The following is a 144,179-nucleotide window of genomic DNA, read 5'->3' on the forward strand; positions in this document are numbered from 1 at the left end:
ATAAAATCTTGCTAGCCATAGAAAAAAATATTTATTAAAAAAATCAACCTTTATCCCCTTTACAAAAGGGCTAAACACAGACAGTTTTATGGCCAGTTCTTTTTTCTTTTTATGAAACAGTTACTTAAGTGATGAAATATGATAAATCTTTAGGAAAAAATGAAAAATTTTCACATTTCTTATCCTAAAGTCTAACAAATATAGGGTAAAAATAGAACAAAGCGAAGAATGATATGTTGGACAGGGCAAAATTCCTGAACAAAAATTCTGACCCGTTAAATAAATTTGTTTGTTAAATACCAACAAATTAAATACAGCAGTACATTAGGAGTGGAATTATGCATAACTGAATAGGATTTATCATGAGAATAGAAAGATATATAATAAAAAAACTATTAAGATAATTGATCACAATGCAAATACAAAGGATTTTACAATCTATGTGATTATCAAAATATAGTAGACAAAATTCAACATATAATACTGATAAAAATATCTTTGTAAACTAAGGAAACTTTAATAATATCCTAAAAACATCTACCTTAAACTCTATCATATATGACGGTGAAGTGACAGCCTCATTGATGTCAGAAGCTAGAAAAAGTTGGCTTGATGTACCAAAAATTTTCCTTAATATTTTTCTGGAAGTTTTTATCAATTCAGTTAAATAAGAAACAATACTAGGAGAAGGTATAACTGTTGGAAATAAGGGCTAAAGTTTATCAGTTGGTAACAGAACAGCATGCCTGAAAAATCCAAAATGAAACTAAAAGCACTTGGAGATAGAAAGCAAGTTCAGAAGATGTGGATTACAGATTAAGAATCAAAATAAGAATGAAGAAATATATATCAACCATGAAAGGGAAAAAAAGAAATGTAGCTACAGATGGCAAAAAAAAAAAAAAAAAAAAAGAGGCCCCACAAGACAGGAGAAATCACAGCATGTTTGTGTGCTTATTAGGTTCCTCTGGATGTTCCCTGACCTCCGGTTCTCAATGTCAAGAGTGACTACCGGTACCCGGTCGAGCTGATGGCAGAGTGATGACAAACACAGACCAATTTTATACAAACAGCTTATCACATAAAATAAAGAATTAAAGTAAAGAAAGAAGCTTCACAAAGTGAAAACACTTTCCAAAGACAGTGGAATGAGTCAGCCTCCACAAGTGGAGAAAGACCCGGAAGTCTGAGCCTTTTATAAGCTCAATAGTTTGTCCCGCCTTTCTTGTGGTAGGATTGGTTGTTGTTTCCCGCCTTTTGGGGTGATTGACAGGTTGGGGTTATAGTACAGATCACATGACATGTTACATAAGAGGTTGGTTAGGTAATAATTTCCCTTTCTACACATGTGTCTTTCCCAGAATCCTTCACGAATCCGCATCCATGTCATGCTAATTAGATGGTAATGAGCTCCAGGTCAGTGAAAGGTTACTAGGAACTTTTTCCTAGGTATGTTCCCACCAGGGAAGAGTCCCTACTGGAATCCTGTTCCTGCTCTTGGCCCTTAGCCACTTCCTTGCCACCCGCTTGCCCTTCACCAGACCTAACACGCTGATGGGATGATTCCGTAGAAAGTGAAAAATCAGTGATAGAGGAGCAGAAAGAAGTGATGGGAAAATGTCAGCAGCGTGAAGAGGGTGAGAGGGAAGAGAGAAGACCCAGGACCACAGGGCTTATGCAGATGAACACGGCAAGAGAGTCTCGACGGAGGTCCAGTGAGGTTGGAGGAAACCCATAGTGTGGGATCACAAAGGCCAAGAGAGGAAACGTTTTTAAGGAGAGAGGAGTCTATGGCCGAGAGGTCGGAAATGAGGCAGCCAGAAGACATTCTGGATTTTGTAGCAGGGAGGTGTTTGATGTCCTTACGGGGGTCGCTTTGGTGGAGCATCATGAGAGGAATCATTTGTAAGTAGGTTGAGTAGTGAGTGAATGGGAGGTGAGTATGTGCAACAGATAGCTCTTCCCAAAGATTTTAATGTGGAGGGGAAAGATTATGAAGATGTGGGGTTTGGGAAAAATTTTTTTTTTTTCAGAGAGGATAGAAACTAGATCATGCTTATTTGCTGAGGAAAATAATGTAGGAGAGAGTCAATTAATTATACTGGAGAGAGGAGATCACTGCTGAAGAAAAATATTTGAGAACAAGGAAAAAAGGGCTCATTCAAAAATGACAAGAAAAATTGTTCTTAGATAGCAAGGTGTTATTGCCAAATAAACATCTGAAATGAAAAAGTAGTTTTCCATTACAATTTTAACATTCAAAATATTCCATTTGATAAAATTAAATGCCCAAGAAGAGCTAGGATAGTTTGGAAAATAAAAGTCAGGAGGTGAGAGTTTTAATAATTTAAGTTTTAATAATTTGTTAAGATGAAGAGTAAACAAACTGGTTAGTAGAATAAACTAGGATAGTTAGAAGTAAGTCTAAAATAATAGATAAGAAATTATCATGTGCCAAATCAGTGGAGAAGACACTATTTATTAAATGTCATCTCACTACTTGTTGACTCACAACTGGTGACTCATCAAAAAAAAAAAAAAAAACAACAAGGTTAGCTCACGCTGTTAAATCATATATCAAAATAAATTCCTGGTAGATTCAGGCTTTAACAAAGGCCATAAACATACTAAAAGAAAACATGATGAATTTTAAAACACCCATCTAAAGGAAATGGATTCATAAATGGGCTGATAGGTGGATTATATGAAAATTAAAATCCTCATTTTAAAATCCAAAAATGATAAACTCTATATGGCCATGAAAATCATGATATAGAGGAATATTTTATGACAAGGATTCATCTCTTGGTCAAGAAACTGCCTATTATGATGTCAATTGTCTTTTTAGAGCTTTTCCATAGTTCCCAAAACATGTGGTGCTTTTGTAATCAAAAAGAGATATTATAGTGATTTTTTTCATAATGTTGGAACCAGTGGTTGCTCTTTTAGAGAATTTACATTAAAGATAAAAATATTAAATACCAAACAGCCTTATAAAAATTATATTACCTATATATTTGCAAAAGTTTTTTAAAAACTCTAAGTAGTATAAATTACAAATTTTTCTTTCAACCATAATTATAAAGTTTTTAACTTCTAATCTCCAGAAAAAAAATGCTGGAGAAATATAAATATGCTAACAATTTTATTATTAAAATACTGGATTTATGTTTTTAAAAATTTCAAGTATTGAATGTATATTATATATATAATATATTTAAAATTTTCCAAATTTTATATATGTTAGTGTGTGTGTGTGTGTGTGTATTTCCAAGCCTAGATTGGAATGACCCTGCTCTTGGGAATATGCAAACACTATTTATTCTACTGGGTGCATGAATTGGGGAGAGAAGATACCCTGAAGGGAGTGGACGTTACTGCCGTCAGTTACCGTCATCAGTCACTGTATTAGTTTCTTATAGCTGCTATGACAAATTACTACACACGTCAATGGCTTAAAACAACAGAAATTAATTTTCTCACAGTTCTGAAATCCAGAAGTCCAAAATCAGTATGACTGGGCTGAAATGAAGTGGCCAAAAGAATTGCACTCTCTCCAGAGGTTCTAGGGGAATATTTGTTCCTTGCCTCTGCATTCCTTGGCTTGTGACTGCACCTCTCCAGTCTCTGCGTCTGTGGTCACACTGCCCTCTCCTCTTCGGGGTGTATGTAATCTCCCTCTTTCTCTTACAAGGATGCCTGTGACTGCATTTATGGAACACCTGGGTAATCCAGCATAATCCCCCCTTCTCCAGACCCTTAATTTAGTAACAAATAACATCCTCCAAATACTTTTTTGCTATACGAGGTCACATTCACAGGTTCCAGGGATTAGGACATGGATATCTTTTGGGGCAGGGGCATTATTCAGCCCACTGCAGTCACCCTGGAATGTGCTTAGTCATGGGGCTAGTCATGAGGCTGACCTTGGGCAAGGAGCGATTCCACACTCTTTCTGGGGAAGTGGAGAATAAAAGCCCTGGTGCTGTGGTTCTAGTGAAGAACGTGAACTACCCCTAGGCGTGTGAATGCTGGCTTATTGAGATTCCAATTTTCCCCTTTCTGCTAGAAGCCATGGCAGGTATCACCGGTTACAACTACTATAAGGAACAGATCCTGGGCAGCTGCCTCCAGGAGTATGAATCTGAGTTCCAGCTCCATGGCAGGTGGTGTAGGCAACCATAGACAACCTTTAGACCCAAGGAGGCAGTTCTATGCATGAGGCCAGAGCGGGGCATCCACTGTGGTTTTAGGTAGAAAGTGCTTGGCTCATCACAGGGGCATTCTTTCACAGTGGTTGCCAGCCTACGGCAGGCAGTAAATTTAGTGGGAAGAAAGACAGAGTGAAGAGATCCAAAAGCTCTGTTCTTAAGTGTTAAAAGATGAGAAATAGCTGGGCTCCATGTGAACAGGGTTCATTTTAGCAATTGGCGAGTAAGGACCCACACCTTTGAACATAGTCTCATTTTTCGATCTAGGAAGTTGAGGGCTTAGATCTCCTTTCTGATGGTTTTATTTTTTTCTATTTTTAATATAAAAACATTTTAATACTTTTAATATAAATTGTAGGGTCTTATAGCCCTAGACCCTGAAAGATAAACACTGGATTTAAGTATACTAGAAATGAAAGTCACAGACACATTTTGTTTCTGCTCACAAACTTCACACAGTTTAAAAATGTTACGAAACCAGCATAGAGAAAAGATACTCCTCTCTGAGGAAGCGATTGCCTCTTTTTATGCCTTGTAAGAGTGCACACAGGCCGCGCGGTGGCTCACGCCTGTAATCCTAGCTCTTTGGGAGGCCGAGGCGGGCGGATTGCTCGAGGTCAGGAGTTCAAAACCAGCCTGAGCAAGAGCGAGACCCCGTCTCTACTATAAATAGAAAGAAATTAATTGGCCAACTGATATATATATATATATATATATATATATATATATATATATATATAATTAGCTACTCGGGAGGCTGAGGCAGTAGGATCGCTTGAGCCCAGGAGTTTGAAGTTGCTGTGAGCTAGGCTGATGCCACGGCACTCACTCTAGCCTGGGCAACAAAGTAAGACTCTGTCTCAAAAAAAAAAAAAAAAAATAGAGTGCACACAGGGTGGTGCTGATGGCCAGTCATTACTGGAGGTTACCAGATCTGAAGGAACTTGAACAAAGGGACTCAGATTTGTATTGTCTTCTCTGCTGGAATGGCCTCCCAGGACCCAGAAACTATTTGTTACTATGGCAATTTTGCTGCTCAGAAAGTTATGTCATCCAGGCTTAATGTCTGGGTTGTGAACCATTAAATACTTAGTGATTTATAGTCATGTAACTACTGTTTTCTGTATCTGCACCATGTGTTTGACACCTCCCTTTGTCTGTGTCTATTTCAGGACCAAGAAATTTCTCATGTGTATCACTTAGGGACTTCCCATGTGCAAATGTAGCCATGAGCTACCAATGTCTGATCTCCAGCCCAGTCCACCATCTAACTCAATTATCATACTCCCAAGTAATTACTGGACATTTACAGATAGCTGTTCCATCATCACTCCAAACATAAAATGTTCTTTGCTGATTTTACAACAAGACTCAATATATTGATATCATTTTATTATTTTATTCTCTTTATTGTCCCTTATTTCCAAGCAGTTGCCATCTATTGTTGTTTATTTGCTCAAAATTCTCTTCTTTTTGATCTCTACTATTTCCACTTTAGGATCACACAAACTCCCCAGATATAATATTAAAATACTTCTTACATCCATTGTTCTTATTCCTACAACCAGGGCCGTTGTATACTTAGATGCAGTGGGCTTTGCACGATGAGCCTTCTAGATCCCAAACTCTCCAGCTCAGTTGGCTGGAAATGTCACCACGGAAGGTTCATCCGCTGGCATCTAGATGTGAAGCTGCTTGTGTGATCATTATTAACTGAAAAAGATACTAGATACTCTGGAGAGTTCAGCTTGAATAAAAAAATACTCTTAAAAAATGGACTAATTGAAGAACTCAGAACTTCACCTTACGTGATCTGGGAATGTCATGGAAATTTACTGATTTCATGGTTTGTCTCAACTTCAAGAGCCTTACACAATTAACTTTATCAGTCATTTACATTTTAGAGTAAATTGATTTCTTAGCTTTTTTTTGAAGAGCTAATTGTGATAAGGTTGAAGATAAAGGCCATTATTATTTAGTGCTGGAGAGGAGCAGTCAGCAAAAAAAAGTGTGAAGAAAGAGGAAACAAAAGAAGACTTATTCTTCTTCACAATTTTAAATACTAAGAATAAATTGGAACTCTGTTACTATTCATTCAAGAAGTATCTGATGAGGTGTATGTTAGGTGTCCTGCTCTGTTATAAGAACTGGAAATAGACAAGTAAGCAAAACAGAAAAGATTTTGCTTTCCTGAGGTTTGTATCCTAAGAGGTAAAGAAAATGAACATGTAAACAAATGAATAAATATGTGAAGTAAGGATAGTGACAGTCGATATGAAGAAAATAAGACAGGGTGCTCTGACAGCAATTGAAAGTAGCAACCAGTTGAATTGGATTGCCAGGGAAGAAGGCTCAATGGAGATTATTTTCCGCTGAGAAGCTGAAGGACATGAAGACACCAGCCACAGAAAGCTCTGTGGTAAGACATTTGAAAGAGAGAGGCTAGCCTGCTGCGGCCAGCGCTGGGGTGGTGCTCCCGTGTCTGCGAGCAGGAGCAAGGCCAGTGTGGCTGCAGAGCAAGGCGGGCGGCCCTGGGAGATGACATCAGAGGCAGTCAGACCATGCGGAGTTTTGAGGAAGATGGTGATGAGTTTTTGTATTTTAGTGAGTTAGTTGAGAACTCTGTTGAAGGGCTCCATGTAGAAGAGTAACATAATATGGTTTATGTCTTAAAAATATCACTTGGATTACTGTGTGGAGAATGGGTTGTGAGGAGAAAGAGCAGGCTATCAGAGGAATCTGAATGAACGATGATGGCATGATGGCGGCTTGGCCTAGGATTGTGGACGTGGGGTCTGGATGTAGTTGGATTTAGGATATAACTGGATTTGGGGTGTTATTGCCATAAGATTAGGTGTTGCTTGAGAAGGGAAGAGGAATCAAGGATGGCTGATGTCTGTTTGAGCAACTGGGTCACTCACTCTCTGAGAGGAGATAATGGAAGGAGAGGGGTTGAGGGGAATCAAAAATCCTCTTTGGGCTCTTTGGGCATGTTGAGATGTCCATTTGACATTCCAGGGGAAATGTCAGGTAAGTTGTAGGTTATGTGTCTCTGGAGCTCCAAATGAAGTTCAAGTCTAGAGATACAAATTAGAGCACTACCAGCTTATGTAAAAACATTGTAATGGTAAGATTGCCTAGGAAGAGAGTAGAGGGAGGGAAGGAGGCGGGGAGGGGGGGGAGATAGAAGCACAATTTATAATCACAGTTATCTTCCCTAAACACTCTTTTATCCCTTGATTATATTAGGGCATTTTCCTACTTTCTTGCTCAAGATCTCTAAAGCGTCCGCATTTCCATTAGAATTCAATTCATTTTAACATGTAAAGTGCTCAAAGAAATTCCTGTTTCCTTTCCAGTTCCCCTAGTCCACACTAACCTTTCCATATTCTGACAGTTTTTGTTCCTTTCTGTATATTGAAGAATTAAACTTATCCAAAGAAAGGTCTGATCTTTGTCCTTAGCTATGGAAGGTGATCTCTAGGTCTCTAGAATGTTCTGCCTGATAAAAATGTCTTTGTTGGCCTGGCTAAGCTCTAGCAATGCGATTCATGTTGGGGCCTTTGGGCCGTGTGGCATGGTTCTGGCTCCTAGAAGACTGGAGATTAAAGGTATTAACTTTATCTCCAGGAGGGGCTGGACACTAGGGGTTGGTCATGCAGGAAGTATGGATTGAGTCCCTGGACAGCCCCTGGTTGGTGAAAGTCCATGCGCATTGTCAAACATAGTGGGAGGAGTTAACACGGCTCAAGACACCACCAGGATAGGATGACCAGAAGTTCCATGTTTGGAAATTTCCTGGATGCTACCCAATGTGTCTCTTCTTCTGGCTGATTTTGAGCTTACCCTATGCCTGCAATAAATCACAACCATGAGTATAAACAGCTTTCAGCGAGTTCCGTGAGTGCTTTCAGTGAATTATCAAACCTCCAAATTTGTAACTGGTGTCAAAAGTGCAGGCAGTGCCTTAGGGGGACTGTTCCCTCTAACTTGGTAGTTGGCCCTAATTCTTTGCACCTTTATTTTGGTTAATTGTGTTCTTATTTTCTGTTATTTAGCTATTTTACATGTTTGTGTGTCTTTTCCTCCAGGAGTGGATTTTCTAGAGCACATTTACTTCTTTTGTACGCTCCTTAACCCCTACCGCAATCTGGGGACTCCTAGTAGGCTCTCGATATATGTGTTGAGTTTGTCATGTTGAGTCATTATCTTTCTTTTTCTTTTTTAAAAATAATTGTTATATTGTTCAAGAAATACTTGTGGAGGAAATTTAGTCTATTTAATTTCTTCTTTGCATTTATTAAAACAAGAGCATTGTCTATGCATGTTTGTGGGAGTGGTCAGAGGGAAGACGCAGGAGGAAGCTGTTTTTCTGAATGTGATTTTCTGTTCTGTTTGGCCTCTACTCAGTACATGGCAGAGCTGCATCTCCTGGATGCATTGGCTGTAGATTTGGGGGCCTCCTGCAACACTGGGAAGAGCCCAAGCAGTTCAGAAACATGTATTGCCGTATTTAGGGTAGAAGCTGCTTCCGGAGCAGCCCTGAGCCTCCTGGTCCTCTGTGTGGTGCAGTGGCTCTTGTCCTGCAAACCCATGCTCTCCAGTGTGGTAGCTGCTCCCCACATGTGGCTACCAAATGCTTGGAATGTGGCTAGTCCAAGTTGAGATGCACAGTAAGTATCAACTACACATTGGGTTTCAAAGACTTAGTAACAAAAAGTGTAAAATATGTTATAAATGATTTTTATAAACTGACCACATGTTGAAATACTACTTTGGATATATTGGGTTAAATAAAACATTACTAAAATTAATTTCACCACCTTATTTTTACTTTAAAAAAATGTGGCTGCCAGAAAATTTAAAATCACGTGTGTGGCTCACATTTGTGTCATGCATCCTATTTCTGCCAGACTGTGCTGCTCCAAACCCTGGGGCAGTCACTTCTCCAGCTCCACGGCTGGTGGAGTCATCCTCACTTCCGGGTGGCGATAGTCCGCAGTCTGTCGGATGCCGACACACTCTCCCACTGTGCCAGTGCGGGGGAGGACACACGGGTTTCCCTCCCGCTTGATTTTTCTGATGGTCATTTTCTTTATGTAATTTTTAAGAGGTAGGGAGGATGAAGGAAAAGAGTGAGATGTTTGTTTCTAGTTGTCATCCTTCCAGATGTTCTTGAAAAAGCATCCTAGAAACAAAAGTTTGGGAGATACAATAGTGGCTTAAAAAAAATCCAGTCAAGAAATCATCTTAAATATGTCAACTCTTCTAATACTTATTTAAGATGGAAACTTCAAAAGCATAACTTATTTTTTCCCCTTTTAAATTTAAAAAAAAATGTTCCAGAGTAGCGCAGAAATTACATATGCCAAGATTTTGCGAAAAGGACTTTTTATTACAAAGTTACTAGATCTGAGAATTTGGTTTTAATAAAGAGTCCACATTGCCTTCCGTGAAATGGCAGGAGTGTGCTATTTTCGTAATAACCCCACCTGTGTCCTAGGGCACTGCTAATGAGAATCTGCATAACAGGGAAAAGAAAATAATTGAGAATTGGCAGGCCACCTCTCCTAGTGATGGGATTAATGACTTCTTCAGAGAAGAAGCTGGCTCCTAGCTTTATCAGAAACTCGTTAAACTGTTGTCAATTTTTTATAAAGAGAAATACGCATTTTATTTCTCTAAGTGTCTGTAGAGATAAGGTGATCTCTCTCTCTCTCTCTCTCTGTCTCTACCGTGGCTATCTCTGGACAAGTCTACCATTCATCCCCACGTAGCCCACCACAGATGGCATGTCAGACATGGCTAGACTTGACCGCTCCGCGCACACCCTGCATTTGCCTGGTGTGCAAATCATTGCTTCTTTTCTGGTGGTTATCAAGTGCAAAGAGCCCTGACCGTCACAAATGCAGTCAGCTTAATTATATGACCCTTTAAAGGCAGTTTAGTCATTCAAAATACATTTTTAAAGGCTTCCAATGAAAAGCATAAAAAGAAAAAAAATCTTTTAACCATAATTTAGTAATTCTTCAGCCTTGATTTTGGCTTTCCTTGCTGCCTAAGTGGTCATATATTTTATAAGCCTTGCTAATTTGCTGTTAAATTTGCTATTTATATGATCCTAGATGATTTGCTGGACTTCATTGAACAGAAAAGATTTTTATTAGCAGCCAGTGCTTTCAAAGAGGTGATTTTTTCACACCATCAAGGCCACTTTCTCAACTTATTGACAGCTTTATGAGTGTAGCTGGATAAAGAACAGTTTCCTGTATCCAAAAGCGTTTTGCATTCCATGGGGCAAAATCTTGGACTTTTAATTAGGATATAAGAGCCTTCCTTTCTCTCCCAACATTCCCTGGGGGCATAGAGCAGTAACACTTGCATTTAGATAGTTAATCACTTTTCCAGACTTCAGCCCACTAAAATTAGGAAGGTTTTTAGGTCAAATGCTTACCTGGCTCCGGGCCAGCCTGGGATGGTATTTATTTCTGCACATCTGTATTTTGTATACATACACACACCATTTTGCCTTTCTAATTAATTGAGGGTATTTTGCCTACTGCACAAACTGTCAGATGAATCCTGTTTAGAATCTTATCTGGACCTGCATTTGGTATTTTTCTCAAGAGAATGAAATCTACTCCAGGCTTTTCCCATATGAGATTGCTTTCTGCATGGTGTACCAGGCAAATTCTCCTCATTCCTTTGCTCTTAACTTGACCTCACTCTTCAGCATGTTTATAGGACTTTTAAGGTTTTATGTTTCTGTTAATTTTTTCTTTATTGTTATAAGCCTACCCAGTACATTCTTTCCTTTTTCAACATGGTGTTAGGGCTTTGATTATGAAACAATGAGACACCAACTAATAAGTGAACATTTTGCGGCTCGAATGGGTAGCCCGGTTGATAGAATTTGCTAGTGTTTTTGTGTGTCTTTTCTCCCTTTGGGGGAAGCGCGTGCCTCCTGAATATACTAGTTGGCTGACTCTGGTCTCTTGCTCCATTTTTGCAAAAATTTGAAGTCAAACTAAATGGGCTTCTGCTGACGATATGGAGAAGCATAACCTTGGAGAGTCTTGCTGTTGGCATTAAGCTAATAATAAAGGCACTGGGACCATCTGAAACCTATTTACTTATTTAAGTAACTAGTGGGCTTTTGATATAAAGATGCTCCACAGGAAATTTTTCTGAGTAACCAATTTCTCAAAATTTTGTAATTATTTGAGAAGACCTATTTCTCAAAAAATGAACAAAAAAGAAAAAGGAAACCACCCAGAAAATATGGACTTTTAATCCATGGCTCAAAATCTGGCAGCTTGAAAATGCCACTGGTAAACTTCAGCCAAATCTCGCTATGTTTGGGATTATAAAATAGAGGGCGACTGCACCGAGCTCCAGTTTAAGATGGTGTGCGTCTGAGTACCTGGCGAGAGTTAGCTCTCCTTTATTCCCACTATTTTTATCTCCATCTTCTCCTCAATGAACAAAGCTACAGGCACATAGTCACACACAAACATTTGCAAACATCAGCAATTTACAGGTAGTAACAAAACCTAAACTCATTCTGAGCTCATCGTTCTATGAGCCATCTGCTTAGAATGTACTGACAACTTTATTGAAGTGATAAGCAAAGTCGCGCCCAGCACATTCTGAATTAGGGCTTTGCTGTGTCCATCATCTGTATAACACGTTCAGAATGCCAGTATTTGTAACTAATGGCAACTAATGCTAAATTTTAGTCTATTTGCTTTTTTAACAGATTGCAGTGAAAAAAGTTCTCTTCTAATCGGTGTAAAATAAATATGTTGTTTATGGGCTGCTTTGTACTAGTAACCACATGGCCTGGGCTCCAGCATTTCTGGGGAGTCCCATCGTGCTCTTCTGGTTATGCTTAAAATCAATGAGATGGTAAAACTGAGTTTTAAAATCTCCCTTTCTAACGTCATGATTCTGGCAATTACATTTTATTTTTCTTTCTAGTCTAGGCAATCTCTGCTTGCTTTATTTTTAGTAACTTGTCTCCTGGTGTTTCCTTTTCTAAAAGTTCTTTCTCTCACACTTCAGTGATCTTGGGACCACCTGTGCCAAGGCAGGCAGCTCGGGAGTGAGGGCGCTCTGGTTAGCTCTGCCCCTCAGTAGCTATGACAGCGTAGGCTCGTCACTTCACCCTGGCCTCAAACTCTTTGCTCACCCAGGAAAAGGAGTTAGAGCAAACTTTCCCTAAGGCACTTCCCAACTGTTAACTCTCATCGTCCCCAAAAGGCCCTGTATACATCAGAATTCTTGGTGCAGTAATATGCCTCAAGGAAATGACACATCTAGGCTGGTTTTAGGACTTCACTTTCCACGTTCTTGCTAACAGTGCCCTGAAAGATTCTTGTAGCTCGCTTAATGCATTTGATGTATGGAATATTTTGGAAAATGTTTCTCAAGATTCTATGTATGTATTTTACCTTAGCTCTTGGGTTTTGTGGCCTTCAGCGTCAAGCAGGGCACAATTATCTTCTTTTCTTTTTTCCTCCTTTCTCTTTCTTTTTTTCCCTCTCTCCTTTCCCCCCTCCCTTCCTCCCTTTCTTCCTTCCTTTTTCCCTTCCTGGCTCCCTTCTCTCTCTCTCTCTCTCTCTTTCTTTCTTTCTTTCTTTTCTTTTTCTTTCTTTCTTTCTTTTCATTCATTCTTTCTCCTTTCTCCCTCCCTTCCCTTCACTAATGACAAGACAGCTACACCCCCTCTTCATTTGTTTCATAGGAAGATGCTCCTTGAATTGTTGTTCCCTGATGGTGCTTGTATGTCTAGCCATATGCTCCAGCAAACATACATACCCCCTGGATTTTATGGCCAGGAGAATAATTGCCACCTCTATAGTCATATGGATATAGTGCATAGGGATGTGTGTGTCTGTGTGTGTGTGTGCGTGCGCGGACGCGCAAGTGCACGTGTGTGCACGTGTGCATGGTGAGGAAGAACATGCTTCTGCTCTTTCATTTGATCCCCATTGTCTGTTATACAGTTTAATGCTGCATGTGCCAAGAGAGACAGTTGTCATTTTTTCTAAATATCTGTATTAGTTATCTATTGCTGTGTAGCAAATTACCCCAAAATTTAGTGGCTTAGAACAATGTTTTTTTTTTGTTGTTTGTTTGTTTTGTTTTTTATCTCACAGTTTCTGTAGCTCAGGAATCTGAGCATGTCTTAGCTGGATACCTTCTACCCAAGGTCTTCCATGAGGTTGTAGTCAAGCTGTTGGATGGAGTGGTGCTATGGTGTCATCAGATGGCTTGATGGGGAAGGGTGGGTCCACTTCCAAGCTCACTTACTTGGTTGTTGTCAGGTCTTTGTACCTTACCACATGGGTCTCTTTGTAGGACTGCCTCATGACATGGTAACTGACTCCCCCAGAGAGAGATATTTGAGAGAGAGAGAGAGAGAGAGAGAGAGAGAGAGAGAGAAGGAGAGAGAGAGAGAGAGCTCAATAGAATACAAAAAATATTACTTTTGTCATATTCTATTTGTTAGAGGCAAATCACTAGATCCAGCCTATACTCAAGGGAAGGAGATGACACCACAAATGTATGAATACCAAGAGACAGGGATCATTGGGAGGCATCTTAGAGGCTACCTATCCCATGCCTTTGGTGTCTACCAATTTACATTTCTCCCACATGAAAAATACTTTCATCCCCTCCCAACATCCTGAAAAGCATAATCTCCTTATAGTATCAACTTGCAGTCTACTATGTCATCATCTAAACCAGGTTCAGGTGTAGATGAGGCTCCTGGGGGCAATGTCTTAAGTGCTGCTCCTTGAGCATAGTCTGTCTTGATCTGTAGACCTGAGAAACTGAAGAGACACGTTACCTTTCCTCCCTGTGCCCAACAAACACGGGGGGACAGAGTGGGGTCGTTGCTGTGAGCACTCTCATTCAGAAGGGAAGGAGGCAGGCGGAGCAAAGAAATCACTGGTCCACAGCAATTTTCAAACTTGCCAGGCCAGATCGGAAGTGCTTTATTAGGTTTCATGGCCTGGGGTCCTGCCTCCTGGAGTCACGGCTCTGAGTCACTGTTCCCCAATGAAAAGTGGCGTCTGTGTGCAGCTGAGCAGCTCTGGCAGCGGCTTCCTGCCGGTGGGATTCTGGGAGCCTAAAGGTCTCTTTGCATTTCCCACCATCTCTCTCCCCTTCATTCTTTCACTCTCTGTCTTTTAAGAAGTTTGTGGTTCTTTTGTGAATCTTCTTGAGGTGCCTTCCATTAAACAAAAAGTCACGCCCACCACTCTCTGAGATGAGGTAAGCCCTTCTGTTTGAGACAATCTGTGAGGCATACACACTCTTCATTTCTTTAGAGGGCCTTTGTCTGAATAAATGGTACTCAGAGACATCACTTTCAATTTTTCTCAGCTCTTAAAACATTTCACAGTCATACCCTCGGCTGCTTTTTTGTACCTCATTTCCTGATAGCACTCTGAGATTGTTCTTTCCCCAGAAGCCATTTTTTAATTTTAAAGCCATTATTTGCCGTTGGGAAGGGCTGAGAGTTTTCAAAACCATCAAGCCTTAGCTCTCGTTTGTTTAACTGTTCTTTTGTCAATTTATCTCTTTCACATTTTGCTATAAGCAAGAAAGAAACAGTGGCACTTTCAATAATTTGCTTAGAAGTCTTCTTTGCTGCATTACCTGTTGGTTAGACATGTTGTCTACTCTCCATGTAACTTCAGCAATAGTGTTGCTAAACTTTCTGCTCCTTCATAACAAACATTTCCCTTCCTCTTTTTTTCCAGTGATTTTTTTTTCACATTTCTGCAAGACTTTATCTGCACTGCTCTCAAATATTATTAGCTTCCTCCAAGAACTTTTATTAACACTCTCTACAAAGTCCATTGCCTGGTTCCAACATCATTCTTACATTTTAGGGTTTGTTTTTTTTTTTAAATGGAAGAACAATTGTAAGATTAAGAATAGAGTGGAGCTAGAGAGAAATATTGCCATGGTGATCCTTGATAAAGGTGTTTACCAAGAGTGTATAACTTTTCTGGCAGTTAATAAGGCTGAAGTAAAAGTTCCAAGTATCCAGGAATGTTTAATCTTATACTTTTTTGAAGGAAGAAAAATAAATCTGATAGTCTCTTACATTTCTTAATATATAGGAATTCAAGAATTCTGGAAATAACAGCTGGCTGTTCTTTTTGGATTGGGGATTTGGAAGGTTTTTCTGGGAATACTTTGACTGTGGGTAGTGATTAATGTAGACCACATCTATTTAAGATTTTGCCATGTCAGACATTTAGACTGAAATAGCATGGCCTTCTAGGATTTTCCTAAGGCTCCAGAATAAATGATAAAACCAAAACTAGAACTTTTCTATATTAAATAGGCATGGTATATGAAACATGGTATGCTTTTCATATTGGCCCATTGGTCCCAGATTTTCTCTTCTTTGTGATTTTACATAAGTCATACCCATTTGTGTGCATGTGTCTCTGTGTGTGTGTGTGAGTGACGGTGACTCTGGTGGTTAGAAACCCACATGGCGGTAGTTAAAAAATAAGTGATTTTGCTTGAGAAGTAGTGGGTTGTTTTTGTTGTCTATAATAACCTTTCTTTCTTTCTTTTAAAATAATTTATAACTAAGCTCTTTCTACATCAGTATATATCTTGGCACATAGATACCTTGTTCAATAGTGTAAATGTTGTGTTTCCAGACATTTCTGTAAGAAGAGGATGCAGCTGAGGGAGGCAGTGCAGGCCGCACCTGTCTGCCCCGCCAGTCTTTCAGGCCATTTGTCTTCAGCTGATTCACCCCACTGCTGGGAAACTCCCCCAAAGAGACTTCATTTGGTTACAGCTCATGGTATAATGTCTTTCTTACAGCCACAATTTCACTCTTTATTCATCCAATAAATATTTATTAAGTAACTAACATGTGCTAGGTGTAAACACTAACCAAGAAAGTTATGATCCCTGCTCTCAGAGAGTTTAGAGTCTACTGAGGAAAACATGAAATGTGAAAATGAAAATCAAAGTGATTAAGTATATTTGGACCCAGGACTCAGGTGGACCCAGGTTTTGTGGGGCTTGACAACTTGGGGGCTTTCTTTAAGGAAAAAAAGTAGAATAAATTTAGAAATGCAAAATTAGATACAAAAGTGAAATTTGTTTAGAATGAGAACAGAAAAGACAAGAAATTACAGATTTTAAAATGCTGAGATAAATCACAAAATCTAGATAATTAATTTACTTTATTCTTTTATTGCCTGCACACTTCTATAAAAGATTTCCCCCTCTTCATAGACATCAAACTCTTTTGTTCACCTCTTCATAGGACAGTGATTTTGTTATATCACTTCCTATTGACAGAAGAGAAAGATAATATAGTTTTCCCTGCATTATGGTTAATAGCAATTTTATTAATTATTATTAATGATAGTTTAGAAGAATTTCTTTCATCTTCACATTTTTTCATTGTGCTATCTAAGTTTTCTGATTTGTTTGTCAAATTTGAGAAAGCCACTGAAGGATTAGTTTACATATTATGAGCCATAAAATTTATTTATTTATTTATTTATTTTTATTTCAGCATATTATGGGGGTATAAATTTTAAGGTTTTAAATAATGCCCTTGTCCCCTCCTTCCCACAAGTCTGAGCTTCAAGTGTGACCATACCCCAGACGGTGCACATCTCACTCATTATGTATGTATATACCTGCCCCCCCCCAATACCCCATTAATGTAGTTCCTATGTGTCCACTTAGGTGCTGCTCAGTTAATACCAGTTTGCTGGTGAGTATATGTGGTGCTTGCTTTTCCATTCTTGGGATACTTCACTTAGTAGTATGGGTTCCAGCTCTAACCAGGAAAACACAAGATGTGCTATATCCCTGTTGTTTCTTAGAGCTGAATAGTACTCCATGGTATACATATACCACATTTTATTAATCCACTCATGAATTGATGGGCACTTGGGTTGTTTCCACAGCTTTGCAATTGTGAATTGGGCTGCTATAAACATTCCAGTGCATGTGTCTTTTTTGTAGAGTGTCATTTGATCTTTTGGGTAGATGCCCAGTAATAGGATTGCTGGATCAAATGGTAGATCCACTTGTATCGCTTTAAGGTATCTCTATATTGCTTTCCACAGAGGTTGAACTAGTTTGCAGTCCCACCATCAGTGTAGGAGTGTTCCTCTCTCTCCGCATCCACACCAACATCTATTGTTTTGGGACTTTTTGATAAAGGCCATTCTTACTGGAAATAAGTGATATCACATTATAGTTTTGATTTGCATTTCCCTGATGATTAGAGATGTTGAACATTTTTTCATATGTTTTTTAGCCATTATTCTGTCTTCTTTAGAAAAGTTTCTGTTCATGTCTTTTGCCCACTTTTTGATAGGGCTGTTTGATTTTTTTTCTTGCTGATTTTCATGAGTTTGAAGTAGATTCTAGTTATCGGATGTGTAGGATGCGAAAATTTTCTTCCATTCTGTAGGTTGTCTGTTTACTTTCATGACTTTTAATTTGATCATGTCCCATTTATTTTTGTTGCTGCTGTGATTGCCTTTTGGGTCTTCTTCATAAATTCTTTGCCTAGGCGGATGTATAGGAGAGTGTTTCCAACATTTTCCTCTAGAATTCTAATAGTTTCATACCTTAGGTTTAAGTCTGTTATCCAGCATGAGTTGATTTTTGAGAGAGGTGAAAGGTGTGGATCGTGCTTCAGCCTTCTACAAGTGGCTATCTAGTTTTCCCAGCACCATTTATTGAAAAGGGATTCTTTTCCCCAGTGTATGTTTTTGTCTGCCTTGTCAAGGATTAGATGGCTATATGAGGATGGTTTTATATCAGGGTTCTCAGATCTGTTCCATTGGTCAATATTCCCGTTTTTGTGCCAATACTCAATTGATTTAATTACTGCAGCTTTGTAGTACAGTTTGATATCTGGCATATTAATACCTCCCATTTTTGTGTTTATTGCCTAGAATTGCTCTTGATATACGGGGTCTTCTCTGGTTCCAAACAAGGCATAAAATTATTTTTTCCATATCTGTGAAGAATGATGTTGGGATTTTAATAGGTATTGCATTGAATCTGTAGATCATTTTGGGTAGTATAGACATTTTAATGATGTTGAGTCTGCTGACCCATGAGCATGGTATGGATTTCTATCTGTTTACATCCTCTGCTATTTCCTTCCTCAGTGTTTCATAGTTCTCCCTATAGAGGTCTTTTACCTCCTTGGTTAAGTATATTCCTAGGTACTTTATTTTCTTTGTTGCTATTGTGAAGGGTATTGAGTCTTTGATTTGGTTCTCAATTTGATTGTTGTTGGCATATATGAATGCCTCTGATTTCTGTGTATTGATTTTGTATCCCGAGACTTTAATTTATCAATTTTTGATTTTTATTCAAATCCTTGAATTTATCAATTCAAGGAGTCTCTTGGTTGAGTCCTTGGGGTTTTCTAAATATAATATCATATCATCAGCAAACAGTGAAAGTTTGATCTCTTCTGCCCCAATTTGGATACCTTTAATTCCACTTTCATGTCTGATTGCTATAGCCAGGACTTCTAGCACTATGTTGAATAGAAATGGAGATAGTGGGCAGCCTTGCCTGGTTCCAGCGGGAATGCTTTTAATTTTTCTCCATTCAGTATGATGTTGGCTATGGGTCTGTCATATATGGCTTGTATCATTTTTAGGTATGTCTCTTCTATGCCTATTTTATTAAGTGTTCGTATCATGAAAGGGTGTTGAATTTTGTCAAAAGCTTTTTCTACATCTATTGAAAGAATCATATGGTCTTTGTTTTTGCTTCTGTTTATGCGGTGAATTATATTTATAGATTTATGTATGTTGAACCATCCCTGCATTCTTGGGATGAAGCTCTCTTGGTCATGATGGGTTATTTTCTTGGTAAGCATCTGGATTTGGTTAGCTAGGATTTTGCTGAAAATTTTTGCATCTATATTCATAGGGGATATTGGTCTGTAGTTTTCTTCTTTTGTTGCATCCTTTCCTGGTTTTGGTATCAGGGTTATGTTTGCTTCATAAAAGGTGTTGGGGAGTTTTCCATTCTTTTCTATGTTGTGGAATAATTTCTGCAAGATAGGCACCAGTTCTTCTTTGTAAGTGTGGTAAAATTCAGGTGTGAAACCATCTGGGCCGGGACTTTTTTTTTTAGGAAGATTTTTAATTGCTGTTTCTATTTCGGCTCTTGAGATTGGTCTGTTCTGGAATTCTGTTTCTTCCTGGTTGAGCCTAGGGAGGCTGTGTGTTTCTAGAAATTTGTCCATTTCCTCCACATTTTCCAGTTTGTGTGCATAAAGGTTTTTGTAGTATTCATAAATTATATCTTGTATCTCCTTGGGATCAGTTGTGATATGTCCTTTATTATTCCTGATGGAGCTTATTAGAGATTTCTCTTTTCTGATTTTTGTTAGCTTAGCCAAAGGTGTATCAATTTTTGTTTATTTTTTTGAAGAGCCAACTTTTTATTTTATTAATCTTCTGTGTAGCCTCCTTGTTGTCAATTTCATTTAATTCTGATTTGTTAATTTCACTTCTTCTGTTGGGTTTGGGGTTGGTGTCTTCTTCTTTTTCCAGCTTTTTGAGTTGATTTGTTAGATTGTCTATTTGTGAGCTTTTTGACTTTTGGTTATAGGCATTTATGGAAATAAACTTTCCTCTCAGTACTGCTTTAGCTGTGTCCCAGAGGATTTGATAACTTGTCTCTCCATTGTCATTTTGTTCATAGAATTTTTTATTTCCATCTTGATTTCTTCATTTATGAAATAATCATTTAGTAGAAGGTTGTTTAATTTCCATATTTTTGTGTAAAAGTGTGAGTTTCTGTTAGGGTTGATTTCTACTTTTATTCCACTGTGATCTGAGAATATACCTGGTATGATTTCTATTTTTTAAAATTTTTTGAGACTTACTTTGTGTCCTAGGATATGGTCAATCTTAGAGAATGTCCCATGAGCTGATGAGAAGAACGTATATTCAGTGGATTTTGAGTAGAATGTCCTGTAAATGTCAGTCAGACCCAATTATTGTATAGTTTTGTTTAAATCCATTATTTCTTTATTAATTTTCTGTTTGGAGGATCTGTCCTGTGCAGTCAATGGAGTGTTGAAATCTCTGGTTATTATGGAGTTGCTGTTAATCAATTTACTTAGATCCAGTAAGGTTTGCTTTATGAATCTGGGTGCACCTAAGTTGGGTGCATATATATTTAAAATTGTTATGTCTTCTTGTTGAATTGTACCCTTCACCATTATATAATGACTGTGTCTTTCACTACTTTTGTTGGTTTAAAAACTAAATCATCTGAGATCAGAACTACTGCCACGCCAGCCTTCTTTTGGCTTCTGCTTGCTTGAAATACTGATCTCCACCCCTTTACATTTAGTCTATATGCATCCTTGAAGGTTAGATGTGTTTCCTGAACACAGCAGATACTTGGCTTGTATTTTTTTATTCATTCAGTCAGCCTATGTCTCTTGAGTGGGAAGTTTAAGACATTTATTGAGAGAACTGATAGGTGAGGCAGATTCATTCTGTTGGGTTGGACATTGTTGCTTTGTTTTCTCTATTGAGTCGTTGTGATCTCTGGTCTTTAATCTTTAGGTTTGGGGTGTTTTTATGTTCGTGAGTATTTATTATGCTGTTCATGTGTAACACTGTTTTGAATACTTCTTATAGGGCTGGTCTTGTTTGGTGAATTCCCTCAGACTTTGCTTATCTGAGAATGTCTTAATTTCTCCTTCATAAATAAAGCTTAGTTTTACAGGGTACAAGATTCTAGGCTGGGCATTATTTTGTTTCAGAAGAGTGAGAATGGGGCCCCAGTCTCTCTTTGCTTGTACTGTTTCAGTTGAGAAATCTGGTGTTATTTGGATAGGTTTTCCTTAGTATGTAACTTGCTTCTTTCGCCTTACAGCTTGTAGGAGGTTCTCTTTTGTTGATATTTTGGTCAGTCTGATGACTATGTGTTGTGGTATTTTCCTATTTGCATTGTATCTCCCAGGGGTCTTTTGGGCCTCTTGGATTTCTAATTCTAATTTATTGGCCAGACTTGGGAAATTTTCCTCAATTATGTATTGAAATAGCTTATCCAACCCTTGCATTTTTTCCTCCTCCTTCTCTGGAATCCAGTGGAGCCGCAGGTTATTTTTCTTCATATAATCCTGCAATTCTTGTAAGCTTTGCTCAGGTCTCTTATTTTTCTGCTCTATCTCTGTGATTAACTTATTTGATTTGAAGGTGTTATCTTCAACTCTGAGATTCTTTCTTCTGTTTGATCCACCCTATTTTTGAGGCTTTCCACGGTGTTTTGTATTCCCCTGAATAAATTCTTCATTTCTAGGATATTGGATTGATTTTTCTTTAACATCTCTATTTCCTTAGTGAATATTTGTTCCAAGTTCTGAATTTTCTTTGTGGTTTCCTTGTGTTGGTTATCCATTTTTTCTTGCATATCATTGAGCTTTCTTGCAATCCAATTTTGGAATTCCTCTGTCATTTTAGTGTTTGGTCAGTATCCATTTCTTGAGAGGTGGTGTATCTTTTTGGGGGAGTGTTTTCGGTTTGATACTTCATAGTTCCAGAGTTCTTTCACTGAGCCCTCCCCATCTGGATCAGCTGATGTTTTTTCGTATGATGCCCAGGGGTCCTCTCTTCTGTGGTTTCTTGTTCTGCCACTGGGGGGAGCTCTTCCACCACACTTGGGTGGTACTCCTGATGGGAGGGGGGTTAGTTGTGGAGCCTATTGTGGCCACTTGAGGGGGATTTGTTCCTTGACCATGGCCATGACTGTTGGCCACTAACGGGGGGAGGAGATCCAGCCCCAGTGTTTTGATCAACTGGGTGACCTAAACTGTTCTGGGAAGCAAAGTCATTTACACTGCCCGCACACAGGCCCAGCAGATTCACCCTAGATCGGGGGAGAGTGGCTTTTCTTGTCTCACCCCGCCTCCAGGAGTGGAGCCTATCACTTTCGGTAGGAGAGATGCAGGCTAGGGGGAGCAGGTAGCTCCCCAGTCTGCCCTGCACCCTGGCACCCCGGTGGCTGTAACTCCCCTTGACGTTAGTCTTCTCAGTAACCAGGCAGTAGCCGATGGCAGACTGTGTAGGGCGGAATTTGTCAGGGTCTCCAGGCTGGGGGAGGGGCTGCCCGCCGCACTGTATGGCACCTGTATGGCGCTGGGCTGTGCACCCCCCAGGCGACCGCTTTCCCTCTAGTAGGGCACCAGCACTGGGGCGACTGTTTAGGAGGTGGCAGGTGCCGGGTTGAGGGTCTGGGTCATCAGGACGCCCGTTGCTTCCTTTGTGCCGCCTTCCCACGGCCACAGCCCTCGCTCTTACTGACCCGCCTGTGCAGTCTCACTCGCCCGAGGCAGTTCCAGCTTAGAGTCCGGACTTAGCGAACAGCTCTGTGGGGCTGGCCCGCTCGTCTCCAGGGGCCAGACATCCAACTGCCCCCCTACCAGCCCAGTTGGGTTTCCTCCCCTCTTGGTGCCGTCCCAGCACGGGGCTCGCGGAGTTCGCGGTGCTTTCCACTCCTGAGCGCGCTCTCCTGCACCCTCTCCTGCGCGATTTCGCACCAACTGCAGGTCCCTGGCTGGGGGTGCGGAGGTCGATGGGGCCGCAGGAGCTCTCCTGGGGGTCTCACCCACTCCACGCCTGGCGCCGGCCGGCGCTCCCACGCTCTGCGCCCTATTGTTTGCTTTGTGCTCTCCAGAGAACACGGTCTTATCTCCTGGTCACCTTGATCTTCATTCTTTGAGAGTCCCCTGCTGAACCTCTGCGGATTCTCCACGCTGTCCTTGTGGGGGGAGACCACTCGCGTGTAGGAGACCAAGATCTGTGTCTCCTTCTCTGGGAGCAGGAATCGGGGGGTGACCTCTACTCCACCATTTTTCCTTCCTCCGAGCCATAAGATTTAGTTGTGATATATCAGGGTATTTTAACTTTGCAAATTTTGCAAACACGTGGACATGAGAACATTTTAAGAAGGCTGTTGTCAAACCTCAGAAGGGGCTGGGGAGGTGAGGGACCATGAAACGAAGCGTTATCAGCCTCAGAGTATGCCTGCTGCCAGCCCAACTGCGAAGGGACTGAGGGGATCCCGTCTGGAGGCACAGAGATCTCCGGGGACCAGTAAGAGGGAATGAAGAGGGAAGGCATGGTGGATTTTTACATATCTCCTTTAAGGAAAAATATAATTGATAGACTTGAGTGATTTATTTTCTTGTAGGAATTTTGGAAGGTAGAAAAGGGGGAAACAAAGATGCCTCTACTTTCTAGTTTGAGTCACTGGAGGAGATGATGTCACTGAGGCTTGAAACACTACTAGGAGATACGATTTGTGGATGTAATGAAGCCTGAGGGGCCTGTGTGGCAACTGAGTCAGCATGTGGGTCTGGAGAGCAACCTGGCGGTGGTGGAGGCGATGGGGTGGGGAGGCTGATGGTGCCGCCGGTCAGGGGAGCTGGAGCCAGGGATTTTCCGCTCTGCTTCCGCTCTGCTTCCGCTCTCCATTCACATCTTACAATGTCTATTTTGCTTTCAAATTTGATTGATGATTTGCTTGGGTATTAAATATAGTTTTAAAATAAATGACCTGGAATTCTAGTTTTAGCTCCAGTATCCGAAGGGCTTGAAAGTCATCACTCTTGTCTTTACAACAAGTAGAAAGCTGAACACACTAAAAATCAATGACTTTTCTTGGCCCACTAGAGAATGGAGGATTCAGGGCAAACCACTACCCTAAACCTGGAGGGACTAGAAATTCAGAGGGTCACAGGCAAGCTCTTTTTACTTGGAGCATAAGCCACTAGGGCCTTAAACTGGTAAGAACACATAAATGGTAATGTTGGTAAATTGCTGGAAGCTGAGTGTGAACTAGCATGAAAGTGAAAATATTCTAGGGGCTAAAGAATCATGGGTTTTACTTTCAGGAACTCCATCAGGTTCCTGATGTAACATGTAAGAACAGATTAATAAAATAAGCAAAGAGATAAAAAATCCTAAGCATCAAAATAAAATTCTAGAAATCAAATCACAGTAATAGAAATGAAGAAACCCTTTGATAGGCTCATCAGTAAACTGGACATGGCTGAGGAAAGATTTAGCAGTGAGCTTGAGGATATGTCAATATCAGCTTTCTAAATTGAAATGCAAAAAGAGTAAAGAATGGGGGGAAAAAGCCAGAAATGTGGGATAAGTTCAGAGGTGTAAAATATACATAATGAGAATACCAGAAGAATGAGAAAGCAAAGCAGAAAAAATATTTGGATTAATAATGAATGAGAATTTTCCAAAATTAATGACAGACACAAAACCACAAATCCTGGAAGTTCTGAGAACACCAAGTAAGACATTTACCAAAAACTATGTCTAGGTGCATCATATTCAAACTCCAAAAACTAAAGACAGAAAGAAAATCTTGAAAAAAGCAGAGATGAGAGGTGGATATTTACCTACAGAGCATAAGTCTTACAAGTAAAAAAAAAAGAATGAAGTGAAGTATTTAAAATGTTGAAGGAAACAAATTTAGAATTCTATAACCTAAGATTATTATTTTTAAAAACTTAATAAGAAATAAAGACTTTCTTAGGCAAAAAAAAAAATAAAACAAAACAATACCTGAGGGAATGTATCATTAGTGTAACTTTTCTGCAGAAAATGTTAATAGAAGCAATTCAGTCTGAAGAAAAACATAATATGTCAGAAACTTGGACTTACATAATGAAAGGAACAGCATCAGAGAAAGAATAAATGAAGGTAAAATAATATCTTTTATCTTTCAAATTCTGAATGGACCTAAAAGTAAGTTTATTTAAAGCAATAATAGGGACAACATATTGGGAAATTATAGCATGTGGATAAGGAAAATGAATGGCAGCATGTCATAAGGACCAGGAGAGAGGAATTGAGAATACTCTGTCATAAGGTATCACACTACATGTGCAGTGGTATAATGCTATTTAAAGGTGGACTTAAGCCAATTGGAAATGTATATTGCAGACTCTAAAACAGCCACTAAAATTTTTGTTAAAAAAAATATAATTGATATGCTGAAGAAAAGGTGAGGTGGAATGATGCAAAATGTTCAGTTAAAACCAGAGAAGACAGTAGGGGGAGAAGACAAAGAAAAGAAATTACAAATACAGTGAATAAAAGACTTTTACAATCATGGTAGATATTAATCCAAGTGTTTCAATAATCACTTTAAATGTGAATGGTCTGAATACACCAATTGAAAGACAGAGATTGGTAGAGTGAATTAAAAAAAACCCAGAACTTAACTGTATGTTGTCTATAAGAAACTCATTTTAAATATAAAGACTCAGATATATTAAAAGGAAAAGGATAGAGAGAGATATACCATGGCAACACTAATTTTAAAAAAGCTGGCATCATGATATTAATTTCAGACAAAGGGTTTTTCAGGAAAAAAACATCATTGTCAGAGATAAAGAGGAGCATACGTAGTGATAAAGGGGGCAAATCTCCCAGAAGACGTAACAACCCTTAATCTAACAACAGAGCATGACAATATGTGAGGCCAAAACTAATGGACCTGGAAGGGGAAAATGTCTCCGCTATCTGGACGGAGACAGCAACACCCCTCTTTCAGTGATTGGTAGATGAAGGAGGCAGAAAATCAATGAGAATATAGTTGAGCTGAACAGTTTCATCAATCAACTCTACCTAATTGACATTTATAGAGAACTCTATAAAATAACAGCAGAATACAAGTTCTTCTCAAGCTCATATGAAATATTCACTAAAGTATGAGCCACAAAACACAGTTTAACAAATTTAAAAGAATAGAAATCATACAAAATATTTTTTTCAGGCCACAATGGAATTAAACTAGAAATCAATAACAGAAAGCTAGTGGAAACATCTCAAAATAGTTTCTATTTTCTGCTGCTATAACAGAATACCAGAGATTGGGTGGTTTATAAAAAGAAAAAGAAGATTATTTGGTTCATGGTTCTAGAAACTGGAAAGTTCAAGAGCATGGCCACCAGCATGTGGTGAGGGTCTTCCCATATAAATAGGGTAGAAGGGAGAAGGGCAAGAGAACACGTGAGAGAGAGCTCACTTTTACAACAAATGACTCCATGATAATTAACTCACTCCTCCCAAGATGATAGCATTAATCCATTCATGAGGGCGGGTTACTCATGAACTAATTACCTCCCAAAGGCCCCAGCTCTCAGCACCACCACATGGCAACTAAGTTTCCAACAGAAGAACATTTGGGGACACATTCAAACCATAGCAGCAATAAACTTTTAAGTAACACATGAGCCAAAGAAGAATTCTCAAGAGAAATTTAAAGATCTTTTAAAATAAATGAAATTGAATATGCAACTTACCAAAATTTGTAGAGTGTAGTGAAGACATTTTTGGGGGGAGAAATTTATAGTAATAAATGCATGTATTAGAAAATAAGAAATATCTAAAAGCAATAATCTAAGCTTCCATTTTAAGAAACTAGAGAATGAAGAAAAACATAAGCCTAAAGCAAGTAGAAGAAAAAAAAAAAACTAGAGCAGAAATCAGTGAATTTGAAAGAAAGAAAACAATCATGGAAATCAATAAAACCATACGCTAGTTCTTTTGGTAAGACCAATAAAAATGGGAAACCTCTTGGCAGGACAGCCAAACAACAACAATGAAAAAAGATAGAAAACACAAATTACTAATAGCAGTAATGATAAAAGGATCATTGCTATTGATCACATAAGCATTAAAAGAATAATAAAGCAATAGTATAAACAACTCCATGCCCACAACAAATTTGATAACTTAGATTAAATGGATCAATTCCTTGCAAGATGTAAGTCATCAAAACTTACTATCAAGGAGAGAGAGATAATTTCTACAGGCCTATATTGATTTAAAAATTGAATCAATAATTAATAAACTTACAAAAAGGAAAGCACCAGGCCTAGATGGTTTCAGTGTCAAATTTTATCAAACATTGATGTAATCTCAATTAAAACTTAGCAAGCTATTTTGTAGACACTGAAAAACTGATTCTAAAGTGTTCATGGAAAGGTAGAAGACCGAGAATAGTTAGTACAATACTGGAAAATGTAGAACAAATTTGAAGGACTCACAGTATCTGATTTCAAGACTTGTTATAAAACTATAGTGACTGGATGGTGTCACATTGATGAGAGAATAAATACATAGACCAGTGGAACAGAATAGAGAGCCCAGAAATAGACCAGAAATGCAAACATAGTCCACTGATCTTTGACAAAGGTGCAAAGGCAATTCAATGGAGAAAGGATAGGCTTTCTGATAAATGGTGCTAGGATATCAGATATTCATATGCAAGAAAAAAATATGGGTCTAAACATAAATAGACCTTATAACTTTCACAAAATTTAACTCAGAATGGATCATAAACTTAAATGTAAACTACAAACTATAAATCTTCTAGAAGAAAATATAGGAGAAAATCTAAATGTTTTTGGATTTGGTGATGAATTTTTTGATATAACACTAAAGCCCCAATCCAAGAAAGAAAAAAATTGGTAAATTGCACTTTATTGTAATTAAAAGGCACTATTAAGAGAATGAAAGATAAGCCATAGATTGGGAGAAAATATTTGAAAAACATCTATCAGATGAAGTACTTATATCAAAAGATACAAACTCAACAATAAGAAAATAAAGGATCCAAAAGATCTGAACACATATCTCACCAAAGAAGGTAGTGACATATGAGTTTATGAAAAATGATCAACATCATTTGTCATTTGGAGATTGCAAATTAAAACAATAATAAGATACCAGTACACACCAATTAGAATGGCTAATGCCATTTCCAAAAAAAGGGTGGGGTTCTTTGGTGAAATGGCTGATTCTAGAACCATGGCAAAAATATGCAAGATAAGCCTGGATTGTCTTGTAGTGATAGAAAGTAAGGAAGTGCTCAAAAAACAGAAACAAAACACAACCAACACACATTGATGGAGTTATGCCAAAGGTGCACAGGAGCCAGCTGAAAGCACTCCTGTGTCCACAGCTGGAACAATCTGCACAATGAAATAAAGTAATGCTGGATTGTAACACAGAGTGTAAAATAAATGCCCATGAGTCCATCCCAATATAAAGAAATGATTGATTAATGGGGAAGAAGAGACAAATCTCTGGTGCAGAAATAGTCTAAATAACTTCATAGCTATTCTGTTTTCATGGGAGTGGATCTTAAGTCCCCACTCCTTAAACGTGGGCAGTGCACAGCACGGTATGGAAAGGAGGGAAAGAGTAAGCGTGCAGTGGGGAATCCGGCAAACATTAGCAGGCGAGTGACGCTGGCACCCATAGTGCTCGATCCTGACGCTACTATTTACCTTTGATACGATGTGATGAGAATGCTGCTTTGCTGCTGTGCCTTCCTGCCCCAAACCCATAACCTTGGTCTAAACATGAGGAAAAAATTAGACGAATGCTAATAGAGGGACAGGCTACAAATTATCTGGCCAGTATTCTCAAAATTATCAAGACCATTAAAAACAAGAAAACTGGAGAACTTTCACAGTCAAAAGGAGCCTAAGGAGATGTGACAGCTAAATGAAGGGTTGTGCCCTGGATGGGGTCCTGGGTTAGAAAAAGGACATTAGGTAGAAACCAAGGAAGTCTGAATAAGTTTGCATACGACATTGCTTCCTTAATTGTAACAAACACACCCAATAGCACAGGGCGGTAAGACATTAGCAACAGAGAGACTGAATGCCAGATCCATGGCAACTCTTTATTTATTTATTTATTTTATTTCAGCATATTATGGGGGTACAAATGGTAAGGTTATGTATATTGCCCATGCTCCCCCCACCTGCCTGACACCCAATAAATGTTATTCCTATACGTCCACTTAGGTGTTGATCCAGTAATACCAATTTGCTGGTGAGTACATGTGGTGCTTGTTTTTCCATTGTTGAGATACATCACTTAGTAGAATGGGTTCCAGCTCTATCCAGGAAAATACAAGAGGTGCTAGATCACCATTGTTTTTTAAGGCTGAATAGTACTCCATGGTATACATATACCACATTTTATTAATCCACTCATGTATTGATGGGCACTTGGGTTGTTTCCACACCTTTGCGATTGTGAACTGTGCTGCTAGAAACATTCAAGTGCAGGTGTCCCATTTGTAGAGTCTCATTTGGTCTTTTGGGTGGATGTCCAGTAGTGGAATTGCTGGATCAAATGGTAGATCTACTTGTATCGCTTTAAAGTATCTCCATATTGCTTTCCACGGAGGCTGAACCAGTTTGCAGTCCCACCAGCAGTGTAGGAGTGTTCCTCTCTCTCCGCATCCATGCCAACATTTATTGTTTGGGGACTTTTTGATAAAGGCCATCCTTACTGGAGATAAGTGATATCTCATTGCAGTTGCTCTGTGTGTCTACAGGGGTTCTAAAATATGGAGTCTGTATTTCCAAAATTACCCTCAGAAATTTGGAGGCATTGACTCTTAATAGCCAGTGATCTTGATGAGAAATCAGATTGTTGTTCCTTTGTGGGAGATAGGATTTTTCCCCCCACTGTCTTCTGGAAGCTTTCAGACTTTATTTATTTTGTTAAATCCATGCTGTTCTTAAGTTTCGCGACAATATTTTAGATGTGGTCTTCTGTCATTTATCTTAATCACCACACCATAGCTCTTTTAGTCTGAAGATTTTTATTTTTTTCTGAGTTTCTTTAATTACCTATTTGACAGCATCCTTTCCATTCTTGACTCTTTTTTCCCAGATACTTCTTTTATCAGTAAGATATTGAACTGCCTGGTCATGGCTCCTGCCTGCTTTCTCTCTTCTCCCTACTTCTGTCATTCTAATCTGTTTTACGACAGGTCCCCTCCTCAATCTTCCAGCATTCTACTGAGACTTTGTTTTGGCAATCTTAATTTTAATTTCCAATAATTCTTTTATAGTCTCTGACTTTTCACTTTTCAGCATCCTGTTTTGTTTTTTTTTTAATTATTTTTTTTTATTTTGGTATATTATGGGGGTACAGATTTTAAGGTTTCAATAAATGCCCATTTCCCCCCCTCCCCCCAAAAGTCTGAGTCTCCATCGTGACCATCCCCCAGATGGTGCACATCTCACTCACTATGTATGTATATACCCGCCCCCCTCCCCCCTCCCACCTGCCCAATACCCTATTACTGTAGCACCTATGTGTCCACTTAGGTGCTACTCAGTTAATACCAGTTTGCTGGAGAATATATCTGGTGCTTGTTTTTCCATTCTTGGGATACTTCACTTAGTAGTATGAGTTCCAGCTCTAACCAGGAAAATATAAGGTGTGCTATATCACCATTGTTTCTTAGAGCTGAATAGTACTCCATGGTGTACATATACCACAGCATCTTGTTTTTTAATAGATAAGTTTTCTCTCAAATTTTATTGAGGCTAAAATACATAATGAGCTTATTTGTTATTATTTTACTCACCTGATTCTTTAGGTGTTGTTTCTGTTCATTCATGTGGTCTTCAGGTTTTTTTTGCACTGCTGGTTTCTATCACATGCCCTACAGTTCTAGGATGCCTGTCTATATGTGAGAACAGAGTCATGCTGGGAATTGCATGGGTTGATGTGAGGTTTCTGTGCACTTTTCCAGGTATTAGCAGGTCTGTCTTGCTGTGAGGCTTGTGGGAAGGGGGAAGGTTTCCCTTCAAGATGGCCTAAAATAAGGGAACCCACAGCCTGTGAAATTCAGTCATCCAAATGCAGAACAGGAAGGGCTTTAACTCAGTACAAAGAGCATCCTATAATACAAACTTTTCCTGGGACATTTGCTTACTTTATTTAGGGGAGAGGCTTTTGCCTTTATCTCCTGATTCATCAATAGGCAGGGAGCCTCCTGAGGGTTATGTTTTATATTTCTTAGTCTTCTCATTTTTTATAGGTCTGAACTGCTCCTTAGAGATCATCCTGTCTATATACAGGAGGAGACCAGAGCTCTGAGTAGTGATTTCTTAACTGACTTTGTGGAGAAGAGTTTGGGAGTTGGAGTAAATCCACCTAGTTTGGATTCTAGCTTTTACACTGACTGTGAGATTTTGAACAAATACTGAATTTCTCTAAGAGCCATTCTCCCATCTATCAAATGATATCATAATGGAACATACTTAATAGAGTTGTCATGAGGGCAGAGTGAGATTACATATATGTCAAGTGTTCAGTACGTGGTCATAACCTAATAAATACTGCTGTTATCATTAATTATTATTATCAATCAGGTTTAAACTATGCTGTACCAAATGAACATTTGTTTTTATGGTAAATGACCACCTAATTTGACATCTGTTCATTTCATGACATTATAAGGGATCATACTTATATAAGGGAAAAGAGAAAAGGAGTTTAACTTTGCCAGAAAGAAAGATTAAGGAAAAATTACTGCCACGATGAGGCAAATATATGAAGAGAAAATACGAGACTCAGAGCCCATGTGGGCGGCCCTCAGGATCCATCTGTGTTTTGCTTGTTTGTTTGCCTCGGAAGTTGGTTACCTTTGTAGATTTGCAATTGTTAGGAACCACATTCAAATGTTTGACTATGGCAGAACTCGGAATGAGACTGGGAAGAAACTAGACAGAAGCAGATACGTGGGTTTCCGAGCAGTTGGTGGGAGGAAGAGAAAGATTAGGAGGCATTTTACTTTTCAACATGGGACTTGATAGTGGCGTCATTATACGAGCAGCCTGCTAAGCACAGAAAACAAACAAAACTTCCGAGCGGAAAACAAAAAGAAGCTTTAGGGCAAACATAAATGAAATAGCCCAATGGAAAGAGAGAAGCCGCCTCTGGAGCCAAGACAGAGAGTGGGGTCTTGGGACGGGACACATTTAACCTCACTATCTGAACCCTAAGATTAATTCTGTAGTTATGATGCAGGAGTTGTGGAAGTGATTGCGGGGAAAAGACACCAGATTCCCCTCTTCTCAGCGTTCTAGTAATTTTATGGGCTCTTTCCGCTGAGTGTGCGTGCTTTTTCCGTTTGTTTGACCAACTCGGGCAGGGACCGGGTAAGCTCCTTCTGGCACCCATCCTGCTGTATACCAGGGTCAGTGTTTATATTAATAACACACCGCCCTATACGAGGTGCTCTTTCTGTTAACCCCACACAGCTGCTAATGAGCAGGTCACTTGCGGGTTAGAGGTGCGCTTGTGTTGTGCTTCTTGGCTGGCTGTTGTGTTATTATAACAACTGTAAATGCCATATGCAGCTGCCACATGGGCTGTGCTCAGAAGGCTGTTCGTGCAATTACAGGCATTAGCCAGAGATGGAACCTGCCAGCTGACATTCGAGAGGCAATAATAACTTAATTTCCCTCACAGCAAATTGGCTCTCTAATAGAGAATTTAGTTATACTCTGGACTTAGGGATGGCTTGAGAATTCCAGCAAGCACATTTCAATTCAGTTATTTTTATCAGGGGCTGGGGAAGCACGCCCATAGGCGAGTCACCTTTCTGCCCTAGGACTCAGTAAGAGGTGCCATCACCTCGTAGTATATCATCTCTCTTCATTCCAAAGGGAAAAGAATATACAAGTATATATAATATATACTCCAAAGAATATATAAATGTTCTAAAGATGAGATACCTAAATGTGCGTGTGTGTGTGTGTGTGCACAGTGGTCCCTTGATAGCCATGGGGGATTGGTTCTAGGATCTCCCTTGGATACCAAAATCCACTGATGCTCCTCAAGCCCCTTCCATACAATGGCGAAGTGCTGGCGTGTTGCCTGTGCACGTCCGCCTGTGTGCTTTATCTGTGCTCCCCAGTCCCCGGCCACGGACCGCTGCCAGTCGGTGGCCCGTGAAGAACAGGACCCCACAGGCTCCACCTTCCCCCACCTCTCCACCACATCCCAGGTCCACGGGAAATTGTCTTCCATAAAAACCAGTCCCTGGTGCCAAAAAGGTTGGGGACTGCTGCTTAAATCATCTCTAGATTACTCATAGTACCTAATGCTATGAAAACACTATGTAAATAGTTGTTATATTGTATTGCTTAGAGAATAAAGACAAGAAAAAAGGTTTGTCCATGTTGAGTATAGATACAATTTTTGGGTATATTTTTAAGCTGTGGTTGGTTGAATCAAGGATGTGGACTCCCTGACTGTGGAGAGCCGACTGTATACATGTATTTAGAGAAGTCAACTTCAACTGGCTTCAACTGGGGATTTGTCACAATAAACACAGTGTTAAAGGTGCCATGTGAAGTTGTTGCCTACCTATCATCTTAGTACTAGACACAGTTCTGGAAATTCTTTGCTTTGTCACAGTGTCTAATTAAATCAACTAGAGGTCCATCTGGGCACCTACTCATGGAGATTCTAACTGCACTGTCTTTGTTCATGTTTTCCCTCAGCCAAAATATTTCTCCTCCCACTCTCCATCTATCAAATGCTGGCGAGAATTCCATTTCCTCTGTGAGAGCTTTCCTGGTCTTCCTCTTTTACCTCTAGAGAATATGATCTCTTCCTTCTTGGTGCTTTTTTAGCACTTGGTATAATCATTGTAGCATTTTATGTCTCTCATAAGTGTTTGTGCCCAGACCTGTCTCTAAGAGTTGATTGGAAAATCTACTAACAGCATCTGTTTGTTATCCATCTTAGTAACACTTACGATACCTTTCACCCAGCAGGTGTAAAAAGCAGTTGTTATGCTAATTAAAAATATATATAAAACCATAATAATTCTGTATAAAATTGCATTGAACATTAATCACAATAAAAATTTATGAATTTGATTCTTTAAGTAAAAGCCTATTTTGATGCAATTTGTAAAATAGATTTCACTATATATGTATATGTTAGATAATATTTGTATTTTAAGTAGAGTTTGCATCTATATATTTATACCTATATTTATTTGTATAAAAACCCATAATCATATAGCTAGCCATATTCATATCTATTACTTTGATAGTTTGCCATTTAAATGAGATTGCAAAACTTTTAATGACCTAGAAAGACATGATATTTTCTGCACGACAAAAGAAAGCTATAAAACATTATAAACACTATGAGTACAGCTTTGTATTAAACTCATCTAGTAATAAATATTTGTGCATTTAAAGTCCAGAAAGATACAAATAATAATATTGAGTGTTTATAAATGTTGGGATTTGAATTGCCTTTTATTTTGTTAATCTATATTTTGTAAAATGTTTACTATATATATAAAACACTTTTGTATGTAGGAAGAAATTATTGTTAATATACAGTATAATTATTGATATATTTTCAAAATTTTATAATTTTTAAAATTCTCTTTAAAATTATGTCCAGGCCATAAACTTTGTAGGAAAGCGCTAGTTTTCTAGGCTTAATGAGGAGACTGACTCATGTCTCGTGTATTAAATGTGCTGGGGCTGAGGCAGGCACTGGGCTCGGAGCGCCCAGGCGCAGCAGGAGCAGGGCGGGAAGTCAAGGCATTTTGAAGAGGAAATGTTGGTGCTGGTGCTGCAACAATGTACATGAAGCATGAGCTTTATTTTTAGCTGTTTGTTTATTTTATATTATATTTTAGAGGATCAAACTTATATTAAGCAGTAGCTAAAGGTTGCTGAGTCTGTGCCACATTCCAGGCAGTGCTGCGGCACTGACACACGAGGCTCTTCTGATCCTACAGCTACCCTCTAAGGAGGCTTTTTAAAAATAATTGTATCCATTTTACAGAAGAAGAAATTTAGGCTAAGACAGGTTTTTCATGTCACTGTGGCTGAGCTGGGACTCAAAACCAGTCTACTTGTCTGACCGTAGCCCAGGGCACGACCGACGCCTTCCAAGTGGCACGGATCGCGGAATACAGGGTCCCAGTGTGTTTGGTGCTGTGGCTCCTTGCGTGTTGCTCTCAGGCTTCTTTTCATACACAGTGTCAGGAGCAAAGGCTGCACTTCGCACCGCCCACCCCGTCTCAAGGGCAGGGGCACTCAGGGCAGCCCCCTGCTCAGGAAGGGGCGTCCTCAGTCCTCACCGGGCCGCGCGGGGAGGCAAGTGGCCCGCTCCGTGGGAAGGCGAAGGACGGCCCGTGGCGTGAGTGGGCACGCACCGAGTTCTCGTGTTGTGTTACGTTTATTCTCTAGTATGTTTCAAGAAGACAATCATATCATATAGTGAAATCGACACGTTTATGTCTTTTTTCCCATTGTTCACACCTCTAATTTCTTACTGTTATTTAATTATATTGGCTAATACCTCCAGAATAAGGAAAAACAAGTGTCCTTATCACCATTAATGGACATTTTTTTATTTTCTCTGATTTAGATAGGAGCTCTTCTGGTGCTGTTCTATGAAGTTTGATGCTGGTTTCTGGATTGAGATAGATGTATTTTAGCAACTGTACATCTCTCAGTTTTATTAATTTATTAAAAAGGCAACTGGATTTTTTCCATTAAAAATAGAAAATCAAGTCATTTAAAAAATTGGTTTCTGTCTTTCCTATTTAATCTGTGCCACTGCTTTTCTAATAACTAGTAGGTACGGGGCAGCACCTCTTTTTAAAGTATTCTAGCTGATTAGTAAAAAAAGAAATGAGAGAATTAGATTATTACCATTTTGTAATCTCCAATGAATTAATGGATCTAGGTGTTGAACATCAATAACTGAACATCACAAGGAGAAAACAACCAGTTATTGCATGTCTTCTGATGACAGACCACAATATAACCTTTATCTTGCCAAAATATCAAACCTAAGTCTAATCAAGCCTCTAGATCCAGCTGCTAACATGCAGGAAATACAGAAGACAGGGAGACGTGTTACACTGCACCGTGAGTATACAATCTGCAAAATCCAGACTGTGGGAAAATCCACGTGTGAAAGGTTTAGGTGACTCAACTGATAAATTGTAAGAAAAACAAATAAAGGGGGGACTGGTAGATTAGAAGAAATTTAACAGACACATCAGATTTTTAAAAATTGGCATGTACTGTATGATGTATAGATACACACTTGGGTGATTAAGCAATAAAGAAATGCAGGAAGGGTTTGCTTATAGAGGTCAGTGTGGTGGTACTTTTGCGGGGCGGCATAGGCTTGTAGGTGGGATGGGACATGTGGAATGACTTCTGGGTTAGCTGACAAAATTCTAGTTCCTCACCCAAATGATGGTTACAAAGGTGTACTTCCTTTTATTAATTTTTGGATGCCTTTCTATATTTGTGTTTTCATTTAAAATAAATGGGTTAAATTAAATGGCATTGGGGAAAGCTGGTGAGTTTGTGGAAGAGTCAGTCTGGTGAATATTCAATAGCTAGAAGATACAGGAAGGCTGGTGCAGCGGTGTGCTCCAAACCAGCTTTGTGAACAAGGAAGACCGGGCCTGCAGCCTTTTGCTCATGTGCATGCCATCAACACTCCCGGCATGGCCGTGTTCAAGCTACTCACTAAACATGGAGATAGAGGATGTGTACAATGGGCTTTAAAAGCCAGTGAGAGCCAGTTCCAGGAAAATGCCGAGTGGATGGGCACTAAAGATAAATTGCGACAGCCTTAAACATGTTTCTAGGAACATGAATCTTGCTTTGTTTTGATCAAGGCTCACCATAAAATGGATGATCTTTGTGAGAATCAGGCCAGGGCACCAAGGGGTCCTCATCCTTTGCTTCTTTTCTCCTTTGTGTTCTTCAAGAGATGCCAACTTTTCTGCTGGAAGAGGGGCAAGAGTGCTTCTGGACCCTGATCTTATGTTGATAATGAAAGAAGTGTGGAGCATGAGGCTGAGCTGGTGCGTAATTAGGGCTCCTGAGTTACTGAAGGGTATAGCACGAGAGAAGGCTTGAAAGCTACATGCTTTTGGCTTAGTGACCAACGTCTGCCTCTGGTGACAGGAAGGGGAAGATAGAAGGGACACCGCAAAGCTCCGGGCTCAAATGTCTCTACAACCCTGTGGATTGAGTCAATGTATAATTTTCAGGGAAATCCAATTTTATGGCTTAATGACTTCTGGAAACTGATTTAGGAGACATGAAATATTAACGTGGCCTCCTCACAGGTCCCAGTGCTTCTGGGCATCGGGACAGCACCTGCAGCGAAGTTTCTCTAGAATCGCTCCTTCCAACACTGTCCGAAGCCGGGAGCTGGCTCCGCCTCAGAACCACTGAGGAGAACCTTTGAGAATCCAGCTTTCTGGGCCCACTCCAGAGCTACTGGATCGCAGGGTTTGGGGCGGGGCACACAGATCCCTATTTTCCAAAAGACCTCCCCCAGGGCTTAACCAGTCCATGAGCTGGTATTTTGGAAAAGCAAAGGAGGACTAACTTATTTTATAGGAATGTATTTTGGGGCAGAAAACATGGCAACAGGGAGGAAGGACAAGGCACAAATGCAGGGACAACAGGAGCAGCTATGTCCCATGAACAGAAACGAAGCTCAAAAGTTTGGTCCAGGGATGCGGCGTGTGTGGGGCATCTCCAGCCCTCTCCCCGGGCTCGGCAATGGCCTCTCTCTGGCCGGCACCATCCAACTTCACGTGGGTTCTTCTAACCTCATACATCCCAATCTCAGAAGAGATTTCTGATGTGACTCTGCTCCCACTTCTGGGTGATGACACTTGAACAGGGGAAAAGAGTCTTAAAGCAGAGTGAATCTTCATTTTCGGAGCTTCAGACGGTGTGCAGAGGGGCAGCAGGGCTGGAGCACTGGGCTCAGGGACCTGCTCTTCCATGGTGAAGTCACACCTCATCAGTGGCCCCTGTGGACAAAACACGCCCTTCCTAACACTCAGGGAACTCAGGTGAGGTGTGGGAACAACATAGTGCAGAAGCTTCTCCTCTCAGTTCCCATTAGACCAAAGCTTCCCTTATTCTTGTTTCACCGAAGGCGACGTGGCGTGGTGGGTTCCCGGCTCTGCTCCCTGCATGGAGTCCCCTCCCCTGCTCCACGAGCCCAGTGAGCACTCAGACAACACGACAGTTTGCAGCTGCTTCAAGAAAGAAAACTAACTACCCAGTGTTTCCCCAGGCCACAGGCCTCAACCGCAGCCCAAATAAACTTTCTATACTAAAAAAAAAGAAAAAGATTAATCTGGGAATATAAACATGCAATATACTTCACTAATTGAATTTATGTTTCCAAGCCAAAGGTGGACTGTGGCCTTGAGTCCCTGACTTTGGAAATTTTGGAGGATCTCTCTGAAGCACGCAGAATGGGGTGGGCCGCTTTTCACATGGCCTCCATTTTGACGTCTCTATGGAGAATTGTGGCTAAGAGCAAGGGCACTGAGTTCGAGTCTTGATCTTGCACTTTCTGATCTTAGTCACATTTTTTAGCCTCTCTGAGCCTTCCTTGCTTGTAATGTTGGTACGATCAGTACTGGTATATGTATGCACACCTATGTATGTTGGTGTGTGTATACAACAATATATATCATAGGTATGCATGTATTCACTTCATGGAACTTTTGCAAGCAATACATAATTTGATTCAAGCAGAGTTCTTAATCCTTATCCAGTAAGAGTAATTGCTGGTTTTATATTATTACTCTCTGAATGTGCATCTCGCATAACCTCCACCATACAGAGACTGGCAAGGAGACTGATCCTTTCCATCTTATTTTGAGCTCCAAGGATTGGAAGCTGTTAGTCAAAAACTGATGGTATCTTTCTCTCCAGTATCATATGCTATTACAACTATTCTTTTTTAAAAATTATGTTTTTACATGATTTTCACAGTTAATCAATGTGTGTGTGTGTGTGTGTGGTTACATGACAAACTCAAACTGGGGGCTTGAATTCCCTGCGTCCCCTGTCTGAAAGGAGAAACACGGCAGAGAGCCTAATTATAACAAACTTCCCTGGTGATTTTTTTTACACACTAAACTTTCAGAATCATTCTGAACCCTCTTCCTTTACGTATTCATTCATCTGACTATGATTTATTGAGTGCCAGCCTGTCCCCCGAACAAAAGCGTTCAGTGTCACCGAGAGGATCTGCGTTCATGGAGACTGCGCTGTAGCTCATGCATCTTCTCTCTGCTGCTCAGGAGATCAAACCCCTTCCCCGCCCTGGGGCCACAACGTCAGCGTGGACAGACACTAAGGTGTGCCGCGCCAGGCCTTGGGGAGGGACGCGGCCTGAGAAACACGCCTGGAAAAGGTGGCACGGGCAGACTGTAAGTGACCGTCCAACCTCGACAGTGCCACCGAGTGTCTGGCACTTTACAAATGTTATTTTATTTAATCAGCATAACATATAGGTATTATTATAACCTGACATTAGCACATCAAGCGTCTACTTTTAACTCCAGCCAGGCAAAGAAGCCTGGAAAACAGAAGCATTCCCAGCAGACAGGCACGCTGGGCAGCAGAAAACTATACAAAGTGAAAAGCAGATCCCAAGTCTGAAGCGTCAATTATATTTCTAACAATTGCATATGGACTTCATTAGCCGGCTAAATGGTACCTATTTTATCATCTCGCCAGCTGGAGGGATTTCCAGTAGGAAACGTGAGAAGGGAATAAGTCTCGGAATCTCAGGTTCCCTGGGGCCTTCTGGAATCCATACAGATTAAGCAAGATAAGGTCAGCTCTCAATTCCCTTCTCTTCTTCCTGCACCCTCCACACGGCTACCTCACCAACAAACAAGACCGAGCACCTGTATCTGTCCAGAGGCGGCGGGGGCTGCTTTGCTTCCCATCCCTTGGGGCCTGGGAGGCTGAGCTTCCCTCAGGGATGGTAGGCAGAGGCAGAAAGAATTCATCCCGCACCAGCTCTCGGTGGGAACTTGTGTCTCTTTGACATGAGGTTCTTTATTATATGTTTCCTATTACATCTTCAGCACAGCTTTGTGTTGGCTTTTCCCATAGGTTAAATATAATGATGGGCAACCTGATCCTGAAGGTAACAGAATAATCTTAGAGGACACAGGCTCTATTTAATTCCTGCCAAATGACAGAATATACCCAGACTTTGAACAGGCCCCTGCAGAACTCTAATAAGACTTTGTGTCTCGCTGAGCTTGGAGCCAGCATCTTCCCTTTCTGTTCTCTTCCCACTCCCAGGCAGGATCTGATTTCACACCACTTGGTCCGTAAGAGGATAATGGTATCACAATTCAAGACAGGCAGCCGTGGAGAATTGTTTTATATGCTTCTGACACTCAAGAAGTTTCAATGGCTTGGGCTAGGTCTCGGTTTTCAAGGAGAGTCAATTCCCGGGCAGAAGACTGTGGGGCAAAATAGAAAAAACATGGGCTTTGGAATCAGGTTGACATGGGTTGGAAACATGTCTGGCCTCAGTTTCCTAATTAGTAAAATAATAATAACTTACTCATCATACAGAAATCTTGCAGGAATGTAATGAAGGAAATATATGGAATCCCACGGGGCAGGGAGGGGGTGCGTCTTTTTACACTTGGCTTCATTTTTAAGATAATTCGAAAATTGTTTGCTCAGTTAATTTTCCCCTGCCTGGGACAGTGTGCCATGCTCTTCTCAGAGCAGCTCACAAACACAGTGTCTGGCACTGGGAGGGCAGGTGGCGGCATTAATTTTGAATGTTTGGAGAACTAGATTTTCTACCTGGACTCTCTCTCTCTCTCTCTCTCTCTCTGAGGGCCTTTCATACAGTGAAGCAGGTGCTGTTTTAGGTGCGAGGGTCATATAAACAAGGCATGCGCAGTCGCTCTCGCGGGACTCATAGACTGGTGCCAGGTGCTGCAGGGCTGTGGGAGGTGCTTGGGCAGCAGGGGTTGGCGGAGAAGGTTGCAGTCCATTCTGTCAGTGATGGGAAAGAATCAAGGGTGATGTCAAACAGAAAGAGACTCTTGAGCTAGGACTTGAGGATGATTAGCTGTTCTAAGGGAAGAAAGTCCGTCACAGCAAATTCTAGACACTTGGCGAATCAGACAGATGGCCTGGGTGGGTCAGGAAATGGCTGCCACTTCCTGGCCGCAGGAGCGCGGTGCAGATGGGGCCCACAGATGAGGTTGGCGAGCTGTCCTGGGGCCATGGCCTGAGGGTTTTATGGGGCACACGAAGGAACGTGTGCATGTTCACCAGCATGTCATGGAAATAACAAAATTGTCTCTGTGAGGAAGTGGGACATTTAGATTTCTACTTTAGAAAATGACTTTGGCTGTAATGTAGTATCTCTTAGAGGTTACATGGTCTCATTTGTGTTCCTGCTTGGGGTTTGTAGCATTTCTTGAATCTTTGGCTTAAAGTTTTTCATCCAGTTTGGAAAATTCTTAGCCATTATCTCTGTAAATATTGCTTCTTCTTCATTCTCCCTCTGCTCTTTTCTGTAAATTTTACCATGTACCATGCATGTGTCTCTTAGAATCTTCTCTAAATTTTCCATTCTTGCTTCTTCCTGTGATTGTGTAATCTGCTTTTGTAAGTGAAGAATCGCTGGAACACAGCTATGCCCACTTGTTTGTGTATTGTCAGCGACAGCTTTTGTTGTCTGAGGCAGAGGGCAGTAGTTTCAACAGAAACTGTATGGCCCACAAAGCCTAAAATATTTACTGTCTGGTCCTTGACAGAGAAAGTTTGCTGATCTTTGGGCTGATATGTTGTTAAATGATCGATTGCGTTCTTTATTTCAGTTATCCTTTTTTTCATTTATGCAATTTCTAATTGATTCTTTTTAATTTTTTCTAGTTCTCTGCTTAAATGTTTCATCTTTGAATTTTTAAACATATTCATCACAATTTATTTTACTGTATAAAAGCTAACTTATTAATCAAAGTAGGCATTCCATAAAAGAGCATAATTAGTATGACTCTCACTTCTGTTTCCAGTGAAATATAATTGCAATATTTTTTGGTGAAAATTCTTAAATTTGATCACAAATTACTGAAGACACTTCAGCAGGGCTCTCAGAATTACCAGTTCTATTCAGCTGAGTTTATTTTGTTTTATTTTATTTCAAAGTATTATAGGGGTATTTGTACCATCAAATCACAATGTTTTAAAAAATTCATGTCTAACTAGTAGCAATATCTGGATCTCTTGTTTTGTACTGTCTTTTTTTCTCTCTTGTTTTTTGGCCATTTTGTGTCTCATCTTCTGTTGTAATACTTATTGAGTGGTGACTGCTTTATGACACATTATAGAGCAATTTTGAGGCTTTTGTCTGGATGGAGTTTCTTTGCTTCAGACAAGATCAACTATGGTTTCTTGTAGACAGCTAGTTCAGGGCAGATAAGCTTAATCCAGTCAGTGGCTGAGCTGAGGGGCAATTGTTCTTCAGTCTCCATAGGCTGTTGTATTCTTGCAAACCCATATTCTTGGGGACTAACTCTTTGAGACTCAAAGTAAAACCCAGAGATGTTCTCCAGGGCTCCTTTTCCCTGGTGGGCTCTGAACTCCATTGCCCACCCCCCACCCACATGTGGTTCTGCTCAGTTTCGGGACCACTGCTTTTGTTTCGCTTGCCACCTCTCAGCGGCTGCCTCTAAACCAGCAAATGGAAAAGCACTGCTTAATATTTGGCCCACATCTTTGCATTTCCCTTTCCTCCAAAATCATGGACATTGAAGACCTCTTGGCTGAGTAACTCTGGTGACTTCAAAAAGATTTTTTTTGTGTGTGTATTTTCTTGTGTTTTTATGATTGTTATTGGAAGGAAGATTGGTCTATACCTAGCTACTCCACCATTACTGGAAGTGGAATTGTGGGTTTTAGGTAGTTTATAACAAGGCACAGAAATGCAAGGTCAGTTTAGGAGAAATTGTATCCATTTGAGAAAATAATGATGATTTGAACCAAAGGCTGTAGTAGTGAATAGTGAGTAGGATATACAGTTGGTAAATAAATATGTGAACAGTGCTCAACATCATTAGCTAGCAGAGAAATGTACACTAGAATCATAACAAGATACTAATACATACCTATCAGACTGTCTAAAATAAAAAATGAGTGACAACACCAAATGCTGGTGAGGATGTGGAGAAACTGTATTACTTACACATTGCTAGTGTGAATGGTAAATGGTATAGCCACTCTGGAAAGCAGTTTGACAGTTTTTTATAAAACTAAACATGGTATTATCATCCAATTTATGAATTACACTCTTGAGTGTTTATCACAGATAAATAAAAAGTAATGTTTATGTAAAAATAAAAAAGTACATGAGTGTCCTCAGCAGGTTTACTTATAGAATCTCCAAATGGGAAACAACTCATATGTCCTTCAACAAGTGAGGGAGTAAACAAATTGTGGTACCATGAAATGCTACTCAGTAATATAAAAGAACAGACTACTAATCTGCACAAAAACTTGGATGAATATTGAGGAAATAATGCTTAGTGAAAAGAAGCCAATGCTGAAAGGTTACACACAATATGATTCCTCACATGTAATATTCTTGAAATGAAAATTTCATTTCAATGAATGTACACACGTGAATGTACACACGGCGCACACACACAAGTAGAACCAGAGGAAATTGAATAATACTGGTGTATTGTGTCGACGTCAGTATCTTGGGTGTGATATTGTACTATAGTTTCACAAAATGCTATCATCGGGGGAAACTGGATCAAGAATACATGGGATTGCTCTCTGTTATTTCATATAATGGCTTATGAATCTACAATTATCATAATACAAATTTTAATAAAACCCTAAAAATCAACAATCAAAGAATATCACTCAGAATTCCACGAGCTTTTAAAAAAATCATCTTGCATATTTTGTTACATATGAACATTTTTTAATGGAAGCCTTATTATTATGCTCCAGCCTGCGGGCCTCACTTCCCACCCCACACTCAGACTTTCTGGCTGAGCGGGACCATTCCAGCCCCTCGCTGACAGCTTTTCCTGGAAGCAGAGAACAGAACTTTGACCCCTGCTAATGACATTGGTGGTGCCTGAGGGCAGGCTTACCCAACCCAGCTCTGCCCAGAACAAGAGCTGATAACAGGACACAAAATCAACAGCATAGCCTGTTCCTCCAAGCAAGCGCCACCTACTGAAAGGGACGGCATCCTGCACAGACTTTTCACGGCACCCACTGACTCATTATACAGGGAGTGGTCAAATCTCACCCACAGACACCACCTAACGGCTCAGAAACTAAATAAGGCATGTGAATACCCAAACAAAAACTTAAAGGAAAGAAATAACAACTGATCGACATGGGAAGAAATCAGCAAAGGAACTCAGGAAATATGAAGAACCAAACGGAAAACACACCCCCAAAGAGGAGCATCAGCCCCCTAGAAACGGACACCAACCCAAATCAGGCAACCAAAGTGAAAGAAGAGGAATTTCGTATGTGGATCATAAGAACACTCACCGACCTGCAACAACAACTCAATAACCAACACAAGGAAACCACAAAAAGCCTCCAGGACCTAGAACAAAAGTTCACTAAAGAAAGACACAATGAAGAAAAGTTTAACCGAACTCCTGGAAATGAAGAATCAATTCAAGGAGCTACAAAATACAGTTGAAAGTCTCAAAAACAGGGTAGATCAAACAGAAGAAAGAATCTCAGAGATTGACGATAACACCCTCCAACTAAATAAAACCATCACAGAGATAGAGCAGAGAAATAAGAGAAAATAGCAAAGCCTACAAGAGATGTGGGATTATGTGAAGAAACCTAATGTGAGGGTCATAGGGTTACCAGAAGGGGAAGAGGACAACACCCAAGGGTTGGACAAGCTATTTGAAGATATAATAGAGGAAAATTTCCCAGGCCTTGCTCAAAAATCTCGATATACAAGTTCAAGAAGCTCAGAGGACCCCTGGGAGATTCAATGCAAACAGGAAGACGTCACCACATGCAGTCATCAGACTGACCAAAATATCAACTAAAGAGGCCCTTCAAAGAGCTGTAAGATGAAAAAGCAAGTGACATACAAGGGAAAGCCAATTCGAATAACACCAGACTTCTCTAATGAGACTTTACAAGCAAGGAGAGACTGGGGCCCCATTCTCACTCTTCTGAAACAAAACAATGCCCAGCCTAGAATCTTATTCCCTGCAAAACTAAGCTTCATATATGAAGGAGAAATAAAGACATTCTCAGACAAGCAAAGTCTCAGAGAATTCACCAAGACAACAACAGCCCTACAAGAAGTACTCAGAACAGTGTTACGCACGGAACACCATAATAAAAACTCACGAATATAAAAACAACCAAAACCCAAAGATTAAAGGCCAGATAATACAATGGCTCAAGAGAGAAATCAAAGCAACAACATCCAACCCAACAGAATGAACAGTAATCTACCTTACCTAGCAGTTCTCTCAATAAATGTGAATGGCTTAAAGTCTCCACTCAAGAGACATAGGCTGGCTGAATGGATAAGAAAATACAGGCCAAGTATATGCTGTCTTCAGGAAACACATCTAACCTGCAAGGATGCATATAGACTAAAAGTAAAAGGGTAGAGATCAGTATTCTAGGCAAGTGGAAGCCAAAAGAAGGCTGGTGTGGCAGTTTTAATTTCAGACGATTTAGTTTTTAAACCAACAAAAGTAGTGAAAGACAAAGAGGGTCATTATATAATGGTGAAGGGCACACTTCCACAAGAAGGGATAACAATTTTAAATATATATGCACCCAACTTAGGTGCACCCAGTTTCATAAAGCAAACCTTACTGGAGCTAAGCAAATGGATTAATAGCAGCTCCATAATCACCGGAGATTTCAACACCCCACTGACGGCACGAGACAGATCCTCCAAACAGAAAATTAATAAAGAAATAATGGACTTAAACAAAACCTTGGAACAACTGGGTCTGACTGACATCTACAGGACATTCTACCCCAAATCCACTGAATATACGTTCTTCTCATCAGCTCACGGGACATTCTCTAAGATTGACCATATCCTAGGACACAAAGTAAATCTTAAGAAATTTTAAAAAATAGAAATCATACCATGTACCTTCTCAGATCACAGTGGAATAAAAGTAGAAATCAACCCTAACAGAAACTCACATTTCTACACAAAAACGTGGAAATTAAACAACCTCCTACTAAATGATTACTTCATAAATGAAGAAATCAAGATGGAAATAAAAAAATTGTATACTCCTACACTGCTGGTGGGACTGCAAATTAGTTCAACCTCTGTGGAAAGCAATATGGAGATACCTTAAAGTGATACAAGCGAATCTACCATTTGATCCAGCAATCCCATTACTGGGCATCTACCCAAAAGATCCAGTGACACTCTACAAGAAAGACACCTGCACTCGAATGTTTATAGCAACACAATTCATAAATGCAAGACTGTGGGAACAGCCCAAGTGCCCATCAATCCAAGAATGGATTAATAAAATGTGGTATATATATACCATGCAGTACTATTCAGCTCTAAGAAACAATGGTGACATAGCACATCTTATATTTTCCTGGTTAGAGCTGGAACCCATACTATTAAGTGAAGTTTCCCAAGAATGGAAAAACAAGCACCACATATACTCACCAGCAAATTGGTATTAACCGAACAGCACCTAAGTGGACACAAAGGTACTACAATAATAGGGTATTGGGCAGGGGGGAGGGGGGCGGGTATATACATATATAATGAGTGAGATGTGCACCACCTGGGGGATGGTCATGCTGGAGACTCAGACTTGTGGGGGGCGGGGGGAGAAATGGGCATTTATTGAAACCTTAAAATCTGTACCCCCATAATATGCCGAAATAAAATAAATAAATAAATAAATAAATAAAAGCTGCAAAAAAAAAATGAGAGAGAGAGAGCAATAAGCATCAGATTTATGAAACTATATTACATAGTCCAGAGTGGCTATGTAGTGACCATATTTATTATTAATAACTCCCTGATGAAATATCAGTGACAACTGTACAGAAGGTGAACTCAAGTATGCCTCGTTGTTTGAGGGCTGCTTTATTCCGATAAACCAAAGAGAAAATAATGGGTAAACATGCCCATCACTGAGTGCTGACTGTGGCTTTGTGCCCACCGGCACAGTTCTCTCACTGTCCAACATTAGGCCACTTGCTCAACCAGCCACATGAAGGTCATGTCAGATATGGTTTGGCCTGCAAGTAGCTGCAGGCCCACAATTACATCATCGCTAATCAGGCTTCTTCTCTTGAAGTAAGTGTGTGAAAATCCCTGTCATTCATAACCATGAGAGGCAGCAGTTGTATTTGATGTTTGCAAAGGCCTGTTTCTTTCACCTGCAGTTGTGGCCCTCATTAGATTTACAGGAATAACTCTTTGACTTTCAGAAACAAACTCATTTGACTCCTGAGATGACCATTGGTGGGTCACAGTAGACCTGAGCTCAACTCAACTGATACCACAGAGTTGATATCACAGAACACATGGCAAAAAGCATACACTCGCAGAATGAAATGCTATCTCCTGCTTGAATTGCCATGCAATCTGACTTAGTACTGACCTTGCCATGTGTTTTGTGATATCAACTATGCTGCAGCCTGAGGCCCAGCATAGTGGAGCCCCATGCCACACCACGCTCAGCACGGTGCTCTTGCAAGAGTATGGCTGAAAGGCATAGACCATGAGCTGAGAAGCACCACTACCACCACCTTCCTCTCCTCTTCCTCCTCTTTCCCCAAGATCCCTGAACATATCCAGTAATGTTCAGTCTGGTCTACAGGACAGGCAAGGACAGAATATGTATCTCATTGGATATTCAGGGGAAGGAGAAGAGGCACAACCACTTTTGCTGGCCAACAGCCTAGAAAAGTCTATGTCTTGTGTATTTCTTAATCTACAGTTTATTTTCCCAACTTACTTGAATCTCCTGCTTAAGAATTCTTTTTTTTTTTTTTTTTTTGAGACAGAGTCTCACTCTGTTGCCCTGGCTAGAGTGCCGTGGCATCAGCCTAGCTCACAGCAACCTCAAACTCCTGGGCTCAAACGATCCTCCTGCCTCAGCCTCCCAAGTAGTTGGGACTACAGGAATGTGCCACCATGTCCGGCTAATTTTTTCTATTTTTGGTAGAGATAGGTTCTCGCTCTTGCTCAGGCTGCTCTAAAACTCCTGAGCTCAAACGATCTGCCCACCTTGGCCTCCCAGAGTGCTAGGATTACAGGCGTGAGCCACTGTGCCTGGCTTAAGAATTCTTGAGAGAGAGAGAGAGAGAGACAGAGACAGAGAGAGAGAGAATGTGTGTGTATTTGTGTGTGTGTGTGTGTGTGTGTGTGTGTGTGTGTGTGTTGTGTACAGACAGGTCAGGGCAGAGAGCCATCCTCCCTACTCATTACCTTTGAAGGCTGCTTGAACATTGATCTTGAACATAATGAAGCTTTCCAAATAACAGTGCTTGCAAATAGACAATGTGATCTTGTACCTAGAAAACCCCAAAGGGTCTGCCAAGAGACTATTGGAATTAATAAGTTCAGTAAAGTCACAGGTTATCAAATCAATTTATGCAAACCAGTAGCATTCATATACACCAACAACAGTCAGACTGAGAACCAAATCAAAGACTCAATACCGTTACCAATAGCAACAAAGAAAATAAAATACCTAGGAATATATTTAACTAAGAAAGAACTCTACAGCTAGAGGTATGAATCACTGAGGAAGGAAATAGCAAAGGACTCAAACAGATGGAAAAATGTATCATGCTTATAGATCAACAGAATCAACATCATTAAAAAGTCTATACTACTCAAAGTGATCTACAGATTCAATGCAAGCCCTATTAAAATACCAACATCATTTTTTTGCAGATCTAGAAAAAATAATTCTATGCTTTGTATGGAACCAGAGAAGACCCTGCATAGCTAAAATAACCTTAAGCAAAAACAAATTGAGAGGCATCAATTTCAGACTTCAAGCTATACTACAAGGCTATAGTAACCAAGACAGCATGGGACTGCCACAAGAACAGAGACATAGAACAGTGGAACAGGACTGAGAACCCAGCTATAAAACTACCCTCATGTAGCCATCTGATCTTTGACAAAGCAGACAAAAATTTACACTGGGGAAAAGAATCCCTATCCAATAAATGGTGCTGGGAAAATTGGATAGCCATATGTACAAGACTAAAACAGAATCCACACCTCCCACTTCTCACAAAAAAATCAACTCACGATGGATAGCAGACTTAAACCTAAATCATGAAACTATAAGAATTCTAGAAGAAAACATTGGAAAAACTCTTACAGACATCAGCCTAGGGAAAGAATTTATGAAGAAGACCCCAAAAGCAATCACAGCATCAACAAAAATAAATAAATGAGATCTGATCAAATTAAAAAGCTTCTGCACATCCAAAGAAACTATCACTAGAGCAAATAGACAACCTACAGAATGAGAGAAAATACTGGCATGTTATACATCTGATAAAGGGCTGAGAACTAGAATCTATATACAACTCAAGAGAATCAGCAAGAAAAAAACCAAACCCATTTAAAAGTGGGCAAAGGACTTGAACAGAAACTTTTCAAAAGTAGATAGACTAATGACCAATGAACATGAAAGAATGTTCAACATCTCTATCAGGGAGATACAGATCAAAACCACAATGAGATATCATTTAACTTCAGTGAGAAAGGTTTGTATCACAAAGTCCCAAAACACCAAATGTTTGCATGGATGTAGAGAGATAGGAACACTCATATACTGCTGGTGGGACTGAAAACTAGTACAACCTCTGTGGAAAGTAATATTGAGATATCTCAAAGAACTAAAAGTAGAAGTACCATTTGATCCAGCAGTCCCATTACTGTTCATCTACCCAAAAGAAAAAAAAGACATTCTATAATGAAGACATCTGCACTCAAATGTTTATAGCAGCACAATTCACAATTGCAAAGATATGGAAACCACCCAAGTGCCCAATACATGAGTGGATTAATAAAATGTGGTATATATGTATACCATGGAGTTCTACTCAGCCACAAAAAACAGTGGTGATCTAGCACCTCTTGTATTATCCTGGATAGAGCTGGAGCCCATACTACTAACTGAAATATCACAAGAATGGAAAAACAAGCACCACATATACTGACCATCAACTTGGTACTAATTGATCAACACTTATGTGTACAAATGGAAGTAACATTTACCAGGTGTCAGGCAGATGGGAATGGGGAAGAGGGGATAGGTATATTCACACCTAATGGGTGTGGTGTGCACTCTCTGGGGGATGGGCATGCTTGTAGCTCTGACTGGGGCAGTGCAAGGGAAATACATGTAACCTAAACGTTTGTACCCCCATAATATTTTGAAATAAAAAATAGTTTAGCAAATAATTGCTCACTCAGTGACTATAAAATTACATGAAGTTTTCCTGTGTTTAAGAAAAATACATAGCATTCATGTAACACAAAACTCAGAAGCCAAATAAAGATTGCACGGAAGGTGCAGAATTAGATTTCCACTGGGGATGATAAAATTGTAAAATATCATGAATTCTCCACCCCCCAAAAATGCAAAAAAAAGGAGCAGTAAAGAAATGGTAACTGAAGTTTATTTTCTTAAGAGACTAAATTAAAGTTTTTGTAAACTTTGTTACAACAGCACTACTGAAGAATTAATGGATGCTTAAGGATGGTGTTTGGCAGCTCTTTAACAAATATTAATTTCTAGACTTCAGATTCAACAAACATTTATTGATACCCCTTTTTCTCAGGCATGGAGCACACATTCTCATTTAAACCTCTCTACATTTATTTGAAATAAATAGTCTTACCTGTAAGAACACTGAGTCCAGTGGGTTTATACAATTTGCCGAAGGTCATATAGCTACTAAGTAAGTCATAGAGCCAGAGTTCAAACCAGGTATGGTTCTAAGTAAGTTAATGAATCTTTTGATAGGAAAAGAAGAATAAGTTATTTCTTCAAATAACCCTTACTGCTTGAGGTGGCTCATCACTACGAGCAAAACCTGGGCTGGTCATTTCTGTTCTGCTATAACAAGAGCTCCATGATAACTAGAAAAACAATAGTTTACAACAAAAGCTCTGTGGGTTTACTTGGCTCCTAACTAGCATTAAACTTAACTTTAACTCTCTTAACACTTAAAAAGCGAGGGAGGTTCTAACTACCTGTGCTTGAGCCAAAATAAAGAGGCAGTATGTAAGGATCTTTGCTTTCTCCTATTGTAAGATAATTGGAAATATCTTTTACCTACGAATGCCCCATTTTTATGCTAGTAAAGCAAGACTCATGATAATATTTGATAGTCTGACAGCAAAAGTGTAAGGAAGGAACACTGTAGATTTGAGGGTGTCACACAACAAAGGCAATACTACTATTGGCAATGTAACTACAGTAATTTTCCTGGGCCCAATCTCTGAGAATGCCTGAGTTCTGAGTCTCAGATAAAGTAAAAAATGTTATTTTTTAAAAATATATAACCTTGAGCTATTTTACAATGATTTTTTTCATAATATATCATAAATATTTCTTAAACACAGGTGCTAAAATTTGCCTTATGTGGCTACTTTTCAAGGGAATAATTATTTTTTAATACCAAATCCAAAGTCTATAAAAATAAGTAAATAGTATTATTTTAAAAATAAAAAGATGTTCATTTTCATTAATTTACAATATTTTTAACTATGCAGAGATTTCTTTGAGATAAAATATTTAAAAAATTAGTTAGACTTCACAAAAATACATATATAATTATATAACTTCTGATTTTTCTTTTATATCATAGATGATAATCTGGTCTCAGATATGGTTATGTCAACTAATTGTCTCAATAGGCTTCTTTAACTTAACAGCACATAACAGTACACACTATGGTGTGCCTCAAAGAGGAAATGAAGATAGAAATTACAAAAAGAAACTTTCAAAAGCAAAAGCATAAATTAAGTCAATCTTTATTTCTCACTTAAAGACTTTATATTTTGAAATATTTTTAAGTATTTTAAATAAGTATTTTATTTACTAGATTTTTAAAAATTAAAAATGTAATATCTCCTTATAACAAGTAAACAAACACAAAGATGTCTACATTTTTAAAAATAAAATAAAATAAGCTACTGCTTTATTACTACTCTTTAGTCTCTCGGTAATCAGTGTGTAAAACTTAGTATATATTTTCCCACAACTTTATGCTTGCTCATGCAATTATGCACAATTCTAATACTTACTCAGTTTTTTTAAATGGACTCCACCCATATACTTAACTTTGTAAACCGCTTTTTATATTTAAAAATTATACATATGCATTCAATTTTAAATAACTATAAAAGTCATACCTGCACATTGCAGCATTTTTCATGTTTATTGGCCATTTGTCTATCTTCTTTTGAAAAGCTTCTTTTCATGTCTTTTGCCCACTCTTTAATGGGATTATTTGATTTTTTTTCTTGCTAATTTGCTTGAATTCTTTGTATATTCTGGTTATTAGTCCCCCAGTGCATATTGCTGTCTGATTTGTCAAAGATCAGTGGGCTGTATGTAGATGGTTTTATATGTAGGTTTTCTGTTCTGTTCCATTGGTCTATGTCCCTACTTTTGTGCCAATACCATGCTGATTTAGTTGTTATAGCTTTGTAGTATAGTTTGAAATATAGTAATGTGATGCCTACCAACTTGTTCCTTTTGCTTAAGATTGGTTTGGCTATTTGGGATCTTTCCTGGTTCCACATGAAATATAGAATTATTTTTTTCTTGATCTGTGAAATATGACATTGGTATTTTGATGGTAATTGCGTTGAATCTATAAATCACTTTGGGAAGTATGGACATTTTAACAACATTGATTCTACCAATATATGATCATGATATGTTTTTCCACTTGTTTGTATCATCTGTGATTTCTTTCCTCATAGTTCTCTTTGTAAAGATCCTTCACCTCCTTGGTTAATTTTATTCTTAGGCATTTTATTTTTTTGTAGCAATTGTGAATGGTATTGAGTCTTTGATTTGACTCTCAGCTTGACTGTTATTGGTATATAGGAATGTTATTGATTTGTATACATTGATTCTGTAACCTGAGACTCTGCTGAATTTATTTATCAATTCCAATAGTCTCTTGGTGGAATCTTCAGGGTTTTCTAGGTATAAGATCATATCATCTGCAAAAAGTGATAGTTTGACCTCCTCTTTCCTGATTTTCTGAATTTCTTTCTCTTGCTTGAACACTCTGGCTAGAACTTACTGCTATATGTTGAATAGAAGTGGTGATAGTGGGCATCCTTGTCTTTTTCCAGTTCTTAGAGGGAATCATTTCAACTTTTCCCCATTCAGTATGTTGCTGGCTGTGGGTTTGTCAATATGGTTGTTTGCTTTTGAGATTTGTTCCTTCTATGCCCAGTTTATTGAGAGTTTTTTTTTTTTTATCACAAAAGGGTGCTGAATTTTGTCAAATACTTTTCATGCATCTATTGAGATGATCATATAATCTTTGTTTTTGCTTCTGTTTATGTGATGAGTCACATTTATTGATTTACGTATATTGCATTCCTGGAATGAAGACCACTTGGTCATGGTGGGTTATTTTTTTGATAAGTTGTTGGATTAGGTTTGCTAGTATTTTATTGAGAAATTTTGCATCCATATTCATTCAGGATATTTGTCTGTAGTTTTCTTTTTCTATTGTGTCCTTCCCTGGCATTGTTATCAAGGTGACATTGGCTTTGTAGAATGAGTTGGGGAGGATTCCCTCCTTCTCATGGTATGGAATAATTTCCGCAGAATGGGTACCAACTCTTCTTTGCAGGTCTGGTAAAATTTGGCCATAAATTCATCTGGTCAAGGTTTTTGTTTTTGTTGTTGTTATTGGAAGGTTTTTATTGCTGCTTCAATCCCATTGCTCTTTATTGGTCTGTTCATGTGTTCTATTTCTTTCTGATTGAGCCTTGGGAGGTTGTATGTTTCCAGAGATTTCCTCTACACTTTTGAATTTATATATAGAGAGATTATCATAATTTTCAGAGATGACATTCTGTATTTCTGAGGTATCAATTGTAATATCTCTTTTTCTGTTTCTACTTGAGCTTATTTGAGGGCTTTCTCTTCTATTCCTGTTAATCTAGCAAGAGGTCTATTCATTTTGTTTCTGTTTTTAAAGAAACAATTTTTTGTTTTGTGGATCTTCTGTATAATTTTCTTATTTTTGATTTTATTTAGTTCTGCTCTGACCTTAGTTATTTTCTTTTTCTTCTGCTGGATTTGGCTTGATTTGCTCTTCCTTTTCTAGTTCCTTGAGATGTGTCATTAGATTGTTAATTTATAATCTTTCTTTCTTTTTGTCATAGGCATTTAAGGCTATGAATTTTCCCTTTAGGACTGCTTTGCTGTATCTCATAGATTTCGATAGCTTGTATCCTCTTTGTCATTCAGATTGAGGAATATTTTAATTTCCATCTTAATTTCATCTTTGATCCAATAATAATTCAGAAGTAGGTTGTTTAACCTACATGCCTGTGTGTGGAATTGGGTGGTTCTCTTGGAGTTGATTTCTAGTTTTATTCCACTGTGGTCTGAGAGGATACATGGTATGATTTCAATTTTTTTGAATGTGTTGATCCATGTTTTGTGACCTAAAATATGATCAGTCTTGGAGAATGTTCCATGTGATAATGAGTGGAATGAATATTTAGTAGTTTTTGTGTAAAATGTTCTGTAAATGTACGTTAAGCCCAATTATTCTATAGTCCCATTTAAGTTCAGTGTTTCTGTATTTATTTTCTGCTTGGATGATCTATCCAATTCTGTCAGTGTGATTTTGAAGTCTCTGGCAATTACAATGTTGCTATTTATCTCTCTACTTAGGTCTAATATGGTTTGCTTTATGAATCTGGGTGTGCCTGAGTTAGGTGCACAAATATTTAGGATTGCTATGTCTTCTTGTTGAATTTCTCCCTTTACTATTATTTAATGACCATCTTTGTCTTTATTATTGTAATTACTATTGTAATTTTATCTGATATAAGAATGGCTACACCTGCCTTCTTTTGGTTTCCTTTTGTATGGAATATTTTTTTTTTCATCCATTGACCTTGAGTCTGTAAGAGTCCTTGTGGGTTAGGTGTGTTTTCTGGAGACAACAGATACTTGGCTCATTTGTTTTTATCCATTCAGACAGCCTACGTCTCTCAAGTGGGAAATTCAAACCACTTACATTGACTGATAGAATTGATATGTGGGATGCTGTTCTGTTCATCCTGTTTGGTAATACCTTATTGCTTTGTTTTACCTCTTGTGCTATTGTTTTATATGAGCTCTGAGCTTAAGCTTTTGTGTGTTTTTACATTGGTGGGTGTCTATTGTGCTGATCCTTATATACTGCAGTTCTGAGTATTTCCTGCAGGCCAGGTTTGGTCTTGACAAATTCTCTCAGTGTTTGCTTGTCTGGAAAAGTCTTTATTTCTTTTTTGTTTATGAAACTTAGTTTTTCAGGGTACAAAATTGTAGGCTGGCACTTGCTCTTTTTAAGAAGACTGAAGATGGGGCCCAATCCCTTTTATCTTGTAAGGTCTTGTTGAGAAGTTTGCAGTTAGCCTGATGAATTTTCATTTGTATGTTACTTGACATTTTTGCCTTATGGCTCACAGGAATTTGTCCTTCATGCTGACTTTGGCCAGTCTGATGACTATGTATCCTGGTGATTGCTTCTTTGCAATGAATCTCTCAGGTGTTCATTGAACTTCTTGTACCTGGATGTCTATATCTCTAGCCAGACTAGGGATGTTTTCATCAATTACTCCCTCAAATAGATTTTCCAGCCCTTGTGCATTTTCTTCTTCACCCTCTTGGATGCCTATGATTCTTATGTTTGGGTGTTTTACATAATTCCATATTTCTCATAGGCTTTGTCTATTCCTCTTAATTATCTGTTCATTATTTTGACTGACTGATTTAATTTAATCTCAAGTTCTGAGATTCTTGTTTCTACCTGCTCTAATCTAGTCTTAAAACTTTCCACTGTGTTTTGTATTTCCTTAAATTAATTTTTTGGTTCCAGAAGTAGTTTTGTTTTTTCTTTTTTTGTTTGTTTGTTTGTTTGTTTACCCCATCGATCTCTCAGTGAATTTTTCATTCATTTCCTGAATTGTTTTTCTGGTTTCTTTTCTTTGATTTGGTTTTCCATTTTCCATTTCAGATTTCACTGAGATTCCTTATAATCCATATTTGGAATTCTTTATCTGTCATTTCAGTATTTTCATTTAGGTTAGTATCCTTTTTCGAAGAGAACTTTTGTTGTGATTTTTCATACTTCCAGTTCTTGTGCTGATTCCTTCTCATCTGGAGCGGTTGTTGCTACTTAATTTTGATTTTCTTTTGTTTAGATGGGGCTTCCCCCCACCTCACTCATATGGGGGCGTTTGTAGCATATGTTGGGTAAGAACCTTTGGCTTGGTTTGTGGATTCTTTGATGGTGATATAAGTTCCAGATAGATGCCTTAGTTATGGAGATGCATCGTGTGATGCTTCTCTAAGTTGCTAGTTGTTTGTAGGCTGTAACTGTTGAGCTATGTGTGGGAGCAGATTCCATGTTTCTCTTTGATGAGACAGGATGTTTCTCTTTGATGAGACAGGATGGAGGCCATTGGATTCCTTCCTCTATCCCTAGTCCTGTGGCCATGTTAGCAGTGTGAATTGTAATGGCATGCCCAGTTTAATCTCTGAGACAGTAGGTGGTACTTGTAGATGAGAAAAAACCTCACGCTGTATGACTGAGTCAGTAAATGCTATAAAGGGCTATGCAAATTGACCTCTCTGTCAGTAGGTGGCATTTGCCAGAAGCAACAGGCTGCTGTGTTGTTTTTGTGCCTGACTCTAGTCCCTCAGGTAGAGCACTTAAATGCCCCAGGTGGGTGAAGACCTGGAACTTCCAAGTGTGCAAGTGTATCCGTATTCTCTGCCTCAACAGAGGTGTGTAGGGGAGTGAGGCTGGGTGGGTCGGGGTTGGGTGGGCTTGCCCTCAGGCTCCACAAAGGCTGGTAAGGTAGCTATTTCAGCAGGGTTCAAAGATCTGCTCCCAGCTTTTGGGGAAAGCCACCTGGGTGGGCTGAAGTGCCCCCACCCAGCCAGAAAGTCTGCTTGTGGAGACAGGGCCACCTGAGATTCACAATCTGATTGTTCAGCTCTCACATCTCCCCATCCCACCACCTGTATGTCTGTCCCACTAGCACGTGTCTTCATGAAACACTGGCAGGCAGGGAACTCCCAAACTGACTGGGACCCTGGGTCCACTAAAAGTCCACAGAGGAAGAGATATGGGCCCCACTCTTTGTGGATGCCTCAGCCTGGAGTACCTGCTCACTGGAGAGAGGGTGCTGCTTGCCTCCTTCACACTGCTCTCCCAGCTGGAATAAGTGGGGGAGAGGCTGCCATCCCTCCCTACCCTAGGGTACCTCAGTACCCCAAGAAATACTCATACATATTTATGATGGTTATAACTTCTTGCTAAATTGCTCCCTTTATCATTATATAATCACCATCTTTGTCTTTTATTATCATTATTGATTTAAAGCCATATTATATGATATGAGAATAGCTAATCCTGCTTGCTTTTGGTTTCCATTTGATTGGAATATTTTTTTTCCATCCTTTTATCTTGAGTCTATGCAAGTCTTTACAACTTAAATGGGTTTCTTGGAGAAAACATATATTTTGGTTATATTTTTTTATCCATTCATCCAATCTATATCTTTTAAGTGGAGTACTAAGCCTGTTTACATTCAATGTTACCATTGATATATGAGATACTGTTATTTTCATCATATTGATTATTACCTAGTTTTTTTCTCCCTTGTATTACTGCTTTATAAGAGCTGTGAATTTTATCTTTTAAATGTTCTTAACACTGGTGGGTACTGATTGTTCTGTTCCACATATAGAGCACTTTCAAGCATTTTTTTTATAGGGTAGGTCTAGTGCAACAAATTCCCTTAATGTTTGCTTATCTAACAAAGACTTTATTTCTCCTTCATTTATATAACTTAGTTTTGCCAAATAAAAAATTCCTGTCTGGAAATTATTCTACTTAAGAAGCCTAAAAATGAGACCCCAATCCCTTCTGGTTTGTAAGGTTTCTGCCAAGAAGTCTATCTACTGGCTTTTCCTTTGTAGTTACTTGTTTCTTTTGTCTTGCAGCTTGTAGGATTTTCTCCTTCACTTTGATTTGGCCGGGCTGATGACTATGTGCCTTGGTGATGTTCTATTTGCCATGAATCTTCCAGGTGTCTGAGGACCTTCTTGTATTTGGATTTCTAAATTGCTAGAGATACCAGCGAAGTTTTCCTCAATTATCCCCTCAAATAGGTTTCACATACTTTTTGCTTTTACTTCTTCCCTCTCAGGGATACCTATGATTTTTTTATTTGTTCACTTTACATAATCTCATACTTCTCAGAGTAATGCTCATTATTCTTTATTCTTTTTTCTAAATTGTTGACTGACTAGGTTAATTTGAAAGCCTTGTCTTCAAGCTCTAGAAATTATTTCTTCTGCTTGGTCTAGTCTGTTGTTAATACTTTTCTACTGTATTTTGAATTCCATAAATTACTTTTTCATTTCATTAAGTTATGTTATATCTTTTCTTATGTTATCTCTTCAGTGGATTTTTCATTCATGTCCTGCATTTCTTTTGTGTGTGTGTGTTTTTTTTTGTTGTTGTTTCTTTGTGCTGGTTTTCAACTTTCTCATCAATCCAGTTGACATTACTTACCATCCATATCCTGAATTCCACATCTGACATTTTGACAATTTTATTTTGGTTTGAATCGATTGCTGGAGAACTACTGTTATACTTTGGGGGTGTGAAAGCTTGTTTTTTTCCTGGTGCAGGTTTCTTGTGCTGGTTCCTTTTCATATGAAACCCATCTTAGCTCAAAACAGACAGGTTTGTGGTACACCTGTTCTCCTCTGTGGGAAACTCTCTTAGTCAAGAGATAGAGAGGTCCCCAGATGGTGCACTTGGGTCCTACTCTGGGTGACTGACCAGGCAAGACAAGGTGGATGCACTGCAAGCCTTTAGCATTGCTGCCATATAGCTCACATTTCACCATTGCTCTGTGGTTGTCATAGGCAGCTGACATGCTCTACTGAGTGATCACTCTGCCTAGTTCTGTCAGCAGGGATAATTGTTGCACGCAACAACTGGGCTCAAGTGCTCCCCTGCCCAGGTCCATGGGCAGCAGCGTTTGTCGGACTGGGGCAGCTTGAGTGCTGCCTTGCTCAAGATGGTGGGTGGTAGTGGCAATTGTCTGCTCGTGTCTACCTTGGTGCTGCCCCACTCATGTCTGTGGGCAGCAGTGTTCATCGGTCCATGGTGGCTTCAGCACTGCCCAACCCAAGATCATCAGTGGCAGCAGAGACCAGCACATGGAGGCCCAATCTTTCACACTACCCAAGTCCGCCATCAGTGGTGGGGGCACATGGCACCTGCCCATGGGACACGCAGGAGCACCTGGCCTCTCTGCTCCCTCCCTGGCCTGGCGGGGCACTGGGGAGGCAGTAGCAATGGCTGATCTAACCCCTAATAGATACAGCGCTCTGGGTCTGTGGTCTCCAAATGGCTCCAGCCATGCCACCCAGGGTTCCTGCTTGTGGGGCCCTGCGGAGACTTCTCACCAAAGCTGGGCCACGGCACAGTCTCCATCGACTCTGCCAGTCTGGCAGCCTGCTAGGCGCACGGTCCGCCACACCGCTCAGACTGCAGAGTGCACAGGAGTGAAGCCGAGGGCGCCTCCTCCGTCCCTTCTCCACACGCAGATACCTTCCCTGTGTGCCTCTGACCCCACAGAGCGGGCTGCATCCCTTCCCTCCCCTTCCCTTTGGGAGCCTCCTGTCTCCTTTATATTGGTTCCCAACGTTCTCTTTCAGATCCTCAATCTGAAAGTGAATATCCCCTGAACACTTTCCATCTTCTCTGTGAAAGCAGCGTGTGCAGTTTGCTTCCAGCCCTCCATCTCGGCCCCTCCTCCCAGGAAACACACTTTCTGATTTTAGTATTAGTATTTAAAAATGTTTCTTTGTTGTGTGTCTTTTTCAATAACTCAAACTTAGGCCAGCCATCCTCATATATTCCCAAGTCACTCAGGGAGGCTAAGATTGGCATTCAGCCTCTTGCATCTAGAAGAGCAAAGAAAGGAAAAACTCCTGTCTGTTCCGCCATTATTGAACATTTAAGTATATTTAGAATTTATCATGCTGTTCAAAAGTGATTCTCTTTAATAACCAGGCTAGCTCTAGTCTAAACCAATAAGAAATCATATCATGAAAGTTCTAAATATACCCATTTTTGGTTAACCTAGAGTTCTATTGAGTCTTTGCTAGACTTAATGGCTGAAAATACAATATTTTCTAAGGCATTTTACAACCCAGGGAAACTACTATCTGAAGATGGGAAAGAGAGAAAAGTATAAACATTTCCCTCAGCTTCTAAGTAATTTCATTAAACATTTGTTCAATGGTAAGTCTACATTAAACTCTGGTAGACTGTAGAGGAATAGAACTGAAAGACATCTTTTTGTCCCAGACAAATTTACAGTGTAGTGGGGAAGACAGAGGGCTGGGCCAAAAATCCAAATGGCTGGGAAAGCACTGGGATATAGGGGCAGGTAAGAAGACATTACTTCTGGGGGGATGAACATGAACTGCGCCTTCGAGGAGAAGGGGACAGTCACAAGTGGAGAAGGACTATTTCCTGGTCAAATCAATAGCTTTCAACAGGTTAGGGAAGGGAGAAGACCAGTGTGACCCAGAAAGGTGGCCTGATGTGGATGAGAGTGAAGACAAAACTGGGAGCTGCACCTGTACCGTATGACAAGGGACGGCTGAGTGGGGACAAACTTACCTGCCATGTTGAGGCACTGGGGCATTGGTCTATTTTCCTGGAAGTGTGACGAGTCATGAAAGGATCATAAGCAAAAAGACGACAAAATTATATGTAGATTTTAGAATCATTCCTGTGTGTGAGAAGGAAAAGTCAAATGGCATCAGAGCACAGGCAGGGAGACACACTGGGAAAGGAATCTTATGAGCAAAGGGCTAAAACCAATTTTGTAATATATTAATCATGCCCAATGTTGTTTAAACAGATCTTTTCAAAATTAAAAAATGTATAAAAACATTTTTACTGATCTCTGATCCTTGATTCTGAAACTTCTGCATGTCGTATGTCTGAAACAAATCATCAGCCCCTTGAATGAGAAATATATTCCAATGAAATAAGCCAAAGAAACAAGATAAAAATAGATAGTCACCTGCAGGATTTTCTAATGTTTCTTGTCATCCTGAAGCTTCCAGCTTCTAGGACAATGATTCATGTTTCCTTTATCCCGACACCCAAAGTTATGTCTCCTCTCTCGGGCACAAGAATATCTAGAGTTATGTTTAGGTGACCATAATGTGTGGTGAAGAGTGGATCCTGCTGGCACGATCACGATGTTCCAATCGTGTTGACCCTTTTTGCATCCAATATAGTGCTCCACTATTAACCTGTAAATAATGTGTTTGCTTTCTAGACAAATTCCAGGAAGGCCACAGAAACTGGCTTCTTAGCCAGATGGAATAAGCCACAGGTGAATTCTTTCAGGATAGACCAAAATTGATGTAGACAATAATCCTTACATATTTTGATCCTTCAAGCCAGACCAAAAAGAAAATCTGGGGTGCAAGGCTTCATGAGAAGAGAAATGTGGGCTGAGGCCGTATTGACAGTCGGCGGACCCGCTCTACATCTTCTGCGGAGACTGGAGCCCAGTGCGGGCCTGGTCAACTCGAGCTGAGTTGAAGACAATGCCTCTTCCTACGTGTGCATGTGCTTGGTACAGCTCTGCCATGGTCATAAGTTCCCTAAAAACTACAGGGAAAAAAGGTACTGCATGAAGTGTGCGTGCCCGGGAGGCACCGCTCTAGAACCGCGCAGGCTGGTTCAAGGCTGGCCGGGCCACTCGCACCTGCGTGACCTGGGGCATGCTCTAGGGCTGAACGAGCGTTTCACCCAATTGGTAAAAGGAAGTGAGCGGAACCTGCCTGCCCGGAAGGGATGTCATAGGTGCAGCAGCCAATCCGGTGTGGGCACCGTGCCCCTTCTCAGAAACCCTAGCAGCTGGGCTGGCGATCCTTGCGGCGGCGCAGAGGGGTCCCCGAGGAGCCTGGCAGGATCGGGTTGTCTCCGTCTCGGCCTCCAGCAGGCTCTGCCGCCGCCTGTGATGGGCAGAGGGCGGCGACACAGACACAGGCAGTCCACGCCGGGCCCTGGCCCGGGCGCCCTGGAGCCTGCAGAGCCGGCGCCCAGTGGGAAGGGCTCTGGCCCACGGAGCCCCCACAGTTCCCAACGGGCCGCACACAGTGGCCCATCGCGTGCCAAACACCTGCCGCCAGCAGCAGGAGTTGCCCTTTGCCCTTTGGCGCCTTCTCTAGGCGCCCTCGGCTGGGCCCCGCGCTCGCCTCCCACGTTCGTGATGGAGGGCGCGTCCTCTGTCCCCAGTTCGATTGGGACGTCACAGGCGCCGGCTAGCCAGTGCATGCTCAGTCTCCAGGAGAGGTAGACGCTAGGGGAGGTGTCTCCAGTTCCTCTTCTCGTTGGAACCTCACTGTGCACAATTTGCCCAAAATGGGCAGCTGGCTTAGCAAGCCAAGCCTCTGCGACGTCCGGCGGCCCCAGCCGGGCCGTCGTCCCCCCTTCCCTGTGGCCCGCGATGTTACCGCGCCGGTCCGCGCCCACTCCGCGGCTCCTGCGCCCGCCTCGCGCCCTGTGCGCAGGCTGTCCACCCCCAGTACGGGTCGCGGGCCTTTATCTGGGGGCTTCTTCATTGCCCCTAGGAGGAGGGCTCCTCTCCCGCAGGGTACGAGCTCCCCCCTGGGCATCCTTCCCAGCACAGCTTGGGGGAGGCCCCAAAGAAGCCCGTGCTGTCTCCTGCCTCCTTGATGGCCGGACGCTCCAGAACCGTCAGGATCCCTCCTCTCCGGCCCCGCAAGGTGACCCTCCTGCCTGCACCGCCCGAGCCGGGGGTCAGGGCTGCAAGGCCTATGACCTCCAGACACCTCCCCACGCCTGGCCAGAAGGAGGCGCGGGCCCAGGCGACAGCAGAGGGGGAGGAGCAGGAGGACGAGCAGGAGCAGGCCCAGAAGGCCGCGGAGGACCTCGTGGAGACCCCGGGCCTGGACAGGAAGCCGGGCGCTCCGGCGGTGGGGACACCCCGGCGCCACCAAGGCCCGGCCTTGCAGGCTCCCTGCAGGCGCCCGCGTCAGCGTCGACTCGCAGCTCTTCTCCACGCAGAGCCGCCGGGAAGAGGCCCCTCAAGAGGACAATGCCCATGCCACTGCTGCTGCCGCCGTCACGAGACCGGACGAGGCGAGCTGCCCCCACCTGCGGAGCTTCCTGGCGTGGCTGCGGAGCAAGACCGAGGCGCCTTGGTGGAGGGCATTGGGGGTCAAAGAAACACCGACACCGTGCGGGGCGAAGCAGAGGTCTTGGAGGAGAAGACCGAGGCCCGGGGAAGCTTCGGGGCCGCCCGGCCTGCCCCTGCGCTCGCCCCGCCTGCCGCTCCTATGGCCCGCGCCCGGCCCCCCGCCCGTCCCCATCCTTTCCCCTCCCAGTGCCCCTCCCCGCCCCCACTTGGCTGCTGGCCCTCTGATCGTTCCTGTCCCTCCGCCGTCCTCCACCACACTCACAACCCCTCGCTGCCCTCCGCCCGTTCCTGCTGACCTGCCTCCTCCCCTCAGGGCCCGTGCTGCTGCGGGGAACCCCCCTGAGGGGAGCGGAGGCCCTGTCCCCCAGGCTTCCCCGTCTCCCCCCTGCCCGCGCCTCCTGGCCCCCTGCCCTTCTCCTGCACGCTGCCCCGCTGCAGAACTGAGTCCCCAACCCCCGTGAGTGAGTGTGGACTCCCCTCGTGCTCCCTCCTCCCCAACCCTCCTCCTCCCTCCCTCCCCAACCCTCCTCCTCCCTCCTTCCCCCTCCCTCCCTCCCCAACCCTCCTCCTCCCTCCCTCCCCATCCCTCCTCATTCCCTACCCATTCTACTCTTTCCTTCCCCTCTGGTCCTCTAGTCCCTTCCGCCAGGAACCCTGCTTTGCTCACCGGCATATGCATCTCTCCCGCAGCAGCCAAGTCAACCATCCAAGGCAGCCCATCTGCCCACGTGACCCAGCAACCTCGTTTAGACCCCGAGGTCACTGACATGGATACAACTCCCCCTTCTGCAGCTCATATTTTCACCTCTGCCCCAACCCCTAATGTGATCCATCCCCCATCCCTGCAAAGACCAGAGTCCCCGGCCACCCGCCTCCACCTGTGGCCCGCCACCCCACCCGTCAGCCCACATTCGGGAGCCCTGCTGGGCAGCGGGTGAGAGCCCCTTTTCCCAGGGCCCCTGTCTTCGCGAGCCTCCCCACCACGGCTCCTCCAGTCGCCCCCACTCTGGTGGGCAGGGCCTCTGCAGCGCTGTCGGCCGCGCCGGCCTTTGACCCGGGTGCCATGGACACCACCCCTCCTTCCAAGGCTGTCATCTTCCGGTCTCGGTCTCCTCCTGCCTCCAGGAAGAATTCCACCACTTTTGGGGGTGGGGGGCATGCCGGGCACAGAGCACCTGGTGGCAGCAGTGCCTCAGCGCAGGTGGCCAGTGGCATGGGCAGGCCCGGACAGTCATTCAGGGGACCCAAACCGCAGCCTTTTTATCCAGGGGCCGTCCCTAGGCGCGTATCTTGGCTCCCTCGTGGACAGTGACCGTGTTGCTACGTGGGGGTATGAAGGAGTTGGAGAGGAAGCCGCAGGCCCAGCCGCCCGCCCGGGCACCCTGCTGCCTCCCGCCCCTGCCCGGCGGCAGCCCTGAGGAGTGGCGGGGCTCTAAACCATCTGGCCAAGAAATGCCACTCCCAGAACTTTGTCCTATTAAAATGAAAGCCCCAGCATACCTGAAAACACATGTGCTATTGTTTGTTTGTAGTGGTAAAAAGGTAGAAATAAAGCAAATGCCCTCATTATAAATACAATAATGGTACCCTTTCATAATGAATGTTACACAGTTATTAACACTTCATAAGGAATGTTATAAGAGAGAACTATACCTGATAACTCAAAAGAATTTATACAAGGTATTGCTGAGTGAAAATCAAGATGCAAAAAGCTTATATATACAAACCCATTTTTGTAAACAATGCCACATTGAGATAGATAAATATGTGTGTGAACATAAGTCTTTAGGTCTACACAGGACTAGATTACAATGGACCCAACAAAGAAATGGCAGCATTTGCTTAGTAACCTGGTGACTAAGCAAGGTAGGCAAATATTTAACTTTAATATATATATATATATATATATAATCTCCATACTTTCCAGAGTCGCTGTATCATTTCACATTCTCACCAGCAATAAATAATTCATTTAAAAAACATCTTATCATACAATTGTGCTTGTTATACAATTTTATATCACATTTAAAAAATTCCTTAAATGTGTTCTGAAAACATGATTTTATTGTCTGCAAACTATTCTATCATCTGGATATACCATAATACGTTTTATTAAATGACTTATTACTAGATATCTAATTTTCAAATTTGTGGTAGGAAAAGTATCATTATGATCAATATCTGTATTAGTCAGAGATTGGCCAGGAAATGAGACACCGCCCCAGGTATTTCACAGGGAGTTTAATACAGGGCATTTGCTATTCAGTTGGTGGAAGCACCAAGAAGCCAGTCAGTGAGCAACTCAGTATCTAGGGAGAGCAGGAAAACCTTAGAGGTGAAGTGACAATGTGAGGAGCTATGAGATAAAACTATCTAGTAGGAATGAGAACTCTGGCAGGCACTGCTTGGAAAGTGCTGGAATCACAAGGAAGAGCTTCCTGCCTGCTGGTAGTTGAAACACAGAAAAGACAGAGCTGCTTCTGATGAGGCCACAAAAAGCAGAGAGAGTTGAGCTGGACCTTCGTTTCTCCCATCCTCTAACCTCCTGATTTTCTGCCAGTCCCTCTCATGGTGAAAACTATCCAGAAACCTAAGGACAGCAGAGCCTGAGAAATGTGTTTTCTTCTTTTTAAAATTTGAAACAGGACAATAAAAGTGGGCATGAATCTGATAGCAAACAGGCTAAACATTGAAAAGCATGCAAGTGTTTGTGCACATCTTTGATTATTTCCTTAGGAAGCATTCTTAGCAATGGAGCAATAGAGTTACCAGATCAATGGATAAACAATTTTAAGGGCTTTGATATGTACTTGATGTCACTAAAGGTGTCCCCTAGAAGAAAGTTGTACCGTTTACACACACACCATTACCACTTGAAAACAATCTCCCAGTCCCCAAGTTTGACAGAAAATTATATATCATTATTTTAGTTTGCATCTTTTATTTTGCTAGTTAAATATATTTGAGTTTTTAAAAAATTTTTTCCAAGATTATATCCCATCTAATGAGAATTGACTGTTGATATTTTCTCTTTTTTTCTTTTTATGTGCTCACACATTTTAAAAGCAGGTTTATTGAGGTATAATTGACATACAACAAACTGCTCATATTTAAAGTGAAAAATCTGACACATTTTGGTGATTGTATATACCTATAGAGCCAGCCATAAAAATCAAGAAAATTAACATGTCCATCACTTCTTGAAGTTTCTTCACGCCCCTTTGTAATCCTTCCTCCCACCTGTGCCTGCCTACCCGTCCACACTAACCCTGGGCAACCACTCATCCACTCTCTGTCACTAGAATTGGTTTGCATTTTATGGAACTTTGTATCAAATTAAATCATACGGTCTGTTTCCTCTCTCTCTCTTTCTCTTTGTTCTGGCTTATTTTACTCAACATAATTATTTTGAGATTCATCCAGTTTGGGTTTTTGTTCACTCATTTTTATTGCTGAGTAGTATTCCATTGTATAGATATACCACAATTGGTTTATCCGTTCACCTTTCTATGGTCACTTGGGCTGCTTCCAGTGTTTGACTAGCACAAACGAAACTGCTATGAACATTTGTGTTCCAGTGTTTGTATGAACAAAAGTGATCTGTTTCTCTTGGATCAGTAACTAGTGTGGGATGATAACTGTCTATTTAACTTTTAAGAAACTGCCAACTGGCTGCTCCAAAGTGGCTACAGCCCTTTACATTCCCTGCAGTGTCTGCGAGTTCCAATCTATCCCCATCCTTACCAACGTATGGTGTGGTGGGTCTTTTTAATTGTATCCATTCTAATAGGTTTTCAGTGTAATTCTTGTATGTACATATTTAAACAGTTTTCCTCATATACATTGCACATTTTTCATTGTTTTGAAAGAACTGTTTTTGTGGCTCCCATTCAATTATTCCAATCTCAGTGTGGCTAAATATTGTACCGTATTTTCTGGGTTGACACCTGGCCTGAGTTCACCTCTGGTCTAACCAAACAATTCCTCAGTTCCCTTAGGGATCCCATAAAACGTTGTGTTCTTCTACAACAGAGATCACTCCCATTATCTCCATGCCTCCTGAAGACAATCACGGATTTTTTGTTTGAACTGGAACGCAAGCTAGCGTGATGTCACAATGTGGCATTCTTTCAGTTTCATCTATACTTTTTTATGCTGTCTGTCCCCAGCTTTGGTTCTGAGACGGGGTCCAGAGCCTCCAACATGGCCCTCGTAGGCAGCTGTACAAACTTTACTTTTCACGACAGCAATATCCAAATGCAGAATTTAAAGCACCTGAGGACAGCACCAAATGCTTGACGTAGTCCCCATTTCACAAAGGCACGCTTGCAGATCAAGTTTCAGAGCTGGCCACAGGGAACTCTTCACTGGTCTCCAACAGAAATGTAAAAATGCATCTCTCTGAGCAGCCATAGCTGGTGATTGGCGCTGTGTGTATGGAAAGCAAAGCATCTAGGCACCGGCCCAAACGGAAGTGGAAATAAGCAGTAAAGGCAGATGCTCACTCCCCCTACACAAATGGACTGTAGGACTCCGTGGATACTCCAGCTGTTGATTTGCTCTAATTTCAGAGAGATGAGAATCTCTTAAAATAAAATCCCTTTTGTTTTGCAAAAGCACAGTTGTCAGTGAAAAAGACATTGCCTTTTAGAAACATAATCTGATGGTTTGTTTGGAAATGCATCAAGTCCAAGTTCCTTCTCTACTCTCCAAAGGAACAGAATAGCACTTCCTAAATGAATGAATGGTTATAGGAATGTATGATATCTATAAATAAATTCATTCAGCAAAAATTTACTTATAATGTATGTCTAGCACTTTCCTAGCCATAATCCTTGGCCTCGTGTAGCTTGCAGTCTAGAGGAAGAAGATCGGCATTATTCAAACAACATACAAGCACACATGTAACTAGAATGGAGATGAATGTTTTAACGGGAAAGTACAGGGCACTATGTGAGGGTGTATATCTGGGACCTGCAATAGTCTGGGAGTCAGAGAAGTTTTCTCCGAGAAATGATACTTAATTTGAAACCTGAATGATAGTTAACTGAATGAAGAGATGAAAGACGGGCATTCCAGACAGAGGAAGCAGCACGCGCAAAGGCCCAGGGGCAGGAGGGCAGACAGGGCTGGGTGGGTCAGGGTGGGGGATGAAAGGGAAGGTGATAGGAAAGGTAGACAGGGGACAGACAATGAGGACTTCGTAGGATATGTTAAGTTATTTTGGCTTTGTTCCGAAAGAACTAGCAAAGTCACCAAAGAGCGTGAAGTGGCAATTTATCTGATTTGCGTGGCCCACAGTTTGCTGCGGCTGCGGCGTGGAGCGCACTGAGGGTGGCGTCCGACTGCAAGCGAGAAGCCCTGGAAGCAGGTCAGAGCGGGTGCCCCGCAGGAGGTGGCACATTATCTGCCCCATTCTTAGCCCTTACATTTCCTTTTTTTTTTTTTTTTTTTTTGAGACAGAGTCTCACTCTGTTGCCCAGACTAGAGTGCAGCGGCAACAGCCTAGCTCTCAGCAACCTCACACTCCTGGGCTCAACCAACCCTCCTGCCTCAGTCTCCCAAGTAGCTGGGACTACAGGTGAGCATCATCATGCCAGGATAAATTTTTCTGTTTTTAGCAGAAATGGGGTCTAACTCTTGCTCAGGCTGATCTTGAACACCTGAGCTCAAGCAGGTGTTCCCAGATCCTCCACCTGGGCCTCCCAGAGTGCTAGGATTACAGGCATGAGCCACCACATCCAGCCTCCTTCATTTTATGATTAAAGTGTATCTTTAGTTATATATGTAGTTACACACACACACACACACATATTAGCGACAGGGTCTTGTTCTGTGGCTAAACTGGAGTGTAGTTGTGAGAGAGATCATAGCTCACTGTAGCCTCAAACTCCTGGGCTCAAGCAGTCCTCCCGCCTCAGCCTCCTGAGTAGCTAGCTGGGAACACAGGCATGTGCCACCATGCTGTGCTAATTTGTAAATTTTTTGTAGAGATGGGGTCTTGCTGGTTGGTCTTAATCTCCTGCCTCAAGCAATCCTCCCAGCTCAGCCTCTCAAAATACTGGGATTATAGGTGTGACCCACCATGCCTGGCCTTTAGTTATATTTAAATAGAAATATTTTAAATTTTTGGATTATAATGTCAATGTCAAAATAATATCCAAATAATATAGAAATATAGATGATGAAAATGAAAGATCTTCACACACCCACCCCCAGGAAGAACCTCAATTAAAAACAAAATTCTTTGGTTTTCCTTTCCTTTAAAAACATACAAGGGTATTTGAGAAGATTTCAGCCTACTTGGCAATCTGTAGCCCTCAGTAACATAAAAATTCATGTCTCTTGGACTTGTAACCATTCAGTTCTGGAAAATTCTACTGATCACTTTGTTACCACCCTCTCTGTTCCCTTTGGAACCCTCATAGGCAGTGGTAGGATCAACTCAGCCGCCAACACAGGTCAGGTAACGCAGTTCAACACCACTTCCTCGGTTTCCCACCTAGTTGTTGCAAGCTGCCATCCTGGAGTGGGTGCAGGAGTGGGACCTGGTGATGGTGATCAGTGACACGGCCTCCTCAGAAAGTCCCCCCCATGAGAGAGGGCTGGCGCCCGGTCTTCCGACTGGTGTAGCCCCGACTTCCAAGTTACTTGCAGAAAATTAGAAATGAAGAATCTTCTAGTCTGTTTGTAGGAGGTTTCTGTTTCAGGTGAAAAAGTGGAGAGATGTGGTTCTCAATCCAGTTCTATCAGCCTCATAGTTAGGGAAACTCTTGCGAGTTTCAGGCATTGTTTATCATTTTAAGTATGGTTATAATTTTTTATATTTCTGAATTCTGAATTATTTTCATGGTCTGCCTTAGGCATGGTATTTTAAATTGGAAATATCAAGAAATATTTATTGAGTATGGACAATGAAGGTGACACATTATAAATCTCTTTTATCTAGAATGTAAATGTGAAAAGGAGGATAAATGAAAGGTACAAAGGTCCTGGTTTTACATCAGAATAATATTTTTAGTATTATGGTAACTTTTCTCCTTGTCTTAAAGTTGCTACTAAAGGTGGGGGGAGGGGGACTAAATTCCTCTAAAATATCTATTGCCTTGATTTTTCCAGTAGCAGTGAACTGGTCTACAAATTTATTCTGCCAGCATCCAGAGCTTTTTGCTCTCACAACTGTCCTGCTGGAATCAATGAACTGTTGATTAAAAACCTTGTTACTTAATACATTTCGTAAACTTAGACTGTTTTTTAGAAACCTAATCACTTTCATGTCACTAGCTGCAGGGATAGAGACAAAAGCTGTGGCTAATTATTAAAAACTTTACAAAGCTGATATTGAATTTCTAATGTCTCCCAAATGCCCCCTTTCTCCAATTAGTTCCTGTGTTCTACTGGCTAGCACACTGCTAGCCTGGAGAATGGCTTCATGTTTAAGATCCTAAGGTTTCAGAAAACACTGGAACAGTAACAGATTCTCTGGTCATTTTGCATCAGCCCTGTGCTGATGCACATCTGGAGACCAAGGGAGTCACCTCCGGCCAGCAGAGGGCCAACAGCAGCCTTGCAATGCCACCTGCTTCAGGATGGCTGTCCCCCAGCTCCTGAGTAAAGCGGAGGAAGAGGAGAGAACTGCCTCCTAAAACAGGCCAACCTGGTTTAGACATGTTCTAACTCTCACATCTCCTTCTCCTCCCCCGAATTCTCTCCTGAGACCCAGAACTGCATTTCCAGCTGCTAAACGTACAAATATTCTCCAAGTTGCAGAGGACCACGGCTAACTGTCTGAGAGACCATATTGAAAGTTGGAGAGTAGACACAGATTTTGAACTGAAATCCAGTCCTCAAACTGTCCCTGGGGTTATGTCCTGGGAGTGAAGGTGACATAATTAAGGCAGCCAATTAAGCTAGTGTTTATTGGCGAATGCTCTAACTTCTGAGTAACTCACCCCACACATCCTACAATCTCATACTCAGGCAGGCCAGGCTGGAATCATTACACTTCAGACACAAGTCCCACTGGTAGAACAAGGTCAAAGGGCAGGATGAAAAGATCATTTTCCCCTGAAATCTGCCTATCTCATTAGCCTTTTCATGGGTGATATAACTTCTCCTTCTTTCCAAATATGCCGGGGTCCCATGGCTATCAATACTAAGCATGTCATTTCCATTATTGTTATAAATTATGTGCCAAGCCCCTGGAGGCTCTTGTCCCAAGGCACAGATACTTACTGAAGATGAACTATTATATGACAGCACAAGGAAAAATGAACTTTAGGAAGTAAAGCTAACAGACTCTTTTGTATAAACCATTAATCCATCCAGCATGTGTAATATGGGTAATTCCCATAAAGTGGAGTGCACAGTTCACATGATTATTCCTGAACCTACGCCCCCCCACACACATTTCTCTTCAAATAAACAAGAACACCAGTTTAATATTCTAATTTTTATTAATGGTCTTTTTAAAATTTTTTGTACCTTTTCTAATTTTTCCAGTTGGTTAATATGAGTTAACACTCTCCCCTTTATTTTTGGTTTTCTAGCCTTTAGGATCTGAAAAGCAAACAGAGCTAAAAGTTGGCCCTGCTGGCTGTATAACAAAGTGTGGAATCATATTGCTATATTATTTATAGTATATCTTTTGATGTACTTGGTTAAAATTTGATTAAGTTGTCACCCAGTGAGATTGTTACTCCTACCAAGGTCCTGAACATCACATGCTCTCGTCAAATAATCAGATCAGCTCCACCCTTTTACACAAGATATCTATTTAAAAATATTTATTTAAACATTAATCCTATATTTTTACCCTCTATTACCAATCACTGCCTTGAAAGTATTATATATAAATACAAATAGAAATGAAATTAATACATAGATAAGGTCGATTTCCTAACTAAAAACTGACCTTTATGGAGATTAGTTTTCTTTCTTCCCATGACGTTGTAAGAAGCAAAGCAAAGCCTCTTCCTCAATGAGCAATGACGGAAAGAATTTGTCGCTTGCTGCCCTGCCTGACAAGCAATACTAAAGGAAGTCTTTTCAGCTGAAAAGAAGCAAGTCCAGATGGTAACTCAGATCAGTACAAAGAAAGAAATGAAGAGAACTGTGAATGGCAAAGGAGTAGATTAACATACAAGATTGTATAGGTTTACATTTTATTCTTTTCTTCTCTTCTTTAAAGATTTATGTGAGATTGCATGAAACAATAATTACGACATTGCACTGTTGATTTTATAACACATATAGATGTGATATATATGACAATGATAGAATGAAAGGCGAAGGAAATGGAGTTACCTTAAGGCAAAGTTTCTGTATTTTATATGAATTAAGTTGGTATTAACTTGAAGTAGATTGTGATAAACTATGATGAAAACTGTAAATCCTAGAGGAATTACTAAAATAATAACTAAAATATATATAGTTAAAAATAAAATTTATAGACTAGAAATAGTTATTTAACAAAAAGAAGGCAGTAAAAGGGAAAAAGGAAAATAGTATAAGAGACATATAGCAAAGAAAACAGCAAAATGGCAGATTTCAGTCTACCTACATCAATAATTCTATTAAAATGTGAAAGAATAGAAAGATGTGAAAGATTGGAACTAAACAAACCAATCAAAAGGCAGAGATGGTCAGACTTGACTAAAAGAAAATCAAACAAGATCCAAATATATGCTTTCTATAAGAGACACACTTTAGATTTAAAGAAGTTGAAAGCAAATATTAACAGTAAGAAATGTGAAATAGTTATATTAATAGCAGACAAAATAGACTTGAAAACTATAAATAGGACTAGAGACACCAGGGCAATATCACATGAATAAAGGGTCAATATATCAGAAAGATATAACAATTTTAAGTACATACACAACTAAAACAGAGCCCCAGAATACATTAAGCAAACATTGACAGAACTGAAAGGAGACATAGACAGTTGAACAACAATAGGCTTTAATATCTCACTCTCGATAGTTAATAGAACAGTTAGAAAATCAGCAAGGATATAAAAGAGTTGAACAATACTATCAACTGCTTTGACCTAAAAGAAATCTATAGAACATTCCACCAATGACAGCAGAATACACATTCTTCTCAAGTGCAAATGGAACATTCTCTAGGATAGATCATATACTAAGCATAAAACCACTAATAAATTTAAAAGGATTCAAATAATAAAAAGTATGTTCTTAACCACAGTGAAATTTTAAACAGCAATGGAAAACAACAGTGGAGAGTAGACTGAGAAATCCTCAGAGGCTTTCAAATAACCCATGGGTAAAGAAGAAATCATAATGGAAATTAGAAAATATTTTGAAATGAATGAAAATGAAAACACATATATCAAAATTTGTGGGATGCAGCTAAGCTTAGAGGAAATTTGAAGCTTTAAATATCTGTACTAGGATAGAAGATAGGTCTCAAATCAGTAACTTGAGCTTCTACTTTAAGAAACTAGAAGAAGAAAAAGCAAACTAAACCAAATGTAAGCTGAAAGAAGGAAATACTAAAGATTAGAGCAGAAATAAATTACACCAATAACAACCTAACAGAAATTAAAAGAATTACAAAGGAATGCCATGACAGAATTTATGCCAACAAAGGAGATAACTTAGATGAAATGGAAAAAATTCTTAGCGAGTCAAATTACCAAAATGAATCCAAGAAGAAATAGAAAATCTGAATGAACCTATATCAAAGAAATGGACTTAGTAATTGAATTCTCATAAAGTCAGGCCTAACTGGCTTTGCTGAAGAATTCTATTAGATATTAAAGAAGAAATAATGTCAATTTTTCACAAACTCTTTCATGAAGTAGAAGAGGAGGGAAAACTTCTCATTTTCCCCGAACTTAGTATTAACCTGATATAAAAGTAAAAAAAAAAAAAAATCACAAGAACAGAAAAACTACAGGTTAATATCCCTCATGAATATAGACACAAAAATCCTGAAGAAAATATTAGCAAATTAAATCTAGTAATATATAGAAAGGATTATACACCCTGACCAAATGTGGTTTATCCTAGAAATGTGAAATTGCTTTCACATTTGAAAATGTTAATGTAGTATACCAATTATGAGCAGAATAAAGGACAAAAACCACATAATCATCCAAATAGACTCAGAAAAGGTATTTGACAAAATCCAACACCTATTTGTGATAAAAATTCTCAACAAAGTAGGAATAAAAAGGAAATTGAAGGCATCTGGATTAGAAAGGAAGAAATAAAATCAATCATCTTATTAGATAATTTGACCTAAATATAGAAAACTCAAGAAATCACAAAGATATACTAGAAATAAAGTTCAGCAAAGTTATTAGAAACAAGATCAAAACATAGATATCAATGGTATTTATTTATGCTTATAATAAACAATTTTTGAAAATAAAGTTCAGAAAACAATTCAGGCTGGGCATGGTGGCTCACATCTGTAATTCCAGCGCTTTGGGAGGCCAAGGTGGGAGGATCACCTGAATCCAGGAATTTGAGACCAGCCTGGGCAAAGTGGAGAGACTCCATCTCTTAAAAAGTTTTTTTTGTTTGTTTTGTTAAATTAGCTTGGCATGGTGGTAGTGCATGCCTGTACTGTAGTCCTAGCTACTTGGGATGCTGAGGCAGGAGAAGTACTTGAGTCCAGGAATTGGAGGTCATGGTGAGCTATGATTGCACTACTGCACTCTAGCCTGGGCAATAGAGTGATATCCTATCTCTAAAAATGTAAATAAGAAGAAAAAAAAGGAAGAAAACAATTCAATTCATAATAGTATTACAAAAATATGAGGAATAAATTTAACAAAAGAAATAAAAGGCTTTTACACTGAAAACTACAAATCTTTGCTGACATAAGTTAAAGATCTAACTAGGAAGACACACTGTGTTAGTGAACGGGAAGACTCAATATTGTAAATAGAGTGATTCCCTGAAATTGACCCATAGAGTCAACACAATCTCCATGAAAATCTCATATAAAACACAATCTCCTATCAGCACAATCCCAACAGACTTTGTGTAGACCTAACAAGCAGATCCTAAAATATATATGGAAATGCAAAGTACTAAGCATAGCCAAAACAATTTTGAAAAAGAACAGAATTGGAAGACATACACTATCCTATGCAAAACTGACTGTAAATCTACAGTAATTGAGATCACATGCTCCTGGCATAAAAAGAGATATTATAGATCAGTGGCCCAGAAGTGAGAGTCCTGGCATACAAACAGGTTATAGATCAATGGCGCAGAATTGAGAGTCCAGAAATAAACCCTTACATTTAGTTAAATGTATTTTTGACAAAGTGCTAAGGCAATTCAATGAGCAAGTCTTTGTAACAAGTCTTTGTAACAAGTAGCGCTGGCACCATTGGAGATCCCCAGGCAAACCTATGAATTTAAAGCCTTACCTCACACCAGAAACAAAGATTTCTCAAAATGGATTATCTATCTGAGTGTAGGAGCTAAAACTATAAAACTTCTAGAACAAAATCTGTGACCTTACCTTAGACAGCTCATTCTCTGCTATGACATCAAAAGCAAAGAGGTGAAGGAAAAATGATTATTTGAGCTCCACTAAAATTAAAAATGTTTATTAAAAATGTTTACGCTTCCAAAGACAGCATCAAGAAAGTGAAAATATAAGCCACAGACTGGAAAAAAATAGTTACAATCATGTGTGTAATAAAATATTTTATATCCAGAATATAATAAAGAACATTTACAACTCAATATGAAGACAAACAGCCCAATTAAAAGAATAGAGATTTCACGAAGAATATATATGAATGGCTAATGAGCACATGGAAAGATACTCAGTATCCTTAGTCATTAAGAAAATATAAATTAGAATCATAAAGATACTGCTGCACATCCACGAATGCTTATAATAAAAAATAAATAAAATAAGTGTTGGAGAGGATGTTGAGAAACAGGTACGTTGCTGGTGGGAATATAAAATGGTGCAGCCACTTTGGAAAATGGTGTGATAACTTTCCAAAATAATGAAACATAAACTTATCGTACAATCCTGCAAGTCCTTCGGTAGATATTTACTCAAGAGAAATGAAAATATATGCTTACCAGAAAGTCTTGTACATTATGGTACCTTATAGCCAAGAACTGAAAATCCCATACGTCTGTGAATTGGTGAATAGATTAAAAAATGTAGCATTTCCATATAATGGAATACTATTAGCAATAAAAATCAGCAGACTACCTGCTACAACATGGAGATACCTCTAAAACAGCATGCTAAATGAAAGAAGTGTATGATTCCATTATACAAAATGTCCAGAAAAGGCAAAACTTAAAGAGACAGAAAGCAGGTCAGTGGATGTCTGGGCCCAAAGGTAGGGATTTCCTTGAAATAGTCATGAGGGATTTTGTTGGGAAATAGTAAATACTGGATTGTGGCAATAGCACAGCTCTACAAATTTATTTAAAATTATTGGTTTGTATATTTACAGTGAGTGAACAATATAGAATGTAAACTATGCCTTACAAAGCTGTAAAAGAATGATCAGCAATAGGTAGGATTTGGGGGAGGTATAGATAAAACAAGTTTGGCAATATATTAATACTTGTTTGAAGCTGGGTCATGATTAGTAGGGGTTCATTATACTAATTCCTTCTACTTTTGTGTATGTTTGAAATTCTCAAAACACAAGTTACAAAATAAATAAAAACAAAGTAGTACCACATTTATGATTAAATGATGCATTTTCTTCTTTACTGGCAGAGCTAGACCGCAGAATACGGCTTGGACTTGAGGCTGAAACTGGACTTCCTAACACTTCCTCCCCACCCCACTCCCGATCTGGACCTTGAGATTTGCCCGCGAGTGAAGTCAGTTCTGCAGAGCAGATGCTTCCCCCAGCCGGATACACGGATATCCAAAGCTTGTCTTGTGTGTGGTCACAAACAGGAGAGAGACAGAGAGGAAAGGAGGAAGGGAGAGAAGGAAAGGCGAAGGAAGAGAGAGAGACAGAGAAGAGAGACAGTTTGAGGCAGAGATCCAGACCAGCAAGCCTGAGTTTACACACAGAAGCCAGACTGCCCCACGGAACTTGTAAACATCTCGACTGATTGAGTTGTGTTCTTTCTCACTAATCAGATAAGTGAATTCTTGTTCCGTGGGAAGAGCTAATGAAGACTGGGAAAAAGGATGGCAGTTTATTCTCCAATCATTTCCACGACAGAAAAAGTTTTAGAAAATGACGGGCCCAGACAAGACGTCAGGGACGGGTAGAGTCCCCTACAAGGGAAATGAAAATCAGCTGATCGAACACATCTGAGTTGTTTGCCTGTTCCAGATCATCCTGAAAAACTGTCTTATCTCAGTCACAGCTGTCCCTTGGCTTGAGCTTTGTAAGGAATGAATCCTACCAAGTTGCAACCTCAACCTGCTGCGCCTTACTTTTGGAGGTGGAACAGTTACATGTAATATTACAGAAAGAGGCACGCAAGACCTTTGTGGACTCTGCTTTCAAGACTTGACCAAGCAAAGCTTTTAACAGGCAGGGATTCGTATATGAATTCAGCATTGAAATAGGAAAATGGATTAGGAACTCCTCTCCACCTCGTACCCAGCAAAGTTTTGAACAGGCTCAAAGATGTCCAACATAGAGAAGATTAAATAAAACGAAACGATGTTTATGTATCGAATGTGTCAGTGTCACGTGGAAACCTTCATACAAATGCATATCCAGGCTCTACGCCTTGACATTCTGATCAGCAGGTCTAGTGCTTTGGCCCCAGGATTTCGTGTTTTTAAAATATCTCTGATTGGCTCTGACAGCAACTGTTTTTGAACGAATGTACAGTTTAATGGAATGCTTTAAACTCAGCAGAACTTCACTGTTGCAGTCCCTCCTCGTTAGGATCTAATGGACCACAGAACACTTTGAAATCAATTAGAAATGTACTTTCTTAAAGCAGTTTTAGCTCCAGGCCTAATTCAAATCGTGGCCCTATAGTCTCCACCACAGATCTGCCTCAGTGTGCTTCTCAACTGCAGGTAAGTGACGTCAGGCTGGAAATGAAGCCAGGATAAAGGACAGGAGTGAAAGTGGACATTCTTATGAAGTCAGGCAGAAGGCCAGAGAAGATGTTTAATAAAACTTAGTGTCCACTCTTGGTTAAAAAAAAAAAAAAAAAAAAAAAAAAAAAAAAAAAAAAAACTCTCAGCAAAGGAGGGATACGTAAAATAATGTATAACATAATAAACACTAGCTAGTTTGCACCAATAGAAACACACTGAATTGGGTCAGGGGCTGATGTTTGCTTCACAGTATTAATTACCCCCTTCCTCCTTCTCCACAGAACCTCAATTTCAGGGTGCAGCAAGGTGCTCAGCAGAGCGCTCCATTTGACAGCTCTCCAAGGGGAACAGTCGGGTGCAGCCAGCTGGAACCAAAGCCCCCAGTTCCCGAAAGGGCCATGGAATAGGCTTCGGACACCAGCGTTTGAGCTCCCCGCCTGCTGCCTGGGGAGCCTGGAGCGGGTCAGGCAGCCTCTTTGAAATTCAGTTTCTTCACTCGGAGCAGGAAAAGTCTGAGCCAAATTATATCTTACCTTCCAACTATGATATAAATTTGTAGATATTTGTAAAAATTCTTATTTACTTTAACAACATATCTGTAGAAAATGTCATTCCACCTCCTGCCTGCCGGAACATAATTTTTACTCTTCTCCCAGTTTGCAGTAGCCATGCATTTTGAGTGAATGCAGCTCAATTTATGGCCACCTTAATTGGTTCGGGGATGTGCACAGGATTCAAGCCTAAGCCAGTTGCTTGCTGCTTGTTGTTTCACTGGCTAGAGAACTGGTTCAAAAGCTCAGTATGTGTCTTTCTGTCTCCTGGAATTTCACCTAGAAAACTTATCATGAATTGCTGCTGGCAGCCATCTTTTCCTCACAACTGGAAGCCAACCTGAGGGCAAAGCTGAAGTATGGAGGCAAGTAGAGCAAAGAGACACATGGAGAAATACCACTAGGGGCCTTGATCAAACCATGCCTGAAGCTCAGCCTACCTCTGGATGCTTCATGCCTTCAAGTAAATATATACTCTGTTATTTAAGAGCATTTTTTATTACTTGTGATCACAAGTATCATGCCTGGTAAAATGGCAATGTCTTAAAATCTAAGTCCTGGGTCATTAGAATCTTAGACCAGAAAGATTGAGGGAGGGAACTTGTTCTTCCAAACACTACACAGTACCGGGTTTGGCTCTCTGAAGTGTGACTGTAAAATGATGGGGTGAGGCTGAAACCAAATCCTTGGGATATATTTTTAGATGACAGACTCCAGGGTAGGGATTTTATACCTATTATTACCGTAGTGTCAATTAATAGTTTTTAGGCCCTGCCTATTTAGCACCTGGCTGGTTAGCATCTGGCTGCCTGGAACGTTACAGGCACTCAATAAATATTTCTTGAGTAAATAAATAAATGGATGAAAGGAGATGATGCAAGGCAGGGGGAGGGAGGATGGCATATGTCAGCATCCTAAATGGACTCGTGTCAATTTTGTAATGCGGAAGTGGGCCGCACCAGCCCGGAAATTCTCTAGGAATCCATTGCCATAGCCAGGGTTTGTGAATCTGAGACTCGTGTCTCCCCAAACAAGCTATACACGTCAGCAAGGAGAAGTTGCAGCCAATGCAGCAACTCAGTGACAACAATCAGGAAAGGAGGATGTTGGGCCAGTTAGAGTCTCTCCTGATGAGTGGTTTAGGCCGTCCCTTGGCGAGCCCTCCTTGCAGCGGGCACTGCAATGCCACAGAATTGTGTTGTGTGACTGAGCGCCTTCATTCAGTCTCCCGCCTTGGTTTCCTTGCAACTTGCAGCACGATTCATCCAAGAGCAGGAGATCTCCTATGCTGATTCTGATCTTCTCCTCTTCAAAACACAAGGCCATTTGCTTCAGAAAGCTCCCATTTGGTTCTCTTGCAATACATACAGCACAAGCGCACAAACGCTTGAAGCAAAAGATCTTTTGAAACATATACTTGAAAGAAGACTACGCAGGTGCCTCTGGACATAAGGACGTACTTTTATAGGATATGACAATCTATCAAAAGCCTGGGCCCTAAATGTAAAATCTCAGGAGAAAAGATATATAAATGAATTAAACACATTAACTGAGTCTTGTTATTTGTGACATAAAGTTGAATAAAATTTTATAGCAGATTACACTTTTTCTTCAAGAAAACTACGTCCTAAGATAGACTCAATTTTCCTTTTGTCATTCAGAGAAAGAAACAAAATACCCTGTATCCATTCTTGCCAAGTTCTCAAATGGAGTGTTTTCTTTAATGTTAAGAAAAGATAAGCCCTACATAAACTTGGTATTAAAACGGATAATTTCTCTTCTCAGACTAGTCGTCCACCTCCACGGGCTCATCCTACGTCACAGCGTGGCGCGAGCGCGAGCGCGCAGCGAGGCTGCACGGCGCAGAGGAGTGACGTTTCAGATGGAAACGGAAGCTGGTCGCCAACGCAGCGGCCCCCGCGCTGAGGGCGCACGCGCACTGCAGTGCGACAGGCGCAAGCCGAGCTGGGTGGAGGGTTGGGAGTTCTCTGTGACGCGGGCACAGACAGCGACTCTCCTGCCTCCACTAGACAGAGGGAGTGAAGCCCTGATTTCCCAGCATACTTAATGCGCTGGAGCTGCCGCCGCGCCCGGGGGTGCCGCGCGCCTCAGTGACAAGGCGTGGCCACTGGCTTCTGCGTCGTGGGCCAGCACCATTTTGGAGTTTTATTTTGCTGCTGCTGTACGCCCATGGAAAGACGCCAATCCCAACTGAAATCTAAGAAGAAGGAAGAGAAGAAATGAGATCTCAGCTGCGAACGATTCATCATCAGCCTTTCCAAAGGGGAGATGTTGGCAGAGGTCACCGAGGTCAAAGCTGAGAGCGGATCCCCCCTCGCTTGGAAGAAATCGGCTGGCTGGCGCTGCGTTAGCTCGAGGCAGGTGCAAAGCCTTAAGTCGTCCATCAGCAGCACCTGGTCTGCTCCTGATGGACGAGCAGAAATAATTAGAGGTGTCAGAATTTTCTGGAAAAAATCCAGATGACGGAATTCTCTGGGGTGAGTGCAGAGCAAACAGAGCTTAGGAACACATTTCCTCGCTTTCGCTTTCTGTCTCACTGCGTGTCTCCCCAGGAGTGTGCAGTCGCGGCAGGAACCTGTCTGGGCTGAGAGCCGGGGACAGAAGTGCGTGGGAGCCGCCCGTTCCCTGCCCCGCCCACGCGCTCGCACCTGGCCCGCCGCTCCTCCACGTGGCGCTCGGTAGGCCACCTCCAAACCGAGCCTGGGCGACGCCTGCAGTAGGGCAGAAAGCGCTGCTGGCTGGCGCGTCCGGCTGCTGGCTCCTACACGCTACCGGTGGCAGGAGCCGGGCGCGCTGCGGTGGCTGCGGGACTCCCGTCCTCCTGGGGACAGTCTGCAAGGTGGGCAGGACTGCATCCAATGAACGACGGAAGAGACACAGTGCGCAGTGAGCGGGTCCTTCCATTTCTTCTTCCACTCAGGGCTCTCGAAATAAAGGCTGAACAAATATTTAAATGATTTTAGCTTGAGGTGGTGCCAGCTGTTTGGCCTGACAGGAACATCCACAGCCTTGTCTCTCTTCCTCCACCCAGGAGGGCGTGTGCCTCTCAGCCCGGAAGCAGACAGGTGACCACACGCAGCAGGTAGGCACATCGAGCGGCAGCAGCAATTTCCTTGGGGACTTGCTGGGCACTTGGTGGGGAGGGAACCTGGGGATTCTCGGGCACTGGCGACTCTCTCTTCACGGGAGGACCTGGAAGGCAGGGAAAGGGTGACTCCAGGAACACTTGAAAGTCCAGGCTTATCTGATGTTAGAGTAGGAAGGAACTGGAAATCCTGGTGTTGAGAAACATTTTCTTAGAGGATTCTTGCTTTTTTCTGTTTCTCAGACTCGTTCTGGAAAGCCTCACAGTGAGCGAGAGGACCGGCGGCTCCCCTGGTGGGAGCTGGAGGCTGGCCCGCGCGGCTGGTGCGCGGTGGTGCGCTTGCTCAGGACCCCACGGCACAATGGGAGCTCATTCTAGGTGAGGAAAAAGGTGTCAAGGTTCTTACTTATATAGAGTCATCAATCTATTAAATAAAAATAAAGCCAAAAATCCAATTGGATGGGTTAGGACTTTCAAGAGATGTCAGATGTGGATCTTGTACTGGGGACCTCTTTACCTGGCGGGGCAGAAGGCTGCATGCGAAACCTCCTGTGTGTGAGCCACGCGGTGCCAGGTGACAGAAGTGGATGGCGTGCTCTGGGAGCCCACACTGGAGAGTTTGCATTCACCTGTGGAGATGCTCAAGGTGACCCTGAAACAAGGTCTCATGTCATGGGGGACGCTGTGGTTCCTGGGGGTATGAATGTCAGGTGGGGGAGGGTCTAGCAGAAGAATGGAGAGACAGACACCGAAAGTGTGCACAGATTTCATGCAGTAGGCTGCCGGAACTTACATTTTGTATAAAGGAATTCTTGGAGGGGGTTCGAATAACAGGCTCAGATAATGTAAAATCTTAAACATCAGCTTAAAGAAGGTGTCTTTTATTTGGTGGGTGATTTACTGTTTTGACATGGGTAGCAACCAAAGAATCAGAGCTGAGTGGTAGGGAAATTAGTCTGGCAGAGGTTTTCAGAATAGCTGGTTGTAGGTGCAAACTTCAAAAAATTAGATAGCGACAGAATGGAAAGGAAAAGACACGTGTGTGAGACCGATTAACATAGCTACATTTCCAGTGCCATCAATGTGGCACAGCCGGGACCCAAAGAGCTGCCACGTGTGGAAAAGCTCTGTCAACTTTTAGTGCCAGTTGAAGGACAGGCACAAAGGGTCATTAAGGGGAAGAGAGTTATGAGTTTAAAATTTGGAGCTCTATTCCAACTTTGATGCCCTGATTAAGTGACTATGGGCCACAATTTCCTCATATAATTTAGAGTTAAGACGGTGTCTTAGGAAGAATCAAGATGATGACACAGGTGTAACCTCAGTTTCCCAGAGGTCATGAGGCTGGTGCAGACGTGGTCCAAGTGACAGTAACTCCGATACTCTCGTGGTTTAATCCCCACCTGCAAGACTGTGTGGCCTCAGCTCCTTCCAAAGTCTACATCTACTATTTACGGCACCTTCAAGGTAGGGTTGCTTACAGTTCAGTGAATCATACTCAGGCTAAACGATGGGTGTGTCAGGCTTCTGTAGTTGGCTACAGAACTCTGTGTCTACCAATAATTCATATGGAAGCATAGAAGGCAGAGTGGATTTTCCAACATGACCATGTCATATGCTTTCTTCAAACCCTCCACTGGTTCACCACGACTTGTAGATAAAGACCAAGTTCACAAGCATGAGTTTAAGCCCTGCTTAGCGAGTCCCCCACCGACCCTCTCATTCTCATCTTGCTCCACACTCCTCTCTCACGCGCACCTTGCCCTTCCTGCTGGAGTACTGACACGTGGTCCTCTCTTCCCGGGGCCTCTGTCTCCGCTGCTCACCTGTTAGCCGCAGTCGCACTGCTCGGGATTGTAGCCGCCAGCCGCATGTGGCTATTAAGCATTTAACATGCAATTAGTACAAACTGTAAAACGTACTCTGGATTTCAGAGATGTAGCAGAGAAAAAAGATTAAAAATATCTCAATAATTCAAAAATATTGATTATATGCTGAAATGATAATATTTAGGATCTAAGGGATTAAATGCAATATGTTATTAAAATTAATTTTACTTTTTTTTCAGTAAAACAACTCTAGGAAATGCTTTTTATTTTAAAAAAGTCATAAAATCTCACCACTCAACATTCTTGTCCTGGGTTAGTTTCCTTTTATCCTGTTAAATTTTTTTTTGGAATGTAATATAGTTTATTCTTTTTTTCTGTTTTATTTTTTAATTGACAAATAAAAATTATATATATTTATGGTGTACAACATGATGTTTTGATATATGTAGACATTGTGGAATGGCTAAATCAAGTTAATTATTACCTCACATACTTACCATTTTTTGTGATGAGAAAACTTTAAAAATCTACTTTCTTAGGATTGTGAAGGATACAATACATTGCAATTAGCTATAGTCACCATGATATACAATGGATCTTTCAAACTTACTCCCCTGTCTAATGGAAATTTTGTACCCTTTGATCAACATCTCCTCAATCCCCCCTCCATCTTCCAGTCTAATTTTACTTTTTAAAAAATATTTCATAACGTAGCTGATAGAAAACCTCAAATGATGTGCGTGCTCACGTTACAGTTCTCTTGGACAGCTGTGTTCGGTTCCCTGCCGTCTTCACTTGGCCAAGGATGTCTTGCGACCTCGCCCGACTGCATGCATTCGTCCTGTTGCGTGTCCCCACAGCCTCTGGGCTGCGGCACCCACCACGCTCCTCTGAGTCACGTTCGGTTCATGCCTGCATCCTCCCCCGTGAGTGGGGAGCAACCCCGTTCATCGTTGCCTCTCCAGCACTTTATGTGCTTCTCCCTCCTCTGAGCAACTATCTGTATATTTGGATACATAAGCGAGTGGCGTTTATATGAAAGGACCTTTGCAACTGGCTATTGATGCAGAGCTAGGGATGAGGTCTGATAAAAAAGAATATATGGGAATTTAGAAGTTCTCATTTGGCTACAGAGTGTGGTCCAATTGTGAAAGATAAAGCTTAACAGAAATAGTCCAGCACACAGATTCAGAAACTCAATTGTATCAGTAAAAGACGGGGAAACATTTGTGAGTCTGTGGGTCCTGGGCTTCTAATCAACTACAAACTCAGTGTTAGCCATCACGGCGAGGCCGCCATCACACGTGATGATGCATATTCTGTCATCCAGATGGAAGTACGAATCTCCCCAATCAACTATACATGTGTCAGAAGAAATCTGGTGTGCTGCATATCATTCTAAGTGACCATCCAAAGGAATTTAACCAGCAGGGAAAGAAGACGTAAAACCTCTATATTTATCAAAGTTGAATGAAATGAGAATGTTTTACCTGAATAACTTAGAGAACAGGACATCAGTTTTCAAATACTAGAAGATGCAATACCAAAGAGAGACACAGACGTTTTGTATTGCTCCAGATTGTAGAACCAGGATCTGTGAGCAGCAGTGGCACAGTCCGGATTTTCAGCTTAATATGAAGACCCTGGGAAGTAGAATTTTCCAGGGAGTCAATGTTTTATTTTACATCACAACATAATTGATTTCTTCTTATTCACAGGTGTCTAAGCAGGGACTGGGTGTGGAACGGTTTGTCAGGTCCACCTAATTAGCTTTGTGGGGCCCAGTGTGCAGTGCAAGTGCAGGGTCCCTGTCAGGGGCAGGGATCTGTCACCCACAGCCTCAATGCCCTGTGCGGGTGGCTCTCAAGGAGCTGCAATCTCTGTGCCAGGAAATGTGCTGTGCCTGGATTGAGGGTGGGTGAGAGACTGCCACGGAGCCACCAGGCTTGGGAGCTGCTGCCACTGTGCCCTTTGCCAGAAACGGAGGGCGTGCATGAGCCTGGCCCCCTCTCCCCTGGGGACAGAGGGCCATAGCAGAAGGCATGGCCCACTGATGACATGGCCCACTTGCCACTTGGACAGCAGCTGCCATCGGTGGATGGAAGGTGGGGGGCAGGGCCTGGGGCCAGGAGGGGAGATTGGGCAACCACAAGCCCATCCCGGGGAGGCTGGGGGTGGGGGGCTACACCAAATGTATAAGTAGATGCTCTAAGTTGCCAGGGCTTGTCCTCTGGCTCCGTCAAACTTCACTTGCAAAATATCAATTGAAAGATAAAATTATTAGGGATGTTGAGACAGCCACTGCAGGGCCTTAAGCCTCAAGGTGGTCCTTCTGAGCACAGGGCCCCGAGTGACGGCATGACTTTGAGCCTACGTGTTTGGGGCATGAAAACCTTCTGGGAGAACAAAGGAAACGGCTTATTCTCTGGTCATTGGCCAGTCTGGTTTGGGGCGGAACACAGAGTTCAGGGAGTAAAGATGACAATGAGAAGACCATGTCAGCTGCAGCAGAGGAGAGATTTCTGCTAGAACAGGTGAGCAGACACTGGAGAGCAGGGCTGGAGGCCTGCTGTGTGAGTGATGAGGGCAGGTCGGCCAGGACAGCGGGGCTGTGAGGGAGGCAGCGACCGTGCCCTGCTCTGAGAGTGAGCACAGGATATGTCACCTGGCCCGGCTCTCGAATGCGTCCCTGGTGTCAGTGACAGACCCGCGCACACTCGTGAGATCCACTCCATCCCTACCAGCACGTGGGCGAGCAAGGCCACTGTGCTCTGGCCGCCTCTGTTCCGCTGACTTCGCCGTGGCCTCCCAGGCACTTGCCCTGTGATCACTGAGGGATGACTGCATGCTCATCCTCCTGGGAGCATGAGAAAAACCACATTGAGATTCCATTGTTTGAATTTAAGTTATAATGATTTGAAGCATAAATGCCTTAGAAAGCAGCCGACACTATCTGTGGGCGCTGTCACATAGAGAAAACAGCTCTCTCTAAACTTCTGTTCTCCTATCATTATACACAGTTATTTGTTTCTATTTATTATTAACATATTTCCCTGCTATCTCATATGGAATAGCTTTTGAAGATTCCCGTGAGCCACAGCTGGAAAATTCCTTCTTTGAAGTGCCCCATTTATTCATCTTTTGTCAGTGGCAGGCTTTTTATGCTCAGACATTTTATACTTTTCACAGTCATTTCAAAATCTATTTCATTTGACGTGGAGTCAATTTGTCATTCTGCACACATTCCCATGTCTCTTTCCCCCATTTTTCTCAATTTGGCATTCTGCTAAGTTCTCAGCGGACTTTTCTTTTTTTCCTCGGTAAGCTGTACTGTGGCACCTAGAAAGACACTGGAAGTCCCGGCTCCAAGATGCTCATACCTGCCGTTTCCCCGTGGGCTCCAACCAGGCCCCGAGCGTGTGGGTGATGACTAACGGAAGTTGGGGACAGGAACGCAGGAATTTGTCCAACAATAAGACTGCTCACAGATGTAACTCTGGAAGTGGTGCTTGTTGGAAGACGTCAGTCTGACTTCACGTGCAGTCAAGGAGCGGCCGTGTTTGGTCAGCCTGGCTGCTGCGTGCGGTTCTCCCAGGAGAACAAACGGACCAGTCCCGCACACGGGTGGGATTTGCATCACATTATCTAGGTGTGGAGTGAACCAAGATGACAAGCCCACGGTTCTGAGACTATTTCAATTTCAGCAAAGAGTATCTTCTAGAAACAGCAACGCAAAAGGGCCTTTTTTCTAAACTCATTCTAGCTGAGTATTACCATTTTCATCTGACTTAATGCGGAGAAAAGGCAATTTGACGTAGTGGAAACCCAGAGCGTTACTATCTTGGTATCGACCTTTTATTTAGTCTGACAGCAGGCATGGTTCAAACTCAGTAAAAACTGCCTACTTGACTCAGCTACTAACAGACAAACCACACCTAAGTTTGCATAAATCTTAGATGACAGCCACCTCATTGTGCTCAGTGCACATCAGAACTCCTTCAGGATGTTTCTTTTCATTTTGGAAAACTTCTTATAAGAGCCTCTTATAACAAGTTTTTATTAATGTCATGATATATGGTCAACTTCTATAACTGTGTTGTAGGCGTTTGAACATGCAATCTAATTATTTATAATATGTAAAATTCAACATATTTAAAAACATTATTCCTTAAATTATTAGTATGCCTTACTGTGCTTATTTATTTTTGTCTAATTGATCTCTTTTTTTTTCCTTTTTTTTTTTATTTTGGCATATTATGGGGGTACAGATTTTAAGGTTTCAATAAATGCCCATTTCCCCCCTCCCCCACAAGTCTGAGTCTCCAGCATGACCATCCCCCAGATGGTGCACATCTCACTCATTATGTATGTATATACCCGCCCCCCTCCCCCCCCCCGCCCAAAATGTCTAAAAAGACATAAAAAGCCTCATTAAGATTGTGGTTTTGTTCATTTCTCTGTGTTTACTTTATATTGATAGTGCTTACCTGTAATTTGGCATCTAAATATTGATGATCATATCTTCAGTATGGGTTCTATTTTGATTGATTTGTAAAATCCACCTCTTTCAAGCACTTATTACTATTATTAACATCCACCTCAATTTTCTATTCTGGCTACATCAGAAGCAGCTCCCATGCCTGACGTGTGACCGTGGAGTTGCTTCCTGGTTGGAGCAGACATTGGGAGGATGCCGCTCCAGTGTGGCTCTTGCATGTCACCTCTGATTTATTGGAAAGACTCTCACTCGGAGGCTCTGGAATTGCATTTGAACATCTTTTGCTCAGCCCAGCTTCCCTGATCTTAAATGTAGTAGAAGCTCCTCTGGTGTTACCTAGCTTGCCAGACACAATTTTCAGTGTTAACAATTTTTTTGTGGTTTATTATAAAAGAAAATATATGTATTCAAATAATACAAAGTTTGGCTGTAGGCTCCAGGAATGAGAATAATCATACCAGGTAGCAGGAGGCTATGGAGACTGCAGTTAGACCTAAATGTAGGGATTAAAACTCCCCTGGAACTCAGTGGGAAAGCACGTTTTATCTTAAGAACCAGGAAAGTAATACATTGAGTCTGTTAGTGGGACATGTTGGAATTTAAAAGCTAGCTATGTGGGTTAAACTTCCTCTACTAGTACCCTGTAATTATGAAATTCCAAATTTCTAATTCCTATGAAGGTGAAACCCTGTGACCCCCACCCTAACTAACAATGGCTTTGCTCTTAAGATCTAGGTCACAGTATTGGGGAGGAAATGGAGGGTCAGGCGGTCTCCCTGGAGTTAGCATCACAGTGGCAGAGGACGCTCAGGTCCCATGAGTGGCAGTGTTTTAATCATCTGCAACAGCACATAAATAATTCTGACCTCCATTAATGGCTTTGCCTTAGACAGAGACATCTAAAAATATTCCCTCACTCTTATAAATATTGTAAGCCTCTCTTTAGGACTGCTACTCCCCATAAATACTCTCATTTCTCTCTTCTAACCAAGAACTTTTCAAAGGTAACATATCTATCATAAGAACATCTGAGAGTAGAAAGTCAATGCCTCTGTCGAAGTGGAATCAATCAAAATTGGGAAGAAATGAAGCATGAGTTAGTCTCATTTCAGATACGGTCAGATCCAGACACAATCTGAAAGTTGGAATTTAAAATATGTGGGAAATTCCTCATTCTTTTTTTTTCATCTTTATTTTTTATTTCAGCCTATTATGGGGGTACATATATTTAGGTTACATGTATTGCCTTTGCCCCTGCTGCCAAGTCAGAGCTTCAAGCATGTTCATGCCCCAGACGGTGCACACCGTTCTTCTCGTCATCATTTGCACACACAGATTGGAGGTCTGGCTCATCATGCGTTCGGCACCCATACCATCCACAGCAGAGGAAATCCCAGCTCTTTCCAGCTCTTGGAGAAGAAAGTCATCATCGTGACACACTATTTGTTATTATGAAAAGTCTTCATGTGACCATCTGTTTCTTATAAATGTGTTTATTTGCTCACCCTTGAGGAGAAGGTCTTGGCTAAGGAGTCCCCAGCCAAGTAAGGAAAACCATGATTGCCATCAGAATCTTCAAGGGCTGCTGATGAAAGTCATGCTGTTCAGTTTCCTCACTGTATAAATCAAGACACATAGGCCTTTCTAAATGTTTCTTCAATGACTCATGTCTATGTAGTCAATGTCTTCAATTTTTTTTCAATCTCACAAAGATCCAAAGGTGAAAACATGAATGTTTTTTAGTGTAGTGTGTTTCTACACATTATCAAAATAACTGATTTAAAAGTGAAAATGTATAAACATTTAGCAAAGACCGGGACACAAGGGAATGATACTCTCAAACATGAACCATGAATTGGTTTGGCATTTTTGGAAGTCAATCTAGTGATATCTATCTATCTGAAAAAAAACACATCTTCTGACCCAGCAATCTACCTATGCAAATTTAGTCCACAGAAATACGAAACGCAGGATTAGATCAATGTTTGCGGAGCACCTGTCATATGCCAGATCTGTGTTGGGGCTTTCACAAGTATCTCAGTCAATACATCTAGTGCAGTCAGAGGTGTCTTGATTGATTTTGTGGTTCTTTGTGGGAAAAGTTTTAAGTGATTGCAAAGAAAAAGATTTGGAACATATAATACCTTGAAATTCTAAAATTGGCTTCTATGAATTTCATAAGATGGAGCTTATAAAAAATGGACAGGAAGAAGGTAAAAAGAAGAAATTTTCAAAGAAAATTGCAAGCTCAGAAACCAGGGTCAGTTTTCCCTAGAGACTCTCTGAAAAAAATAACATAGATTTAATAGAATCTACTCTGAACAGGGCTGTTTGTGACATATTGCCAAATGTCATTTCACTTGAAGATTTTCTATGTTGTTTATTTCCTTTTTTTCCCTTGTACCACTGCATGCCCACCTCAAAGCAAGATTCTTTCCCTTAAAAAATTAAAAAAAATGATTTGCTAATCTATGATGACACAGTTTGCTTTCAGATGGGGACATTCATTAATAATCTACTTTAGGTTATAAGCACCCTTGTTTGTCCCTAGCACTGAGTGTCCATAACTCTGGCTTTGCGTGAACTGCCACGCAGGCTTGTTTTTCCAGAGCACTGGATCTACTGTCCCCAGCGATGACAGAACATACCACATCACGGGGTGCTAGAATCTGGTGAAAAGAATCCAAACCTGAGACTCAGGATGCCCAACTTCTCATCTTGACTTGGCTAGGAATCCCTGCAGTGCCGATCCCTTTTGTTTGATTTCCTTCTCTCCATAGTGAGGATCACTAGGTCCACCCTCCCCCCAGGTGGCCTAGGTATCCCAAATCTTAGTTGTTTGGATATTCTCAATCTTCAGTTTTCCTTTGCCATCCTTTCCTTTAACATTTAAATATAAACGGCTTGGGATATATCCGTGTTTCCCCCAAATATCCAGAGTTAGGCAGATGAGTGGGTGTCACATGTTTTTAATTCACCTGTGAGTTCCTGCCCGTCCGAAGGCCCCTGTGCCCGGTTTGAATCGCAGCGCCAGCTGCGGCCGCCCTTCTGCAAGTGCCACCCGTTCTCGGGACCTCCCCTCCTCCACCTACCCGCCCGCCCGCGCTGGACTGCTGTGTGCGTGTGGGAGAATTTCAGTGACATTTAGAGTGTAGGCAGGAAGGATCGGTTATATCACAGAGAAGAAAACAATTTCCAGTTGAATGCCAAACTATAGTTTTATGAATGGATTTTTAAATTTTTTCTTTCTTTTTTTTTATTTTATAGCAGGCGAGAGCGCAGCTATAGATGAATGTATTAACTGCTTCCTAAAACAGGGACACTCCTATAGGTAGTGTCCCTCTGTAGAACCTTCTGCTATGATATCTCTGTGCCACCATTCTCAGTCTTTAGAATTACCTAAAGAGCTTTCAAAAATCCCAGTGTGCAAGCCTTAAACAACTAATGAAATCAAAATCCTTTGAATCATCATCATTTTTGAGGCTACCCAGTTGATTCTAGTGTTCAGCCAAGTTTAAGAACCGTTGCTTCAGACATTTGTGATATCTGCTTCTTAACTTTGCTCAGACTTCTCTCCAGGAGCTCCCAAGACAACCGCAAGTTTGTGTCGTTTTATTAGGAAGCAGCTCAGACCTTTTACATATGCCTGTATGTCCGCCTGTACTTCTGGTCTCATACTAACGCTTTCATGCTGTGCCCGTGGATCTTCCTTTTTCCCCCAGGAATGGGTGATAGTGGTCGGCGTGTAAAAATAGACTGAAACAAAAGAACTATTTGCCCCCAAAATGAATTATGTCACTGGCCAAGAAAATAGACACAGTCAGTTTTTGTTCAAATAGGACTTTTTTTCTTGAAAGTACACATGGGAAAAGTTCTTTGAGCCTCCTAAAAATAAAGGGCTTTGCGTATCTGAAAGCTCTTTCTGTTTGTGCAGTGCCCACCTCTGCCTCCTTGGGAGAGGAATTTCCTTCTTTCTGCAGTGTGATCTCAAAGAGAGCTGTCCTCACCCCAAACACACGAAACCAGACCCTCCAAAGTGAGACCCAGGGCATTCCTGTGTCGGTGCCTGGGGCTGGATAAAATGAACTGTTAAATCTTTTTGATCTTTAACTCCTGAGAGTCTCATTCCTCCGCATGTGGGTTGGGGGAGAAGGGGAGTGAGCTGACCCACAGGTGTGAACTGAACCTGAGTAACCCCTCCTCTTGACATGTGTTTTCTTTGCATTGGTGTTATTTGGCATCTTAATGGACACTTTTATTGAGGATTGGACAAGAACATATGCCGATGAGAAAGTACATGTTTCTACAGCTTCGTCTATCCAAGCTGCTCCAGCACCCAACATTTGGCTTTCCCAGAACAAACAGTATTTTCAGCCTTTATATCCAGGTGCTCTGGAGGTCTCATAAAGATACCAGCCAGTGCCTGCGGTTGTGTTTTTGGAAGCCTAATTACTAAAAGAGCCGGAGCTGTCCGAGACACAGGATTTCTTCAGTCAATGGGACACCTTGTTCCTTCTGCACTGGCAATATAGGTGGTCTTCTGAAGTCTTAGAAGGAAATGGTAGTTTTCTTTTTTTATAAACCACCACTTCTCGGCTAGAGAGTTGCAAAGCACTATTGTCTTATGATAATCAGCTAGTGGATGTGTCCATAATAAATGTTTTAGTGACAATATGTGTGAATCATTTATTTTTTCATATATTTGAGTAGATTCAAGGTTATTACTTAAAAAAACCTCTCATCTATATACCAATATGCTTCCTCCAACCTGAGAGAAAGGCATGGAGTTACAGTGAGATCTTGGGAGTCCTGCACAGCACAGAGTGTGCACGCGGTTATGGGTCGCACATGCCATCCATCATGTGTGTGGGGAGAAAGGCTGAGAACGGTTGGGATAATTGATGGGGTAATAGGCAGTTAAGTTCAAGAAGACTTCAGTGAAAATCACATGAATGATCACTTTCTTTCCACACGGCCTGTTTCTTCGCTTGGGTTGGGATTTCTACACCTAGGAAATTATATTCTTTGTCTTCTCCATTTAATAGTAATGTCTCCACTGTTCTTTGATACATTTATGTACTTTACATGGGGCTTGGGCATGACTCTAAAACAAAATCACCAATCAGATTTTCACTGAGTTTAATTTATTGCCAGGTTAATCTTTTCCAGTCTGAACTGAAGATTTTCTTACCCAGACAATAGGAAAGAGTTTTGCACAATTGGCACTAAATATTTATTTATTTTTCCCCTTAATCAGAATTGGAAATGTTATCTGATGTTTGACATTTACCTTGGAAATTTACATTAATCATATCTGAAGTGCTCAGGCTAAGATCACAAAGTGTTCAATGGACATTTCATTTGTAAGCGACAGGGCACTAGCTCTCTCTGGTAACTTGTGACATCACATACAGGTACTTAATAAATTTATTGTAATTTGTGGCTGAACTGTTTGTCCAGAGTCAGTTAAAATACATGGCTAAGGGCCGGGCGCTGTGGCTCACGCCTGTAAGGCCGAGGCGGGCGGATTGCTCAAGGTCAGGAGTTCAAAACCAGCCTGAGCAAGAGCGAGACCCCGTCTCTACTATGAAATAGAAAGAAATTAATTGGCCAACTGATATATATATATAAAAAATTAGCCGGGCATAGTGGCGCATGCCTGTAGTCCCAGCTACTCGGGAGGCTGAGGCAGAAGGATCACTCGAGCCCAGGAGTTTGAGGTTGCTGTGAGCTAGGCTGACGCCACGGCACTCACTCTAGCCTGGACAACAAAGCGAGACTCTGTCTCAAAAAAAAAAAAAAAAAATACATGGCTAAGAAACCTTTGATTCAAAGAAAGGCTCTAATATTTTTCATAAATGGGTTTGATTATACTGGAACTAAACAATACTCCTAGTCCTTAGAAAATGAGAGAGTTTTGGTTTCATTCTTTCACTCAACAAATATTGATTGATGCCTACTATGTGTTAGGTTTTTTTAAATTTGGATCGTGTGGTTTAAAAAATTTTTAATTTTACAATATTACGGGGGTACAAATGTTTTGGTTACATGGGTTGATTTTGTACTGCTTAAGTCAAAGTTACAAGTGTGCCCATCACTTAGATAGTGTGCAATATACCCATAGGTGTGATTCCACCCATCCTCTTCTCCCCCTCCCTCCTGCATGACTTCCGTTGAGTTTCACTTCCATCTGTGCACACGAGTGCTGATCGGTTAGTTCCAATTTAATAGTGAGTACTTGTAGTGTCTGTTTGTCCATTCGTGGGATACTTCACTTAGGAGGATGGTCTTGAGTTCCACCCAGATTGCTGTGAAAGGTACCAATTCATTTCTTATGGCTGAGTAGTACTCCATGGTGTACATATGCATATACCACATTTTATTAATCCACTCATGAACTGATTGGCACTTGGTTTGATTCTACATCTTTATGACTACGAATCCTGCTGCTGTAGACATTGGAGTGCAAGTGTCTTTTTGATAAAATGACTTTTTTCCTTTGAGTAAATACCCAGTAGTGGGATTGCTAGATCCAATGGTGGGTCTACTTTCAGTTCTTTGAGGTATCTCCATACCATTTTCCATAGAGTTTGCACTAGTTTGCAGTCCCACCAACAGTATATAAGTGTTCCTTTCTCTCCACATCTATGCCAGCATCTCTTGTTTGGGGACTTTTTGATAAAAACCACTCTCACTGGGGTTAGATGATGTCTCATTGTGGTTTTGATTTGCATTTCTCTGATGATTAGTGACGTTGAATATTTTTTCATATGTTTCTTGGCCAGTAGCCTATTTTCTTTTGAAAAGCTTCTGTTAATATTTACTGAGGGAAGAAATGAATGAAATAATCTGTGGCATACAACATACAAAATGTGGCATGAGATCACTGTTTCCTACAATTGCTGTGAATTTCTTTGTTTCCTTATTGGCCCTGCAGCCCCATAGTAAGTTTCCTTGCATTTCTCCTACTGATAGAAGATATTAGGACTGTTTGGATAAACTGCTAAGCTAAATGGCAAGAACAAGTCTCTGCATTTGAGGTGAGAAAGTAAGTGGTCCCCAGCTCCAGGCCTTGAGTGGGCCCAAGATCAAGTCGCCCGACTGTGGGCACCAGCTCCTGCACGCCAGAGCAGCCACTTGGCCGGCGCCCGCACAGCAGCTGTTGTTCAGCGCCTGCGCTCTTGCCCTCCTGCTCCCGGACCGCACGTGCAGCCGCTCCTCAGTCTGTGACTCGGCCGGGCCTCACCTCCGTTGCTTTCGGCACGTTGCACTTCTCCAGACTTGTGCCAATTTCCCTAAGTCCTTCTTTGTCTCCTGCGTTGATTTTTTTTCTCCCTGCTTCTTTCCTGGACAGTCCCCTGGAGTTTCGCTGTCAGCTTTCTGCCCATTGCTCCATGTCTTTTTCTCAGAAAGCTCATGGTTTTTTCCTCATCTCTGTTCCTTATCTCGGGGTGTAAGAGTCCAAACTCAGTACCGAGAGAGCTTAATGTCCTTAGACCTCAGCCTTCCTGCTCCACGTAGGCACTTCCACCTGGAAGACCCACCGTGGCTTTCAAGTCAACTTGGCATGAACGGAGGCTCCTGCGGCCACTGGGGACCTGCGACTGAGGGCGTTACCGAGGCTCTGCCAAAGAAGGACAGACCCTGGGGGGTGGCTTTGCTGCATGGCAGAGCTGCTGACGTGGGTCGAGTGCATCGGGCGCTCCTGCCACTGGTGCTTGGGAGTGAGCGGTGGGTGTGAAGTGCAAGCCAACAGGGCAGGCTGACGCCACGTCTTCCTCTTGCTCCTCTAAGCAGCCACCTTCAAGGACGTGGGGGTCTGCTGGCTCCCTGTGTTGCGGAGCTCGCACGCACCCGGCCCGTCTAGCAGAAGCCGAGGGACGTGTGGCGGGAGCTGGGCCTAAAGCAGCCCTCCCAGTCCCGTGCCGCTCCTCCGCCCTGCGGGCCACACGGAATTCCCTCGAGGCCAACTCCAGCCCAGAGCCATGCGGGGCAGAGCATCGGGGCTCGCGGCTGCAGCTCGGCCACACGACACAGCACGGTGACCCCATGTGCGGCCACTCGCCCTCCACATCACCCTTCAACTTCCCAGCCGATTTCGGGGAATGTTTTTATTTAACCACAATGCTATTTTAAAAGACTTGCGACAATTTGGCACTGCCCAGAGTGGTGCTTTTTTATTTTTTAACTGTGATTTTTGTGGAGGGATTTTAGGTGTCTGGGGAGAGGTGCCCTGGGCTGTGAGCGGGCAGAGGCCGGCCCTCCCCTGCTTCCAGCACCACAGACAGCCTCCCCGGCCGCCCGCCAGGACCCGGCTTCCCAGTGAGAGCTCACCTGTAGACAGCCTACCTGCTGAAAGAGGAAGACATGAGGGAGGGGAGAGAAAAGAAGGAAGAAAGGAAAGAAGGGAGGAAGGAAAGAAAAGAGGGAATAGGGGAGGGGGAAGGATGGAAGGAAAGGAGAAAGGAAACAGTACCCCAGAGCATCAAGTCTTAATCCTCCCACCTCAGTCCTCCACGTTTACCCAAGTTTGTGTCCTACTTCTAAGTCTGGTGGGAACATCTTCTTCAGCCTGACTGGGTCTCTCACTCATTTCTGCACAGACTGCGTTCACTACCGACTTTGTGCTTTGACTCGTGGTCTAGAATGCCTCATCTTCTCGGCTTTTCCTAAGACAACTGCAGACCAATGTTGTCTCTGGGTCAAGGTGGAGATGTCCAGTCTTGTCCCCTAGAAAAGAGGCGAGAATGAGTGTGGGGTGACGTTTCATTTAAGCATACACATACACAAACACAGACATACATACACATGTGCATAGCTCTATGCAGTAATTTTATATTAAAACCTTTATGTGCATGACTTTGTATCTTTACATGTATATGTGAATAGTTTTATCACATTGGAGTAGGTCAAGATAGAAAGCTATCGGAAACAATTTAGAGGAAGGGAAGAGAAATGTTAGTAGTGTTTGTTAAGCGCCTCCTATGCACTAGGTCTCACGATCACCTCATCTAATTTTGAGAGCAACCATGAAAAGTAGGAGTCATGAGCTGCCCATAACCAGTTTATTGAGGAGTCAAACTCTCTGTGGGACAAACATGAAACGGCTTTATTTTCCTGACTGCCTTGCCAGCCAACCACACGGTCTATTCTGGGCAGTGAGATGTTTAATGACATCTCAAGAGTGATCCTCTGACTTTTCGGTCTTTTTTGGTTTTTTGAAGTGTCTCATTTGGGTTCTTAAGAATCAGCCCTGTTTATGGAAAACCTTGCATCTGATTCCTAATAACCTCTGTCTCTTCTCGCCTGCCTCGGTGGGCCGGCTGTGCTGGCTGGGGGCGCAGGAGGGCTGGGCTGGGTGGTCTAGCTGACACGGCTCCTCCTGCCCTCCCTGTTCCTGCCCTCCTTCTTCTTCACTAGCTGTGCTTGAGGCGGAGCATAAAGACAGAGCTTTTCTTTTACCGAATCCTCTGGATGAGGTCACAGTTCTTGTCTTAGAGAATTGCATGTGCTGTTTTGACTCATTTCCTTGGACTCTACGTTTACGAGTGGTGGTTCCAACATGCCTGCTTCACAAGGAAGTCATCCCAGGCAACCCTCTGTGGTATTTATGGCCCCTTGTGACGTCTGTCCCCAGTGCTCTGGTGTGTGTGCCTTTCTGTTCTCAGCTGAGGCTGTCGCCAGTGAGATGGCTACTGACAACTTCATCTGTCCTCCATAATTGAGTCTGGGGTGTAGGTATTCATCGTGCACACCTCACTGGATCTGCGCATGAGAGGGGAGTGCTGTAGACTGAGTGTGAGTGCCCACCCCCAACTCGCATGTTGAAACTAATCACCGCAGTGATGGTGTTTGGAGGTGGGGCCTTTGGCAAGGGATTAGGTCATAAGGGTGGAGCCCTGGTGAATGGGGATTCACACCCTTACAGAAGAGACCCCAGAGAGGTCTCCCCCTTTCCGCCATATGAGGACACAGTGAGAAGAAGGCTGTCTATGAAGTAGGAAGTGAGCTCTCACCAGACACTAAATCTGCCAGCACCCTAGTCTTGGAATTCCCAGCCTCCAGAACTGTGAGAAAAAAAATTTCTGTTATTTATAAGCCGCACAGTCTATGGTGTTATGTTATTGCAGCCCAAACGGACTACGACAGGAACAGTCACAAATAGTAAAGACAAAGCATTTGTGTCATTTCATGGAGAACATCACCAGTAGCATGTTCAGTCACCCCATCCCCCATCACAATACTCTCGGGTCTGATGAGAAAAGAGAGAAGGGGTGTGAGGTGTGGGCATCTATCACCTTCTGTAAACCCACACCACCGTCTATAACCCCATGGGATTTATGGAGTCCTTTAGCAAATATTTATTAAACATGTATATGTGCTGTATATTGAATATGGATGATTCCATAAATAAAACCTTACATGTGGGTTTAAAACTCGACTACTCAAATGTACAAAAAAAATGTACCTTTTTTTTCTATAACTGATATAATCTTTCGCATAAACCCTTCTCCTGCTGTATATTGGCTAAAGGTGGGAGGCGGTATCTAAGTTTTCCAGTTAATATTTCACTATTTGGGGCCTTACACAGTCCTTTGATAGTTATTAGATCTCTCTGGGATGATGGGATCTCTCAGTCTATGAGCGTTTCACTGCCCACCTCGCCCACTTCTGTCCACACTCATGGGGCATCTCTGCGGCCTCCCGGCACGGGGGAGGGGCCTCGGGCCGGACCTGGCGGTCTAGTCCGGTGGTGAGCTCCCCCTGCGTGGAGTGCCCTGTAGTACCCGCAGTCCTTGCTCTTGGTCCTTTACCTCTGGTAACTAATTCCTAATATTCTGTCTCCATTTCAAATCCAAGGGGACACGAGTCCCCTGGCCCTTTAGAACGTTGGCATTTCATCCCCGGGGAGACAGGAAGCCCGGCTCCCTGCACGCCCGATTCGGGACGGGCCGCACCCGCAGTGCCAGCTCCCCTCCCCTGTCTCCTGTCTCCTCACCGAGGCCGCACCCGCAGTGCCAGCCCCCCTCCCCTGTCTCCTGTCTCCTCACCAAGGCCGCACCCGCAGTGCCAGCCCCCCCACCCCCCGTCTCCTCACCGAGGCCGCGCCCGCAGGCCCCCCCCCGTCTCCTCACCGAGGCCGCGCCCGCAGTGCCAGCCCCCCCACCCCCCGTCTCCTCACCAAGGCCGCGCCCACAGTGCCAGCCCCCCCACCCCCCGTCTCCTCACCAAGGCCGCGCCCGCAGTGCCAGCCCCCCTCCCCTGTCTCCTGTCTCCTCACCAAGGCCGCACCCGCAGTGCCAGCCCCCCCACCCCCCGTCTCCTCACCGAGGCCGCGCCCGCAGGCCCCCCCCCGTCTCCTCACCGAGGCCGCGCCCGCAGTGCCAGCCCCCCCACCCCCCGTCTCCTCACCAAGGCCGCGCCCACAGTGCCAGCCCCCCCACCCCCCGTCTCCTCACCAAGGCCGCGCCCGCAGTGCCAGCCCCCCTCCCCTGTCTCCTGTCTCCTCACCAAGGCCGCACCCGCAGTGCCAGCCCCCCCACCCCCCGTCTCCTCACCGAGGCCGCGCCCGCAGGCCCCCCCCCCGTCTCCTCACCGAGGCCGCGCCCGCAGTGCCAGCCCCCCCACCCCCCGTCTCCTCACCAAGGCCGCGCCCACAGTGCCAGCCCCCCCACCCCCCGTCTCCTCACCAAGGCCGCGCCCGCAGTGCCAGCCCCCCCACCCCCCGTCTCCTCACCAAGGCCGCGCCCACAGTGCCAGCCCCCCCACCCCCCGTCTCCTCACCGAGGCCGCGCCCGCAGGCCCCCCCCGTCTCCTCACCGAGGCCGCGCCCGCAGTGCCAGCCCCCCCCGTCTCCTTACCGAGGCCGCGCCCGCAGTGCCAGCCCCCCCCCCCGTCTCCTCACCGAGGCCGCGCCCGCAGTGCCAGCCCCCCCCGTCTCCTTACCGAGGCCGCGCCCGCAGTGCCAGCCCCCCCCCCGTCTCCTCACCGAGGCCGCGCCCGCAGTGCCAGCCCCCCCCGTCTCCTTACCGAGGCCGCGCCCGCAGTGCCAGCCCCCCCCCCGTCTCCTGTCTCCCGTCTCCTCACCGAGGCCGCGCCCGCAGTGCCAGCCCCCCGTCTCCTGTCTTCTCACCGAGGCCGCACCGTGGGCAGGGCGGGGCGCTAGCCTTGACCCTCCACCTTCCCCACACAGACGAGGGCATCTCTACAGCCCCCCCCACTGCGAAGCAGCCGCTGGGTGTGGAGGAGAAGACCGGGTCTGACCGCCCCGTCACTCCTCTCCCGCCCACACCCCGCTGGGCTGGGCAGCCAAATGGGCCCGCCCCACCTCCCTCTTGTCCCTCTTCTCCCTGGGGACCCACACCTCATGGTTTAGCTTCCTGCCTCAATGGTATGATGTGGAACAGGAAGAGAGACCAGCTTACTGATAAAAAGGAAGGAACACATTGGGTGAGGTTTTTAAAAATAGTATTATTTTTCTCGGTATAAAGAACTTTTCATACATTATCCCAATGGAGGGTCTAAAAGACTAAGAAAATATCAAGGGTTTTAGTAAAAGAGATTTTGGAAGGAAAGAAAGCTCTAAGCCTCTATAAATTCTGTTGTTCCAACACTTCAGCCGACTGTAAAGACCTAATACCCCAATTCACGGAAACATTAAATTACATGTGTTTCCTCTCCTGACACAAACACACAGTAGCTTACATGCTCTTAGAGCAGAAATCTATACTGAAACATGTTTGAAGTTACATTTTGAAATGAACATTTACAGGTGGTTCAATGAAAAGTCAAACCAAATACAAATTCGTGAGGTTGTATAAGTAGGAATTCGAAGCATATCCTTAGGCAGATGCTCAAGTCAATACATGGATTTCCTTCTGTTTGTGAGATAGAGATAGAAATTTATCATTAGCTCTGAACATTATCCATGTGATACAACAGCGGAGATTATGGATTAAAACTGAGAGATACAAAATGTATTATTAACATTTACACTATTTCTATGAAACTATAGCTGAATTATATGATCAAAAACAAACTAGGTGTAACAAACTCCAGAAAAATCTATATCTCAGTGAGTGGATGTTTTAGTATCTATTACCTACAAAGATGTGGTTTTCTTATAGCTGGTAGGAATTTAGTTAAATTTTGAGATCAGCTTTCTTACAAAACATTGGGTTTAAATTCTTAAAATAGAAATGTTTCTGTTTAGCTTTATTATTATGTGTTTAACAGCATTTGCCATGTGCTGTCATAGTCCCCATAGTCAAAGAATTTCCAACATTAAGGAAGAGATAAGAAAAAAATGTATGCCAGAAGATTTTCTGCATGAAAATTAGTGGTATCTTTTGCATGCCAATTTAGCCAAAAATAATTAAATCACATGCTTTGACTATTGTATGTCTAATTCTGGTTTCTGCTGGTTCTATGAGATAGGGTCGACTGTTTGGGAGAAATTACTTTGGATTGCTCTTTCAACAATGGAGACAAAACTACCTGCCAAAAAGACTCGGGTGGAACTGAGTGTGCAGTGTTCCGCTGTTCTGCGTCATGGTGAGAGGTGAAGGCTCTTCACTCTTCATGCGAAGACTCTTCTTCCAACCCCTGTGTGAGCGACATCCCCATGTGAACAGAGGAGAAAATTTCAAAGAAACTTCGCAGTCACAGTGCATATCATCCATGTGCCAGTGGGAAGAAGGCCTAAAGTCCAGAACAGTATCTACTGCAGCATCTACTTGACATACCAAAAGCATTTTAGAAGCAAAATAAAATTGTGGAGCCAGGGATTAAGCATTTGGAAAGAGGCCAGTGAGGCTTTGTCACAGATAACACCAACTTCGATGCAAAATAAATCTTGACCTAAGTTTTATTCTATTCTAGGTACTACCAACTTGGATCAAGAGCAGACCGGCCCAGAGGTAGAGACTAGGAATCTTACGCAGTTCTCACCAGGACGCTTGGCTGTTGCTTGGTGGCAACTGAGATGTGTCTTTGCACATGGGGCTAAAGAAATAATGCATATTTTTGAAATAACACTAAAGTTTCAGAATTGTGTAAAAGATACAATGACAGTGCTATTACAAGAGAAAGAAAATTGTCTCGTGTAGCAGATTTTGAAAGCACAGAAGGAGACGACTTTTTCTGGTACTGGTTCGCTACGAAGCGATGTCAAAGTTAAGTTGTCATGTATGATTGGAGGCATGGGGTCTGGGCTGGAGAAAGAGAGTTGGATCCTAAGGGACAGTGGAAGGCTGAATATGGCCCCAATATGTTTACATCCTAATCCCCTGAACCTGTGACTGTCACCGCATGTGGCAAAAGGGTTGTTGCAGATGTGATTAACTTAAGAATCTTGACATGAGAAGAGCATGCTGAGTTACCCTCAGGGGCCTGGTGAATCACAGGGCTTCTTAGGAAAGGCTGAGCGAGATCAGAGGGAGGCAAGAGACAAAATGACAGAGGCGAGAGCTGAGCGATGTGACGAGGGGCACAGGCGAGGAATGCCAGCCGCCTCCAGGAGGAACAAGCCCTGTGGACATCCCGACTTTGGCCCAGTGAAACTGATCTCAGGCTTCCGACCCCCAGAACTGTGAGGTAATACATTTTTGTTGTTTTAAGTTACCAAGTTTGTGGTAGTTTGTAACAGCAGCCATAGGAAACTAATGCAAGGATCCAGTTAACACTGAAAACAGAAGATTCTCATCTGCTCTAAAAAAACATGTCCTTTCCAATGTTCAGAGCATATTTCAGTTGTGTTTCAACAACTTACAACAGAATGGGGACCATGTCATTCCAGTAAGGTAACCCCAAAATTCAGAGCCATGCACGGGCTCCATTAGAACACAGATGATCTGCTGCTCTCTCTCTCTGAAGACAAGGCCAGTCCTAATGAGCTTTGTAGGCCCAGGGCCTGTTACTGTGTCTGAAATACAGTAAGTATTTGAAATACATCTGTAGTTTTACAAACTACAGAGAATTTTTAAATATTATTTTTTTAATTCTGTGAAAATATTATACAATACTTTACCCAGTATAAAAATAAAGTTTATTTCTATTTTGCATTGGATATTTTTCATCACAAGACATTTTCATGGAATAAGACTTTAAGTTCTCAAGTCGGTGCTTCTCAAGCAAATGTCCATGTATCCTGGTTGGGGGAGGGGTCTGTGGATACATACCTGGGCTTTTCTTTTCCTTTTTTTTTTTTTTTTTTTTTTTTTTGAGACAGAGTCTCGCTTGTTGCCCAGGCTAGAGTGAGTGCCATGGCATCAGCCTAGCTCACAGCAACCTCAAACTCCTGGGCTCAAGCGATCCTCCTGCCTCAGCCTCCCGAGTAGCTGGGACTACAGGCATGCGCCACCATGCCCGGCTAATTTTTTATATATATATCAGTTGGCCAATTAATTTCTTTCTATTTATAGTAGAGACGGGGTCTCGCTCAGGCTCAGGCTGGTTTTGAACTCCTGACCTTGAGCAATCCACCCGCCTCGGCCTCCCAAGAGCTAGGATTACAGGCGTGAGCCACAGCGCCCGGCCCCTTTTTTTTCTTTTTGAGACAGAGTCTGGCTCTGTTGCCCAGGCAAGAGTGCTGTGGCATCAGCCTAGCTCACAGCAACCTCAAACTCCTGGGCTCAGGTGATCCTCCTACCTCAGCCTCCCGAGTAGCTAGGACTACAGGCATGCACCACCATGCCCGGCTAATTATTTCCTTATATATTTTTAGTTGTCCAGATAATTTCTTTCTATTTTTAGTAGAGATGGGGCCTCGCCCTTGCTGAGGCTGGTATCAAACTCCTGACCTTGAGCGATCCTCCCGCCTCAGCCTCCCAGAGTGCTAGGATTACAGGCGAGAGCCACTGCGCCCAGCCTATACCTGGGGTTTTAAAGATGTTTATCCATTACTCGAGTTGGAGGGACACCAACATACACACATGTTGAATGAACACAGGGATGCAGAATAAATTTTTCCAAAACAACCAATCCGGTAATTTGTTAGAAAAAAATTGTAAAGCGAGTTGTTCAATAGTGTGAAAGTCAGAGAACTAATCGGCATGTCTAATTTTTTACATTTCAAACTGGGGCAATCACACAGACATGGACTTGCAGCACTCTCTCTTTCCTATTTGCTTTCTCTACTGTGACACTAAGGGAACCACAGCAGTGAAGACTAACATCTCAGCGCCAGGCTGCACCCTGCACCTATTATCTGGCCTGGCTGGCAGTAAAATGTTAATGGCAGCACCCCCCTTCAGGCCCCTAATAGATGGGAGGACGCTGTTCGGAACACCTGAAGGAAGGTCTGGGTGCACCTCCCCAGGCACCTGACAAGAGAGGGTGTCGGCCCAAGAATAATTGCCATGTCACTGCCATGTGATTTATTGCAGTGCTTAATTATGTCCACAGGGCACCATCTGGAGACCCAATTTGTGCTCTTTATGAACCAAAATTAAAACCAAAATGCACCTTCTTTTGAACTCAACTGAACCCCATTTTGGACTTTTCACACCTAGAGAATATTATCCTATGCTAGGTCCCACACCACACCCTAGCTATTTCAGTTTAGAGGGTCCCAGATACACAGCGGCTCATTCCAGAGACATGGCTTTCCTTCTTAGACCATGTTATCCAAAGGGTTAAACATGTAGGGAGTTTTGCATTTTACCCAAAACTCAACAGTAGAGTGAAGTCACCTTTAGCATGTTTCTGAATTGTCACTGGCCATCAACCAAAAACAATATTGCATTTATTGGCATTTGATTTTTTGCCCTAATTATCAATCAGCTATTTATAATAATTGTCCCCAAAATATTTGCTTAAAAGGAATGATGGCAAATCAGCAATAAATGATGAAATTGTTTTCTAAATGTTACTCAGTTTTCAAATAAATTTTAGTCTACTACAGGAATCTTTAAAAAAATCATATTACTGTGCAGAGTTGATTTAAGAAATGCTTACTCCTTTCAATTAAAACCCAGAGCATTAATCAAATGTTTGACACTATAAATGTTTCCAATTAACATCCAGCTTAAAACCACATGTGTTCCAAGTGAAATTCAAAAGATCTATCTGTACAGGTGACCTCAGAGAAACCATTAACACATGGCAGGAGACAGCAAGAAACATTCTCCATTTGTGAGACTGAGATAAAGAATCAGTTTGTGACTGATTATTAATTTAAACATCCCTTTCAGATGTGAGCTTCTTAAGCCAGAAGTTGAGTATTTCTCACCAAGTCAAAAAGGAAAAAAAAAGACTTATAAAAAATATATATATAAAGAGAGAAGTTAAAAACAATCGTATTTAGATGAACAATATTTTCAACCCTAACAAAGGTAGTCAGTTGTTTGTCTCAATATGGGCCTGGTCAGTAATCTTAGGTCTGATAGAAATTTGTCAAGCAGTTCTTTCGCACTCTCTGCTGCAGATGTTGCAAACTCACACACCTCGAGAGCCCAAGCAGGTATCAAAAACGAACGGAATGGGAGAGTCGGGGCGCGGGAGGCCTCAGGACACTGCACGGCATGCTTCCTGCCTGAACGCGAGAGCGCCTCCCAGCTCCAGCCAGCTCCTGTCATGTGAAAATAGAAGGCCTGTTGGACCAAACGTTCTGCTATTTCAAGAGAAGCCAGAAGGGAACTCGTGAATTTTCAATGATGGCAATTAATTCAATGAGAAACAAAAACAATGGCACAGACCTCACTGCGGCTGGTCTGTGACCTTCATGGCTACTTCTGGGCTGAGTCAGGAGCTGGCTGACACGGTCAGAGGCAGGAAAGGTCACGACTCAGAGGAAGGTGAGTTCCCTTCAGCAATGTGTCCACAGGTCACCAGCTTGCAGAGCACTTTGGCTCAGCCATGGTTGAATCCACCAGCTCCTGGCAGAAAAGGAGACAGCACGTCCTTCCCAGATAATCTCTCAACTGATCGGTCAAACTTAGTTAAATTATTCCAGGTGTGCTGTGGGGGGGTTATCATGGCCACAAGGAAGAGGGTAAATTGAGACAAGCCCGTTTGCCCGGCGTCCTGATAAATCGCATCCCTCTCTGCTGTCTGGCAGCAGCTGGGGTTGTCAGCCCCACAGCGAGGGCTGCTGAGAAACGCCAGGGCTAGTCTGCTGTGGCTAGAAAGACACGTATTTCCCTCTCATTCCCCTCTTCAAATACCTTTCCAAAAGAGAAAAAGCAGAAGATGACCATAATAAGATAATTGCCTGGTAGGTTACACAGAGCACAATATTTGACATTCAGTAACTGTTTCGAGACCTCAAGAACTGGTATATTCATGTTTGTGCAGAGATCTCTCTTTTCTGTGAAAAGAAAACCAAGGCCTGCATGACTTTGGTGGAAATTGTTCAGTAGCTTTAAAAATAAGAAAAGATGATTATATCTTATCAAGGACATTACTCGGTTCGTAACTTGAGCCAGGAGATCTGGGTTCTAGTCCTTTGTTCTACTCCCTAATTAGCTACTCTTAATTCTTGGTTTAAAAAAATTGGCTAGGGATGCAGAATTTTAATACATAAAATATAGTTAACAATGCCTGAGCAAATATGATCAGATAAAACAAAGCCCATAAAGCAATTTATAAACACTAGCTTGTGTCTTTACTTATCAAGACCATTTATGGGTTATATTATTTAAAATTTCTTTTCCTAAAAGCATTCTTTGGTTTCTTTTAGGGCTCATTTGATTGCAAATGGCAGGGAACCCAATTAAAACTAGCTTAAGCCAAAAAAAAAATTGTCTTTCACAACAGTCTGGGTGTAGACTTTAGTCACAGCTTAATCTAGGTGCACAGCAGTGCCACCCGGACCCAATGCCCCTCTCTCTGCCTCTCGGCTGTTTCCTTCTGCATGTCAGCTTCCCTCTTAATAGCTGGATTCCAGAAGTTCTAAGCTCGTACCCTCCTAGGTTCAATTCCACTAGAAAGGAACACCGCCTTTTCTTCATGTGGAAGTCTCAGAATTGGGCCTGAGTATGGTTTGGTTTTACTGATAATTTGGTCTGAATGGATTAACCAATCTTCATGTCTAGGGCAAGGTGATGCCTTGACTGGTCAGAACTGAGTCACGGGACCCCTCTGAGCCTGGGGGTACAGTTAGCCCCATCTCAGCACATGGAGTTCTTCTCAAAAATAGGGAGAATGGGCATTCTTTGTACTCTATGACATGAAATATATTTTGCTCTAGAGTTTCTGGCCTAAGGCACTGATTTACACAGCTTATGCTTTAAATGAAGATTTAAAAACCCTGCTTTCCTAAAGTAACTGACTTTGACTATATTCCTTTCTTTGACTATAGGAAAATTCTAAACCCAATTTTCTCTCAGAGTTTATTCTGCTGAAATCAGTTCTTCTAAATTAAGTAAAAATTAAGTCAAATGTTTTTTCAAAGAATAGTTTTCTCACTACTAGCATAACTTTTTTCTCATTTTTATTGAGATATAATTTACATAGCATAAAATTCACCCTTTTGAAGTATCCAAGTGTTAATGTATATTCACAGAGTTGCACAACCATCCTCACTAATTCCAGAGCACTTTCATCACCCCTAAAAGAAATCCCACAAATATGTGTGGTCACTCCCCACACCCCTCCTCCCCCAGCGCCCAATAACTACTAATTTACTTTCTGTCTCCATGGGCTTGCCTAGTCTGGATATTTCATATGCATCTGTATTAACCATATCTTTTATTTTCTGAATTGTGAGGCTTTCAGATTTGGGGTCTTGCTAACCCTGGAGGGACTGCTCCTTCCAGCTTTAGCCAATTTTTGAAGACAATAAACACGTTGCACACTTTTGAAATGTGAGCCTGTGATCTACAGTCTACAATCCCAACCGCTTCCTCTGTGGGGCTCTCACACTGTCTCCCTATGCTGATTATCCTGGAGCTAGGTACCAGGCAATTAGGGACGCCCCTTGTAGTCTAGAACCTTACGACATTATTCAGATTAGTCCATCTTAAACCTGCTTACCCCACCTCACCTGTTTCTTCCCACAGAAACCACAGTAAAGGCTCTCGCCTCCTTTGCCTACTTTCCCCCTCCCTCTGCCACCTGAGTAACCCAGGTGCTTTCCCGTGGGCCCCTGGAATGTGGCATGCTCTCTCCTCTTGGGGTCTGTGAGCAACAAACTATCACCTCAATGATAGTCATTCCTGATGTGTTGGCATTACCATATCTAAGTAATAATACAACTTATATGAAAACATCACATAAATGGAGCAACGCAACATATTTTATATCTGGCTTCTTGGACTTAACATAATGTTTTCAAGGTTCATCCATGCTGCAGTGTATGTATTTCACTCCTTTTTATGACTGAATAGTATTCTGCTATATGTATGCACCTCACTTTGTTTATCCATTTATCACTTGATGGACAGGGAGTTTTTTCCATTTTGGGCTATTCAAAATAATGCGGCTAGTACCAAATGTACAAGTGTATAAGATTTTGTGTGCATATTTGTTTTCAGTTCTCCTGGGCACATACCTAGGAATGGAATCATAAGGTCATATGGTAACTGTATATTTAACTTTTGGAGAAACTGCCAAACTGTTTTCCAAAGTGGTTGCACCATTTTTCATTTCCATTAGCTATGTCCAAGTGTTGCGATTTCTCCACATCTTTCGAATGCATGGCTTTCATTTTGAGTTTTAGCATGCTAGTGAGTATGAAGTGGCATTTTACTGTGGGTTTGATATTTGATATGCATTTCCCTATCGACTAGCAATGTTAAGCATCTTTTTATGTCCTTATTTGCCATATATATATATATATATATATATATATATATACACATGTGTCTTCTTGTAGAATTATCTATTCAATTCCTTTGCTAATTTTTAATTAGCTTATTTGCCTTTTTATTATAAATATTGTTTATATATTTTGGATACTAGATCATGATTAGATATGTGATTTATAAATATTTTGTCTTTAAATGGGTTTATTTTTACTTTCTTGACAGTGTCCTTTAAAACACAAAAGTTTTTATTCTTTTAATTTTTTTTTTTGAGACAGAGTCTTGCTCTGTTGCCTGGGCTAGAGTGCTGTGGTGTCAGCCTCGCTCACAGCAACCTCAAACTCCTGGGCTCAAGAGATCCTTCTGCCTCAGCCTCCCGAGTAGCTGGGACTACAGGCAGGCACCACCATGCCCGGCTAATTTTTTCTATATATTTTTAGTTGCCCTGCTTATTTCTTTCTATTTTTACAAGAGACAGGGTCTCACTCTTCCTCAAACTGGTCTTGAACTCCTGACCTTGAGCGATTCTCCCACCTCAGCCTTCCAGAATGCTAGGATTACGGGTGTGAGCCACCACGCCCGACAATTTTTTATTTTTTGATGAGGTTGTTGGGAGGAAACTTTTCCATTTCCAACTTGGGTCCAGTTGTTGGGGGTCTGCAAATCAACTGACAATACAGAGCCAAGACAAGAGCCAAGACAAGGTTTAGTGTAACTTCCTCTATAGCCATAGACAAACTTAACAAAGTTTAGGGAAGGGGTTTATAGCTTCCAATGAGAAGATATGGAAGGTTCTCTTGGGCTTTCTGATGTGAGAGGGACTGGGAAATCTATCTCCATGGCAGATGAATTCACAGGGACTCCGTTGGTAAAGGGTTAATGGTATCTACATTTTCTAGAGGTGCTTTTTATCCAGTTAAGAGAAGTTCAGATATAATTACTTTCTGCCTTTTCTCCTTAAATGTTTTCACTTTTAAAATAATCTTTATATCAACTCTAGGGTGTCAGATGGGTCCCCTCAATGTTTAATTTATCTTTTTCTTTTGGTTGCTTGGGTGTGTGTGATATCTAAGAAACCATTGCTTAATCCAAGTTCACAAAGATTTTCATGTAAGCTTTCTTAGAACAGATTTACAGTTTTAGCTCTTATATTTAGGTATTTAGTCCATTTTGAATTAATTTTTGGAAATGATGTGAGTTGGGGGTCCAGCTTTGTTCTTTTGCATGTGACTGTCTAGTTGTCTCAGTTACATTCTTTTGCCCATTGAGTTATTTTAGCACTGCCATTGAAAATTAGTTGACCATAAATGCAAGGGTTTATCTCTAGACTTTCTATTCCATTGATCTGCAGGTCTACCCTTATGTTAGTACCACATAGTTCTGATTACTGTAGTTCTGTAGTAAGCTTTTGATAGTGTTCAGGACATGCTACCTATCCCAAAATATGGCACCTTGGCATTTGGGAAAACAGTAGAAGTTGGAAGGTCACTCTCTTCTTCCACCTGCCCTCCTACCCTGAAGCTGGTCATAAAACCTCAGAAGAGTCTTCTGATCTTCCCTGAAGCAGGTCATAAAATTCTCACTCAAAAGGTACCCTCCTTATACCCAGAAGAAAGGTACTGAAGACACAGAGATGCCAAGGAGAATCTGAACACAGCTAGATTATTGCTGTTAGATCATACTCCTTTTGTACAATCATATTTCCTCCCGATTATCCACCTCTTCCTTGAAGGAGCTCAAGAAATTTCAAATATGAATCCTTAGTATAAAGAGTATTTTGAATTAAAGGCCCTTAAAGATCAACAGGCCCTGGAAGGGGCTTTCCCTCTATCTGTATAACCAGATAGACTCATAAAAAGAACAATCGACTCCCCTTACTCTCTCTGTTATTTCAATATATTGCAGGAAAGATTATCAAGAATGCAACCAGAACTTGCCCAAACCATTTTAAGATAATTCCTGTCTCTCAGGTTAATTTAATTTGCAAAGAGAATAATTTACAAGTTAATCTGTTTTCCCTATCCATTCATCTTCCTTAGCAACCATTTATTGCCCCTAAATGGAATTATCTATATCCCTCATTCTTGGTATGAAGGAAGGTATGAAAATTTCTGGATCCCACTGAGATACTGGGTAATCACTTTGTGATTCCCCCTGTGTGCAGGGTAAACAAATCTTCCTCTCATTAATCTGCCTCTTTGTGAGTTGATCTTTCAGCCAACTCTCAGGGAAAATGAGAAGTTTCCCCTCACCCCACACCCTCAAACTAAAGCATAAAATACACAAATATTTTTGTTTCTTTGAATCTTCATTTTTTAATGAAGTCTCTCTTGTCATGTAAAATTTAAATAAATTTGCATAATTTTCTTTTGTGAATCTGCCTTTTGTTATAGGGGCCTCAGCCATGAACCTAGTAATGGGTGGGAAAAAAAATCTTTTCTCCCCTTCACTTTGAAGTCTACAATAATGTTTTGGAAGAAGTTATTATTGTGAAGTTAAATTAAGAAATTATGAATTTTCTGCTTTTAACAGATGTTTTCCAGTGATGGATAATCGTAGATACCACCAGTTTCTCTCCTATACATCTGTCCCTCTTCTGCAGTCAAAGCCCTGTGGTCCTCTCACCTGGAGCTCTAAGATACATTTCTACAACATTGTATTTGGTTCCACCAAGCTTCAAACTCAGGTTCATGTATTTCAGTGCCGGCCTGTAACAATGTTACACACAAACATGCTCCCATACTCTTTGTTTCAATATTTGCCTTTGCAAAATATTAAGCCTTTTCATTGGCAACTTCAATCATTAAAGCCCATCTTGAAGTTCATAGCAAATCATACTAAATCTTGGTCAAAATCAAGAAAGTTTAATTTTCAGTGATACTCTAGATGGTTAATTGAATTATTGTTATTCAAGAATACACCAGAGGCTATAATTTTTCCATATGATTTGTTAAAAATCAACTCTTTTGAGTTATGATTTATATACAATAAAATTCATTCATTAAGGAATACATTTCAGTGGTTTTTTAGTATATTTAATTCATTTACAGAGTATCACTATAATACAACTTTCAAACTTTTAGGACATTTTCATCACCCCATGGGGAAACCTTGTTTATAGTCACACCCAATCCCCTCCATCCTCCAGCCCACGCCACCACTATTCCCCCTTCTGTGTCTGCCTGGCTTCCTAGGGCTGACTTCTCGGTGGTCAGCATAGCTTAGTGCTCAGACTGTGATTGGTCAGAGATTGTATTTAAGCCCCCTCTTATGGACTGAATGTTTGTTGCCTCCTCCTCAGATTCATATGCTGAAGCCCCGTCCCCCAATGTGATGATATGTTCAGATGGGACTGTGGATGGTAATTAGGGTTAAATGAGGTCATGAGGGTGGGGCCCTCATGACAGGATTAGTGCCCATGTGAAAGAACACCAGAGACCTTGCCTTCTGTCTCTTTCCACACGCACACTACTGAGGAAAGGCCACACGAGAACGCAGGGAGAAGGCAGCTGTCCGTAAACCAGGAAGAAGGCAGAACCCAGCCATATTGGTGCTCTCATCTCAAACTTCCAGCCTCCAGAACCGTGAGAAAATAAATTTCTGTTGTTTAAGTCACCCAGTGTCTGGTATTTTGTTAATGATAGCCAGAGCTGACTAAGACACACCCTGAGAAGTTAGGGTTTTCATCTTTCACTGTGGGATCAGTGTGTAGCTTGGAAACCATTTCCACAGACCATGGGCTGGTGAAATTGCCTCCCATGTAGCCAGGGACCAGCAGCTCAGAAGGTTCTCCCGCTGCTGCTGCGGAGGCACGGTCGTCCTCGTGCTCACGGTCTTCCCTGGGCCACCAGCAATGGCTGTGGTTTTTAACAGGGTCCTCTCTCACGGTCCCTTACTTTGTTCTTCCCACCACACTTCTGGCTCTCTGGCCTTTGTTGGTGCTAACGCTGAGCAACTAGGTGCCCCCGAGTGCCAGCTGACTGCGCTATGTTTTTGCTAACACTCTGGGCATAAATTTCCCCTTGGTCTTGCTCAGATGTCACCTCCCCCAGCCTATGGGACGAGTCTTGGGTGAGGGGACGGCCACGCCTCACTGACTGTGCCCACAGAGCACCCCTCCCTCTTCCCAGCGTGGACCAGATTATACTGCCGATTCTTCCTGTCATATCACTCCCAAAGACCTTACTCTGAGACAGATGTCAGCGCTGCCCTTATCTTCCCTTTTGCTTGGGTTTGCATTATAAATGTTATCTTTAGTCAATCTGATTTCTTCACAGGATTTTTTAAAGCTACTGGTTAGGGATAGCTTAGTCAAAACTGGACAGCATCACCTGTAAATGCAGTTGACCTGGCACTTGGAAATCACAGGATGTCAGAGTGCCTGGGAGCAAACAAACAAATGAGGTGCCCCGTCTTCCCATCTGTGTTCTGCTTCTCTCTCAGCCCTCAGCACATTTCAGGCCATGTGAAATGTGTGGCTGGAGAGACACCTGATCCATATATGGGAATAAGTGTCAACCTACACTTTAAGTATCGTGATCTGAGAGATCAAAATAGATGCCCCTTTATCAGCTAATATGGGCTCTAAGGTTAAGGAAACAAAAGTAACCTGTGGGTCTCGGGTTCAGGAATCAGCTGGCATGGCAACTCCCTACATTCCTTCAAGGAATCCACACTCTTGCTAAACTCCCTAACAATAGGAACCACCAGGCGTATTACCAAACCTTTCCTAACTCCGATTTGCAACCCAGACCACTGCGCCTCTCGCTGGACGGAGCAAGGGCCTTACAAACATTCTTTCCTGGGCAGCAACTGTGGACCTTGAGCCAGTTTCATCCAGCTTGTATACTTGCACAAACTGTCTTTGTGTCCTGTAGTTCACTTTTTGACATAAAGAGCCAAATTCCAGCTTATTTTAACGTTAAAACCTCCCCCAAAGTGAACATGGGATATATGTAAACATATATGTTTACCCACAGTGCATGTGCTGAGCTCCCTCATAAGTATGCATAGCTTTCCTGCCAAACCTTATGAACATGTGTGACTGTGTTGGATAATACAGACCCTGTGAAGCATAAAACCCACCTGCCCTTTCCCTCTTTGAAGAGAAAGCACCTTTGGTCCATGTTGGAGATTACCGTTTCTTGGTTTGCAAACTGATACTGCCAGAACAGCTCTCCTTTCTGCTATTTAGCCATACTGGTGGTCTTTGGATAACAATGTTAATAAAATTGAATACCATTTTTGGAATAAAAATTAATACAAATTGAAATTTTAATAGTTTTTCCTTTCATTTCAATAGATTGCCTTGTGTACTTCTTGCCTAAATCCCAGGCAATTTGGAGATCACTCATCTCAAAGCCTGTATGCTAGCATTTCTCACTGTTGATAGTATTAATATTTTGGACCAGATAATCCTTTAATGTGAGGGGTTGGTCTATGCCTGTAGGATGTTTAGCAGCCTCCCTGGCTTCTACCACTAGATACTAATAGCACTCTCCCTTGCTGTAACAATCAGAAATGCGTCCAGGGAGGTGGGAAGTAGAGGAAAAAAATCACTTGTGGTTAAGAACCACACTGTTCTATACATATTAAAGCCATAGACACAAGAGTTACTCACACTCAACATCCTCTGTTGTAAAAACATATATACATTGCTCACACAGATATATTAAATAATCATCCTCTGCCAGCCCTGAAGTTCTCTTATATTTTCTGATTTTTTGGTATCATGATATAAACATATACTTACTATTGAAAATTTGGAAAATAGGAGATATAAGGAAGAAACTTTTAAAAACTTATAATTAGATCTGAGTTTGTTGTATTTTCTCATAATTATTTGTATAGAATTCATCAGCTGGTCAGCTGTTTCTTCAATTTGGTCTTGCTTGTACTATATCTTATAAAAATTCATTTAAGTTTCTATCATGTAATTTGAAAATTGCATCATATGAAATTCATATTTCTCTAATTTTGAGCACTGATAGAAATCCATTTTATTTATATACTCCTTTTTTGGGACTTTTGGAGAAAAAGAGAATTAAAGATAAAAGCTGAACGTGACATGAAAAATGTAAATGTATTTTACTATAGTGAAAAATGCTACCTCTGAAACATTGGAAACAGAATTAATATTCAAATGACAAAAATCTGAGAAAATATTTGAAATATATGTAAATGAAAACATTCATATTCTTAACACATAAGAATGTACCCCTTGTTAACTGAGCAGTCTCTTACACTAGTATCAGAAACGTAAATTGATACAAAGTTTCTAGAGAATAATTTGGGACCAGGTACCAAAACCTTAAAAATTTTCATATACAACCTTGGACATTTACTCAATAATTCTACTACTAGAAATTTATCCTACAGATACATACATAGATTTATGTCCAAATATTGCCATAAGAAAATTCATTGGACCAATTTTCATAATAGGAAAAATTAAAAAATTACTTAAGTGTTCAATATTAAGGTATTTTAAAATAAATCATATGACAGCACACTATACCATATTATTAAAATTGTATCTTTGAAAGCTGTGTAATATCATGGGAAATATTCACAGGTAGTCAGAGAAAAATATCACATGGTATTAGGGTATAATGCCAAAAAGTATGAAGTGGGAAATGTAATACATATTTATGATTTTAAAAGTTTCAATGTGGAAAGATTTGCACCAAAATATTGATACCTCTGAGCAGTGGGTATCCTAGTTTGCTTGAATTTTCTTCTGTTTTTCCATTTATATTTTCAAATATTTCTACAGTGAACATACGTTTAAAAACTCTCTAAAAGTCATTATAATATGACAGTGAGTCCCTTGAAATATTTTGTCATTCAGAAAGAAATAGCATAACAGGATTTTCCTTTCCAAGCTGCCACCAGCTGGGAAAACCATCACGTAAGTTGTTTCACACAACATGCTTCAGTCTGAGAAGGAAGCAAATCCTGAGAAGGACTTGCTGTTCGTGGGCAGTGATGCTCACTCAGGGGGATCCTTTTCATGGTCTCCCCTCGTGAGCCAAGCACGTCTCCTCGCTGCTTAAGCAGGACTCTCTCCGCCAGGAGCACACAGGCATATTTAATAGATGACAGCAGTGCTGGAGCTGAGACTTGGGTGGAATTTTAGAGTGAATTAGTTATTATTCGGTAGCTAGTGGCATTTTAATGTGGTGCTTGCTTAGGAGGGGTATTAGACTCTTCAAACTCAAGGTTCCAACTGTACAAATGACAATTTTGATGAGGAGGCAAACAAAAGTTGTCTAAAGAAACCGGTGGACTGACCGAGAATCTAGTTTTCAGTTTCATAAAAATTGGCCCCACATTTGTCTTGCTTATCACTGTATTTACTATGGCTAGCAAAGTCCCTGGCATATAATTAGCACTCAATAAATATTTATCAAAGAAATGAGCCCATATTTTAACACAATACAATATATGCAATCAACTGGAAAGGAGGGAGTATAGCAAAATAAGGGGGAAAGGGTAGAAATTGAATAATTGGAAAAAATGGTGCAGAAAGATGAGAATATAGTAAATGAAAATTAAATAAGTATACATTAGAAACAGAAAAAAATCATAAAATAAATTGTCCTTTTGTAGGCAGATGGTGTACTGTGATCCAAGGACAGGCTTCACGTGCTCTTTCATTCATTCTTTTCATTTTATTTTTTTCTTGCCTTAACCTCTCTCCTCCTTCCTTCTTTCTTTCCTTCCTACCCTCCCTCCCTTTTATATCTTTCCCTCCTTTCCTTCTCTCTCTCTCTTTCTTTCTTTCCTTTCCTCCTTCCTTTCTTTCCAAATGCATTTGAGATCTATCCTATGCCAGACACAAGACAAACACTGTACTTTCTCTTATAGTATTTCTACTGTGTTTTTACTCAAAGATTTTGAAGTAAATTGTGCTGCAACAATCATCGATATATTTTATGTTGAATGAAAAACATCATATAAATTATTTTAAAAAATCAACAAATATCGTATTTGCTTCCAGTGAATCCAAACTCCATGCGCAACCTCTTAGGACATCATTTTGGATTTCTTAGTGAATAGGGATTCTTTGGCAGCTAATTTTGAGAAGCACTGAACTGTAAAAAGCTGGAAAATATGAGCAAGCAGGTGCCACCTAATCAATTTTTTACTTAATCATTTTTAAATGGCCTATTGTTTAACTTTAAATTGCTTTGTCTTCACCCTATAGGATCCTATCTGGTAAGTCATGGATTTGGCCTGCTGTTATATTTTCTTTAATACGTATTAACATGGATGACTTTTAGAATACAGAATTTTATCCACCTGCCGCCTTGCATCATTTCACGTGCCACACAATGTGTCACTTTTAGAGAAAGTCCGGCTTGCTGAGTGTGCCAAGTGCTGCGGAAGGAAAAAGGAAGTGCAGCGGCCCGGGAGGGCTCCACGAAGAGGCTGTGAAACGCTCTAGGGCTCCTGAGAAAAAATTTGGGATCGAATTTTGAAAAAGTGATGACAATGGTGTCCTCAGACTAGGACAACAATTCTGACTTGGAAATATTAAGCAAGATGGGAATGCACGAGAATTACGCCACGGCAGATTAATAATAATGGTATATAAATGAAACATAAAAATGAATTATAAAACTTGGGTTTTGACTTTCCACATTCATTTCTTTCAGTGATTTGTACTAGTCATTTATGCAGGCTGAGTAATTGAACAAAAAGTAAAGCTGCTTCACTCAAAAATCACTTTGCTTTGATAACAGCAACCAGTGGCATTTGTTGGGATGGGCTGCACTCGGTTCTTTCCCCACATGTTCTCCTTTGATCTTTGCAGCAATTCTATATACTAGACGCTATCACTACTCCCACTTTATAGATGAGAAATCGGCAGCCTATCCGCAGGCAGACACTTGCCCAAGGTCACAGAGCTAATGCTAAAACCCAGGTCTTCAACCAAAATCCAGCCCTTGAAAGGAGCTCTGATTTCCTACCAGGGTTTAGGAGTTTTCATTACACTCTTTCCATCATTTCCTTGTCTCTGACTATCCTATTTGGACATAGGCAAGGAATAAAGAGCAATAGCTGAAAATTCAAAGAGGACCGGGGTTGTCACTTAGGCTGGGGTTGTCACTTAGAGGACCTCAGATTAGAGTGGGTGGCTGGGGTAGGGACGACTTTCCCACTTAATTTAGGACTGTTAGATTTTCAGAGTGGTTATTCTCTCGTTTCATTTTCTTACATTTATATTTTCTTTCTTTCCCTTTTCTTAAACGTTTTTTCCAGTCAAAAGGCCAGGATCAACAGGATCAAAAAAAAAAAAAAAATTCTGACGTCCCCAAGGACACGCAGGGGTGTGAGAGTGTCAGCTGTACAGACAGGACGCCATCTCCAGACAAACCGTGTGGGCGCTGGGGCCGCCGTGTGCCGCACGCAGACGTCATGCGGCATGCCTCCAGCCAGCTCTGTTGCCTGACAGGCGCAGAGCACAGATATTGACTTCCGCTCTTTTCACTGTAACTGCAGCCATCAACATCGATTCCTGCAGGAGCGCAGAGCGGGAAGAGAGTGGCGGTGTCTCCGAGCCCGACAGAGCTCTGGCCTTCGCCTCAGGGCAGCCCAGAAAGCAGGAGGCCTGGGGATAGGGGCTCGCGGAATGACTCAGCACAAAAACAGCAAAATGATGATGATGTGAAATATCCCACAGGTTTAAGGGGCTTGAAAATAATTCCTGTTGGTTCTGTATCATCAACTGTGTGGTCGTTTAGCCCACGCAAATTATGGATACAGGCAGAATAGGAACTTAACTGAAGTTAAAAGCCTCCCTTCCGTAGTGCATTCCTCCCATCTAAGCAGACGTCTTGTTCCAGTGACAACAAGGAATAATTGATAACTATATTGTCCAATTTCTTCCCATCGGTATCCCAGTATTATTTCCTTGGCAAGGGAAAAGATCAATCCATGCACAGTGCTTTGTTGGTCCTTTATAGGAAATAAAAGGATGTCTCTTTTGGTGACAATCTGTTCATTTGGCAAATGTACAAAAGCAAGCGGGATTTTCTAATCTAAAGCTTTTGTTTTTCAGATTCAAAGTTTAAGATTTATATCACCAGTGTGGAGTAGCCCAGACTTCCTGAGTGATTGGGTCTAACGTGTTCTGCACGAGCCTCAGGAACCAGAAGATCACAGCACATTGCAGACGTCACAGGACGGTGGCGGGACGGGCGGCCGCACTGGTCTCCACCCGCAAGACCGTCTGCCCCAGACCACTCCAGCCAAGCCAGCATCTCAGCCAGGCGGGTAACGGCTTCCGCAAGTTAAGGCAGAAGAGTCTCGATCTCAAAGTGCATCTCTCGCCGGCGTCTAGCCCTGGCCTCCATCGGCCCAGGGCAAACGGCTCTGCGCTTTCTTCAGAGATCCAGGGAGTGGGAATGAAACCAACTAAGGCACTTTTAGGGGCTCACAGATCATTCAAATGATGCAGAAGAACAAAGCAAAGAATGGCTTCTCAAGACCTGGGGGGGAGAGTGCTGTGTGTTGAAGGTGGGAGTCTACACTATGTGTGTTTTAATGAGAGGTTAAATCCTGGTTTTCCTTCAAAGTCCAACTGTCAGGGGACTTAGGACATGGAGCACGTTTGCAGCAGTGGCTCGACATCAACGCCTGCTGGCATCTGCCTGCCTCATTCGTCGATTGGTTCCATAAGCTTGACTGAGGAGTCCCCACCCGTGAAAAGCAGGGTGGAGCGTATGAGCAGATGGCAGACAGTGAGGAGCATGATTTTCAGAGTCGAGCAGAATTGGATGCAAATTCCGGTTTGGACACACACACCTTGTGTGATTTCGTAAAGATTTAAAGATTTCTTTCTTCTCCCCCCCCACCCAGTCTTGTTTTTATTTTCTGTAAAGGAGAAAAATAACATGGTTATTGGTAGGCTGAAACTAAATAATATTTGTATAGTGTTTAGCATATAAATTTACTTCTTCTCATCATCCCCTTCTACTGTCACCTGTAAGAAATATCAATCAGTCAAATACAAAATAGCATCTACAAAACACTGCATAGGATAGTAAGGGACTGAGCTTAAATTCAAGGGAATTCAGCAGGACCATTTACCATGTCTTAGAAAACTGCTGACTGATGTGACCTATTTGTAGAGAAGATTGCAGAAGTACCCCGTTTGTTTACAATTCACACAAAATATTATTCTACCTGTGTACCTTTGGGTATACCTTGTAGAGGTACACACATGTACAGTGGAGAGGTAATCCACTCATGTACAGCTAAAGGAATAATCAACAGAGCAAATAGAAAACCTAAAGAATAGGAAAAGATATTTGCAAGCTATACATCCCATAAAGGGCTAATAATTAGAATCTATAAAGAAAGGACTCAAGCAAATCAGCAAGGAAGAAACAACCCCATTAAAAAGGAGGCAAAAGATGTGAACAGAAGCTTTTCAAAAGAAGATAGACTAATGAGCAATAGACATAAAGGTGCACACCTTCTCTTTTGAGCTTTTGTAGAAAGAGTGGAAAGATGCGTCAGTTTGAAGTTACTTCCCCCACTGGTTGTATAACCCCTTGTAGTGGAGAGAGTGTTTTGAATTCTCAGCCTGTAGGGGGCTCCTCTAATTTCACACTTGGGGGTATGAGCTTGTTTTCTGGATTGTCAGTTTAAAAAGAATGTCTTTTAATGGATAGCAGTCTCAGAGACTTTCCATTGAGACTGCAGAATGCTATGAATCCTCCTACTTATGCATCTTAGGGCTCCACTTAGAATCATGAAGTTCTTTAAACCAAATTACCTGAGTCCCCATTCACTGACATAATCATATAGCAACTTTCTTATTTTCCGTTTAGCAATATCCACTGAACTCTTCCACTCTGGATAATTATTATTAGATGACAATGAAACAATTTTTATGTTCAAAGTATATTTTATTTAAATATTCATTTTGATTGTCAAAGATAAAAATGATGGGCTATTTTTGTAAGTGTGTGGTGAATACGTTTCTTCCAATATCCAGTCCTGCCCTTGTCCAAACTAGTGACACAACACGGCATCATTTCATAAGATGGGCAGACAGAGGGGGCCAGGCCAGTGTCAGGATATATAATAAACTTTCTTCAGTTCATCCCGTCAAGGGTCTGATCCTGGCAGAGCACACGCTGGTGATGACAATCATACACACCGGGTGAACGTGTAGCTGATAGAATTCTTGGGCCTAAGTTTATACTCAGCCTCATAGAGTAGTAAACTACTTATAGGCCTTTCTCCGCCCCTGTGGGGAAAGAGGCACAATGTGCATCATGTCAGGGTTGGAGCAGACAACTATGACCCTATTATGGTGGCTTGACTTGAATAGATATGGCCTCACACGAACGCACAACTATGTGAACAATCTGAGAATAAGCACTGCACTCGAGTCACAGCATCCGCCTTTATTTCAAGCACTCCTAGTTGAGAGACTGTGGCCGAGTTAGGCTCTCAGCTTTGGCTCACGCATCCACGCAAGGGACGGCACTCACGCTCCCGGTGCTCGCAGGACGAGGCGGGGTTATGTGTGAGAAATGAGAGTGCCACAGACACATGCAGAGGTGCGTCTCTGTTCTGCCCTGTTATCCTCCTACTGCCTTTACTAAACATTCGAGAATCTTTGATGACTTTCTATTGTTTACAAGGCAGTTAAAGCCAAAAACATTAATCTCCTATTCAGGGTCTCAACTAATTTTTCACTATTTCCTTATACAAAGTTTCAACCGACAGCAGCAAATCTACTTTTCCCTAAAGGAGTCAATTGTAGTTGAGAGGCCTCACTAAGGTGTCCACTTGTCCAGTTAAGCAGGACTTCACATCTTACTCGATCCTAGTGGGAGAGAGGACTTTGGCTTTTGAGCATACGGACTCCAAGAGGCCCAATGCCCAGGCTTGGGGCATGCTAAACCCCAGGCAGCGTGTCCAGGGAAGTGTGTGCTATAATCACAGGAATGCTAGATGACTATAAAATCAGAGCAAAAGGAATCTATTTGATAATATCACTGGTGAGTGTGTGGTTAATGCAATGATGTACCATCATCAAAGAGGCCCAGGCCTCAGTGGAAAATGGGTTCATGGGTGCCCTGAGCAGCTTTGGCTCTCTCAGCAGCGCTCAGGGAGGGCGGGGGTGACATGTGGGTGGGACCTGGAACTGCTCTCAGGAAGGCAGGGTCTGGGGGACAGTAAAGGACACACCTGAAATTAAGTGGTGTGTTTGCAGGGGCTCTTCTTACCTCCACCCCCACGTGGCTTGTATTGGAGAGACAGAACAGTGCGGTATTTTGTAGTGGGCAGTCACAGAGAGAGAGAGAGAGAGAGAGACTGAAAATTCCCTGCACACCTTTCTTTGGTCAGCTTATGAGTAATTTCCCCCAGTAAACAGAAACTCCACCTAAAACAAGCTAGATCACGTTGCTTTTCTTAGTAGCATGTCATATATTTTCTTCCCCACTTGCCCATGTTCTGTCAAAGATGAGGAACGCTCTTACAGAACTGCTGATGGGGCTGCGATGGGAGCACAGCCAACCGGCCCATACGCCAGCCTGGAAACCTCGTGGGAAATTCTTCTTGAAACATGCCAGCCCCATTCCGGGCCTCTGCAGGTAATCTGCAGATAACAGTCTCAGCCCCTTATCGCTTGCCCGTCACCTCATCTATAGTGTTTGCCACTCATAGTTTGGGTCAAACTCTAAGCAGTTGGGGAAAAAAAATTGGGGCAGGTAGTTCAAGGAAAAGTCAAGGTTGAAAGGTGACTTTGTCTTCCTCCTTTCTCCCACACTACAGACCAGAAAACTAAACTCAGACTAACACCATGCACACAAAGAAAACTACACCGTCTTGAGTCATTTACCACATTGTTTGAATAACCATGAGGAATCTTGCAGGATTTTTCCGTTAATTCATAAGAAAAGCCCACTTGAGCTTTCCTGAATGAGTTTTATGATAAGGTCTGTTGTATACTCTCCAGTATTGTGAAATGCAGCGGTGTTATCACTGTACGTGGTTAGTCACCTCTGCGCTATCCACTAGAACATTCCCCGGGGATACCTTGCTGGCGGGCGTGGGCGGTTGCCGAGTGGAGAGGCTGCCGTCTGGTTACGCTGAGCCATGGGGCTCGGGGAGCCACACGGGAGGGAGAGAGAGTACTCTGAAAAGGCGTATTCATTGCTGTAGTCGTTTGTTTTCCTTTGTAGTATTTGTCATGAAATTTCAAATAACATTAAAGAAGAACTCAGTGTTTTATAGGCATAGATTAAAAAGGCTGAGAAATACAGGTACATAAACTGATCCCAAGGCAATTACAGAGACAATTCTTAACTAAATGCTTTACCAGTAAATAGCCCAATAGCTGAGAAGATATAAAGATAATAACATACAGAACATGACTTTTAAACAGGAAAAGCTCACGGGCATGTTCAAGGTACTTTTGCTTTTTTATAATGCTTTCTCCTGAACACTCTGAGGGGAACAATGTAGCCTGGTAAAAACAACATGAGAGTGATTTCGCAGGAACTGATCTGCGACTTGCTATAACAAATAATCTGAACAGAATAATACCATTTTTTCATTAATGCCTCATGAAATACTAACAATACTCTGCATTTCTACTCATATACACACGAAAAGAGCCTCCATGCTAAGAACTGTAGTTACTTCTGCAGAGGCAGGCGACTCAGGAGGAACTTCATTTATTTGGACTATTGGACTATTTGTTAAATATGATACTGTTAGAATACATTTACATTTCACTTGTAGAAATTGCATATTAATAAATTTTTTAAAATACAATAACAGGCCAGGCACAGTGGCATATACCTATAATCCTAGCACTTTGGGAGGCCCAGGTGGAGGATTGCTTGAGATCAGGATTTCAAGACCAGCCTGGGCAATATAGCAAGATCCTGTTTCTAAAAAAAAAGAATAGAAAAATTATCCAGGTGTGGTAGCACATGCCTATAGTCTTAGCTACTGGGAAGGCTGAGGCAGGAAGATCACTTGAGCCCAGGTGTTTGAGGGTACACTGAGCTGTGATGACTCCACTGCACTCTAGCCTGGGTGACAGAGTGAGGCCGTGGCTCAAAGAAACATACACACACACACACACACACACTAATAAAAAACAGAAGACCTCACAGCAGTGCTAAGCCTGCTTAGCCGGGCAGCTTGAGGAATTTCCTCAAGGTTTCTGGACTTCAGTTTCTTCATCTGAAGGAGACGGAGCAGGGCCAGGATTGGAGAATTCCCTGTGGGGCCTGACTCACGTAAGGGAAGCCACGGAGCATGTCATCCTAAGGAAGTAACTTTATTAAACAAAGTCCTTCTCTGTTTAGTACAACGAAAACACTGTTTTAGTTAATTAATAATTCCAAAAGGGCTTTCTTAATAATATTTTGACAGTCATTTCAAATGGATGTGCACAAATAGAAATTATTAATAAAATAAGGCATATACACACATCATCATTATCATTATTACTAGTTGACTCTAGCCTGAGGTAACAAAGAAAGTCAAGGTCAAACTTCCAAACACAAAACACATGTACGGTGAGAACACCATAAGCTGCAGGGAAGAAACAAGTTTACTCTCATGTTTTTCCTCAAGTGTTTTAGAGTCATGAACAGCAGAAACTCTACTTACTGATTAAACTCTACTTACTGATTAAACATTAAACTAATGTTGAGTTTGATAGGATCGTAAGACACCCATAGACTATAGTTTTTAAGTCATTATGAATATTAAAGGAAAGACAGAATCATGAAGAATGCCCTGAGTATTAAATGATTCCATCTTTATCTTGTTAAGAAAAATTAGAAATCATGTGCATGTGCGTGTTTTCAGTCACGAAGAGTGTTTCCTCTTCCCATAAACTCACAGGAGCTCAGTTCTCCAGCTCTCCAAGGGCGCGCGGTCACAGGTGGGCAGCAGATACCCTTCCTTCCCGTGCGCTGCCCCCTTCCCAGCGCAGAGGGTTGTGTTCCCTGCCCAGAGGGTTGTGTTCCCTGCCCACCTTTTAAAGAGCCAAACTGAGGCAGCACCATCCTCCCCTTCTGTCCTGAAGAGCTCCCCGCATGTGCGGCTGGCTGTTGCGCTCAAATTCTTGCTGGCAGTTTCCTAAGAAATGCTAAAAACTCTTTAGGAATTTGAATTACCCAGTTAATAGAGAGGCATCTGCTCCCACTGGGAATTTCTCTGCTCTGCTCCAGCCTAATCAGTACCTGAGGGAGAGATCTGCTGCAGTGCAGGCCCAGTCACTGGTCACCGTGGAGCCAGAGGGGGAGCCCTGGGGTAAGGTGTCTCGGGCCATTCTACTCCGACTGTTTCTACCTGGTGGATGACATGCCTGGCATGGGGCACATAATTGGTAGTACATTACGCATATAAAATAAGCGCCAGCAATGTGACAGCTATCTTTATTTTCTCATTTATGTGACCAAGAATCAATGAGAAAAATCTTTACTTAGAAAAAACTGGTTGCCAGTATTTCAAAATCATGAGGCTCTTTCACAACACACAGCAGAGGAGAACAGATTGGCCAGTGGGCTTCACTGCTCAAAGGAAGCAGCCGGCTGCGGACCAAGCTGGAGGACCCACTGGAAGACTCTTTGTTCTCTGGGAACAGCTCCTGTGCGTGGACAGGGTGGCCCGGGGAAGGTGAGCCTTGACTGCACCTTTGACAAAAGCTGAAGGTGCGAGAGACACTAGAAGTGCACCTGCTCTCGACCTGCCCCTAGTAGGGATGGAGCCAGGAGTGAGGGCAGGAGCTGATCCCCTCCTTCTCAGTTGTGCAGCAAACACGGGATGCCACCTAAAGCCAGACGCAACGCTCACCCTGGCAGTTTCCTCCTCCTCAGTGAAAAGTGCACTCGGTTTCAGCAAAGCACAACTGGAGTTTTCATTCTTTCTTTACCAGGAGGGTGGTAGCTCTGAGAGATTTAACTGTTACAGTTAGAGTGGTTCGAACAGAATCTATTTCAAGCACACTCTGTAAGGTTGAATAAACACAGCAAAAAATAAACACAAGAAAATGATTCTGCAGAAGAAGAGAAATAACCTGAAAAATTCAGCTTGTGAAACAGAATTCCTATGTGAGATAGAATAAAGTGTTAGAAAATCTCTAAAGGGTATTTTTGACCGAGCTGGAGAGGATGCAGCATCTATGCAGCCAGAGTAGGCAGTTACGAAAAGGTACAGATCTGAGATCAGGAGACTGTTTACCGACCACATGCAAGCTGGTGATACATTTAAATGTCGCAAATGAAGTGTACTGAGCATAAGCTGCCACAGAACTCTAAACCACTCAAGTACAAAGAAGTTTAAGAAAGTCTCCTAGAAGTCAGAGAGAAGACATGCTGACATTTAATGAATGTTGAAAAGAAAGGAGACGTATATTGCTTATTAGGAATTCCAGAAGTAAAAAAAATGGAGCAGATAAGGAAGAAGAAATAATTAAAATAATAATACAAGAGAACATTGCTAAAATGAGTAAAGGTTATGATATTATTTAAAATGCTTAGTAAGTACCAGGAATAATTTATTTTAAAAAGCCACTCAAACGAAAATTATTGAGCACATTTATATCGTAGGCACTGAGCCAGGCAAAAAAATATATTAAACAGGACAGACATAGTACCTATTCCAATAGGGTTGAGTCCAGCTTAGAAGACAGGAAAATTCCCAATCAGTGGCATCAAGCATGGAGAGTGCTGGAGCAGAAGTGAGAGGCTTACAAGAGATGCACTTTAATTGGTTTGGGGGATTAGGAGTGATTTCCCAGAAGAAGTGATAGTTTAGTGGACTTGAGCAATAGGTAGATGAAGAAAAATGTCTTGGTGGGTGAGAAGGGGAGTAATCCAGGCAGAAGTGAAAATCTGGGTGAAATCTCAAAACTGAAAGAGAACAGTGGCACATTAAAACAACTGAAAACATTTCTGTAAGGTTGAAAATAAAATCAAAGAAAAACTGCATTAATGAGGTTGAAGGAAAAGCAGAGGATAATTTGCCAAAGATCTGGTCATCCTAAATGAATCACTTTAACCATAATGCTAAGACTGAGATAAGGACAGTACAACACGCAGAATTACTTTTTGTAATGATCATATGCATACTTTCAAAACAGCTCTCCAGGCAAAAAGAATGAATAGTAAAAGAGCAAGAAAAATGGTGAGAGACCAGTTAGGAGGTCACCACAGGAATTTAGGGAGGGTAAGGCAATCCAAACTAGGGGAGTAGCCATGGGAATGGAAAAAAGTAGGTAGATATGAGAATTTTTTTTAAAGGTAGAATCAACCTTAGACTAATTATATGTGAATATTGGGGAAAGAAGTCAAGGATGACAGCTAGTTATTTGGCTGGAGCAATGAAATGCTATTCTCTGAGATGGGAAGCTCAGGAGAAAGGTTGGATGATGCATTCTGCTTTGAAAATGTTGAATTTAATGTGTTAAGCAGGCAGTTGGACCCAGGACTGGAAAGAAGCAATGAGAGGAAGAAAGGTCCTTGTGAAGCTTAGCGTGTACCTGGTAAATTATGCCGTGAGACAGGATGACATCGCCTAAGAGAGTGTGGAGAGTGAGAAGAGAATCATGTTGAGAACAGAAGATAAATGCATTAAGAGGATATTTATTCCTACAGTTGGAGGTATGGGGAAGGCTATGTACCTATTCTCTAACAGTAAGTGGTCATAACATGGAGATTAGGCAGATGGAGGCTGTCAGGATGTAATTGAAAGCCTGAGCCTTTGAATGGCATGTGGATAATCTTGGCTCCCTTAAGTGTTTGGAAGGGCTACAGGGAAGGGTTCTCTATGATGAGAATGAAGTTTCAAATATGGCATGCAGATGAAGTGGTAGAGGAACTAGAACAATTTAGTTCCCATTGAAGGGAAGTTCAATGGTTAGAGTAGAAATTCCTTGGAAGAGGGCAAGAGATTTGAGATAAAGGAAGAAGAACAATTTGAAGAGAGAAGATAAACAAATGACAGAGGTTGTATTTTCTGAATTTAAAAAGGACAGCAGAGATTTGAGGCATGATGAAGTACAAAGAGAACCAAAGCCCCATCAGAAACAATAAAGGAGAAATTACAATGGATGCCATGGAGATACAAGATATAATTTATGAATACTACAAAAACTTCTATGCACACAAACTGGAAAATGTGGAGGAAATGGACAATTTCTTAGAAACACAGCCTCCCTAGGCTCAACCAGGAAGAAATAGAATTCCCGAACAGACCAATATCAAGTACTGAAATTGAAACACTAATAAAAACCTTCCTAAAAAGAAAAGTCCTGGACCAGATGGTTTGACATCCGAATTTTACCACACCCACAAAGAAGAACTGGTGCCTATCCTGCAGAAATTATTCCACACATTGAGAAAGATGGAATCCTCCCCAAAACATTTTATGAAGCGAACATAACCCTGATACCAAAACCAGGAAAGGATACAATGAAAAAAGAAAACTACAGACCAATATCCCTTATGAATATAGCTGCAAAAATTCTCAACAAAATCCTAGCCAATCAAATCCAGGTGCTTGTCAAGAAAATAATCCATCACAACCAAGTGGGCTTCATCCCAGAGATGCAGGGATGGTTCAACATACACAAATCTATAAATGTAATTCATCATATAAACAGAAGCACAAACAAAGACCATATGATCCTCTCAATAGATGCAGATAAAGCATTCAACAAAATTCAACACCCTTTTATGATAAGAACGCTCAACAAAATAGGCATAGACAGGGTTTACCTAAAAATGATACAAGCCATATATGACAAACCCACAGCCAATATCATACTTAATGGGGAAAAACTGAAATCATTCCCACTTAGAACTGGAATAAGACAAGGTTGCCCACTATCTCCACTTCTATTCAATGTAGTGCTGGAAGTCTTTGCTACAGCAACCAGACAAGAGAGTGGAATTAAGGGTGTCCAAATGGGAACAGAAGAGATCAAACTCTCACTCTTTGCTGATGACATGATATGATACCTGGAAAACCCCAAGGATTCAACCAAGAGACTCCTTGAATTGATAAACGAATTTAGTAAAGTCTCAGGATACAAAATCAACACACAGAAATCAGAGGCATTCATATACGCCAACAACAGTAATAGTGAGAACCAAATCAAAGACTCAATTCCCTTCAAAATAGCAACGAAGAAAATAAAGTACCTAGGAATATATTTAACTAAGAAGGTAAAACCTCTACAGGGAGAACTATGAAACACCGAAGAAGGAAATAACAGAGAATGTAAACAGGTGGAAGAACATACCATGCTCATGGGTCAGCAGAATCAACATTGTTAAAATGTCTATACTACCCAAAGTAACCTACAGAGTCAATGCAATCCCTATTAAAATACCATCATCATTTTTCACAGATATAGAAAAAATAATTTTATGCTTCATATGGAACCAGAGAAGACCCCATATAGCAAACTCAATCCTAGGCAATAAAAACAAAATAGGAGTTATCAATCTACCAGACTTCAAACTATACTACAAGGCTATAGTAATTAAAACAGCTTGTGACTGACACAAGAACAGGGACATTGACCAGTGGAACAGAACAGAGAACCCAGATATAAAACCATCCTCATGTAGCCATCTAATCTTTGACAAAGCAGACAAAAACATACACTGGGGAAAAGAATCCTTATTCAATAAATGGTGCTGGGAAAACTGGATAGCCACATATAGAAGACTGAAACAGGACCCATGCCTTTAACCTCTCACAAAAATCAACTCATGCTGGGTAACAGATTTGAACCTTAGGTGTGAAACTATTAGAATTCTATAGGAAAACGTTGGAAATACCCTTGTAGACATTGGCCTAGGCAAAGAATTTATGAAGAAGACCCCAAAGGAAATCAATCACAGCAGCAACAAAAATAAATAAATGGGACATGATCAAATTAAAAAGCTTCTGCACAGCCAAAGAAACTGTCAAGAGAGCAAACAGACAACCCACAGAATGGGAGAAAATTTTCGCAAACTACATATCCAATAAAGGGCTGATAACTAGAATCTATTTAGAACTCAGGAAAATCAGCAAGAAAAATCAAACAACCCTATATTTTAGATATTTTTGTAAATGTCATGTTTAGTGGAAAATAATACAATAAGTATCCAAACCAAAAGACATCAGCTACCTAAATGAAAACCAGGCAGCTGTCACGAAATGGTGACTCCAAATGTCAGACAACCATAAAAGAACACTTAAATATTTTGAGATGGAAAGATTGTGAGACCAGAATTTTATACCCAGCTGTTGTTTACCTGAGAGGGTGCTAAAATTCTCAGATATGCAAGGATGCATACACAACTAATGTGTATACTATAGCAACCAACATATACATCTTGGAAATTACTCAGAAAGCTCTAGTAAATTAAAAAATGAATCAAAGTTAGGAACCTGATCTCCATATAGAGATGGCAGACTAAGCACACGTATATTTCTGCTGTTCTCCAGATCCCAGGAAAATGACTAACGACATATAAGAATGAGATTAAATCCTTAGTGGTCTTAGAAAACAGAGAAGTTTTTATCAGCAGATTAGACATTTTAAGGAATTTAGAAAACTATAAAGTAGACTTGTATGACAGGGAAAATAGAGCCAGGAAAATCACAAACAAATAGGGACATCTGGAATGGGTCACTGAAGAAGCAAGTACCAGTCTTCCCCACGGAGCCCTGGAAAAATGCCAAGATCATCATCAACAAGGGCTGGAAATATTTGTTGAATGATGTTGAATGAATGAGCAGCCTGTGTGGCAATTAGCAACATAATTAATTGAAGGGTTGCCAGCTCAACTGGGCTGTTCCTCAGCTCTGGTGCACAGAGGGCTGGCTGTGGTATTTTTTCTTAGGATATAACAGATGAGATTAACTCTCTACATAGTGGCAGCTCTGTATTCGGGAAAGAGAAAAATAACAGGAGAGCAGCTCTGTGGGGTAATGAAATGTCCTAAAACTCCCACTTCCAGAGAAGCGTCTTCCCCAGGTTACTCTGATGTACTCAGGTGAGTCATTAGCTTACTTACATGCTCTTTCCTTGCCCAACCTAAAAAGAGGTCCCTTTGCAGGAACACTCACATTCTTCCACCCAAAGAGGACAGGAGGATGCTCCCACTCCGGGAAGAGGCTGGATGTAGGGTGGGGTACCCTCTGCAGCTGCTGAGGAGAGCCAGTCGAATGATCAGCAGTGACCACTCTAGTTCTTCAATCATAATCACAAACAGACACTGACCGAGAAGCATCTCTAGGAACTGGTGGCACAGATGGTCCCCAGATATTAGCAGAGCCAACAGAGGATAACTTAACATTTCAACTACAATCATCAAAGACATTTGAAAGAATATTGAATATATGAAGAAAGGATACACTTGTTTAAAAATGAATCAAATGGTGAATAAGAAAGTGTGAGAAGTTAAAATCATGAATAGTTGAAGGAAAAAAACCCAAGAAGGACTGATTATTATAATAGACAAGGCAAAAAGTGAAATGTGAAGGAATATCCTAGAGTACAATGGTAGCAAAGATATAAAAATATTACTGTTGCTTTGGAATTAATCTTTTCCTCTCAACATATATAAGATTATCTATTTTGGAATTCAGCAGTTTGGCTATGGATATTGAGTATATCTTGTTATTCATATATTACCCTGGTTTATTTATTTATTTTGGGGGACAGATACAATTTATTTTTATAATATAAATTGTATCTGTCCCCCAAATATTATAATATGTTCTTTTCTTTCTCTAACAACTCCTTTTTCTCCTTGTGGAACTTTTAGTTCACGTTTTTTGAATCACTGGATACAATTGTCACCTCTATTAACTCTTCTATAGAAACAGCATTATCTCACTTTTATTTTAAAATATTTAAATATGTTCACGTGTTTAGAAGACAAAATTTAAAGATTTTTATTAATTTCACTTTCTTCTTTTTGTTAATTTGAATTTTTGAAAACATCACAATATCATAGCAATTTAAATAGAAAAGAACATATAATAATATTTATAAAAATGCATGATTGAGTTTCATTTTGTACAGTTTTCATTGTTCATTGCTCTTTTCCTTTTGGGGGAGAAGCTTGGGCTATTTTATTATAGATTCATAGGCACACACTGTACAGAGCATAATAGATCCACAAGGTTTGTTATGCAAATGATCTGTCCCCTTCTAGCCCTTTTACCCCTCCTCCCCAAAAATACTATCAACTTTTTTTAGTTGATTCCTGTGTTGTTTCTGCATGTCTGTAAATAAAGTGCTGGTTCTGCTGCTTCCTAAGTTTTCAGCTTTACGTGCTACCTACTGACTTCCTGCTGTGAAAGAGAGGAATTTTAACCTTGTTTTTTCATTTCTTCCTTTGTGTGTCTAAAATAACATTCCCTTCTCTCTCCTTCAATCTTTCAATAGATTTATGCTGGAATTTTAGTTTCACCAAATATTCATTGCTCAAATTGTTACAATCATGTAAATTTAACAGAGCTGAGCCTGTTAAATTCTGACAACCTTTCCTTTCCTGCACAATTTTTTGCATCTCCTGGAATCAATTCTTATCTTTCTGTTCATTTGTTTGCTTCATTTCCTATACACTTATCATCAATTTAACGCAAAATCTCTAGCAATTATCTGAATCTCTTCCCAATAAATTTATTCCTATTAGTTATTTTAATGTTTTCATCTTCTTAGAAAAATTTCTCTGTGATCCCTCTGACCAGCTGCAGTTTGGAGTGGTTGTCCTCCGTAAAGATTGTGCTAGACTTTCCAGGCTTCATCACCAGCCTGGGAATTTTTCTTTCCTTCTATCTTGTGTTGCACGCTCTGTTTCTTGGATCTCAGGTCTCCTTGTTTCTGTTTCTTCAGTTTTTGGCTTCCTTTGGAGGAATGCTTGAGAAGTCAATTTTGGGAGACCTTGAATTTCTGCAATTGTTTCTCTTTTCGCTTGACACTTCGTAGCACAGCTAGGCACATAGTTTTAAGAACGAGAAGAGGTGGAGAGCATGCTTTCACTTTCACTGAAGGCTGTGCCTCCTCCCAATCTGCAAAAAAAAAAAAAAAAAAAAAAAAAAAGGAATAGGAAGAGGAAAATATTACTCATTTCTTTTCTAATTTTTAATATTTGCTATTGAGAAATCTGAAGCCACTAGGATCCCTGATATTTTGAATAAAACTTGTTTTCAAACATGTTTTTCTCTGGAAGCCTGCAGGATTTCTTCTATGCCCCCAGTCTTCTGAAACTGCTCAGTGAGGAGCCTCGCTTTCTGTCTCTGCACATTTGCTCTCCTGGACATGCAGAGGATGGTCCCTTGAATCTGGACACGCATGTCCTCAGTCCCGTCAAGAGCTCTTGAATTACTGTATTGACAATTACCCTCCCTCTATTTTATCTGTTCTTTCTTTCTTGAATTCCCATTATATAATTACTGGACCTCTGTAACTTACTTTCCCAATTTCTTACTACTTTTCAATTCCCAGTCACTTTGTCCTTTGAGTCTGTTTTCTAGAAGACTATCTCAACTTTATTCCTATTTTTTTAATTCACTTTTGAATTTTATTTTTAATTTCTTAGAACTTTTTCTGTAATGTTGATCAGTATAGCATTTTAATTGTTGCAACATATTCCTTTACCTATTTGAGGACATAATGATAGTTTTCGGATCTATTTTTTTCTTGCATAAGCTTAGTTTCTCTGAGTATGTTTCTATTTCTATTTTTCATCCCAGGCTTTCTTTACATGTTTGATAATTCTTTTGCCTGCTCATATTTAGTGGGCAACCTACAGCCGATTGGAAGCTCTGAACTAGTTGACCTGTTGTATTGGGGAACTTCAAAGTCTTTCCTCTTGAACTGGCCAGGCTCTTTAGCTTGGACTCTCCCAGGTTTGGAAGCCCAGGTACCAGTGTTCTGGGAGATGAGTGAGGAAGAAGTTTGGACATCTCAGATTTGCTGTATAGGTGCTCACTTAACCCATCTCTCAATGGTCTAAAAGTTTCATTTATATTCCATTGTCTAAAGACCCTCTTGTTTACTATCGCCACAGCATAATCCTTCAATCTTCTGCCAAGGAAGGGAAAGATATTTGGCTAGTGAAACTGAATAGAAATTAATTTCCAAAGTGGTTTCAACCAACTCTTCTTATTTTAGCCTCCTCCTCTTCTTTTACCCTCACTCCTCGGAGTAGCTGGTGTGCACACTTACTGAGACTTCTGAGGGCTTTGTGGAACAATCTCACCTTTCTTGAACGATAGTTTCCCTGTTATTTATTCATCTGCTTTTTAGATTCCAAAATTCTGTTGCTGTTTTCTTCTTTGCTGTATTTTTGTGGGTGTATGTCTTATAACATCTCCTTTATTTGCCTTTTAATGGAGTTTCAGGAGGGAAGTAAAGTATTATACAAACATATGTTTAATCTGCCATCTTTATCTGGAAATTGATTTGTGTATCTGATCATTGAAATAGTTATGCAGTATTGCACTTGACCATATTCAACTCTCTAAGTAATTGAAGTCTTGAGCATCTGTATTCATTGGTATAGGCTAATAGTGTGCTGTAGCAACAGGAACCCCAAAACTTCAGTGTTTAACACAACAGAAGTTTAATTCTCACCGGTGCTGAATGCTCATTATGGGTAGAGGGTAACTCTGCTTCCCAGTGCCTGGGGGTTGACAGAGGCTGACCGAGGCTCGATTATCTGGTAGTTGTACAATTGGAAACATCTAAACCTTTTGTTTACCATAATAGGGACAGAGAGCTGGAGGATCTCATGTTGGCAAATAAATATTTTAGGCTGAAAGGGACATGCTCACATTTCATTGGTCAGAATGTTTCACGACCCTGACTTACTGAAAGAAACCAGAAAGTACACTGCCCACAGGTATTTGAAAGGAAGAGATACTAAGTAAGCACTAGAAGTTTTAGATATGCAGTCATGTGCTGCATAGCATTTTGGTCAATGACAGACCAAATAACACTACAGGGTCCCATAAAATATAAAATCATATTTTTACTATACTTTCTGTGCTTAGATACACAAATACTTACCATTGTGTTTCGATTACTATAGTATTCGCTATAGTTTAACATGCTGTACAGGTTTGTAGCCTAGGAGCAATAGTGCATACCACATAGCCAAGGTGGGCAGTAGGCTATCCCATCAGGCTTGTATGAATATACTCCATGACGTGTGTACAATGTTCAAATCACCTAACGATGCAGTTCTCAGGACATCTCCCCATTGTTAAGCAATGCATGACTGTACATTGCCCTGAGAGTATGTATTTGCTAGGGTAAGACAAGACTGCTATAAAAAGTAGACTCAATTCAATTCAGGGGCTTAAAAGAAGATGCAGTTTATTTATTTCTCCTGAGACATATCAAAGTGAACATCCAGCGATGGGAGGTGGCTATGGTCCCTACTAGGTGCTTCACCTGTGTGTGTGCAATTGTAGTCTCACGGTTCTGCTCTAAGTCAATAGTGTGTATGCTAATGTTCACTTGAAAAGCCTAAGACTCAGAGAAGTTATGTAACCTGTCCAGGGTCACACAGCAAGGGAAGGCAGAGACAGAATCCTCACAGTCAGGGCCGAGGGTGGAAGATTTTAACACGAAATCCCAAACCTTTCTTCCTACACATTTCCACTTGTCCTCAGTGGAGGGTGTGCTGTTACGTTTGAGCATACAGGGGAAGGTGTTGATGGAGAAAGAAGAAAGCTGCTCGGGGAGACAGGACGGGCGCTGGGGAGGCCTAGCAGGGAGAAGATAAAGACGATTTTGTGGAGGGAGTATCTGGAAATACACAAAACAAGATGCCAAGTGTCACGCTTCTGTGGTTGCACTGCTAGGAACTCTGACTCAATGAAAGCCTGAGGCTTTGCTCCTCATGAGTGTTGCTTTCAAAGAATGTGATCAGCGAGTCCATTTTTGCAAGGAGAAGTTGCTTAGCCATGAAATGAACATTCCATTATTTCAAATAGCATACAATAAAGAAAAAAATTTCTCATTTGTGTTTCTAAATTCATTTTCTTTCTGTATTTATCACCTTAGATAAAAGTGATAATCAAACTTCTAAGTGTGTAGAGCTAAAAGATAAACTTTCAAAATCCCGTAATGCAGAAATGCCAGGGAAAGTAACAGACAGTCGAGGCACTGCGACACTGCCCACTGGCTTCCCCCGCCCCCCTGCTCCCGCCTGTCTTCTAGTATCCTGGCATTAATGGATTCTATCCTCCCATCCATTAGAGGAGGCACCACAGGGTGGGGAAGCAATCCGTTAAATATAATCTCAGACTACAAGAGGCCTCAACTTCAAGTTCAGAAACGTTACAGTAGGAGAAAACGTGGGTTTCCAAATAGGAGGCACGACATGAAACAGACTGTTACGGCCAATACTGGAGGTAATCATCCGCTGATGGATGGCTGGCTAGCCAGAGATATTTTGGCACAATGTGGAATGGAAACGCTTCCGGCTGGGCTGGAACTACAGATCCAAAAGGGATCTTCCTGTGGGAAGGTGGGGAAAGGTGGTGGGAGTGATAAAAGAATCATTTTTGCAGAAGCTGAAGGTGAACTTGAAGCTTTAAGAAATGGACCCTGAGTGCAGCCCAGACTGAGAGAAGAAGACAGAGACTGGATGAGATAAATGGTCTTCTCAGTGCAAGAAACTTAATTTTGAACTGAATTAGAAACATCATGATAGGAAAAACTCAGATTTCTCTAGGAGCTAAAATCTGCACTTTTTAGAGGGTTCACAATATGTTCATAGTTCTCATTTTTTGATATTTTTAACAGACTGTGTGATAAACCTGGTTGCTTTCACTGTTGAAAACAAACAAACAAACAAACAAACAAACAATAGCTTCAGAAATAAAGACAGCAAGTCACCTGTCCAGAGTAGCTACTGGGCTTAGGTGTCTCTGCCCAAGCTGGTCAAAATTGAAAAGTCAAAAAAATGGAACCTTTGCTTACCCTGCATGGGCTCCTTCCTGTCTTCTTGTGGGGCCCTCCTCCACCCAGGCGCTGTGCCCACCTCAGGGACTTTATACCTCCCCAGCGGACCCCTACGCAAGGTGCGGACTAATGCGCTTATCGACAGGATGCTTCCCAGAGTAGGAGTAAATTACAAAAAAAATAATAGGCTCCAGAAAAAGAAATGGAATTTTTTAAAACGAGATGGATTTTTGGTCTAAGGCCAAATGGTATGTTTAACAAAAGTGTGGAATAAACAATAAATCAGATGCCGGAGGGACTCACAGGCCGGTACCAAGAGTGATCTAGACCAAATACTTACAGGCCAACGCTGGACCCGGCGTCAGCCCATGCGAGCTGACGAAGGCGGCGTCTGAGGCAGGCGCGCTGCGTCTCCACTCGCAGGTGAGGAGAATCGCGGTGCAGGGACTTCAGTGTCACACTCAAGGCCGTGCAGAAGGGTAAGCGGCTCAAATCAGATTTGAATGAGCTTTGTCTGACAGCAGAGCTCGTGTTCTTTCTTCACCGCAAGCGACCTGGGGTCAGAGGGCAGACAGAGGCCAGCGCCCCCACCTTGCGACAAAAGGCGTCCTCCGGTGTCAAAGGAGGGCCTGGGGTGGTCTCACTGGGCCGACGGATTCAGCAATGTTCTGAAGCATCATATGCCAACGGGATCCAACAATTACTGATAATTTCTACTGCTTAAACTTATTTCTAAGAAAATTTAAAAGTGGAATTTCCTTCTGACTAGACTTGATAATTGCAGACAGGAAACTTCGCATGGTCCAAATGTTGGATATTTGGCATGGCCTCGTCCTACACGTCCTCCCCACCCCACTTCCTGTCCCCACCAGACACTGCCCACGTCAACGGCAGCCTTTGACCGAGGCGTGCAGAGCTGACGGCAGTCGGCGCCAGCTGCCCAGTGAAGCCAAACTCCGCAACCGTCCCGGTGTCCGTGCTTGTCTGTGCATGGGACCCCCCCCCCAGAATGCCCCCTCTTCTCTGGAAAATAGTTCCGGCTCTTAGCAGAGGCTGATTCTGGAGGGGATCACGGTCACTCGGTGTGAGAAGGGTAGAAGCGTAAGGAGATGGCCCGCGTCTTGGAGATGTAGCCCCATGACGAACATCGGGTCTCCGGGAGGTGTCCCCAGCGTCTCTCCCATTCAGGGGCACTCCTGCGGCGGGCCTTGAGGGTGGCCTCGTTCGGGAAGGCGCGTGTGCGCCCTGCGGCCCGGGCAGGGCGCCGCAGAGCTGGCCGAGAGAGCAAGGGGCACCCCCAGATTCTCCGCGCGCGGGACACGGCTCGACTGCCGCGGGGCTCACAGGCAGGATCAAGCGACCGTAAAGGAAGGCGCGTGCGCGTGAGCGAGGGACAGTCCAGTACGAGGCAAGGCCGCCGGGCCTGGGCGCACGGGCCGGAGCGCGTGCTAAGGAGGCACGGCTTCATCGCTCCACTTACTGCTGGCTGCTGCCGAGGCGGGCAAGCCTTTGAATTTTCCAAGTGAAGTGGAAATTTAGATTTTAAAATGTGAAATTTCCTGCTTTTCTGATGCTGGCATTAAATGTAAATGTCTGAAACGCTAAGAGTGTTTTGAAAACAATCACAGAGCAAGCTGGGCCCACAGCTCGCGGCTGCGCCCCTTCCCGCGCCGAGGCGAGCGGTGCGGGCTGGCGAGCGCCTCCGCCACAGCGCTTCGTGTGTTCGCTGTACAAGTCACTTTTGTGGGTCTTCCTAGGAAAATAAAATTTTAAATATTTCGCTTTCCTTACAAACACAGTCATGGGTCGCCTAGCCGAGGGGACACGCTCTGAGCAACGTGTCCCGCGCGGTTTGCCAGCGTCGCTGAGCGCTGCGGCAGGCCCGCCCGCACGGGAGCCCGACAGGCCCGCCTGTCCCCACGGGAGCCCGGGCAGGCCCGCCCGCACGCACGGGAGCCCGACAGGCCCGCCCGCACGCACGGGAGCCCGACAGGCCCGCTCGCACGCACGGGAGCCCGACAGGCCCGCCCGTCCCCACGGGAGCCCGACAGGCCCGCCCGCACGCACGGGAGCCCGACAGGCCCGCCCGCACGCACGGGAGCCCGACAGGCCCGCCCGTCCGCACGGGAGCCCGACAGGCCCACTCGCACGCACGGGAGCCCGACAGGCCCGCCCGTCCCCACGGGAGCCCGACAGGCCCGCCCGCACGCACGGGAGCCCGGGCAGGCCCGCCCGCACGCACGGGAGCCCGACAGGCCCACTCGCACGCACGGGAGCCCGGGCAGGCCCGCACGGGAGCCCGGCATGGAGCCCAGCATGGAGCCCGGCAGGCCCGCCTGACGCCCGCTGCCCGCTGCTGTGCTGTGCGGTCCGCCCGCGGCCTGGCCGCCAACCCGCCCGCAGCTTGCTGTGCGGAGCGCTGCAGACGACTGTGACACCTCGGTAAGTCTCTGTGTGTCTGAATACATATAGACACAGAAAGACGCCGTGAAACACGCGTGACAGACGGCGGCGCCGCGGGCAGAGCTGGAGGCCGCGGACACCGGGAGCGCGGGCGGGACGGGCGCAGCGCCGACTTCAGCCCGCCGCGCAGAGCCCGCGCCACACCGGCAAGGATTTAATTGATAAATTAACCTCAGCTTACTATGACTTTTTTACTTTGTAAACTTTTAACTTTAATTTTTTTGGCCTTGTAGCAACAGTTAAATCAGGCACAAGAGCAGCGGCGCGGCCAGGAGACACGGCGCGCACGGCGCCCACGCAGCAAGCGGCTGTTTCTAGGTACAAGGACACTCGAAAATAACAAAAAATATAGCACAGTAATTATGTAATCTACTGACATAGTTGCTGATCGCAGCAGCGCCGACCTTCTCGGCGCGGAGACCGGTTTTTGAAGACCAGGTGTCCGGGGCGGGCGTGTGGCGTGTCGCGTGTTGCGGGCCGGTGCTCCGGCCGCGGCCCATTTCCTGATGTGCCGGGCTGGTGCGGGGCGGGCGGGCGCTGGGGCTGGGGACGGCGGCCGGGCAGAGTTCTCCTGCGCCACACGGCCACACAGCTGGCGGCCGGGCAGAGTTCTCCTGCGCCACACGGCCACACAGCTGGCGGCCGGGCAGAGTTCTCCTGCGCCACACGGCCACACAGCTGGCGGCCGGACAGAGTTCTCCCGCGCCACACGGCCACACAGCTGGCGGCCGGGCAGAGTTCTCACGCGCCACACGACCACACAGCTGGCGGCCGGACAGAGTTCTCACGCGCCACACGACCACACAGCGCGCGGCCGGACAGAGTTCTCACGCGCCACACGACCACACAGCGCGCGGCCGGACAGAGTTCTCACGCGCCATACGGCCACACAGCTGGCGGCCGGGCAGAGTTCTCCTGCGCCACACGACCACACAGCGCGCGGCCGGACAGAGTTCTCACGCGCCATACGGCCACACAGCTGGCGGCCGGACAGAGTTCTCCTGCGCCACACGGCCACACAGCTGGCGGCCGGACAGAGTTCTCCTGCGCCACACGGCCACACAGCTGGCGGCCGGACAGAGTTCTCCTGCGCCACACGGCCACACAGCTGGCGGCCGGACAGAGTTCTCACGGGCTACACGGCCACACAGCTGGCGGCCGGACAGAGTTCTCACGCGCCACACGGCCACACAGCTGGCGGCCGGACAGAGTTCTCCTGCGCCACACGACCACACAGCGCGCGGCCGGACAGAGTTCTCACGCGCCATACGGCCACACAGCGCGCGGCCGGGAGGTTTGTTGGCACCGGCATCGCACGGACACGGGTGTATGTTGTGCTGTGCGCTTAGGATGGCTTCGCTGTCACTAGGCGACAGGAAATTTTCAGCTCCATTATAACCTTACGGTGCTACTGTGGTGTACCCGGTTTGCTGTTGACCAAAATATGCAGCACATGATTGTATTATATATACAATCCTTAATGATAATTATTTCTTTCAGAATAATGTCCTTAAGCAAGTCTATCATAACAAACCCGGGGCTTAGCTAACTAAGCAAAGTGACTACGTCTTAGATTAGAGATTGCAATTTGAATTTAGGAAGAATTATAAATTATTATAAACAAAGGGACGTACTTTTAAAAAATTTTTTTAAAAAATCAAATTATATTCTTGTTTCAGTCAAATTGTCTAACAAAAAACATGTCTAACAAAGTTGTTAGACAAGACTAAATCCTATAAATTACCTTCAAAATCAAATAAAGGTAATCTATACATCTGATTATAAGGTAATGATTTATGTGCTTCTCTTAATGCAGCAGAATACAACACAGTTTTTTTTTTTTTTTTTTCCTGTGCCATCATGATGTTTCTCTTCCAAGGTTATGATACTGTCTGATGACTAGTCAGAGTTGATATTTAATTGGGGCAAGGTTCTTTGGCATATAAAAACATATAATGTAGCACTTGCCCATAGGGGCTTATAACCAAGGCTCATGCACACATAGAAACAGAAGTGCCTCAGTGACCATTGAATTAAACTCCAAACAATGTTTGAGCAAATTTTCATCCAGCTTAGTCTTGAATCTTTCTAGCAAGAGAGAAAATGCAAACCCCAGCTCCTATTTTTATCTTTAATAGCTCTAATAGCCTACCTGGGCTTGTAGATCTCATTATTTTTACCTATTTATACATATTTGGCCATAAGAACAAGTACAGCCTTTGTTTCACATGGCCACTCTTGAAAATGGTTGAGGGTAGGTTTCATGTTTTCTCCAGGCTAAACAAAACATGAAATTCCATTAATGTCTTGACATCATGCTTCCTTCAAACATATGTTCTGTTTTTACCAACCTTGTTGGCCTTCCTTCCTTGTGCTCCAGTTTCTCTAAATCTACCCTACAGGGTTGTACCCAACAGTGATGAGGCCAATAAAGAGTATGGATATTGCCCTAAATTTCCTTTCATATATCCTGTGTAAGAAAGATTGTATTCGCTTTTTAAAAATTCATCAATTGGTTGAAACATTTTGAACTTATTGCCAGCCAAATCTCACACAAATTTTCATTTATATGGTGCTACCAGACACATCTGAATGATACTGTATTTGTGAAATGAGTCCCTTGGATCCAAAGATAGGGTCTTAGATCTATCCCTGTAGCATTTCGTCTTGTTAGATTCGTGCTTTAGTCTTGAAATGGCCGAGGGTCTTGCTGGGAACTTTGTTCTCAGAAGGAATATGGTGTTGTGTTGGGAATGAATTCCTTCAAGAAACCCTCCTTTTGGAACCACTTAATATTTTCATATTTTTGGTATTTTTCTCTTTTGCTTATCCTACAAGCGACAGGTTTATGTTTGTCCTGCAATCAGTATTTAGAAGGATTTGTTAAAAACTTTGCATGAGTCTCTCTTCAAATACTGAAGGCCCAGATCGAGACAGTAGGAAGTCTAGATTTCTGCTGGCTTGGCTTTGCCGGGTCAGAGTTCCATCTGTGTATGGGGAGTCAGGATGGAGCTCCAGCTGGAGCCGGCTGTGGGGTGTCACCTCAGTGATGAATAGTTTCTTCTCTGTTTGTTGTGGCAACCTGAACTGAACTGAGAAAGTGCCCAGCAGCGGCGAACTGGAATGGCTTTCCGGGATTCTAGGCATACTGAAGATCTGCAGCTCCCTTGACGTGCTCTCACCTCAGTGGGTGGCTCTGCCTAGGTTTAGACAGCCTGCCTCTGGCTACTGCCTTTGGTCCCAGTCTATACCTCATTCTTCCTCTTCAATCGGGACAAACTTTTGCTTGAGCATCGAGAGTTTTTTTATTCCTTGAGTTCTGAGAACTAGATTCCACTGGAGTTTAGAATTATTTTTAGATAGCATTGTTTATGATCATTTATCAAGATAGTGTGAAATGAGAACAGAATCAAATATGTTAAGGTAAGTAGACATAATCTAACAATGTGTACTAGTTCATTATTAAAATGATATTGTGTGGTTATGTTTTATCTTGCTAAGAAAATTAGTTGTTAACTGACCAATGGGAAATAAACACTTTTTGACAGTGCTATACAAGAGCACATTTTAGTCGTAGGCAGGGCGGTAATTGAAAAACAGGCTGCTGTCTGTAATTCATCTGAGATCTGCCTCAACTCTCCTGTTTCCCTTGGGCAGACAAGCAGATCAGCACCCAGGCTCAGCAAGGCGTGGTCTACAGTTTTGCCACTGTCTCGAGTCCCAAGCCCAGAGAGTCAGAAGTGAAATACCTTCTCCTAGAACCAAAGGGGCTTGACACACTAATCCATTGTGCTGACGCACAAATTTTAAAATGCTTTAAAATTAACCCAATGTGTTAGGGACTTTATGCTATAAACTTCTCCTTTTTCTGGAGTATTTAGGCCAGCCATGAACTTCATATCAGAAGGAAGACATAACCTATGGTAAACCTTTCTCCCACTCCACACCATAATAGTCTCACTTCAGGAAGTAAGATGTTTGATTTTGAATCAGTTCAGGTTCCCTTGAATCCAGAGGAGACCTGTTATCTGAGAATTCAAAAGCCAAAATAACATCTTATGAGTGAGAAAAAGAATGTCTTCCAGTCAAACAATGCTAGTTGAAATCTAGGTAAAGTCAGGTAGCCTTAACATTTTAAAGCCATGGCAGAGGCATGGATGATAATATTAAGACATTTAAAGACAAAAAACTAACATGACAAAGGAAAATTGAAATTTATATTGTCAGCAGGGGACAGTAAGAAGAAAATAAAGAGAAATAAAATAAAAATTTTAATAAATAAGGCAATAAAGTGAACTCCTATTATTGGGGATAAAAGTAAAAAAGATGTATTTAGAAAAAGAAAGAAGCTATAATCACAGATAATAATGAACTGCAAACATTTAAATGACATTTTCTGTGTACAGACCTCTATACTGGTATTTTAGATAAACTCTTAATACAACAATTC

General features: G+C 42.0%; 2 long non-coding RNA genes across 4 annotated transcripts; one reads left to right on the forward strand and one right to left on the reverse strand.

Annotated features, from left to right (window-relative positions):
- Positions 1–9,061: 9,061 nt before the first annotated feature.
- On the reverse strand, positions 9,062–62,443 carry LOC105862025 (uncharacterized). 2 transcript variants are annotated; one of them, XR_002221554.2, is made up of 3 exons: positions 61,358–62,443; positions 60,949–61,060; positions 9,062–9,399 (listed from the first exon to the last, which is right to left on the reverse strand). It is a non-coding gene; the product is annotated as an uncharacterized LOC105862025 (long non-coding RNA). The 2 variants fall into 2 exon arrangements; XR_001149849.3 differs by lacking the exon at positions 9,062–9,399 and adding an exon at positions 40,291–40,430.
- An 18,611-nt stretch (positions 62,444–81,054) lies between these two features.
- On the forward strand, positions 81,055–84,236 carry LOC105862023 (uncharacterized). Of its 2 annotated transcripts, XR_012912960.1 has the most exons (5): positions 81,055–81,605; positions 81,681–82,014; positions 82,160–82,210; positions 82,457–82,591; positions 83,485–84,236. It is a non-coding gene; the product is annotated as an uncharacterized LOC105862023 (long non-coding RNA). The 2 variants fall into 2 exon arrangements; XR_012912959.1 differs by having other exon boundaries at positions 81,055–82,014.
- Positions 84,237–144,179: the final 59,943 nt, after the last annotated feature.

This window comes from Microcebus murinus, chromosome 18 (assembly GCF_040939455.1).
Source record: "Microcebus murinus isolate Inina chromosome 18, M.murinus_Inina_mat1.0, whole genome shotgun sequence".
Classification (NCBI taxonomy): domain Eukaryota; kingdom Metazoa; phylum Chordata; class Mammalia; order Primates; family Cheirogaleidae; genus Microcebus; species Microcebus murinus.